Source organism: Myotis daubentonii, chromosome 19 (assembly GCF_963259705.1).
Source record: "Myotis daubentonii chromosome 19, mMyoDau2.1, whole genome shotgun sequence".
Lineage (NCBI taxonomy): Eukaryota > Metazoa > Chordata > Mammalia > Chiroptera > Vespertilionidae > Myotis > Myotis daubentonii.
Window position 1 is genome coordinate 14,608,935 of NC_081858.1, and position 138,534 is coordinate 14,747,468.

The following is a 138,534-nucleotide window of genomic DNA, read 5'->3' on the forward strand; positions in this document are numbered from 1 at the left end:
CCCACCGCTAGTTGGCGTAGCAAACGTCACAGTGATTTGACATACGAGTAATTTGAGTTACGAGCTCCGTCACGGCACGAATTAAACTCGTAAGTCAAGGCCACACTGTATTATCTTTTTAATGCTTGTAGGGTCTGTAACAGCTATAAATATGTTTAAGTACTCAAAGGAAAAAGTGGTCATAATGAATAAACAGAGGGAATTTAAGCAGAGAAATGGAAACTGTAAAAGACAACCAAATGAAAATTCTAGAACCAAAAAATACAACAACTGTAAAGGTAACTGGGTGGACTTTAACTGATCTTAACAGCAAATTGGAGATGGCAGAAGAAAGAGTCTATTAACTCGAAGACACATTTAAAAAGAATTATCCAATCAAAAGAATATGAGAGTAAAGCTACAGGTAACGTGAACCTGAGAAACGATATTAGAAAGTCTAATATAATGGTGCCTGCGAAGAAAAGAGAGAGAATGGGGCAGAATAAAAAATATTTGAATAATGACCTAAAAGTTCTTGAATTTGGGATCAACTTACAGATCCAAGAATCTCAGCAAATCCCAAGCAGTATTAAGCATGAAGAAAACACACCTAGGCAGGTCACAGTCAGACTCTTGAAAACCCAAGATAAAGAGAAAACCTTGAAAGCAGTCAGAGAAATAAGGACACATTGCATATGTCTGACTTCACATTAGAAAAAAAAAAAAATAGATCAGAAGCAATGAAACAAAATTTAGGTGCAGGAAAGAAAAGTGCCTAGCCAGCATTGCTCAGTGGTTGAGCATCAACTATGAGCCAGGAGGTCACAGTGATTCCAGGTCAGGGCACATGCTGGGGTTGCAGGCTCCATCCCCAGTGTGGGGCATCCAATCAATGGTTTCAATCAATGATTCTCTCTCATCATTGATGTTTCTCTCTCTCTCTCTCCCTCTCCTTTCCTCTTTGAAATCAATACAAATTTTTTTAAAAAAGAAAAGCCAACTAAGAAATCTACGTACAGTAAAAATATTTTTAAATGAGGGAGAAATGAAGACATTTTCAGATAAATGACAGCTGTGGTGATTTCTCATCAAAGGACTCTCACTATAAGAACTGCTAGAGGAAGTTCTTCAGGCAGCAGGTCCTCACAGCAGCCCTTGGTGGGTGGGTGGGGGTCAGAGCTTGTCTGAGCTGGCGAAGGCAATGCTCATTCACGCTGTGCCTGGGCCTCCTGGTGCAGCCTCCCGCCTGATGTGCTCAGTGATGGGCAATCCTGACCCTCACCCCAGAGAGGTGCCCCGTGTGCACGAGGGCTCCCACTCAGGCAGCATCATGTCCATCATCACAAAAAGCAACAAGGCCATTTCAGGTTCCTCATTTGCCCCGAGGCAGAGACCGATCCGGCTCAAGGAATCTGGAGTCCTTGCCTAGAAGGGCCCGTCCTGCTGCCCTGGCAGCCGTGTTAGCTGACCTCTGCCTACCAGGGAGCTGACGGGTAACACGCCTTTTGAGAGATGTAAGGTGCTGGATGGGACTCTGACTTGCAAGGAGTGGGCTGATGTGCACCACATACTCCATTCAGACACCTTCTCCCAAAGACTTTGAAAATCAAACAGTCCCACAGCCATGGAAACCCAACCTCTGCTCATTGTTAGGACTTTATTATTATAATCACCCGCCCAATTCCAGCCACCGTGGGCTGAACAAGGAGTCACTAAAGCCCTTTGGAGGTCTTGTCTCCCATCACCCTCTCCCACAGGCAGAGGCCAGGCACTGAGGCCTTGATGGGCAAGGAGGCGGCGTGGCTGCACACTGTGCCCCACGGGGACTTCTGGGGAGTCTGGGCATCGGTTTCTCACTCAAGTGGGAGTTCCCCCCCCCCAAAAAAAAACCCAAAACAAAACAAACACACACACCACATTCATATGTTGCTTTGATCTCACATTCTGTCTCCTATCTCGACCCTGGTAGTTCAGGAGCTAATTGCATCTGCTCTGGGGAAATTGTGGGTATGAAAATTCTTCAAAGATGCTTAAGACCACTAGGTGCCATTAACTGTTCTCACATAACATGCCTGCGTGTCTCTCTAATGGGACTATAAAAAGGGAGCCTGTGAGTGCCCCATGCTGGCGTGTTCACGTACATGTGCCTTGTGCCCAGTCCCCTGGGAGCCTTGGCTGGGTCAGTGGTCAGTGGTCAGAGCAGGGAGCTGGGCCCAGCTGGCTCCTGACCCCCAGCTGGTACGTAACAAGGTCACATGGTCTCTTGGTTATGGTTCCACTTTATTCCCAAGCATTGGGTGTTATTTGATCATCGGTTATAAGCCAAAAAGATCCCAGTTTTATTAGGGGAAAAAAACTTAATTTCATGGCCAGATAGATCACTGTCCCATGAAACCCTAGAGGCCAGGACCTCGCAGGCTTGAGGTGGGCCTGCCTTGCCCGTCATTTCTGCTGTCGCCACTGGCCTTGAATTTCCTGCCTGGACCAGCTGGGAGCCGAGGGCTCAGCTGTTTCCTGAGCTCACCGGGGCTCATCAGGTTGGATCTCTACCCTGTGGGTGCCCAACTCCCTGTCCTGTCCTGGTGGGGGTCAGCTCTAAACAGAACAGGCACATGGGAAGGGGTCTTCTTGCTGCCCACTCAGACGGCCCTGGGAAGGCTGCAGGCCCTGGTTTGGGTTTCGGGATTAGGGAAACCCGAGCACCATAGCATGTTGGGGCTGGGATTAGGTGAGCTCAGCTCTAAGATGCTTTGCTGGGCCCCATGGGGCCCACTCAGTGGCCTCTTTGCTGGCCTTGCAGGCACAGGTGCTTGGCCAAGGACCAGCATGTGCAGGGCTCCTGGGGTCCACAGTGGCAGTACAAGAAATCCAAGAGACTACTGGAAGCTGGGGTGGCAGATGGGGGAGGAGTGGGCACAGGGCAGAGCAGGCAGCAGGTCAGGCCTACTCAGAGCAGCTCTGCTGGGAAGTGCCCTGGACTGTCCTCCCACAGACGTTACTTCCAGGTCTGAAGGTTGGGCCCTGGCCATCCCGTGATCAACTGCATGTGGAACAGGAAGCAGCATCTGTAAGATAGGCCCTAACCCTCGTCCACCCTGTCCCTTCCCTGGGACATCACTCCTAAAGTCACTCAGCCCTGCCTGCCTAGTGGGGACCCCTGGGATGGGAATGGAGGGGAAGTGGCTCCCAGTCGGTTGTGAACAACTCGGGGAGGCAGGAGTGGCTCCTGGTGGCCACCCGAGTGCCCTGGCCTGGACCCTGATGTACTTTAAGAGGCAGACGCCAATGTGTGCACGTCCAGTGAGTGATGTGAGTACAGGGCACTGAGGCCATGCAAGGCGCCCCCTCAGCAGGGTGGCCCGAGCATCTGGAGCCTGAACAGAGTCCAGGGGGCTCAGTGATGTGGCCTGGAAGCCATGGGTCTCTCAAGATGGCACAGACCCTGTCTGACCGACTCAGGGTCAGCCTCTTGCAGGGTCCTGGGTCACTCTCACTGCAGCAGCTCTGCACCCAGTGGAGAGTGGTAGGTGAGGGGCTCAGGCCTGCGTCAGGCTGTGGAGGAGGCTGGGGCTCCAAGCTGCTGCCTGGGCTAGGTGATGTGAGGTGTGTAGCTGAGACGCTATGGGACAGGCCACCCCAGGGTCCTTGCGGGCTAGCTCGAACCTGAAGCTGCAGGCACAGACATCCTGAACCACAGGCACCGCCTGATGCGGACCTGTTTCTCATGGGGCAACTCTGCCTGCAAGGGCCCTTGGCTCAGCAAGGTGGGCACACCCTCAGCCAGGCCTCCCCACCCCCCCACCTCCCCGCCATGTTAAAGCATGGCTGAAGCACGCATGGGGGCGGGTGTTCCCCGCTACTGCCGAGAAAAGCTGGGGGTCTTGGCCGGGCTGTGAGATGCTGGGAAGACACCAGCAGCCTGTGGTTTGGAGGGGACCGCAGCCAAGCATCATGGCCACCTCCCCTGAGCTGATGTCCCCTTCTGCACCCCTGCAGTCAGCGCCCTCCTCCGGCAAGGCCCACCCCTCCCTTGCCTTGCCTATTTCAGTTTCCATCCAGCCCTCAAAAACTGCTGGTCACCCTCTTCTGTATACCTGCCTCCCGAGGGGCCATAGGAGTAGAGGACAGCACCTCAGGGCCGCTGGAGGTGCCTTACCCAGCTTCCGAGCTAAGGGTGAGGTCGGGAGGGGGTGGCTTGGCCCCTGAGCGCAGCCCCTCTCCCTCCCGTGTGGTTGTGCAATCTGAGCCATAAGCAGAAGTGTGCAGGAATCACCCAGGGTAATTGTAGGTTACACCAAACAATCTGAGGAATTAAAATCATATTTTCATTGCACCATAAAAACATGCAAAGGCGGCGGGAAGGCGGCCCTCAGGCCAGGTGGAGAGCACCTGGCCTGTGGCGCTCTGGCCCCTCCCTCATCCCTAGGAGGAGGGGACAGGGTAGGGGTAGGCCTAGAGAGGGGCCTCAGGCCATGATGTGAGCCTGGAGCCAAGCGGCATGCAAGACAGATGACACTGCTCAGTGCTCTTACTGAGACCCACATGCAGTGAGCCCTGGCTCAGGGAAGCAGCTGTCAGAACACCCTGCCCAGCTGGGACCCCAGAATCTGGTCCCCCGGCCCCACAGAGAAGTGTGTACATGTGGGAGTCCAGGTTCCTGGGCACCATGGCAGCAACTGCACACTGACACAGCACGTGGCTCAAAGGTGGCTCCGGCGATGGCCGAGGCCAGGCCCTTTGTGGCAGGCTTTCAGCTGGGCCAGGCCTCTGCCCACCATTTACCAGAAAGACGTGACCCCCATGCAGGGGAGCCAGCGGGCCTACAGTGCTTCAGGGCCATACAGGCAGCACCCCCATGAGCTGTTCCGAGCCCCACAGGACTGGACAGTGAGGCTGGTGGTACCCAGCACCATGGGTGCATTGCTCAATCCTAGGTCCGTGGTCGGCAAACTGCAGCTCGCGAGCCACATGCGGCTCTTTGGCCCCTTGAGTATGGCTCTTCCTAAGCCTTAGGAGTACCCTAATTAAGTTAATAACAATGTACCTACCTATATAGTTTAAAAAATTTGGCCCTCAAAATTAATTTCAATCGTTGTACTGTTGATATTTGGCTGTTGACTGATGAGTTTGCCGACCACTCTAGGTGATGGCACAGGCCAGACACAGCACGGAGTGGGCATTACAGACACGGCAGGTGCACCGGAGCAAGGTTGGTACTGCAGAAAGGGGTGTGTAGAGAAAACACCAGGGGCTGGGCATGTGGGAGCACCCTGGCAGCCAGTGATGGGCAATCCTGGCCCTCACCCCAGAGAGGTGCCCCGTGTGCACCAGAGCTCCCACTCAGGCAGCATCATGTCCATCATCACAAAAAGCAACAAGGCCATTTCAGGTCCCTCATTTCCCCGAGGCAGAGACCGATCCGGCTCAAGGAATCTGAGGCCCCTGCCTACAAGGGCCCCTCCTGCTGCCCTGGCAGCCGGGTTAGCTGACCTCTGCAGACCTCGCCTTTGCCTCCACGACAGGGGCACACCTCCTCCCCGTGGAGAGGCGGCCCTCGCAGGATCCAGCACGGGGCGCGCCGCCAGCCGTGCGTTAAATGGGACACGGCTGATCTCGCGCTGCACTTGTCGGGAGGGCCCGGCCCAGCCCAGCACTTGGCATCTTAATTGGGCGTCTGAGAGCTCCTGCACACGCTGCACACAGAGCCGAGGCTCCCGTAGGCCCATTAGGTGCAAAGACATTCCTTTGTTTGCTGACAAGCAGGGTCCCATCCAAGGCTCCCGGGCCGGCAGACTAAGTGATGTTTTCTTAAGAAAGACATGAGATTAACCGCCACTAAAGCCCCAGCACAATGCCAGGCCCTGCCCGGCGCTGTCGGCCTATCTCTCTGCGGTGACTGACAGGCACCATCAAGCCTCAATGTGCAGGATTAGCCGGAGCACAGCGCACAAGCTGACTTGGAGGCCACCATGAAAACGAATGAGGTGCCTGACATTCAGGGGACAGAAAGCCTCCAACCCCTGCCCACACCTGTCGCTGGGTCACACTGCTGGCAGGATGCTCACCTACCGGGAGCTCAGAGTACCTGTGAGCACAGAGGGTCCCGGGAGGGGTTCCCCTAGATCTATGCTGGGAGGAAGGGTCGGGATCATCCGAGGCACTGATGCTGGGAATGCAGGGATGCTACCCAGCTCCTGTCGCAGAACCATCTGGAAGCAGTTCCCAAATGATGAAGGGAGGTGATGGGGGGGGGGGGGTGACAGGCTGGTGGGGGCACATCGGGGGCACCACAGGCAGGGCACACTTCAGGAAAACACCCTCTTTATTTGCACTCCAGAAATACCAGGGGGGCTCAGACGTGGGCAGCCCACGGGGTGGGTTTCTGCGCAGGTCGTCATCATCTGGCATCGGGGGCCTGGCAGGGCCGGCCTGAGCAGGAGGGGCAACAGGGCAGGTGTGGGGGCTGACGTCCCACGGGAGCCATCCCTGCAGGGCACACGGGCAGTCCATCCAGACACGCCGCCCACGCCAGACACCTCCAGGGCTCTCCAGGCAGGGCGGAGGGTCGCCTGGGCTGGGCCTTCAGTGTCCTGCCAAAGATGGGGGTCAGCATGAGATGGCCACACCATCCCCGCATACCCGTGGCCACCACTCTCGTGCCCACATGCAGGGACCCTCTCAGGGCACATCTACCCTGGGATGAGTCACAGGGAGCTCTGTTCTGTGAAAAATACTCTGCGATGATAAAATTTTTATCATCTTTCAGGTGTGACACTCAGGTAAGAGTTTCCTCAGGTTCCCTGTGTTTGTATCGAAGGCAGCCCTGACTGGGGCACCCTGGTGGAGCAGGTGCCCCTGGAGAGGCCCTGAGCCACTGCCCATGGGACCCTCGGCCACTGCACGGCCCCTCAGGCTGAGGCTGGAGGATGTTGGGACTGAGAGATGAAAGGCTCTGACCACAGGCAGCCCTTAGGCAGGGGTCAGGGAGGGTCTCGCTAATGTCTTCCTCCTCAGAAGAGGGTTGGAGGCAGCAACGGCAGCCAGAGGCTTCCGGCCGCTGCCGGCCCCGCCTGGCTTTGCGAAGCTCTAGCAGAAGCAGCTGTGTGGCAGCAGCTGTGCGCAAGGCAGCATCTCCACCTTCTGGGCGAGAGAGAAACGAGCGGGTGCTGCTCTGCACGGAGCAGGACCGGAGAGAAAGTCCCGCTCCTCCTAGCCAGCAGCCCACTGAGCTCAGCCTGGGGGCACTTTCCACACCCAGTGTCCCACCTGGCACCGGCCACCTGAGATGGCTGCAAGCCCAGCCTCAGGGCACTTCCTGCCTGAGGGAGCAGCAGCAGCCAGGCCAGGGTCTGGGGCACCCTGGGGAGGTGGGGCCCTCAGTGGCCTCCTTTCCCATCCTTGTTTCTTTGGCTACTATGGCCTGTGAGGTGACCCAGCAGGTACAGCCTGCCACGCACCCTTCCCCCTTCCGTCACGGCTCTACCCTTACTTGGAGCCCGCCCCACACGTACCTGGATCCAAAGCCACGAAGGGCCTGGCTGTGGGGCAGCAGGGGTGCCGTGTGCCCTGGGCTTGGCAGGGATGGCGGCTTAACCTCAGCAGCCAGTCACGGTGGGGTCCAAGCCTGAGCGCTTGGAGATCCGCAGTTTGGTCACCTCCTCGGCACAGGTAGGGTGGATGCCCACGGTCCGCATCACCTGCGCGTAGGAGGCCCCACATCTACACGCGGGGGAGGGGCAGTGAGGCCGGGCAGGGAGACGTGCTCATGTTACCCTGTCCCCGGGAAGGCGGCACACAGGAGGGCACCTCAGAAGTCTTGGTCTTCTCACCCCCTCCCAACCCTGGCCCCCACCCTCTCTCCTCCAGCCAGCGGCCAGAAACACCTGCCAACACCTGTTGGACCCAGCCCATCTCCCTCCAAGAAAATGCCTGCAGTGGCCAAGCGGGTCCGCCTCAAGCCCGCCTCCCACCTGAGCCTCCCTCACTTGCTCCGGCCTGGCCCCCTGCCGCTCCCAGCCCACCAGACACAGCTCTACTTGGGCTGTGGCTCCGGCCAGTCCTGCTGTGGGCCCACTTCCTCAGTCTGCCTGAGCCCACTTTTTACTACCGCAGCCTGGACCTGCCCAGCCCCCCTCCCAGCCCGCTCTTCCGCTCGGCACCCGGCACTTAACACGCAAGTGCCGCCTGCATGCTCCCCACGCACTGTGCACTCTTTGGCACGTTGTGTGTGGGCACCCCACAGGGCACGCCCATCGCACAGCTCTTCTTATGTCTGTGCACACGCGTGCTGGAATGGCTAGCCGGTGGGAAGAGTCCCGCCACGAATGACTAGTGTGTTCATTTCACATGTGGACAGAGGGCCTTCCTCCCGACTGACGGAAACGTCACTCCGTCGCTCCACTGACCTGCTCAAAGCTTCAGCGTCTCCGCTGTGCGGACGCTGGGAAAGGACCTGGGGTTTCTTGGTATTTCAATTACATTTTAAAATCCTGATCGAGACACATCAGCTCTCCACTTATTTTTATGTTCTTTTCCTCTGAACTGCCTATTCATGTTCTCTGTCTGTCTATTGGATTCGTCCTGTAATCACTACTGTTGATTTCTAAGAGTTCTTTGCATAGGAAAGAAATCAGCCCTTTGCAGCTGCAGCATTATTGAAAAGGCTGCCGCATTTTAAAGAGTCTCCAGAAATTGTTCCAGCCGAGTGAGTCCTGGCAAAAGCATCCACAAGCCGGAGCATGGAGACGGCTCCATGGGAGAGCCATGGCTCTCTGTGTTCCAGCGGCCAGAGAGCTGGGCTGGAGCTGTGGAAGCCGGCCTGCCAGCACTCACACAGGTCAGTGGGCTGGCTTCCAGGGGGCACCCTCAGCTGTTCTCCTTGTACCCAGGGTGGACTGCCCTCCCCACAATGGGCTCTGGCAAGGCTCAGTAGAGCCTTGTACCAGGCAGATGGGCCTCCTTCCAAAGGTCATCTATGTAAGATGAATCCCGTGATTAAGGACCACAGACACATGTTCCAAGGATGTTACTCCAGTCCTGGACCCAGCCCTGCCCACCCTCCTCTCCTCCAAGGCCCAGCTCCCCTTCCCCTCCAGGGAGAACCTGACGCCACAACCCAGTGATCACCTGGACATGTGTGGGAAGGGCTAGGAGGGCAATGGTGGGCCTGAGGCTCGCTGCCCTATGACGGGTGCCCCACCTGAGGGCCCATGCTGCCCATGGGGAGGCTGAGGTGTCCCTGGGATGTCTGGACTAGACCCTCGCCTTTGCAGCCCTCCATCATCAGGTTTTCTGGGCATCGACCCTGCTCCTGGAACCTCCACACACCCCAAGCATCCGTGGGGATCCGGAAGCACATGTCTTCCTTTATGAGTCCAGCCCCTCCCCCCGCCCCCCGGCCTCTAGCAGGCCCACACCCAGCTGCCCAACCTCCTCACTGCCCTAGACAACCCCCTCATACCCAGAACCTCTGTCAGCAAAGGCTCCAGGCAGGGGCCCCACAGTGCACAGCCTGTGCCCAAGATCCAGATAATGGCTGGGGCTCCAGCAGATGAGTGCTTGCCCAGGGGGGCTGGTGCCCACAGGACACCTGAGGCTGAGACCTTGCTCATGACCACCTGGGTGCATTCTGAGTTAGACCCAAAGGGTGACCTCCCCCACCCAGGGCCAGCCAAGGACAGGATGCTCTCCTCTTGCTCCCCACACTGGCCATACACACTCAGTGTGGCCGGCTTCACAGGGTTTGGCTGGAGAAGAAAGCTGCCTCTTGTCTGGCTGAACCTGCCCCATCTGAGCAGACGTTCTGCTGAAAACACAGACAACACTACATAAAAGCAACGTCAACGCAGCGGACGTTCACTGTAGTGCTGCCAACAGTCGGAGGGACACCCGTCTGAGCATCGAGTAACAGCCGCATTCTTCCGGACTTACTTGATCCCCAGAGCAAATCCTTGAGTAACTTCACCTGCGTTGGGGCCCAGGAAGTGCAGGCCCAGCACCGGCTTTGGGGGCTTCTGCAGGCACACCATCTGAAAGCCACATTGCCAGCTGCCATCTGCTGGAGGTGGGACCTGGGCTGCATGTGGACCACCCCCCAGTGTATGTGTGGCCATGGGGGGCTCCCCCACCCCCGGGGCCCACTCTTTCCCTCTCTCTCACCCCCTGGCATGCCCCGACTGGGCCCTCGAGGACACGCACCTTTATGTAACACTGGGACGCGTCCCGTTCAGCCACTGTGAACTCGAGCGGCTTATAGTAGGCGTGATAAACCTGGCGACAAGATACCGATTCCTGGAGTCAGTGGCTGCAGCCAACCAAGCCCCCTGGACATTTGCCAGCTCTGACAGGCTGTGTGAACACAGCAGGGACTTGGGATCGCCCACTTGGTTGTGGTCTGGGGCCAGGACATGGCTGGCTGGCCTTGAAGAGCACCCCTCTCGCCCACGCACAGGCAGTCAATGACCAGAGCCACCCTGCAGGGCAGACCTCGCCCATTCAGGCCGAGATCCCCATGAACCACAGCAGCAGAGCAGGCGCCAGGTTAGCGCCACCCGCTGTGACTGGTCACTGAGCCCAAAGCTCAGCACAGGGCATGGGAACTGCCCAGGAGTGCAGTCTGAGCGGACGCTGCGGAGTGACCGGGTGACAGGCAGTGGGAGACAGGAGCCGGTTAGCGGGTGGCCATCTGGCCTCCCTCAGGCACCCTGGGGCTTGGTGGGCCCTCACTGAGCAGGGAGGAGGGGGCAGGCGCAGAGGGCCCCCAGCCCACACCGGAGCTGTCGGACAAAGGCTTTCAGCACCCGAGAAGGGACCGACAGCGCATTCAGGGCTGCGGCCGAGTAAAAAATGAGCAGGGCCCTCACATGTGTTGCACAGCCATTATTAATTAATGGAGCTTCAGAGAATATTGTTCTAACTAAGACAGAATTGTAAAAAAAACAAACAAAGGGTATTTGGCCATTCAACATTGTGAAACATAAAACAACATTATAAAATGCCATGAACATATGTCCCAGTGTACTTGCGATGAATCAAACAAAAATAGCAAATAAAGTGCTGAGGGGAAGGCCGGCCTGTCAAGCCTGGCCTGTTGATGGAGGGGACTGGGGCACTGGGGCAAGGGGCAGGCCCTGGAGTCCAGTGACTTATTCCCAGAGGGCACCAAGCCCTGCTGTGGTGACCACATGGGGTCTGGTTTCTAATCGGTCCGCCTGCAGGCTGCTACAGCAAGAGGAAGCCACACTGAAGGCTTCCAGCATCCAAAGTCTCTCCACATCCTGCCAGGCTGCCTGGGCACGCGCTGTGCACCCCCCAGGCACAGCTGGCCGGTCGGAGCAGACCCCAGAAGCAGCCTTGTCTGCTGAAAGCCCTGCCTCTGGGCTGAAAGGCCGAGTCTGGGCTGTCAGGGGCCTGCGGGAACTAGGAGGGTCTTGGAAGAGGAGCAGAGGCAGAAGCTGGCATGGGGCTGGGTGGGGTGAGGGGTCACAGACTGCAGGAACCACAGGGGAGTTGGGGAGTCACAGAAAGTTGAGGTACCTGGGGGCAGGCCAGGCTGGGACAGGAGAATAGGGGACGAGGGTTAGAGGTCAGAGTGCAGGAGAAGACTTTCCAGGTCTAGGGAGACATGTGCCCCTGTAAGGTGGCCATACCCAAAGCTCCCAAGGCCACCCTCTAACACTCCCATTCACATGTCCCTTCCAGCCACCTCACAGCCTCACAGCCATGGCTCTGGGCCCCACCTGCTCCTGCCCTGCAAAGATGCAGTCCTGGGATGCAGGAAAGCCAGCACTCCTGCTCACCAGCTGGGCCTCTCGGGGAGGTGGTGTCAGAGGGCACGGGTGTCACACAGGTGTCACGTTGTGGCAGCCCCTTCTGCTTGGGGCCCTGACTTACCTCCACATGCTCCTTTCCGTGGCGTGCCACAGCCGCCTCCTCGGACAGCCCCACACAGCCATATTCCAGCGGGGTGAACACTGTGGTGGGGACCTGGAAAGACACACCCTTAGGGACCCAAGATTGAAGATTCTCACCGGGCCAAGTCATCAGACATGCTGGCCGGACGGCCACAAGCAGTGGGAAGACTCACTCACTTATTCCTGGGCCTTACCCACAGAGCTAAACTTCACACATATATGCACGCACACACACACACACACACGTGCGCGCGCACACTAACATACACCCACCCATTGATGTACACACACACACACACACACAGACATGCACCCACCCATTGATGTACACACACACGCGCGCGCATGCAGTTGTGTACATATACACCCATATGCATGCACATATGCACAGACATGCACAAAATGCAGACATATATACACATAGACATGTATGTACTCACACCACACACCCACATGCACATACACAGACGTGCACATACATGCACCCCACATATAGACATGCACACATACCCTCACACTCCAGGCTGAAGTTAGCCTGTGAAGAGCAGTGAGCACTCACATTGTCATAGTCCATCAGGTCTGAGGACTGGCCGCACAGCCTCTGGGCCAGGAGCCTCCCTGCCAGGATAGCTGTGGGTGTCAGCTCGGGCCGCCCCTGACGAGGAAGGAGAGGTGTGCAGTGAGTTCGGCATGTCTTGTCAGGGAGTCTGTGCGTCGCCCTCCACCTTCCTAGTGAGGTGTCTCCCTTTCAGAAACTCCCGAACGCTGTTTGCTGCAGGCCCTCCGCAGGTCTGTGGTTCTCTCTTCACTCCCTCTGTGCTGCTCTGGGTGGTCACACCTTCCCCGGCAGAGCGGTGAGCTGCCAATGAGCCTGCCAGGCTCCCTTGCGGCTTCTACCTGCACCCCTTCTTCATGTCAGTGACCTTGCAGAGCTGAGCCCACAACAAAGCTCAAAAGGGATCCTGCTGCCACTCATTCAGAGAGCTGGGATTCTGGCTAAACGGGCCTGGAAGCATTCTGTGTGCCCCTGACAGCTCATCACAGCCCATTACAAACCCAAAATGAAAACACGGCTCTGCTGGGGACCCCTCTGTCCTAGTGTGTGTCCTGCGGGGGGTGGGGGGTGGGGGGACACAGCCCCCAGCGTTCCTGCACGGGTAGGCCTGGGACAGGCTGCCAATCACCTCTGCAGCAGCAGGAAATGCAGATGTTGTTTGACATTCCAGAAATGAATGGAGATCCACAGAGATAACTCGGGAGAGCGGGCTGTGCATTCCACCGAGCCTGGCTAGTTGCGGAAACCTCCAGGCGCACGCTCACAATATCGCACTAAACAATGGCTCCCCCCCAACCCGGACCATTGCGGTGTTAACCCTTGTGCCTGCTCAGAATGACCTTTCCAAGTAAGCGAATTTAATATCTGAATAAACAATGCCTTGTGTGTGCCGCATGTTCCTGGCCACATGGTCTGAAACAGCGGTCGCTAATCGGTGGTCTGCGGACCACTGGTGGTCCGTGAGGTCCAAAAGGTTGGCGACCGCTGGTCTAAAATATTACAGTTTCTGCTGTGTTAGCACAAGCCCTGCAGCGGATGGAACGCCAACTCACTCAGCTCCCGGGTGCGTAGAGAGCGCGTCCTATTCGAACTGGGCTCTCTCCCAAGACCATGATGCTATCTCAGGGCACAGCTCACAGGGTGGACACCAGCAGCGAATGCCACTTCCAGGCCTCAGAGATCACACTGAGCAATGGCTGCTGGCTATGCCGGCTGGGTCCACGGGACACTTGAGTACACGTACAGCCACTCACTTCCGTTCACACAACAGGACGATTAGGTGGTCAAAGGTGACCCGGAGGGGAACTGACCAGAGCTCTGGCCACACACCCCCGCTGAGCTGTCCCCCAAGACCCATGCCAGAAGGGAAAACTGGCCCTTCAGGAACCACGGGAAGGCCGGGCCTTGCATGTACCTGCCCTGGCCTGTCTCCATGTGCCCAAGCTCTCCCGAAGGCCCCCAAATATCATGACCACAGCAGAGGCTGGCAGGTGAGGCTGAGGGAAGGATGGTCCCACAGCATCAGTGACAACTGCCACCTGTGTCCTCTCAGCTCCAGTATGCCCCACCTAGCAATCCACTCACCTTAGATACTGGCTCCCCTACCCCTAGGCATTTCCCAAAGTGGGTTCCCTGGTGTACCTGGGCACAAGCATCTTCATTCAGCTTCCTTGTGCCTTTTCTAGCTCTTCTCCAGCCCAGGGTTCCCTCACCACCCCCCACTTAGGTCTCTCCTGACCCAGTAACTAAGCATCTTCATTTATTTGTCACCTGTGACCACTACCAAAATGTTGCCTCTTTGAGGCCTGGGATTTTATCTGTTCCTGCAGTGGCCCCAGAACCCAGAAAAGTGCTTGGTACCAGAACAATGGGCACTCAGTCAGTACATGAGGAATGAATGTAAATTAGCATATCATTGTGGGTTTAATAGCCCTCCCCCGCCCCAATTCACCTCGGCTTGGAACCTCAAAATGTGGCCTTATTGGGAAATAAAGGTCTTTGCAGATATGATTAAGGTGAGATGGAGATGAGTTCATACTGGATTAGGGTGGGCCCTAAATCCAATGAGAGGGTCCTGCCAAGAGACGAACAATAGCACAGCCGCCTGGAGGAGACGGTCACGTGAGACAGAGATTGCAGAGCTGCAGCTCCGAGCCTGGGCCGTCGGGGCCATCAGATGCTAGAAAGGTCCTTCCCCCAGAGGCTTCGGAGGTGAGACTTCAGACCTCCAGCCTCCAGCATTAGAGAAAGTCAGCTTCTATCGTTCTAAGCCACCCAGTTTGCGGTGATTTGTGATGGCAGCCCTGGGAAACTGACATACATGTCAATGATGCCAGCAGGTCTCAAGGCCAGGAGGATGCTGGGGTCTGGGTGCCTGGTGCCCCTCTCAGTTCCCTTTGACCAGGAACTCTCCTGAGCCACTTCCTCAGTATGTGCTGCACACGTGTGGGGCAGGCCGACTGCAACTGAGGCTTTTGGGGGAGCAGGGGCCCCACAACTGACCAGCTGTAGGTCTTGCTAGGAGCCTGTGAGGGGAGAGGGCTTCCACCAGGGACTCGAAGGTGGTGTGCACCCTCCTTTCCAGGGGAGGGAACAGGCAGGCCTGAGTGGGGCTGGGTCCACACCCTGTCAGGCTCCAGCGCCCTCAGGCCCTGCCCGTCTACCAGTCCAGGGAGAGTACTGACCTGCCCAGAGATGAGAGCGTAAACTGAGGCAAGGAGGTCAGACCCAGTGCTCTGGGGCCAACATGGCAGCATTTCCAGTGCCTGTACCTCTGCCCACGTGCGGGGAGGTTGAGGCGGCCACTGCAGTGAACAGGTGCCATTGCCTCAGAGCTGACGCAGCAGTTTGCAATAGGAATCTACTAACGGTCCTCCAAGCCGTCCCCACCTGCCCTCCATGGCAAGGAAGAGCATTCGAGAGAGCAGAGGCTGATGCCCAATTCCTCCCAGAACTCAAGTCTAATGGCACCTGGGACTTGGCCCAGAGCCTCTGTCAGCCATGTGTTTCCCCAAGGCCTGGCCAGGGTAGGTGGCCAGGGTGGGCGATCGGGGGCGGGGGGGGGGGTCAGGCATCAGGCACTAGCCATACCTCCGCTGTGTCTCCAATGGCATAGATATGGGGGACGGAGGTGGCTTCCTGGGCATCAACCAGGATCTTCTGACTCTCAGGATTGGTGTTCACTCCAGCCTTCTCCAAATTCAGATTTCTGGTTTCTGGAACTCGCCCTGAAGGAAAGAAAGAGCAGTTTATTTATTGCAGTTTTCTTTAGCAGTTCTGACCAAGATCCCTTGGTTTATTTGAAACACTTTACCTACTTTAGAATTGGTAAAACATCAAACACAAACATTGTCAGGGACTCCTGGCCCCACAGGCCTCAAACACACACACACACACACACACACACACACACACACACACACACACACACCTTCCATTTGCACAAAGAATCAATGGAAGGATGAGGCAGGACCAGCAGAAACAGTGGGCCTCAGAAAGGGAGGAAGCAGGGGGAAGGGACAGAGACAGGAATAGGATTTCTCTAAACACATCCTGTGATACAGTTTTGTTTTCTTAATCGTATATATGATTACATATTTAAAAATAAATTTAAATTTAAAATGGGGAAAAAATCCCTATGACTTATAAATAACCCGAAACCAAGGGGCCTGAGTGTGTATGAAGCTGGTAACAGCAATAGAAAGATGCTTTGTTCAAAAACTGAAGGAACCAACATTTTAACTGAATATCCTCAGAGGGTTATGTCCTAACAATAAGTAAATCTGCAAACAGATCTGGGGTGTTGCAGAGAACAGTTAAAACCTCGTAATGTTAAATTTGAAATTCATTTTTTTTTTAATATAAAGTTCCTGGTTCTCATCACAGAAAGGTCTAGAAGCAGTGAGGACCCAAGGGCACTGTGCATCGAGACTGATCACTAAGCCTCCGCCATGAAGGGGCCGGGATCGGGGCGCAGCCCACTCCAGGCCTGGGTGCCCTGGACATGGCAGAGCAGCCACAGGCACGATGTGACAGGGCCATGCAGCTGGTAAAGACATCACGTCCCCCGGAAAGACACGGACTGTGTACACCCAGGCCCCTCACAGAAGCTGGGGCTCCTGTCCTGCACGTGCATTTTCCACTCAGGTCTCTAAGGAGCCCATGGGCCTCAGGTGAGCTGACGGCCTTAAGTCCCCATATGGCCCTTCCCGGCGTGGACTGACCCCTTTCCACTCTCTGTGACCCCTGGGCCCCCCATGCTCCTCCTGACGGGTCGGACTGGGGCAAGGACAGCACTTCATGGGGATTTTATGCTCCTATCCTGCCATCAGACTGTTTGAGTGGGTAAGCTGTGGCCTTGCGTCCCAGGTGCCACAGGAAGGGGAGCCAGCCCTGAGCAAGCAGCGAGAACGCACAAACCCACACGCTGCTCAGGGTCTCAGGACAGGCCCCACGGCCGCTCTAGGGGGCTAGAAGGCGGTTCTTGCGGCGGCTCCATGCTGCAGACCTCAGCTCCCCCACTTCTGTGTGTCATGACCTGCCCAGCAGACAGCCCCAGCTTTGAGAGAAGACCTGCGCCAAGGGGCAAAGCACACCACACCCACCCCTGGTGCAGTCAGCTTGGTTAATCCTGCTCTTGGGTGCAGAGCCAGGAGGGGCAGGGACAGTGGTCCCGGGGTGCTGGCGCAGCTGCCTCCCTGCCAGGCTCCACAAGCTACAGCCTGGGCGTCATCACGGCGGAGCTGTCAGCCCGGATCCCTTTTTCCCTCATCTAGTCGATGTGGCCTCACTGAGCAGGAAGTGGCAAAGGCAGCTCTTCCTGCCCGACCCTTGGAGGGTAGTGGGCAGCTCATGGCCCCCAGAGGCTCAGGGTGATCCCCTAATGACAAAAATTAATGATTTCTAAGGCATAGTTCCCACAACGTGCAGTGGCTCAGACACACAAGAGGTCGGGTAGCGGGTGGTGCCAATCTGAACATCTGGAGGGCCAAGCCGTGTGAAAGGGAAACCTCATCTCCAGCTGCTCTCTTGAAGCGGGAAGTCAAAACAGAGACTTGGCTAAGCCGCGCTTCTCAAGTTCATGGGGAACCGGCTCCAGCCTCTTCACTCCGCTTGGCCACAGGAATCGGGTGCCAGGCAGGCTGGCACCCATCACCAATCAGGCCAGACATAGGCAACAAGAGGCTCCGAGGTCCCTGCCTTCTGACGGCACCAGAGTGGTATGAATGGAGACCCGTGAGAATGCAGAGCGGGACATGCCACCGCAGCCAGTGTCCTGCCCTGGACAAGATGGCCTGGGGGGGCCAGGCCTGACTCCCAAGTAAGGGAGATTGGTTTTTTGGAACCAGCGGGCACCCAGGAGCCCTCGTGCATTTGGGAAGGGACTGGGACATGCTGTGCCTCAGTGAGGAAGGAGCTGGGCCCCATGGGCAGAACTGGAGGGGGTTGGCTGGGTGGGACAAGGGTCCCTGCAGGCAGAGAGCTCCTAGCTCAGCCCGCTGGTTCTTCCCCAGGCCCCCAGTTCTGCGGAACACAGCATTCAGCAGCTCACCATGCCCACCGCTTCCTGCAGATTACTGGGGGCTGGGGCAAGCCAGTGCCCCAGACCCACTTGCTCTGATGCTGACCACGCTGTACCCGAACTCTCTCCTGCACTGTTGCCTGGCCAGTCACAGGAGACCAAGAGCATTTCCTCACATACCTCGTGGTAACCATGGTAACTACACACCTTGCAGATGCCAGCAAACCACATCTGAGGTCCTGAAGAAAATACAATATCCCCCCATTCACGGACGTGATACATTCCACCACCCCCAGTGGATGCTTAAAACCGTGGATTGTACTGAAACTCATACTTTTTCTTCTTATACATCAGCACTTTTCAACCTTTTTCATCTCATGGCGCACATAAACTAATGACTAAAATTCAGTGGCACATCAAAAAATATCTTTTTTGCCAATCTGACCAAAAAAATAGGTATAATTTTGATTCACTCACACTGGACGGCTATTGTTATATTGACTATTGTCGTTTTTTCGTTTGACAATCTAAGGGAAAACACGTTAGAGCCCCTGGCTAGTCAGGTATTGCATGTTTTAGAAGTTCTTGCGGCACACCGGTTGAAAGTCGCTGTTATACATGCATGCCTTTTCACTTAAAGGAAGCACTTTATGGCTTCTCGTTGGCATATTCTAACCGTCAGTGTTACCACTCTTCTGCTTTGGGCCGTTACTAAGTAAAATAAGGGTTATTTAAACGCAAGCACTGTAATACCTCGGCAACTGATCTGATAACAGAGATGGCTACTAAGTGACTAATGGGGGGAGGCAGATACAGCGTGGGGACCCTGGACAAAGGGATGATTCAGTCCCAGGATGGAGTGGAGTCATGCAAGATTTCATCCCTCTACTCAGAACAGCATGCAATTTAAAACGTATGCACTGTTTATTTCTGGAACCTTCACTTAAATTTTTGGACTTCAGTGGACTGTGGGTAACTGAAATAGCAGAAGGTAAAACCATGCCTAACAGGGGACTACTATATAGATAAGTTTAAAAGTTTAACAAATGCATGAATCAGGTTGCCTCTATAGTCCATTTTGAAGCCAGAATTTTTAGGACCCCCGGAGGCCCAGAGGGGGGAGAATGGGTGCCATGGTGGAACCCAGCGGCTGGCCACACAAGCAGGGTGGCTCCACCACATGGACAATGCCCAGCCTAGGCCCAGGCTGTACATAAATGGCACAAAGCAAGATGCAGGCAAGTCATCTCCTTGACCATTTTCCTTTGATCTTATGCAGAAATAAAGGTACTACTCTGGCCAGTATGGCTATTAATTGGTTGGAGCATCGTCCCGTAAACCAAAAAGTTGCAAGTTTGATCCCTGGTTCGGCTGTGTATGGGAAGGCAATTGATTGATGTTTCTTTCTCACATCAATGTTTCTCTCTCTCCCTTCCCCTCTCTTTAAAATCAATAAGCATGTCCTCTGGTGAAGATTAAAAAAATAAAGATACCACTCCTCAAAGGATTTGGGGGAAGAGGGGAGCCCCCACCATGCCCCAGGCTGCATCACCCTGCATGTCACACACAATACTCCCCCCCCAATACTCCTGCTCCGCCCCATATAGAATCTCTCCCCCTTCAGCCTGGGCTCTTGGCACCAGCTTGGGTCCAAGTATCGCTGAATGGTTCCCTTGGTGGGACTCCTGGAGGCTCCCAAGTCTCTGCTCCCTGGACACCATGGGGCTGGAGATGGCGATCTGTCCACATGTCAGTTTAGATCCTTGGGGCAGGTCCTCAGAAGAGGGCCACGGGCCAGGTGGGGCCCGGCAGACGCCGCACCCCCATGGCTCCTTCTTGGGCTCTGCTCCTTCCCAAAGGGGGGGTTGAGGGCTCAGCGCTCTCAGTGCTGATCTTTACTAGCAAACTTATTTTTTGGCCTCGCATTTACTCTATTTCCTCTTGCGAATTGTCAGTTCCTGCCTTTTCTCATTCACTTACAGACATTTTCATGACTTTCTTGCCTTGTAAGAGCTTCTTAGGGAATACACGTATGATACTCTGCCGTGTTACAGCAAACAATGAGAACATTAAAATTCCAGGTACAAACAGATGTTCTCTCTTCCTCCTCAGAGGCCACAACCATCTGCATAAATATTTGAATGGGCCCCACACCGCTCTGCCCTCACCAGGCCCGGCCTTGCCCATTGGCTGGTCCCTCTGGAGGACCATGTGACCACTGTCTCTGAGGAGAAACAGTCCCTCCTTCCCAGCACCCACCACCCAGGGCCCCAAAGTGGTGGCAGAATCAGCATTCAGCCCAGATGTTCTTGGTACAACCGGACTGGGCCAGCCCTCCTCTGATGCCACAGCTGCTGCTGCTCACTGGCCGCCACACCACGCAGCCGCTGAGAAGCCAAGTCTGAGAACCCCAAGAACCGCTGGTCAATTACTCCTTGCTCTGCCGGGCACTGGGGCGCAGATAACTGGGCACAGGCAGCTTCACGTGCCTCTTCCATCCATTACGGGAAGACGGGCATTCCCTCCGATTTCACGCCTGCCTGGAGCACATGTTCTGACGAGTGAAGGGCAATCCGTGTAACGAGGTAAGATTTAAGTGCCAGCAGGGGTATGACAGGGCGAGTGAGGGCTGTGATCAGAGAGATGCAGCAAGGATTTGCAGGAAGCAGCTGGAGGCTCAGTGCCGGGAGCTCGGGAGTCTAGGCGGCTGGACAGGCAGCGTGGGCGAGGGCCCGGAAGCAGCTTAACACATAGGCTCATTGACGGCCCCCACCAGCGACCCTCCTGAGGTGCACGTGGACCCCCAGAGCTGGCCACTCCCCCCTGGCCAGCCCTGTGCAGCACCTCGAACCAGGCACAAATGGGAACTCACACCTTCGGAATCTCTAGTTGGATTTTCGGAGCCTTAGTTTTCAAAAATGCATTATATATGTTTTGTCCTCCTTCAGACTTGAGGGGAAATGATAAAAACAGCAAAGGGCTTCTTTTATTTTCTCAAATGGCCCCTTCTCAGTGAGTCCCAGGCGCATCCACAGCTGCAAGCCCGCCGGGGACAGAGAGCTGCTATCCTGCTGGCCTCGGCATCCCAGGCAGGGCTCCATGTTTGTTGAATGAATGAGTGAGGTCCTGGACCTCAGTGTGACCTGAGGTGGGCTGCTGGTTGGGACCACCAGCATCCACCAGGGCCTCCTAGGCCATCATGAGGGAGCCTCTTACCTGGAAGGCTCCTTGGACAAGCGGGGCGAGCTTGCCCCTTGGGGCGCACATGTCTGTTGGCCAGAGTCCAACTGGAAGACCATGTGTGGGTCTCTCCTGACTAAGCCTGTATGCCAGCACGGGCATCGCATAAAAAAGCCACGCTGGCCCTGCAGTCAGCCATGGACTCTGCAATCTCCAGCTCAGTCCCAGCTACAGCCGGGTCCAAGGGACCCCCGGAAGGAACGTGCTCCCTGGCAGGCGGCAATTAGAGTTGTAACAGTTAGAGATGTAATTCTCCCGCTGTTGGCTGCTCCGAGTGCCACTTGCAGAGTTGAGACTGTGCACATTAATGTGGTGCCCATTTATCTCTAGAACTTTCACTAAGGTGTTTTTTTTTTTTTCTTTCCTTTTTTCCTAATTGGTTTCTGCTAAGTTCTAACCATAGATCCTGGATTTGACTTGGGTAAGAGACACCATCTGATCCCTGTGAGCACCGCGGCTGGGTGGCTCTGGTGGCTCTGGTGGCTGTGGGGGGCACGGTGACCCTGGACACAAGAAGCTGGCTTGCAGACCTGGCACAGCTCTCCATCCTGGCTGGTGGCTCATCCCAAGCAGAGGGCATGAGGCCAGTCTGGGAGCACAGGGCACTGTTTTCCCGCTGCCCCTCTCCTGGCTTCTGCCCCTGCAAGCCGGGGCGGAGGGAAATGAAGGTCACGGCCGATGGCGCTGCTTCAGGAGCGGTGGTGACTGCCGGCCACACGGTGTGGTAGGGAAGCCCGTGGCCACTCCCCTGGGCCTGTGAAAGTGCCGATAGGCATGCGCTCCATAAATGTCTTCTTTTCCTCCAAAAAGAAAGCACAGACACAGCAGATTTGGGTCTCTCTTGATGTCAGTAATTACAAACTTGACATGTGCACTGACCTAAAAGGCATTAGAATATCAGAAGAAGAGTAGTTCATTCTTTAAGGCCAGCGGCTCCACCTTGAGAGAGGGAGGGGCGGGGGGGCACTGGGTGAATCGAGGTGTCTGTCACAGAGCAGTCTTCTGTGTGTGACCTGTCACAGCCAGGCCACCGCAGAGTCCCCTCTGGGAAGGAGACAGCCACACGCGTGCTTTCCTGTAGCCATAGCAAGATGCGGTCCCAGAGAACAGGCCTGGTGGCCTTGGACCCGAGCCTCTCCAATCCAGGTTGCATCCCTGGTCAGGCCACAAGCTCGTCCCCAACATCTATGACCTTGAGGAGCCGGAGCCCTGGACTGACTTGGAGCACTCCCACCCATGAATCCCCAGCCCTGGGGCTCAGTTCTGTTGTGCATCCTGCCCCCTCTCCTGCTGCCTGGCACCGTGGGGGAAATTCCTCAGGGACTTTGGGAGCCGTGTGTGTGGTGTGGCAGCGCCATCCGATGAGCACAGGTGAGCACGGACAGCTACCATGTGCCCTGGAACACGATCCCGGGGGCAGAGGGAGAAGAGCTCCAGGCCAAAGTCCACCCTGGACAGATGTGCTTCCCTCCCTGGGCGTGGTGGACCCCCATCATGGCTCCCTGGGCACACCTCCTGTGCCCCTGGCCATGGTCCAGTACACAGGCTGTGTGGGTGGGCTATACGCAAGAGCGGCTCGTGGTGGGCGCCTCAATGTGGTGGTTGATGGAAGTGGGAACGCTGGCCCCCAGTGCCTCAGCGCCAGGGCCTGCTGGCTCCTTTTACACCCCCTTAGCGGCTCAGAGTGACCTAACGAGGACAACCACAGCTCTTCTGCTGGTATGAAGCCTGAGAAAAGGAAATGGCTTCAGGGCTGATTCCCCAGGTCCCACCCAGGAGACCCTGGGGGCTCCCGAGGCAGGTCTGGAACAGCCCTCCCAGCACTGTGGGCGCTGAGAACACGGCCATCTGGCTCTTCCAACAGTGAGCAGAATGCCCAGGGCCCGGGATGGATGTGCCAAAGCCTTCATCCTTCCCTCGAGTGAAGGACAGCATCTTCCCAAGAGGCTGGAGATGCTGAGGGGCAGGGGTTTCGGCTTGTGGCTTTCCAGGCTGCGGTCCAAACCCCTTTCGCCCGCACTTTGAAACAAAACCTAAGCTAAACTAAAGCTGACCACCAGCCTAGAAGCACTGACGCTCGAAGTGTCCACTCCTGACAACTCGTCCTGCTCCTGCTCCCCCAGACAGCGGGGATTCAGGCCACAACTGGTTAACTGTGCAGGGCGAATTCGAGCCGGCAGCACAGGCTGACTGTCTTCACTCAGCACTGTAATCGGCACATCTGCAGACAGGAAATCCTCCTCGCTGCGAGTTCCCAGTCTATTATCTGAGACACCTGGTGTGGGTGGGTGATTCAGAGACAAACAATGAGAGGGCCCCCTGCACAGCAATTAACTGCTTTAACTGCTAATGTGTTTAATCCACCACGTGGAGATCAAGGCTACGCGGAGGAAGAGGCTCAGAGTCCTCCTTGGCTTCCAGACTGCAGGGCTGCCTTCGCCATCCCCACATGCACTGTCCTCGCCAGCTGTGGCCCAGGCATCAGGCACATGGGCATCTGGGCTAGGCCGGCACTCAGCCCCACTGGAGCTCCTGGCAGCCCTCTGCGTGTGTCCACGGGGCATGAGGGGCATCCTTCCCTTTTCTGTTTTTAACTGATGTCAAAGCCCAGCTCACTGCTGGGGCGGGATGTCCGGTCCAAGAGCTCTGTTGCACCAGCTGTGTGGCCTCCAGGGCGTTTTATTTTAACCTCCTGGATCGGATCATCCTTTATTGCGAGTAGAAATAGAGCTTTGGTTAAAGGCTTACAGGAGTAAACCGGCAGAAAACATTCCCAGTCGTTCAACTGGGAAGTAGCTCCTGATGTTTACAAAATCTGGCCCAGGAGCGAGCAGCAAAGTCAGCACATGCCCGTGCAGCCCCAGAAGGCGTGCCAGAAACCGCCGCCTCCGCAGCGCCGCCTGGGGAAGCAAGGTCAAAGGCCAAGGGCTGTGAAAAGCTTACACCCCCAGCATCAATCACGCCGGGCAGACTGTCTGGGGATGCTCTTTTTGAAAACACAAAAAATAAAATGAGCTCCTGGTGGGGGAGGGCAGGCATGCATGTGGGGGGGCCTTGCTTGTCATCCACCAGGCCCCGTCTGGGAGCTGGGCGACCCTAAAGCTTTCCGAGGGCACAGACCCTTGCCCTCTGAGCTGCTGCCATCAGCATGGCCTCAGCAGGTAGTGCTGGGTGCAGGCTTGTGCCTCGGTGCAAAGGTGGAGGCCAGGGAGGTGGGGGGCACAGAGACGTCAGAAGACACAGGGCTAGTGCTGGGGTACAAACGGGAGAGAGAAACATGCGCCTCCGAGTTTAGAGCGGAGTTTAAGATATTAAAGGTCAATTTACATTTCTGGGTCTGAACAGTTATACAATCTTTCAGTGTTCATCAGCATAAACCTACTTAAAGTTTACTTTTACAATTGGATCAAGAATATTTCCTTTGGTAATTTACTGAAGTTTGATGAAGAGGCACTAAATTCACTCTGGGGCATTTCCGATCCTTTTCCTTGTTCTTCAGATCTGCTCATGTTGACCACCAAAGTGAGCAGCTCTGACTCCTATGGAGTTCAGCTCCCCTTGTGATTTCCGATCACTCTGAGCAAGTCGGAGAAAAGGCTTTTCAGAAATCCCCTCTGTGATGCAAACCTGCTCCTGCCAGGAGCCCCACCTCAAGGTGCACGGGAACCGAGCCACCAGGTCTTAGCCAGCACCGGCCGGACGCCCTCTGAGCGCTCGGTACCCACACGCTTCATGGGCATGAGCCCGATGACAATCCTGTTAGCCACATGGATTTCCAGCCCACGCTCACCGAAGAGGACAACTGACCAGGCGGAGGAAACCCCTCACACTGAAAACATCAAGGGTGAGCAAGACCCCGATTTAACATGCAAGTTGGCGGGTGATGAGGAAAACAGCTCTAACCCCAGAAGCCACAGCAAGAACGTCCCAGCAGAGACCAGCTCCCGAGGGCATGGTGTCTGGGCCCCTTGTTCTTACCCAGCTCCAGGCCTTTCCTCAAAGCCCATTCCCCTCCTGAATCTAGCCCAGGTCCAGGCCCTGGGCAAGGATCTTCCCCCACCACACCCACACTCTGCATCCTCCTCCTCGGGGGTGGCCTAGGAGTGCAGGGAGGGCCCCACCTGGGAGGGCGTGTGTCTGGCAAGGTGGGCAATGGGCGAGTTCTGAGAGCCACACTTGCCCAGCCTTTGCCCTACCAACAGCTGCTCCGAGGCCTCTCAGAGCACTGGAGGATGAGAACACAGCCCATGCCTGGCCGGAAAAGGCCTCAGGTCTCTGTCCTGTCACTAGATGCTGTCTTTGGAAATCTGCAGTGTGACTTCTGGAAAGGCCAGTATAATGGCCCCCCCGTAGCATGTGATGACCTACAGAGCGCCCAGCAACCCACTGGGAAGTTTATCAGGAGTAATCGCACAAGTCTTTACGACGGCCCAAGAGGTGCACTGTAGCGCCAACCCACCTAAGAGCCAGAGGGTGAGGGAGGCCCTGGAGGCAGTGGGAGGGGGAGGCGGTGCCACGCTCTCCACGTGTGTGCACTCTTGCACGCGCACGCGTGGCTCACACACCTTACCTATGGCCCACAGGACGGTGTTGAAGGTGTCCATGTCCTCCCTGCCAGAGGCGACGTCCTTCCAGGTGACCTGAAGCTGGTTGTCCGGGAGCCTCTTCACTCTCAAGGGGATGCAGCCCTTCAGAAACCTGGTTCCGTGAGAAGCCATGTAGTCCGTGACCAAGGTTGACATTTGCTGCAAAGCCCAGAGGAAAATGCTATGAGGACCAGGTGGGAGTGAAAAATGTCGCTACTGGTGACTAAGCAGGAAGAGAGGACCTAGCTGCCTGCCTCCTTGCAAAGGCCCTGAGGTGGGGGTAAGAGGGGTCTCTTCCAAAGAGAGGGTTCAGGGCCCCCTTCTTCTATGTGGCCCCATGCAGACCACCCCCACCTCCGGGCCCCCTTGTTCCCTGTGGAACTGAAAGAAGAGCCAGGAGACCATCGGGCACCCCCTTCCCCAGCCCCCAGCTCTAAACCAGAGACCCCTGAGCCATTCAGTTAGGATGCACTTGACCTCTGGGCTGTGTAGATGCTAATTAACTGTCTCCACTGAAAGTAATGGCAGAGAAGCACCCCTTTCTCCTGGGGGCTCCACACCCTCACTCATGGAGCAGGGAGCTGGGACAGTAGGTGGGCCCCTCAGTTCCCCAACAAGAAACGCAGGGGTAGTGGGTGTTGCTGGGGGGCGAGTCATCTATAGAGAGGGCTCCTTGCTCCCAGCCTGCGCTCCCAGGCTGCGGACGGGATCCTAGTTCCGGAGCCACCGTGGGGCTTGTCACCAAGGCAGTCAGCCACAGCTTCATTCTTCAGGAGAAAGTAAGTCACTTTAAATGCTCTGCTGCCCGCTCAGATGCACCAGCTCACTTAGGGACGCGGACACCAGGAGAAGCCCTGCCTCTCTGGGATTGTCGCACCCGTCACAGGAGCAGGCAGGGGGGCTGCCTGCCCTTCCTGGAGCCCTCGGGACTCCTGGACGCCTGGACATCCCTGTCGCAGTCTGAGGGGAATTGCTGGCCCCCTTGAGCTAAGTGCAGGTTCACTGTCCCCAGGCCTGCCACTGGGGCTGCATGAAGAGCTCTGATGGACTCTTTTTGCTGAAGCACGGCCTTGGCCGCCTGGCCTTGCCATTGTCCTTCCTCCGGGGCACACCTGGAGCCTGCTCCCTCCCCTCCCGGCCCCCCTGGGTGATCCCATTGCCTCCAAGTGGGACTGTACCCAGGCATCAGACCACCTCCCCTGCTGCGATGCCTCCAGCCCAGCTTCGATCACTCCAGCCCCTCGGGAGGCCTGATCCAGCCTCTTCTCCTTCCCTCCACTGGCCCCTCTCTGGGAACTGCTCCCTTTCCCACTGTCTCCAGCTTCTGCCTCCATTCAGTGCCAAGGCCAGCCCTCCCGCAGCCCTGGTCCCGCAGTCTCCTCTGCCTCTCCTGCCTCATTTCTGCTGCCTCCTCTGTGTGGCCTCCTCGTGGCTCCTGTCTGCTGCCTTGTACATTCTCCCCACAGCCCGGGGCTCAGAGGCCTGTCCCCACAGCAGGCACTCGGGGCCTCTGCGCACATGGAGGGCCCTCCATGGCGGGCACGTCTCTGCACCACCGGGCAGGACAGGCCCAGGAGCGGAGGGTGGACTGAGGGCCAGTGGGACTGTGTGATGATGGGCTGTCTATCTTCTTTGGGGAGGCACGGAGGGTTTGCCATCATAACAACCCCACGCTTGGATTTTAACAGGTGACCTTTCCTTGGAGAGTTTTCAGTTAAAAACATCCAACACGCTGTTCACATGGGTGCATCTGCCATCAGCATGGGTGTCTGCGTCCCAGACCCTCGTGAGGACAACCTGCGCAGGTGAGATGGCCCTCTGGCTCCTGCCACACAGCGGTCAGGAGTGGGCACACAGGTTCACTGTGCATTCAGCTGGCACTGCCCCTGTACAAGGCATGTGAGCGATGAGGCCTCAGAGGCCATGCTGATGCTCCGAGTGCTCAGGGTGGACTGCCCACGGCCAGGGAACCGAGTGCTCGTCAGGGCTCGCGGGTCCCGTCTTTCAGTCTATGGCAGGTGGCCAGGAGCTGCTATCTTCTGAAGTGGACGCCCAGGCCTCGCCAGTCTGCCACCTGCTTCCTTGCCTGATGCTCCCCTTGCTGAGGGGGCACCCCCAATAGACCCCGGCAAGGGGTGGGGCCAGCACCTCTGCTGACATACACCTGCTGATGGAACAGCCGAGGCCTGAGAGGCTGGCCCAGCATGCCCAGAGCTGCCACGCGCTCTACATGACAGCCCTGCTTCCACCCTGGCAGGTGTTTTATGTTTTATGAACAACCTCCTCATTCAACTCAAGGGCCACACACTTGAGAGGCTCCCAGCCCACACCTGCGCCTGCCTGGGCTGGGGCCAGAGGCTGGTGTGAGCAGACCACAGGGTGGGAGCTGGGCCTGGGCTGTACCTGGTCAAAGCCCCGCAGAGGGATGCTGCGCATCATGACGGTGGTGTCCAGTCCCAGGCCGGTGAGGAAGCCGGCGCACTCCAGGGCCACGTCTGCCAGAGACAAGCTAAGGAGTGCTCGCTAGCCCATCATGACATCGGGAGCCACGTGGCGAGATCCCCAGGGCCCGACACCACAGCCCACTTCCCACCAGTCCCCAGCCGGCCCAAAGGAGTCTCCCAACGCCAGCCGCAGAGCACCCCTCCCTCATCTCTCAAATGTGGGGGACAAGGGAGGGGCTCCCTCCAGCACCTACGGGCCGGGTGGCTTCTGCCTCCACGGGGCATCTGTCCAGACTCCCCGGAGTTTCATCTCAGCCTTTAGGATGAGGCCCACTCTGTGGGGTCCACGTGGTGATGGAGAGGAAACGCCCCGTCCATGAAAGACACAAGGCAGCAGCTCCTGGCCTGTGTCCTCGGCTGGCAGTCCCAGCACTTTCATCTCCCGGAATGACCCCCTTCCTGACCCCAGGGCCTCCTGTGGCTCCTCTCCTGACCCCCCTGGTCTGCTGCTCCCTCTAAAGGAACGGACCTGAGCGAGTGGGGCTGCTCTCCAGGGAGGATCACCTGCCTCACGGCTGCGTCCAGCTGGCCCAGCTGCCTCAGCCGCTCAGTGTGTGGCTCAGGAACAGCCTCCGGAAGCCCTAGACTCAAAGGTCAGCCTAAAATTGTCCCCTGAGCACAGGTCATCCACCCTGAGTGGCCCTGTAAGTGCCTGCTTCCAGGCAGCGGAGTGTACTCTCGGGCAGAGGGAGAGCGGTGGGGAGGGCTCTGGGCACAGCTTCCCCCCTCGGGACGCAGGCGCTGCCCTTGGTCCCCTGCACGCCGTCAAAGGATACAGCTGGCTCCAACCACCAACCTGTTAGGAATGAACGCAGAGAAGAAGAGCAGAAGTGAGTGTCACACGTGGCCCACCGTCACACACAGGCAGCTGCTCCACGGGGGGGCTCTGCCATGGGGACAGGGCTCTCCAGCCTCCGTGCAAGGCACTCAGTCAGCTGACGTGTGACTGCGGCGAGTCAGCTGAGACCAAGTGTTCAAACAGCTTGTCCCAAGGTACAAAACCCACTTCCCAGAGGCTGCAGGTGGGAAATACATGACAAACAGTGTCATTGGATCAGAAAATTGCCTGGTGGTGAAGGATGTGAGTGGCCAGTGACAAAACAGCACATGTCCCATGAAAGGCCCTGGAAGTGGGACCCGCATGGACGCAGGGACCTGTTGGGAAAAGCCCAGTTCGAGGAAGCAGAAGGGTTTTCCTTCTTCCTCAGGTAAGCCCTGCCTTGGGGTCTCTCTGGACCTCCTGCAGCCACGGTGGAAACAAGGACACTTTGCAGAATGGGGAGGGCACCACACAGTGGGTGGGGGCTCCTGGAAAGCATCGTCTATGGGCAGAACTCTTGACCAGGGAAGGCCAGGCCGGGAGGCTGACACCTGTCTGTCCAGCCCCAGCACACGCCGGCCCAGGGCCTGGAAAGCCAGCGTCTCTGAGCAAGGAGAAGGGTGCCTGGGAGAAGAGGCAGACACAGGACACAGGGACCCAGCAGACTCGTTTAAAGTACCTGCCACAGTAGTATAAACGCTCTCCCGCAGTTCAGCTCCACGCTTGGCATGCATACACATACACACTTGCACGCATGCTCACACATGCACGCGTGCACGGAACCTAACGCAGAATGAAAACTCCCAGCCTGGGAGGCGATGTGTGGGTGGGCTTGTCAGATCACTGCTTCAGCCTTTGAACAAGAGGAGGTGATGTAAGGATGGCTAAGCCTAATGTCAGCTCTAATCCCGCCAGGTACTAATGATATAATTCCATTTCAAGAAGTGGCGGATCCCGGGGAACACTCCTACAGGTGCCCTGAGAGAAGCAACTGCCACATGGCTTCCTCTCAGGAGCTGGAGAGAGCCACGGAGTCACGCCTGGGAGACTGCAGCGAGCTCAGTGCACGGGGAAGCCGAGGGGACTCCTGCACCCGTGTGGTGTCACCTACACGTCTATGCATAGGCACGTTTTCAAAATTACAAAAGACCTAACTTTTTTTTTTGGACTTGATGTATATGGTGAAAGGTATAAGCTTTTCTGTAAGATATGAAATTACGATACAAACAGATTTTAGCTACCCTGCCTCAAACACAGGAACAAAGCTGAGCCAGAGCATCAATGCTGACCATACAACACAGCGAGTGCACTTTGCCCCCTGCTTCCAGTGGCAGCAGTGGCGTGTGCTGACCGCCAGGGCAACCCCTCTGTCCTCCAAATGGCCTGCCCTGCTCATCTCCGAGCCTTCCTGTCTCTGTAAAAGTGGGCCGTCCTGCGGAGTGGACTGTCCACAGCCCGTGGCCTACAGGACAGCTCCAGGCCCTCATGCCACATTGTATACAACACAGCCACGTGGTCTCCTGATCTGGGCAAACACATTATGTTTCTGCAGCCCCCGCATTCCTCCCTACCCTCCTGCACTAAAGATGGGGGGTTGGATGGAGAGATGGGGCAGGCAGGCGCTGACTCCCAGCTCCTCCCACAGACACCCCTCAGTGCACTGAGCCTCCCACTCCTACCTCAAAGTCACAGTGCCCCCAACCCCAGGGCCACCAGCTCTGAGTCGCCAACAGGGGGCATGTTTGGGAGGAGGCAGGAGCCAGCCAGGCCTTTCCGAAGGGGTTGTCCTTGACCAAATGTGTGCAGCTGAAATCCCACAAACAAAAGCAGGCCTCCCACAGGTGCCAAGGGTGGCTCTGGGCCTCTTCCTGCCTTCACGAGGCAGGATTATCAAACATCTTGGTTCTCACTCCACCCGGCATCCCAATTTATCAAATAATGCTTATTCTTTGAAGAATGAAGGATCCGAGAACTCGGCCAGGGAACCCCTTCGAATGGACTCAAGTAAGAACGAGATGGAGCAAAAGTGGAGCCTCCAGGTCATGAGTGGGGAGAGTGCCAGGAGGCAGGGGGCCATCTCTTTTTTATTGGTAAGTTTGAAACTGCAGACCAGCTTCCACTGGCCACTGAGGACATGCTCGGCCTGGATAGGGGCCTGAGGATGATGGGGCTGAGCCTGGGTGCTACGTCACAGTGACCAACGCTGGCCACGGGAGGACAGCAGTGCCAGCAGCAGAAGTGGGGGGCCAGCTTGTTGCACCTGGGAGAGGGAGGCGTAAGCTTCTGAGGGCTGGAAACTTGCCTATCTCTGCATTAGGAGGCCCAGGTCTGGGCCATCAGCCCACGCCGGAAGTCACCACCGGCCTTTGGAGGCCCCGATTCCATTTCCCTGTGCTCTGAGCAGTCCTACTCTCTGTGCCTTTCGGTGTGCAAACATTTTACACGAAGGTGTAGCTACAGCGGGATTAGCCTAATCACAGGGCAGGCTTTCTTGTTCAAGATCTGAATGGGGGGGAAACAGAAACAAAAGCCTTAATTCAGGCCCGGGAAGCCCTGGCTTAAAGAGCTCTCCACCTGCCTCTCGAGTTTGAAGGCCCCTGCTCTGCTCCCCAAGGGGAATACCCACACAAAGTGAGGGCCTCGCGGCAGGCACCTGGCCCCTTGGCAGTCCTGCCAGCGCAGGAAATGCCAAGCAGGCCCCATGGAGGCAGCACAGGGGATGGGGGACCCAAGGCCTCCTCCCCCGTGTGGGCCAGCCCCCTCCCACCCTCAGGGCCTGTTGCTGGGCCCACTTCCACCAGGCGCAGATCTTTACATTCTGGCCTCATGACGGATGCCACCTCGAGCTCTGGCCTCACAACTACTGCCGCCCTGAGGAGGTGTCTCCCCAGCCCGAGGCCTCCACGACTTAGTCCCAGGGACACGCAGGGAGGTGGTCAGCAGTGCTGTACAGCCAGTAGCCAGGTCCAAGCTGCTGGCTCACCTCCCTTTCTGGACGTGAGGATGTCACGCTAGAGGAATATGAAAGTCGGGCAGAAAATGAAAAATGAAGCTGCAGTGAATTTTCCTAAATTATGGCTGTGGTGCTTCGTAAAATAAAATTTACATTCTTCTCTCCTGCTCTTAGGAAGAGGGAAAAGCGGTTACAGTACCTAATCAGCTTCTGAACTCAACAAGGGTCACACAAAAGCTCCTGCCATGGCCTCCTCTGACTGGCAGCCCAAGTCACAAACTCCCTGCTTCACGCTCGCTGGGGCCCAAGGACAGAGGTCAGGCTGTGGAGCAGCCGCAGGGCCGCGCACATTCCGGCTGGCAAGCGAGCTGGGCCATGCGGGACAGGCCGGCCAGCGCCTCCCTCTGCAGACACTCCAGGAGACCTAGGCGGCCGAGTGGCATTGGGAACACAGGGTCCTGGGTCCCACCTTGACATGGCAATTCTGCTGCCTGGTGGGTCCCACATGGGAGAAGAGCCGTCCCAGGTGGCTCCGGTCTCATTCAAGTCCTCTTGGCCATTAGAGAAAGTTCTGGCACTGACGTCAGCCGAGAGCTCTCGCTCAGAGCCAGGTCTGCAGAGAGCTGACCTCAAGTCCAGAGCGAGCCCCAGGCAGCAGGGCTGAGCAGCTGGGCCAGGAAGCCCAGGGGGTTGAGTACAGTGACCCCGATTGCCTACCCTTAAGGCATGCCAACAGTTGCAACACGTAGGGACCAGATGGTCCTGGGCCTGAGCAGGTTGGTGCTGGGCCCAAGTCCCAACCGGGCTGCCTGGGGCCAAAAGGCCTCTCAGGGGAGAGGGCCCTCGTGTGAACAAGCAAACATCCTGGGGCCGTGGCTCAGGCGGAACCCGGCTGCCTCGGGGGCACTTGGGTCTAGATACCCCAGTACCTGCATCCTTCCAGGAGCTGTGGGGAGTGGGCCCCTTTCTCCCCTTCCATATTCCCTCCACCTGCCGGGGGCTGCCCAGCTGAATGACGGGCCATGCAGGACTTGGGCCTCCCTAGGCAGGGCTGGACACCCCCTCTGTGCCCCTACTTCCTCCACTGGTTAGGGACAGCTCCCCAAAGCGGCCATTATTCCCCTGCCAGCCCAGAGGACACCTTCCTTCCTCCAGAATCACCCACACATCTTCAACCCACCCTGCATTTCCACACAAAAATAAAGAAATAAGGCCCTAACCAGTTTGGTTCAGTGGGTAGAGCATCAGCCTATGGACTGAAGGATCCCAGGTTCCATCCTAGTCAAGGGCACATGCCTGGGTTGTGGGCTTGATCCCCAGTAGGGGGCTTGCAGGAGGCAGCCGATCAATGATTCTCTCTCATCATTGATGTTTCTATCTCTCGCTCTCTCTTCCTTTTTCTCTGAAATCAATACAAATATATTTTTAAAAAAGAGAGAGCGAGAAAGAAACAAGAATAATGGAAAAGGCACATAAGCCGGACACAAAGCTGGCGTTCAGGCGGCAGAGCTGAGGATGCCAACCTGTACAGCCTGCCTCAGGCCCCGCACGTGCTGGCCCAGCCCGCCTGGCCTCCGAAGGTCCTGCCTGTGAACTCGGGAACTCACGCTGCACGTGCTGGAGTCCTCTACACGGGATGTGTCACCTCCAGGAGGTCCAAATCGGGTACCCAGCTGTGTAGTGAGGGTGTTGACTCTGTTTTCTGACTGGGCATGGGCTGGGCCACCCCCTCTGCCATCTATTAGCCCTGGGCTCCTCAGACCTGGACACAAGCAAAGGACGAAAGGGTCTCCTCCCATGCCCACGAGGCTAGGACAGCACTGAGGCTGTGGGGGTCCAAAGAGCAACAAAGGTGGCAGAGCAAACGCGAGAGGCTGAAAGCCACAGGCCCTCCATGGGCTCCACGTGCCAGATCGGAAGCTACTGGTCACCGTGCACCATGGCAGAAGGTCTCTGCTGCCCAGGCCCCATCACAGGAAGAGAAGAGGGGGGGCCTGCATATGCAGCAGAATCCATGAGAAAGCTGGGTCCTGGTGTGCCACCCAAAGCCTCCAACTGGCCTTGGGGAGCTGTTCAGAGGACAGAGTGCCCGCTGCAGAGGGAGGCCAGGCGCATCGGGCACCCTTGGCCACCAGCTTGGCCTCCTTGATGGGGCCGAGTAGAAACGTCCCGCCCGGCGACGGGAGGCACTTGGGGCCAGGGGGCAGCCCTCAGGTCCATATTAATTTCAGCTCCATTTTAAAGGCGAGTTAAAATAAACACGGGGAATATTTATAAGGCAAATAAATCTGGCAGAAACAGCCCCTCCAAGTGTGAGCAGAGGCCTCCCCCTCAGCCCCAGCCCAAGCTGATAAAATACAGAAATGCTACTGTAGACCCTGCGGGCTTATTTTGACTGCGCGGAGGAATGTAACATGTAAACACTGACTCCCATATCACACTGTTACAACTTGCATTAACAGCACCGGACAAAAGCTGCATTTTCACAGAAGCATCGTACAGGGATATATCTCCAGCTTAATTTTTTAAAAAAACCATTTCCTCACATAAATCATGCTCAGAACGAAACGGGTGACTGATACATTGCAAACACTTTTTTTCTTAAACAATAACATACCTAGATTCCTTCTAAACGAAAGAGCTTGTTTAAAAAAAAAATCTTCTAAATTTTTTTTTCTTTTCTGAAGAAAATAAACACTACAGTTTCTTTCCCGACCAAAGTATCTGGGGCCGTGTCTTCCTGGACGAATGGGCCACGGCCCCCAGCACACGGCCACAGAGGAGCAGCGCAAGCCAGGACCACCTCACCGCGTGCCGCCGGTACCCACTGCACCCGGGCCTCCCACCCTACCCCTCTGATGCCAGGCACTCTTGCCAATGCCACAGGAAAAGCGGAGCTGAGAGCCAGGGCAGGGCAGGGACTCAACTCCTGGATGGAGCTTTCAGATTGGCCTGAGGGGCTGAGCGGCCAGCTACGCTGGACTCCAGCAGCCTGGTCACCACCCCACCACACCACAGATGAATTGCAAACACCCCGGACACAAAGGCAAAGCCGAAGGGTGGAAGCCCTAAGGGAAAATACAGAAGCTTTTTTTTTTTTAAGAAAAAAAAAAAGATCTTGGGGGTAGGGAAGGCCTTCCTGAACATGCAATAAATCTAAAAGCCATTAAGTGTAAAAAGAGATCTAAGTTACATTAAAAAAAACATTTGTACATTGCACAAGTTAAAAGACATGACAAGCTGAGAAAGCCTGCAACATAAACGACATGGGATCACAGTCCTAATATGCAAACCAGCTGGAAGATAAGAGATAAGAGAAGAAAAAGAAAACCAGATAGAAAGCAGGCCAAGGACCAAGCTAACAATTCACACACGCGCGCAGGCACACGGACATTCACACACAAACTCACATACAGATGCTCCATTTTAAATGGCCGATACACAAAAAGATTAATAATCATAGCAAATGCAAATAAAACCAGGTCACGTTTAACCTATTGGATAGTCCAAGATAAAAGAACAGAAACCCAGAAATTATGCATAAAGAGAAAAAAGGAATAAATGTGACAACATAAACATTAAAAATTTCTGCATGAAAAACTACCTTTAAGTCAAAAGACAAACCATAGCCCGGGGGTGCCTGTGGAAGGTGATGGACAGAGGGACACAAACCTGCATGAGCCTGAGCGCAGATGCTGGGAGGGACCCAGACGTGCCTCGGGCAGAAGCCCCTGGTGCTCCCCTGATGGGGGCAGGAGAGGCCCCTTTCACTTTTATGCCAATGGAAAAGCTGGTGCCCACACGAGGAGGTAGAACAGGGAGCAGCCCGCCAGGAGGGAGCATGTCAGCAGATGTGTGAAGGTGTGAAGGGCATCTGCCTTGGACCTCAGGTTTCTACTTCTGAGACACCCTCAGGTATGTGTTACACATAAGAAGCACTTATGCCCGGGGCAGTTTGGCTCAGCGGATCGAGTGTCCCAGGTTCAATTCCGGTCAAGGGCACATACCTTGGTTGCAGGGTCAATCCTCAGCCCTGGTTGGGGCGCATGAGGAAGCAACCAATCGATGTGTCTCTCTCTCTGCCTCTCCCCTTCTCTTCCACTCTCTCTAAAAATCAATGGGAAAATATTCTCAGGTGAGGATTAACCAAAAAAAAGAAGAAGTAGTAGTATTTGTGATGGTATATAAGATGCACACAAAGGTTTCCATTGCAACATTTTATAACAATGAAAAACACCAAAGGTCCCATTGCAACATGTTATAACAATGAAAAAGAGAAACTACTGAGATGCTCCAGGACCGTGAAAAGAGAAAATAAATTACAATATATCCATTCAAGAGAATCCAGCCTTTCCCTGAACAAAGATGCTTGGTGAACAGGAAATGATGGTGGTGAGCAGAGCACCATGACATGCACACACTCCCCATGTACACAACACACACACACACACGCCTCACATCTATGCTTGTGCACACATGCCTGTCCACCTCTGGACACATTTTTCCACCCACATTTCCTTGTAGGCAAGTCCCAAGGCAGCCCAGTGCTGCTCACGACCAAGCCTCTGTCGCCCTCTGGTGGCCTTTTTGGTTGTCCTGAGCATGAAGTCCCCTCCATAACCTACAGGCAGGAGCTCTATGGACCTAGAACAGCTCTGAGGAATGCACTAGGAGAGAGGACCACACAGTATCCTACACGGCCCTGATGTTTAAGAAATGAACAAAGGGGCCCCCCACTCAGGCATGTATCAGGTCTTACGTTTTTCCAGGGGATTCCTTCAGCCAGAAGATGTCATCACTTGTAATCCCATGTTCCACGGCACCTTCAATCTATCCAGAAAAAAGGATCAATGTGAGAGGATGTCATCTGACCTGTCCTAGAGACTTCCTCAAAGGGGACACCCGTTTTGTAGACACAACACAACCAGACCCACCCAGCCCACTTGTGGGTGCACTCTCCTGCTCCACAGATTCTTCAGGTTGTGGCCTCTAGGGACAGGTGACCTGTCTGTATCTAACTCGGTGTGCCATCTGCCCAGCATGAATGCACTGCCTCTCCTTGGCTGTGCAAGGTGACCAGAGAGCCAGGGCACGGCCAGCAGCTTTCCTCTCCGCTCTCCAGGACCCCCAATTCTCTCCAGACCCAGAGCTATGGGGAGGGGAGGGGGAAGCTAGGCAGGGGTGCAGGAGCAAGCCATCTCCAAGGGCACCAGGCTGAAGGCTGGACGGGAAGGACCAATGGCCTCTACCCTGGAGGGAAAGCACAGGTGGCCATGCCCAGGAATTATATGGGTCCTCCTGTATCCCAGTGGGGCCTGGTGAGGGGCTCTTGAGCAAATGGAAAGACACCAGGCGAGCCCTAACCGGTTTGGCTCAGTGGATAGAGCGCCGGCCTTCGGACTGAAGGGTCCCAGGTTCAATTCCGGTCAAGGGCATGTACCTGGGTTGCGGGCACATCCCCAGTAGGGGGTGTGCAGGAGGCAGCTGATCGATGTCTCTCATCAATGTTTCTAACTCTCTATCCCTCTCCCTTCCTCTCTGTAAAACATCAATAATATATTTTTTTTAAAGAATACTTAAAAAAAAAAAAAAAAGACACCAGGCGAGCACTCCCTCAGGCCTGTGAGAGTAAGATGTGCTGGTGGAGAGGAAATGGATTTCAAACAGTTTATGATTCCAACTGGCAAAAAAAATAAAGCCAGGGATTTCTTGGGTTTGCTGAAGGGAAACCGAAAGGTCTGAAAATCAAAGGGACTGAAACACAAGCAAGTCTTGGCAGGTACCCAGGGGGGTGGGCGGCAGGGTCACCCCAGGTGAGGTGTCAGAGAACAGGACAGCCAGGACTAGGACCCGCAGCTCCTGCCTCATCTCCCTCTGGGCAAATAGAGACATCGGCAGCTGCCCCGCCGAGGTCCAGCAGAGTGGAGCCAGGCCAGCGCCCTCCACAGGGCACCCTGGTGTGGGGCTGCGTGCAGCTCTGCCCGGGGCCTCAAAGGAGCTGAGACGACTATCCGGCTCCTGGGGCTGTAGGCTGGGCGAGGGGTCACTAACAGCGCCCTGCCAGCCTTCAGAGCCAAGCAGCCTGCCCAGGCCCAGCCCTGAGCACAAGCTTCCCCCCGCCCCAGGCTGCTCCTGCTGGCCCGACAGCTGAAGGGAATGCCCAGTGGTCTCGGAGGACAGAGGTGAGCTTTTTCCTCGGTGCCCCATTTCCAGAAAAAGCACAAAACAGAAGCTGGAGGTTCGGGGTTTAGGTGTCTGCGAGGAAACAGGACCAGTCCTTGTTCTTCTGTCCACGCTCCATCTGGGTCTCAGTAGGAGGCAGGAGTCCTCAGGCTCGTGTGGCCTGTGGGCCTGTGCCCTTTGCTGCGGCCCATGTGGAGGCTCAGGGCTTGCAGCACCCACTTCCCGGGGACCCCGAGAGACCCTTGAGGATGTGGCTCAACCAAACCCCTCTGTCCTCCCTTCCTGCTTCCCCTTCTGCCTCATCCCACCTGGGGCCTCTTCCTCAGCTCACCTTCCTGGTAGCAGGGAGGACAGAGAAGCCCCCCGTAAGACGGGGCCAGGAGGTGACGTCAGCAAACAGGGTGTGGACTGAGGGCCTCCCGAGGTCCACCCCTCCATAAAAACAGCAAAAGAACTGGCAAAAGCGACCAGATTCGACTTTTTCCTAACTCCAGAAGTTAACCGACGGCTTGTGGCAACACAGGGAACATTAAGTCAAGAAAAATGGCCGGAACTTGGTAAGAACGGTAAGTCCTGTGGAGTTTTCACGTACGCTAGTCCCATCCCCCAGCTCAGTGGCAGCCTTGAAAAATGACAGCATGGAGAGAGCAGAACGGAGCAGCCATCGGCAGGCCTTGCCGGGGGCTCCCTGAGAGACCCCACTCCATAGGCTGGTCTTCCTCTGACCTCCCCTGACCTCGCCCAGCGCCGAAAGCCGCTCCCTGGGGAGGATTTGCCCAGTGACTGAACATCACGGCTGCCTCCGGTGATGGATAACAACAGACGCACACAACAGCCGGACCAAAAGCGGAAAAGGAAAAGCTGGGGCCGGAGAGGTCCGTTGGGGCTTTCAAACGCTCCAGCGTACTCCTGGGATCTAGGTGGCCTGGTGTCGGCATTGGGCTGCGCGCATGCCTGGGAAAGGCCTGAAATGGCACTGAGCTCTCAGCCTCTGGCTGACCTTGGGCTCTGCCCCAGCAGGAAGTGAGGGCTAAGGCAGCTCCTTGAGCCTGGCTCAGTGTCGGAGGTATGCCTCAAAATGCCCACGGGGCCCTCGGCAAGGACGGGAGATTTCTTGGTTCCAGGTGTTTAAGGAAATCTCTGTCGTTAGCTGACCACTAAGCTAACTGAGCAGAGAATTCAATGGCCTCACACAACGAAGAATAAAGACTTTACAAAATCAGTTCAGAAAAATCATCCAACAGCAATACACAAAATCCTACAGTGGAGAGAGACTCTGATTCCCAGAGTTAACGTATTATTTAATTTGGAAAAGTTCTGTTATTGCCTGGCTGGTGTGGCTCAGTGGTTGAACATGGATGTATGAACCAGGAGGTCACGGTTTGATTCCCAGTCAGGGCACATGCCCGAGTTGCAGGCTCAATCCCCAGTGTGGGGTGTGCAGGAGGCAGCCAATCAATGATTCTCTCTCATCATTGATGTGTCTATCTCTCCCTCTCCCTTCCTCTCTGAAATTAATAAAAATATATTTAAGAAAGAAAAGTCCCGTTACCAACAAAAAACTATGAGACAAGCAAAGAAGAAAGTATGACCTTCACACACTGCTGGTAGGAATATGAAATGGTGTAGTTGCTTTGGAAAACAGCCTGGCAATTCCTCAGGAGGTTAAACATAGAGTTATTATGACCCAGCAACTCCACTCCAAGGTAGGGAGATATATATATATATTTATATCTCCAAAAGAAGTGAAAACTTAAGTCCACAGAGAAACTCCTACGCAGATGTTCACAGCAGCAGGATTTGTAAAAGCTAAAAGTGGAAACAACCCAGGTGTCCATCGATGGACAAGGGCATAAACCAAACCGGACACACACATACAATGCAATATTATTCGTCATAAAAGGAAATGAAGTTCTGATACAGGCTGCATCATGAACAAACCCTGAAGGTGTTATGCCAAGTGCAGAAGCCAGTCACAAAGGCCACACCGTGCGTGATTCCATTTATGTGACATGTCCATAGAGACAGACAGCAGGCCGGTGGTTGCCAGGGGCTGGGGAAGCAGGGAATGGGGCGTGACTGCTAAGGGGTCTGGGGATTCATTTTTGGGTGATGAAAATGTTCTGGAATTAAGTAGTGGTGATTGATGGTTGCACAACTCTGAAATAGTCATTGAATTGTATCCTTTAAAAGGGTACATTTTATGGTATGTGAATTTTGTCAATTAAAAAAAAAAAAAGATTTGGGTTTGGAGGAGGAAGAACAAGGTCTAAGTCCTGGACGTTCCAATGTTCTGAGGCTGAAGAGAAAAGGAAGAACCAACAAAGGAGACAGAACAAGTGGCGCTGAGATGTTGCTCAGTGATTGAGCATCGACCCAGGAACCAAGAGGGCTCCCAGTTCTATCCCAGATTGCGGGCTGATCCCCAGTAGGGGGCATGCAGGAGGCAGCCAATTGATGTTTCTCTTTCATCAATGTTTCCATCTCTCTATCCCTCTCCCTTCCTCTCTCTCTAAAATCAATAAAAACTATTTTTTTTTTAAGAATGACTTGAGAATGGCTCTTAGGATTCAGCAGTGTGGGGGTCCCGGTGACCTGATTCAGCAGAGTGGATTCAAGGAAGAATTGGAAAATAGAAAGTAACGATAGTGAGCACGCAAAAACCTTTTTTAAAGAAGAGGAAGAGTGGGGGTGCTGCTGGGGCAGGAAGCATGAGCACAGTAAACCGTATATCACATGAGCCCAGAGACCATGATCTTGCCCAGGGCGGCAGGAAGGCTGTGTTCGAGGACACTCACGTGCGTGGGGTACTTCGGTCTCCCTCCAGTAGCGATGACAATGTGCTTAGCCGAAAGCAGAGTCTGAAAAGAAACCAAGCAAGCCAGGGTCAGACAGATACATTGTGGTCACCCACGCCTCTGCCAGCAGGTACCCCAGGGCAGAGACCCACGCTTCTAATGCAACCCCTGCCGGGCACTGCGGACCCTGTGGGCAGCAGCTCAGAGGCCCTGTGGAGCTGGGAGCCTGTTAGGGTCCAGGGACAGGCAGAAGAGGACAGGGAGCTGCTTTTACTCCAAGCACCTCACAGTCTACAAAGCACGCTGTGGGTGTCTCATTTCCTTGAAGCCCCACTAAACCGTGCAAGGGTGTGATCGCCCACTCCGTGGCCTCATCACGCGTCACCCCACGTGGCACCTGAATCGCCCATGATCTGCTTCATCCCTCATAGAGAATGACAAGGAGCCTCGGAGGAATCTGCCTCGTCCGCTCAGCAGCACTGATTACTGAGAACAGCACCTCAGTCCGAGGCACGGTTGGTCGGGACTCACCTCTTTCCCACCTTTTGCGACTCCGCGAACCACGTGCTCATCCACAAAGCTGGCCTTCATATTAAAGTAGCTGACTTTTCTGCAAAATAAATAGAATTTTCAAACATTTCCTATACAAATTCAGCATCACCTGTGCGATGAAATAGGGAGCACTGGGTGGCTAGTAAAATGTGAGCGCGATCCCACAGTGCACATCCTCCACCCACAGTCCAGGTGGGGAAGCGGAGAGACGGTGCCAGGAAGCACGGGGGAGGGGCAGAAGCACGGCCTCCCCTAGGGGTCAGGCACGTTCCACTAGAAAGAGACCCCCAAGTGCACACAGTTACCCCAAAACATCCCAACCACCAATTTCCCGCTGGCAAGGAAGAGTGCCCAGAGGACAGGCAGCACCCCCAACCTTTAGGGATAGTGAGACCAGGAAATGGGTCGAGCACAAGGGTGGTCGGGAGCAGGGTGTACGGAAGCAACCCACCCTCTCTGATCACAAAGGCTACGCTGTGGTGTGGGCTCTAGGTGGCGCTGGGGAGCCTTCTCCACCACCTTGACCTGGCGTTCTCCCCAATGCCAAGCCCTGTGCCTCCACGTCCCACCTGAAGCTCCTACAGAAGTCCTTGCTCACCCATGAAGAGCTGCAGGACACAGACACACGATTCCACACCAGCCTCCTTCTGTGAGCAGCTCCAGAGTCAGCCCACTGCCCGGCCTGTTTGGTGCCAGCCCGGGGTCAGACAGAACAAACGGCAGAGCCTGACGCCTCCAGAAAACTGCACTGGGGAGCAGCGAGCCCCATTCAGAGAAGAAATGATGCGATGTGGCCTAGCTCTCCGAGGGACCGCTGGGGAAGCCGGGGTAGCAGCCTCCTGGCTCAGCTTTCTTGGGTAACGGGGCACAAAACAGCTGCCTGCTGCACGGCCAGGAAGATCCCTTGGGACCAAGCTAAGGGTGCTCAGATGAGGGCCACCAGACCTCTGAGGGAGTGGGTCTCCTCCATGACCCACGTGGCCTAGGGCAGAACGACTGGATAAGGAGCAAAGCTTAGCCTGAGTCAAGTACAGTCTCAGGCGCCTCTCCCTAAGGATGGGAGATGCTTTGGTGGCAGGAAATGTCAGCATCTGGGCTGGGGATCCCAAAGGGCTGATGGGCCCTGCTGGCCTCAGGCTGGAGTGATCAGTCAGGCCTTTGCTCTAGCGCACAGCGCCAGGCCTCGTCACCGTGCCCAGGGAGCCGGAAGCCAGAACAGGGGCCGCCTGCTAAACCTGCTACATCGTGAACCTCACACTTCGCTGCTCTGGGCTCTGCTGGGCCACCCCGCAGGGCAGCCTCCACTCCCAGGGCACTCGCCTGCCAGCTGCTTATCTGCACGCTCCACCTTCTGGGCCGGGACTCTCATCTCATGGCTGCTGAGCCCCCATGAGTAAGGGCTTGTCAAGGTCTGAGATGACCCAGGGAAGGCCAGGGGGCGGCGAGGCTCAGTACCTCTCCTGCAGCTGGACCCGGTGCCCCCAGTTCAGGGACTTCACGTAGTTTTGAACAGCTTCTGCCATTTTCCTCCTGTTATCGTACAAAACAAAATGTTAAAAGCCACCACAGAAGTGGTAGCTGTAGAGTCCCAAACAGACTGTTAGATGCAAATAGTGTGTTAACAGAAACACCAAGAAACGGAGATGTTTCTAAAAATGGTCAAACATGATGTCCGTCCCCATGGCCACCACCGCTGTCCAGGTTTGGGAATGTGGACCTTCGGACTCATGGGAAACAGGGCTTTGGTCCCCAGTGGTCAGGACAGGGCAGCAGCCCTGCGTCTAGGTCACCGGGAACCACGAAGGGGCCTGTGTGTGACTCTCAGTGGACCAGGTGCCATCTGCTAAACCTAAAATAGCTTCCATCCCAAAACACTGGCCTTGGGGTCAGGTCATCCTATTTGGGGGTGTCCTGTGCGCTACAGGACCTGTAGCAGCATCCCAGGGTGCTACCCAGTAGATGTTGCAGCACACCCCTCCCCCACCCCTCTGGTGATAACCAAAAATGTCTCCAGACACTGCCACGTGCTGGGGTCCAAGGTTGCCCCGGGTGAGCAGCCCCATGGGACAGCATGCTCCCCTGCAGGTTAGCAGATGAATAACCCTCCGCCTCCTCCGGGAGGAGCAGAAAAGCCCTGGGAACAGCCGGGCCCCTCACCAGTCATGCGGGACCTGCCGGGGCACCTCCCAGCCGTAGTAGGGGGCGTCTCGGATCATGCCCCCCAGCAGCGCTGCGTGGTGCATCAGCTTCTTGGGGATGCAGCCGACATTCACGCAGGTGCCGCCGAGGCCCCACCGGGTGCCTGGTGTGTTGAGAAGAGCACATTTAGACTTACATGCGGGCGAGGACGTTCCTGTTCTTCTACGGGTTAGAGTCCCCTTAGGTTGTGGTTTGTAACTCATACATGGCCCAGGGGACCCTGCTCTACTGCTTTGCTCTGTATAATTGTGTTCAGAGTCCTTTTTTAGTGTGTTTTGTTGTTAATCCTGACTGGGCCAGGGATGGAACCTGCCACTCAGGTACGTGCCCTAGACCGGAAATCGGGCCTGCAACCCTCAGGTGCATAGGCCGACTCTCTAACCACTGAACGACACCAACCAGAGCCAGAGTCATTTTTAAATAAGAACAAGAAACTTTAAAATAATGGCAGTTTACAGGGAAACAGGGCACTCTCTGGAAACTCTGGAAAGCAGAGTCAGATGGGTAGGCGCTAATACCAGGAACTGCCCTTCCCTAGCCACTTCCCAGGACACGTGGCTCCAGTTGGGGGCTGCCTACCTTGCGGGGACGGTTCCACGTAGTCTACCACGGCCACCTTCTTTCCCAGCTGAGCGGCTGGAATGACAAGAGGAGAGGGCAGGTGGGCACAACTGGGGAGCTGCTTTGGGGCTGGGACTCCAGGAGCCTATGTGACCCAGAAGGGGTGGGAAAGGACGAGGGCCAGTGGCACCACCAGCTCTGCACCTGGGTCTCCCACTGCCTGCTGCCACCCAGCTGTGCTGCCCACAGGCAGAAACCCTCTTCTGGGCCCAGCTCTCCCTCGCCTCCCACCCCGCCTGGTTCCAGGCCCAGACACTCAGCACAAGCCTAGTGCCGTCGATGTGTTGATGTTTCTCTCTCCCTCCCTCTCCGAAATCAATAAAAATATTTTAAAAAACATACATATATCCACACAGAGACACACACACACACACACACACACACACACACGGATGTTCATAGCAGCACTGTTCACAATAGCCCCAAACTAGAAACAAGCCAAATGTCCATTTACAGGTGAATGAACCAACAAAATGTGATATATATATAACAGAATACTAATCAACAAGAAAAAAGAATGGACTGTGGATATATATAGCAACATCGATGAATCTCAAAGTAATCCTGCTACGTGAAAGAAGCCGGAAAAAAATACATATAGCATGATTCCATTTGTACACAATTTTAGAAAATGCAAACTAATGTATAGTGAGAGAACACGGATCACGGCTTGCCGGAGGATACCGCAGGGAGCGGGGAGCAGAAGGACTTCTCAGCGTTTGAGGAAACTTTGAGGGTTGTTATGGGCTGCATTGTGTCCCTCCCAAATTGGGGTGCTAACCCCCAGAATCTCAGGATGTAGCCTTACTTGAAGGCAGGGTCTTCACGGGGGTGAGCTGTTAAAATGAGGTCAGATGGGTAGGTGCTAATACGATCTGACTAGTATCTTTACGTAAAAAGACACCAGCTGCCGAAACCGGTTTGGCTCAGTGGATAGAGCGTCGGCTTGCGGACTGAAAGGTCCCAGGTTTGATTCCGGTCAAGGGCATGTACCTGGGTTGCAGGCACATCCCCAGTAGGAGATGTGCAGGAGGCAGCTGATCGATGTTTCTCTCTTATCGATGTTTCTAACTCTATCTCTCTCCCTTCCTCTCTGTAAAAAATCAATAAAATATATTTTTAAAAAAAGACACCAGCAGAGGGACAACCACGTGAGGACACAATGAGAAGGCGGCCAGGTACAAGCCAGAGAGAGAGATTTCAGAATAAACTGACCCTGCTGTCCCGTGACCTCAGACTTCCGGCCTCCGGAACTATAGGAAAATACATTTCTGCTGTTTAAGCCGCTCGGTCTATGACAGTGATGGCAAACCTTTTGAGCTCGGCGTGTCAGCATTTTGAAAAACCCTAACTTAACTCTGGTGCCGTGTCACATATAGAAATTTTTTGATATTTGCAACCATAGGAAAACAAAGACTTACATTTTTGATATTTATTTTATATGTTTAAATGCCATTTAACAAAGAAAACTCAACCAAAAAAATGAGTTCGCGTGTCACCTCTGACACGCGTGTCATAGGTTCGCCATCATTGGTCTATGACCTTTGTCACGACAGCCCCAGCACACTAATACAGGGGTGATGGATTCATTATCTTGGTTGTGGTACCATTTCACAGGTGTGTATGTATGTCAAACCTTAGCAAGTTGTCCACTTTAAATATATACGATTTGTTAATTATGTCTTAATAAAGTTGTAAAAAATGCCACTGTTACAAAAGCCAAAGACAGACCCGGGAATTGTTTTGGGTTGAGATACGTCTCTAGACAGACGACACTGGAGTGGACACAGGTCCAGGGCTTTCTCCTGCTCTAAGGGACAGACAACTGCCCCTAGAGTGGCTCAGTGGTCCAGTGGAGTGAAGACCTAAAGTCCCTCTGGGAACCCCCAAATCAGCCAGGCGACTTCCCAGGTTCCTGGCCCTCAGAGCAGGCGGGGCCCCTTCCCCACCCCTCAGAGCAAGAGCAGTGGAGAGTGAATTTCCTTTACACCATCTGAGATTCTAAAACCTAGTATCTGCCACGAGGGAGCCATAGATTCATGGCCAGGGTGCCTGCCCAACTCCCTCTTGCTTTCGGCCCTGTTTCTCTCCCGTCCCCTCCCCTTCACTCTCCCACATCTGCCCGCTGTCATTCAGACTGGGGGGCAGGCTGCGGGGCGCTCCTCCAGCAGAGCCCAGGGTCTACAGTGAAACCCTGGCAGCCTGTCCCCACCTGGGGGGTGGCACACTGCACTCTAGAGAGGCGTGATGTCTCCGGGTGCCTCTGGTCCAGGCCATTTACTGCTCACCTTTTCACTAAGTGCCCCGGGTGCCTGGGCCCATCTGGAGAGCAAGACCCAGCCAGCACAACACACCGTGATCTCTGCGGACGGTGCCACGGCTAAGAACAAGGACAGCGGAGCCAGTGATGGGAACTGGACATGCAGGAGGGTACAATTCGCCATCTCAGCAACAAAGACTGGAGGGAGGCGAGTGAGCCCCACAGCTAACTGGGCAGGTGAAGAGCAGGCTACACAGGGCAACCGCCAGGGCACGGCACAAGGCCAGAGGGACCTAAGGAAGCATTTGCAAAACAGCGAAGAGGCAGGGGGCTGAGTGGTGTGAGGGAGGGAGTGGGTGGTGGGAGAGATATCCCAAGGTGGGGAGATCCCGTGAGGCCTGGGGCTGGTGCTGAGGAGGGCAGACTCAGACTTGGGGTTCCAACCTGGCTGCCGTGTGCTGCACAGATAACTGGGATACAATGGGGAGCAGGGCACAGTGATAAGATTGCTGGGGTGATCCTGGCAGAGTGATAGGACCTGGGAGGCCAGCTGTGGAGACAATGAATTCTGCTCATGGCTTCTCAGGGCACATCCCCACCCAGCCCTGGAGAACACCACTGAAAACTTGGTGGCACCATAAGGGCGCAGGACACATACCTTCCTTGGCACAGGCCAGCCCGCCGGATCCCCCACCAATCACCAGGAGATCGTAGTCCGGTAGTCCTGCTGGAATAAGGGGAAAAGGCTAAGAAGGACAGGACAAGCCTGGGGCCCCAATCCCAGAAGGTGACACAGAATATCCAAAGTGCAAGCAGCCCCGTCTGGTTAAAAGTGGCACAGGCCCTTGCCCTAGCTGGCTTGGCTCAGTGGATAGAGTGTCAGCCTGAGGACCAAAGGGTCCCAGGTTCGAGTCCAGTCATGGGCACATACAGGCTCCTCCCTGGCCCTGAGTTCCTCCCTGAAATGCCTTTGGGGCTCACTGTGGTGTCACCTCAGAGGCAGCATGCACCCTCCATTCCCGTGCCCAGCACAGAGGACTGCTCGTCTCTTCTGCAAACTACTGACATAGAAGGCAGTCAAGAGACAGCCAAAAAGACATGGAGAAAGGGAATGGAGTGATAGGTGAGGACAGGTGTGTCCTTAGGGATGGCCAGCCTGTGAGAGCTCTAACCCAGGGCCCAAGTTAGGGATACCCAGCGCAGGCAGGGGATCAAAGACTCTGAAGAGGCCTTAAACTGCTGTCAGTTACTCTGATGGCTTCCATGTGAGCCCAGAGCACCAGGAAGGAAGAAATCATAGGAAATTATCAGTCCGTGGGTCTGCTACCCAAGGCCAGTGAGCCTGAGCCTAGGCCTCTCCGTGAGAAGAGTGTGGCCGTTTTGGCAGCCACCTCAACCTTCCTGGCTGTGGAGACAACACCCAGAGCCCCAGCCCCGCAGGGACCTGAGCTCAGGAGATGCCCCACAGGCCTCAGTCCGGGGCCTGTGCTCCTCAGGAACACAGCAGCTCGAGCCTAGAGGCGGCCCTGGGTTGCAGTTGAGGAAGCCTGGGGAGCAGCCGCCCAGAGCTGTGTCCAGGCACTCGGTCCATGGCCTGCAGGCAGCCTGCCCATGGGGACCCGCAGCTGTGCCCGCCAAGCAGCAGGAGGCATCGGAGGGCACCTGAGATGCATGCACAGGTTCTTAGGGATCGAATGGAGCCACAACTCGGTTCAAGCAGTCAGTCCAAAGTGGACCCAGTTCCAAATGCAACTCAAAGACACTGAAGAGGTCTTCACCTGCTGTCAGTTACTCTGATGGCTTCCATATGAGCCTAGAGAACCCAAAACCAACTGCCGTTGGAGAAGAGCTACCGTCGGATGAGGAGCTCAGGCTAGCTGCCTGTCGGGGTACCAGGGGGAGGCTTTACCCAGTAGAACACCCCTACCTTCCATTGCAGGTGCTCGTCCTTCCTGCCACCACAGCAGGGTCCCCGCTGAGTCTCCCTGCCCCCAAACCCAGCCCGGTGCCCCCCACCCCCTTTATCTGGCCAGCTACCAGGCAGAGGACAGGAAGAGCAACTGGCCATGTGGAATAGGGGCTTATCTTTAGCGGTTTGCTCTCCCCACTCACTGTGCACACCCAGAAGCCCTCTGAGCCTGATAACCACTTGGAAGAGGCCGGCAGTGGAGCCTTCGGTAAGTGAGAGGAATCTGCCTTTGAACTCATGGGAAGGTTCAGATAGCTGCTGGGAGGAGTGACCCTGAAGAACCCCAGAGGGGATGGGGTGGGAGCCACTCTGCAGAGTCATCTAGAGCAGTGGTTGGCAAACTCATTCGTCAACAGAGCCAAATATCAACAGTACAACGATTGAAATTTCTTTTGAGAGCCAAATTTTTTAAACTTAAACTATATAGGTAGGTACATTGTTATTAACTTCATTAGGGGACTCCTAAGCTGGCCTTTGCTAAAAACGTCCTCAATCTGATCGAGGTACGTTCGCTGAGGTCGACCCCTTCCAACTCTCCCATCCACACTCGTCTTGTATACTCGTTTCTCCTTTCCAAAAACCGACTTCTGCGCATGGGCCATGAAGTTTCAATCCCACTGTACGTGCGCGCCCGCACGTGGTATTTTGTGGAAGAGCCACACTCAAGGGGCCAAAGAGCGGCATGTGGCTCGCGAGCCGTGGTTTGCCGAACACTGCATTAGAGGCACCTGTGCACCCCATGCCCTGGGCTGCCTCACAGCCTCGCCCTCCCCACCTCAGCCAGGCCCAGCAGGCAGGGCTGGCCCAGAAAGGTCTGGCCTTGGAGTTCTTAGCCCACTGCCCTTTAATTTTCTGCTCCTCTCTGACCACGGTGCCTGGCACCGGAGCACAGCGCGTGTGGCAAGGCTGAGCGAACAGTGTGCTGCTCTGGGAGGGCAAGTGGCCCCCAGGTGTGCCAGTTCGCTTGGGGCACTACCTTGGGGAGACCCTGGCAGTAAGTGTTAGGGGACAGGGGACACCAGCAGCACTGCCATGCTGGTTCTGTCCAGGGAATGCATCACAGTCTCCCCACAAGCCTGGACGGAGCAGGCATCCTTCTACTCTGAGACGCTGCAAGGCTGACATGGAGGAGAAGGTTTAACATCTGACCGGGTGTCCTTGTTGGGGGTTGGCCCTGTCTGCTCACCACCACAGCTGGGGGAGGAGTGGGAGGGGACAGAATTCTTGGGGCACTGCCTCCTGCCTAACTGGAAACTAAAGACTCCGTCCCCGATCTCACTCATTCGTGGACAATAGAGACCATTATAAACTTTTGAACAATAATAGATACAGAGGCAGAGCTGCCTCAAACAGATTGTCGAGCTGCAGCGGGAAGGCCGGGGAGGGTTGGGGGGCAGGAGGTAGGGGGGTAAGAGATCAACTAAAGGACTTGTATGCATGCATATAAGCATAACCAATGGACATAAGACACTGGGTGATAGGGGAGGCTAGGGGACTGTCTAGGGCGGGGGGATAAAATGGATACATATGTAATACCCTTTGTAATACTTTAAGCAATAAAAAAATAAATAAATAAATAAAGACTCCGTCCCAAGGCCACTGGCATGACACTCAGCTTAAAAAAAAAAAAACCTAACCGTGCCCTAACCGGTTTGGCTCAGTGGATAGAGCTCAGTCAGCCTGGGGACTCAAGGGTCCCGGGTTCGGTTCCGGTCAAGGGCTTGTACCTTGGTTTCGGGCACATCCCCAGGAGGGGGTGTGCAGGAGGCAGCTGATCGATGTTTCTCTCTCATCGATGTTTCTAACTCTATCCCTCTCCCTTCCTCTCTGTAAAAAATCAATAAAATATATTTTAAAAAACAAAAACCTGAACCATAGGGGCAGCTCCTGTTTACAGATCTTTTCCTTGGCTCCCCTGGAATCCCCAAGGCCACAGAGTACACGTTTGCCCAGTTACACCTGCAGTCAGCCCTTGCTCCCCAGCCCACCACCGGCCAAGGGCCACCTCTCGATTCCCGCAGCCCCAGGCCGGGGAAGGAGCCCTCACCGGTCCCTGCTCAGGCCCTTGCACACCCACTACACCCTCCTGAGCAGCCAGCCCCAGCTCGGGACCCTGGGGGCACTTGTGCGCCTGTGATTACGGTCCTGGTTTGGTCAGTGTCCCTCCGTGGCTCCAGGAGGTTGAGCCACAAGCCCTCTCCAGCCCAGGGCACTGCAGAGCGGGGCGGACAGCGGGTGCCCAGCCCGCCGGCTCCCCGGCGCCCCTCCCGGACTCCCGCGTGCGCCTGGACTGGGTGAGCACTTGCGGGGTGGGGCGCTAGGGCCTCGGGGAGAGGGGGCGGCCCCTGGGAACCTCGGGCGCCGAGCCGTCCCCCTCGGGGGATCCAGACTTCATCCTGGGCAGGGGGAGCGGGGCCGAGCGCAGGTGCCTCCCCAGCAGCACCCCCTGCACGGCTCCCAGCGGCTCCTCCCTCCGGACGGGGCCCGAGGGCGCCCGGCAGCGGGAGGACGCCCGTCCCAGCCGCCACCGCGACACCCGGGGCCACCCCCGCGTGGGCACCCCGGCCGGACCCGCCCTACCTGCTGCGCCCTGCGCCGCGCCCCGCACCCCGCCCGCCGAGGCCGAGGTCGAGGCCTGCGTCCGCCACCGGAAGCGCCCGCAGACTCCCCGCAGCGCCGCCCGCACCGCCATAGCCATCGCCGCCGTCGCCGCGGGGCCTCGTGGCCGGGCTGCCCGCCGCGCTGCCTGTGCCGCCCCCGGGTCCGCCAGGGCGAGGTGAGTGCGCGCGGCGGCCGCCGGGCGGAGCCGACCTGCTGCGGGGTCCGACCTGGTCCCGCTGGGCCGGGGATCCGGGCCGGGCGGGGGCACTCCGACCTGGGCGGGGGCGTCTCTGGGCCGGAGTTGGGGATTCGGTTGGAGGGGTGGGGGGTTCGGACCCGGATGAAGGGGTCCGATCTTGGGGGGCGGGGGGCTCTGGGCAGGCGTTGGGGGAGGGGAACCAGACTTCACCGAGGGCGGGGAGCGCTGTGCTGTGTGTGGGGCAAGATCCGACTTGGGGACCGGGGTCCAGAGTGGGGGGGTCCCACTTCCCGTGGGGATCCAGACTCCTGGGGGGATCCAGACTCCTGGGGGGGGGGGGCTGCCGCCTGGGGTGGGGGGCTGCCCTGGTGACTGATTGCAGAGTCAGGTCCTGACTCACCCGGAGAAGGTCACCCTCGGCCTCGGAGGTGGATCGGAACCTCCGGGGCGGGATAATGAGGGCCCAGGCCCAGAGGGGCTCGGGGTATCCCCCACAGGCTCTCTCTCTTGGAGGCCTTGGGGTACCCTAGGGCGATCCCTTCACGGGAACCGGCTGCCCCACCAGGGAGGCCATGACAGTAGCCCAAGACTCACGCCACCCCTTGAGAATGTAGAGAAAAGGGACGTTGCCCCAGGCCTGACCTGCTAACTTTTGGGGGTTTCCAGCCAGGGACGTCTGTGTCCTTTGCTTGGACTGAGCTGTCCTGGGTGCTATGGGGGTGCTCAGAGGAGCAATTCCTGTGAGGGGGGCTGTGTCACAGATGAACACAGCCAGACACTAGCTCAAGCGGTGAGGACGGATTTTATTCAGTAAATGCTGAGAGCAGGCGAAAGCGCTTGATATGCTCAGAGGACCTGGATGTGTGTGTATGTGTGTGTGTGTGTGTGTGTGTGTGTATATTTTAATTGATTTTAGAAAGGAAGGGAAAGGGAGAAAGAGATAGAAACGTCAGTGATGAGAAAGAATCAATGATCAGCTGCCTCCTGCAAGGCCCACACTGGGGATCCAGCCCTCATGTGCCCTGATGGGGAACCCAGCTTCAACCACCTGGTTCCTAAGTCAACACTCAACCACTGAGCCGCACGGGTTGGGCGAAACTGGGTATTTTTAAAAGGGGGAGTAAAATGGGGGGGGCGTCAGGGGGGGGGGCTTGAGAGAGTTGGGAAAGTGAAAATTATGAAAAGCAGAATGGGGGGTTGGTCCACGTGACGCTTACTGGAAAGGGGACCTGGCCCTTGTCCGGTCCACCTCAGGCCAGTCGGTGGGTAGTGTGTGGGTTTTTGACTTTGTGCAGGAAAAATGTTATGAGTCCAGGTGAATTTTAGAGGACGTTGGTTAACGTTGGGGACAGTGAAGCAAGAAAGGGCTGGGGAAGCGAGCCTGGGCTCACCAAGAGGTCAGAGAAAAGGGGGCCTTGGGGTCAGGTTTAGGAGGTTTGCCGGGACGAATTGCCACTGACCGTTGTTGCCCTGGTTGTAAGCCTCGTGGGGTCACTTAGAGTTTAGGAGATGCATCCCTGTGGAGAAGGGAGGGGAAGAAGGGATGAAGGCTTGGGTGTGCCAGCACCCGCTGGGACCTTCCTTCTCAGGGGATTTAGGGGAGATCTTAGGAGAGGGTCCCAATAGAATATTCATCAGCTTTATGCTGATGTACCAAAATGAGATTTATTCTCTTAGCCTAGTGGTTCTCAACCTTCCTAATGCCGCGACCCTTTAATACCGTTCCTCATGTTGTGGTGACCCCCAACCATAAAATTATTTTCGTTGCTACTTCATAACTGTAATTTTGCTACTGTTATGAATCGTCATGTAAATATCTGATCTGCAGGATGTATTTTCATTGTTACAAGTTGAACATCATTAAAGCATAGTGATTAATCACAAAAACAATATGTGATTATATATGTGTTTTCCGATGGTCTTAGGCGACCCCTGTGAAAGGGTCGTTCGACCCCCAAAGGGGTCACGACCCACAGGTTGAGAACCGCTGTCTTAACCTCATCTATCCTTGGGTTTGATTAGCAAATGGCACTAATTGGATTTCTGCTGTCTCCCCAAGTAAGGTATTTAAGCTATTTTCCCTCTGGTTGGGAAGAAGTGCAAACCATTGGCTCCTAAGTGCCCTTGGTTTAGGGGAGATAGGATTTGCTAGGTGTCTAGAAGCTGCTTGGCACCTAGATTTTATAGATGGCTGCAACCGGCAGTTGAACCATCCGTCCCAGTTTCCCTCTGCTGCTTGTCCTGGCTTACTAGCTTGCTAAGTGGCACTTGTGGAAGTTAAGTTCCTCCTCCCCACCTCCACCCCCCCCCCACACACACACACACAGAGGTGGGGAGACAGGTGTGTCCTCGGTTATTGGCTGGAACAGGTAGGCACCTTAAGGGAGGGATGGGGTCATCCTGGGAATGGATGGATGCAGCCTTGAGCTGTTAGAAACTATGTTAGTATTTGTTCAAATCTTCATAGGCCAAGGTCGAGGCCTAGTTGAGACGAAGGCTCAGAGGAGCCAGGTAGGGTTTGGTCAAGGAGAGAGTCCTTATCAAGTCCTGTTCTCGTCGAAGGAAAGAAGAATTAAACAAAGTCCATTGCCTGTTTGGTCATCTTTTGTTCATTAAGGAACAGCCGAACCATCTGTTGGGATTTGGTAATAGAAGATATTTGCTGGATGGTGCAAGCTATGAGGCATGAAAAAAAAAAGTTTTTATTTATTTTAGAGAAAGAGGAAGGGAGAGGGCGAGAAAGGGAGAGAAACATCATGCAAGAAACATGTATCAGCTGCCTCCTGCACACCCCCTCCTGGAGATTGAGCCTACGACCTGGTGGGGAATTGAACTGGCGACCTTCTGGTACATGGGATGATGCTCAACCAACTGAGCCACACCAGGCCAGGGCATGAGGGACATTGTTATGGAAACAGGAAGCAAAGCAGAGGAACTGACTGTAAACCCAGTTTGTGAGTCCTGCGGGCAGACAGTTGAGAAAAGTTTAGATTTGAGCTGTAAGGGTCTGTAGGTGGTGGAGTGAGGATGGCGGTCGCAAACCAATGGATTTCCGGTGTGTAGTTTGAAAGTTTGTGGTGATGGCCTCCTAGACATCAGTGTCACAGGCAAGGTTATGTCCTGGAGCAGAGCCTGGAAGATGCAGGAGTTCCCAGGGACTTTCCGAGTGGCCCATGCAACAGCCACTCCAGTACAGGGGCTGCCCGTACATGATTTGTTGTGGTGATGAGTTCTTTGAAAAAAATTTTTAATGTTTTTTTATTGATTTCAGAGAGAAGAAGGGAGAAAGAGAGAGAGAAACATCAATGATGAGAGCGAACCATTGATCGCCTGCCTCCCGCACGCTTGGGGATTGAGCCCACCACCCGGGTGTGTGTCCTGACCTGGAATCGAATCAGGACCTCCTGGTTCATGAGTCAGCCTTGACCACGGAGCCACACTGGCCTGGCTTTGAAATTTATTTCAAGTTGTGGGGCTCTTTCAGATCCTGAAGGAAAAGGGGCAGCTGCAACACAACCTGAGTCCCAGTAAGGGTCTGGGCAGTCAAGTTTTAGATGCTAAGTCAGGAGGGAGAGTGTAAAATGGAAACATCAGTTTGGAGAATTGGAGCCAGATATTGAAGGAAACGAAAAATGATTTAGTAAGGGCTGACAATATGTGTAAGATGGCAGGATCCCGTCTCCTTCCTCTGGAGATGATAAAATCTCGAAGACAGTGAACAAGACCGGTATCTTCAGGGTGTGTTATTTTTCTCCTTTGAGAAATTTATCTCTACAGTCACTTCTTCCTTTTTGATCAAAGATAACCAGAGTTAAAAAAAAAAAAAAAAAGATAACCAGAGTAATTATTCTTGTTTAAAATAATTCTGGTCTCATTAAATTTGGCCCAATTTATACAAGCAACGTCCAAACCTGCAGAGAATTTTTATGAGTTTATTTGAGCCAAACTGCCAAGTGCCCAGAAGCAACTCTCAACGGCTTGAGAAAATGCTCCCGAGAAGGGCAGTTGGGTAGCTTATTTTAGACATTAAAATAAAAGGAAGAGATGTAAGGAGGGTTACATGAAACTCATTAGTGATAGACTAAGGGGACCAGAGAAAGCAAAACAGGGGTGTGGGAAATCTCTGGGATTAGATATAAAGTAAACCGGAGCCCTGGCCAGTATGACTCAGTTGGTGGGGGGTCGTCCCGTGCACCGGGAGGTTGGATTCCTGGTCAAGGGCACATGCCCAGGTTGCTGGCTCAATCCCTGGTAGGGGACGTGCAGGAGGCAGCCTGTTGATGTTGCACTCTCACATTGATGTTCCTCTCCCTCTCTCTCCTCTCTCTCTCTCTCTCGAAAAATCAATAAACTATTTTTTAAAAAGTGAATCGGAGAGACACATATTTCCTTTACATGAGTGGTGACAGCACAGTTATAATTAACATTTACAGCACATAGCGACGGCGTGTGGGAAACGAGATAACAATGAGGGCTCGCCCGGAGGGGTCTGAAAAAGAAGATTACTCATATTTCAAAGGTATGTTACCTTAAAGGCAAAAAACAAAACCAAAGTAGACAGGCTTGCTCAAGATAAAGACTGACCTTTGTCAAGGAAGCTACGGGCCTTGACTGCCCGCCAGGACTCACGTTTAGTTAGGAATGTTTATATTCAGACCCTCCTGCCTGGTTACTTTTGGTCTCTGAGTCTGCAAGGCCCGCCATACAGGCCCCCCTTGAGCTTGTCAGGTTTAGTACTGGACCACTTTTTCACCCACAAGTGCAGCAATAGGCCTTTGTGGAACGTTTTATGGGCATCTCAGATTAGATTTTTTTTTAAATATATTTTTATCGATTTTTAGAGAGGAAGGGAGAGAGAGAGAGAGATAGAAACATCAACAATGAGAGAGAATCATCGATCGGCTGTCTCCTGCACACCCCCTACTGGGGATTGAGCCCGCAACCTGAGCATGTGCCCTTGACTGGAATCGAACACGGGACCCTCCAGTCCGCAGGGCAACACTCTATCAACTGATCCAAACCAGCTAGGACTCTGATTAGACTTTTAAAAGCCTCTCAAGGCTAGGAAGCCAAGCCAAAAACTTACCAACACACTTCCCCTAGAGATTTGTGTGAATTCTCAAGGTCTCCAAAATACTCTATGGTTCCTGGGCCGGCCAGGAAGTGACCTCCCTTGCTCACCAGAAGACTGGGAACCCTGTTAAGCCAGGTACCAGACTGTTTTCTCAAGAGGGCTTTGTGAGGCACTGGCTCCATAAAGTCGACCATAGTTCCTTAAAACTGTCTGTCTGGTCATATCTGATTCTATACATCCTTTTCAAATGATATTCCTTGGTAATATAACCAATGTTTTTAATTATGTCCTGTCACAAAGAGGACAGATTCTTTTTTAAAAAAAAAAAAAAAAGAATATTTTATTGATTTTTGAAGTGAGGAAGGGAGAGCCCTAGCCGGTTTGGCTCAGTGGATAGAGAGTTGGCCTGCGGACTGAAAGGTCCCAGGTTCGATTCTGGTCAAGGGCATGTACCCTGGTTGCGGGCACATCCCCAGTAGGAGGTGTGCAGGAGGCTGCTGATCGATGTTTCTAACTCTCTATCCCTTTCTCTCTGTAAAAAATCAATAAAATATATTTTTTTAAAAAGAAAGAAAAAGAAAACGCCTGTCAAATAAACCTAATTAATTTAACATCTCTCTTTATAAGGGAAAGAACAAATCCTCTGAGATCTTCCAGGGACCTTCTGTAAAATCCCACAGTCAGTTCGAGATCAAGAAGACTTCACTTAGAATTTGATTTTAGAAAGGGAAAGTTGTCCAAAAATGTCAAAAGGTTTGAACCTTTTTCTAAATAGGATCCCAGGTCAATGTGAAACAATACTTAGTTATCTAGTTAACCGAAGTGACAATAAAAGACTTCAAAAGTAAATATAAGAGCAAACAACTGTAAAATAACCTTGGCTCTTTTTGTAAATAGGATCCCAGGTCATTGTGAAACAATACTTAGTTATCTAGTTAACCAGAGTGACAACAAAAGACTTCAAAAGTAAATATAAGAGCAAACAACTGTGACATAACCTTGGCTCTTTTGACAGTGAGAAGACTGGGCTGTCCTTAGTAATGACAGGGCGTGAAGTGACAACATGAAGCCCAGAGGAGGCAAGGTTTCTGGAGGAAGGGTCAGCATTGGCACAGGAGGAAGGAGGAGCAGAGGTGATGGAAGGAGCGGTCTTACAGGAGCCACTTTGCACAGATCTGCAGTTTCCCAAAGAAGCCATTGAAGTTCCAAATTAGCCTTAGTGAAGTCATGCCAACCAGAAAGGGAGCGGCAGAATTAGCGCCGAGATGGATGTAGTCAGCCAGGGTGCGAGAAGGGGGTACAGTAGCTGAAAAGCACCCATGGAGGGAGCAGGATCAACTAGAGACCAAGAGGCCTTCCCAGGAGCCAGGAGGGATTTCCTCCAGCCCCGAGGAACCTTCCAGAGGAAATCTGGCTTCTCACCAGCTTCGGAGCGTATACCAGAATCAGAACCAAAACGTGTCCTCACCACACACTTCAACATTTGTCGGGAGCACGGGGTCAGGAGTCGAAATCACCACAAGGTGCCAAAATGAATGACAGAGGAGATAAGACATCTCTCTGGGTGCCGGAGGGCGTGAAAGGAGGAGGGCTCACATTCAGTTTCCATAAGGGGACAGGGCTCAACCAGACACCTGCTGGGGTTTTGCTCAGGGTGCCCAAGAGCTGCCAGGAAGCCTGCTCCCAGTCCCCAGCAGAGCAGGCTCTTGGGCTCTGACATACAGGCTGGCCTGCCGGGCGGATGGACAACCACCCCTCCCTGGCAGGCATATCCTGTCCCCACCACAGGATCCTGGCCAGCCCACCCACTTTTGCCCCCAGATTGTCCCTTATATTCTGAGGTCGGACCTTTCTTCTGTCTCCTGCAGCCAAGGGAATAAGTGACATCCTGCCCCTCCCACAGGCGTCCAGAACGAGTGGGAGGCAGAGACTGAGGAGGTGTCGGCAATACGGGATCTTTGCAAAGGGGCTGAAGGCATTTCTATTGATCTTTTACGGGTTTTTTAAATGAGCCTAGGAACCGGGTCATATAGTTAGTTCATCTTTTTTTTTTTATTATTTCAGAGAGGAAGGGAAAGGGAGAGAGAGAGAAACATCGATGATGAGAGAGAATCACTGGTTGGCTGCCTCCTACATGCCCCAAACTGGGGATTGAACCCACAACCTGGCAGATGCCCTAACCAGGAGTTGAACCGTGACCTACTGGTGTGTAGGTCGACGCTCAACCACTGAGCCATGCTGTCTGGGCAGTTCATCCTTTTAAAGAATTTTTAAGAGTCTCAGTAACACCCACTGGTGCTTACGTGCAATATATTTATGGAAAGTGTTTCCATTTCCTTGAAGGAAAGATGAGTGTCATCTAGGATGTGCTAAATGTGAAAATGAATACTGACCAGCTGACAAAGTGATAAACTGTCTGGCTACCAAGCACAAAGTACCCCCAACCCCAGCCTCAGGAGCCCGTCGGCCAAGAGGGGCATGCCTGTAGGGCGAAATGGAGCACCCCACATGCAGATGTTGGGGCGGGGGAGCCTGGACATTGGTGAAGTTTAACTGTGTCAAGCTGGATGTGGCAAAACACTTTTGTCGCAAAGGATTATGGAGTTAAAGGTCCAGGGGTTGATGTCTCTGGTTGTCAGTGACCCATCTGACTGCCCCCTGCCTCTGAGGTGTTGCAGGGAGAATACATAAGAATGGGTTTATATAAGGAAAGTTTATTGGGTGGTGCGTGCTATTGTGGTTTTGGGAAAGGGCCTGGCCTGCCCCTCGCCATGTCTGTGTTGTCTGAGATGTACGCTGGATGCACACACTGGGCACGTTGAAAGGAAGCATGTGGGGCGGGGGGGGGGGGGCGGTGCAGATTCTGCTGGGACCGGAAGACCCCTTCTGCTGCCTCCAAGAGGGGAGAGGAGCGTGCACCCTGGAGGCAGGTGCCCCGCTAGGTGCATGCAGCCTGCGGGAGTCTGGATGGGGGGGGGGGGGGCAGGCAGCGGGAGGCAGAGAGGCATTCCTGAGTGTCTGGGTCCCCCAGGGAGAGGGGGGCTTGGCTGCTCTTCTAGATCCTGCTTCCTAAGGGAATGGCATGTTCCTTCTCTTTTTGGGACAGGGAGTGCCAGAGGCAGGACTGCTTGTGTTACTGGTTTTCCACTGTTTTCTTTTTACTGCAGTAAAATATACGTAACCTAAGACTTACCATTGTAGCATTTCTAAGTGTATAACTCAGTGGCATTGTTGTATAACTATTGCCACTATTTCCAGAACTTTCTCATCATTCCAAAAAAGAAACTCTGGCCCTAGGGGGTTTGCCTCAGTGGATAGAGCGTTGGCCTGTGGACTGAAGGGTCCCAGGTTCGATTCCAGTCAAAGGGCATATCCTTCGGTTGCAGACTCGATCCCCAACCCTGGTTGGGGTTCATGTGGGAGGCAACCAATCAGTGTGTCTCTCTCACATTGATTCTTTCTCTCTCTGAGTTTCTTCCCCTCCCACTCTTTCTAAAAAAAAAATAAAATAAAAAAAAAATAATGGAAAAATATCCTTGGGTGAGGATTAACAACAACAACAAAAAACAAAAAGAAACTCTACCCATTCAGCAGTAATTCCACCTCCCTCCAGCTCCTGGCAACCGCTATTCTACTTTCTGTCTCTATGGATTTGCCTATTCTTTGTCATATAAGTGGAATCATACAATATTTATCCTTTTGTGTCTGGCTTATTTCACTTAGCATAATGCCTTTTTTTTTTTTTTTAATCCTCACCTGAGTTTATGCTGAGAGAAAGGGAGGAGGGGAGAGAGAGAGAGAGAGAGAGAGAGAGAGAGAGAGAGAGAGAGAGAGAAAGATTGGTTCCCTTCTGTATGTGCCCTGACCCAGGACTGAAGCCAAAACCTTTTGTGGTGTACGGGACAACACTCCAACTGTGCCACTCTGGCTGGGCACATAATGTCATCAAGGCTCATCTATGGAATAGCATCTGTCAGTATTTCATTCAATTTAGTAACTAAATAATATTCCATTGTTTGGATAGACCACATTTTATTTTCCATTCACTCATCTATTGACGGACACTTGGGTTGTTTCTGTGCTTTGGCGATTGTGAATAATGCTGAGCTGTCTCCCGGGAACTGACTGCCCTCACCCTCAGCTCTTTCCAAGGGCAGAGCAGCAGGCACTCAGGTCCCAGGACCCAAAACAAGAGGAGCTCCCATGTTTAATTTCCCCACAAAGGACTCACAGGGCAAAATCGCAGGTCAGAACATCTGCAAGCTCTGGATGGCTTCCCCTGTGGTGTCTATGAGATTTTATTTTTAACTAGAGGCCCGAAGCACGAAATTCGTGCAAGAGTAGGCCTCCCTGCCCCCGGCTGCCGGCACCAGCTTCCCTCTGGCACCTGGGACCTCGGCTTCCCTCGAAGTCCAGGCTTCGTCCAGAAAGAAGTCCGGTCTAATTAGCATATTACACTTTTATTATTATAGATGGCATGACTCTGTTTCACACTTCCGCCCTTTTGTTCTGCAAAGCTCGGGTGGGCCTGGACTGTTCTCTCCCAGGGCTGGGTGGGTGTGGCCTCGTCCAGCGCTGCTGGGCAACGCAGAGCAGGAAGGTTTAGAAACAGGGTGGCCCTGCAATCAGGGAAGGCTCCTGGGGTTTAGAAGGGGAGGTGCCCATTGGGAGGCAGTGTGGCCAGTCACCAGTGCTCAGCCGGTGGCCGGGGGCAACGAGTCCCTCTAGGGTTGCTGGAGGACCAGATGAGGTGGGCATGAAGCCCATTCCCCTAGGCGCTGCATGGGGGAGGGGGATAGTACCTCAAGTGTCTCCCTGAGCCCCATGCCCCTGCCCAAGGGGACCCTGGAAGAGCCAGTGGGAGGTGGGCATGACGGGCGATGAGGAAGCATGACAGCCCCTGCACAGCGGGGCCACTTCTGCCCTGTTTAGAGCTGCCCTGCCTGTCGGGCATGCCACCCGCTCCTTACAGGAAAGGGGAGGGGCTACAGGCCACCCCACAGGTGGGGCCCCTCTCTGCACCCTTCTGCGGAGTTATGGACAGACAGACCTGGAGATAGAGACTTAAAAGCCAGATTCTTACACAATTCGAGTATTTAGGGGATTGAAATGTATAGTTTATGATCCCAGAGTTTGCCAAGTGATTCACTATTTAAGCAGAATATTCCTTCTTAATTCACATATTTATTTCTAACATTTCCTAGGTTTTTTTTAAATACAGAGAATAAAACAAAATGGCCCAGTATCTCACCACCCAAACACACTAGTCATAATAGTAACAATAAATAAAGCAGCACAGGTGTGGCTGGGAAATAGCATGCAGACAGGAGCTCGGTGAACAGTCCTGGGCATTCAGGTGGCACAGGCCCCCCGCCATTGTTTCCTGTCCTCTGAGCCCTAGAAGGGAGACACTGTCCTTACCCACCACGCCCTCTCCCTCTGTGATCCCCTCACCTGCGCGGTGTGTCCTGTCCCATGGGGGCCCGGGAACTTCCACAGAAACCAGCCTGATTCAGTCTGTCAGGCTGTGAGGCCCAGGGTCACCCCAATCTGCTGCCAAGACCTGCTCCTGTTTCCCGTGTCCGCTCGGGGCTCCTGGCCTCCTGTGAGCTTCGTATTTGCTGCCTTAACTCATCTTTTTCTCCCTGATTGCTAGGTGCTCTTTGTAACTAGCCCTTGGTCTTATATGTCACTTCTAAATTGAAAATCGCTCTCCTGGGAAATAGGCCTTGAGCAGAGTGGCTCCTTCATTTCTCCTGCTTTTCATAAGGCACGGGTGCACGTGCCCTCATAACCCGGCGGGCCAGCGAGGACCAGAGGGACTGTCCCTTCTCTCCTGGGCTGTCTCTGCCTCTCTGAGGCCTTCCGTGCTCTTTCCCCCGAGGAGGGAAGGTAGAGAGCAAGACTGGCTTCCAGGGTGGGCCCAGATAGCTGGACCCTGGCCATTTTGAAGTTACAGTTTCCATTGGTGATTATCTCAAGGCAGAAGAACTCCCCAGCCCTGGCCGGTTTGGCTCAGTGGATAGAGCGTCAGCCTGCGGACTGAAGGGTCCCGTGTTCGAGTCCAGTCAAGGGCACGTGCCCAGGTTGCGTGTCGATCCCCAGTGGGGTTTGTGCTGGGAAATCTGCCCTGAAGGTCGGGGTGGTGCTGGGAGCAGGGGTGTGGAGCGAGGATTCGGGCCCATTGGTTGCGCAGACTTGGACCTGCTGAGCACGTGTCCGCTCAGCCTTGTGTAAATAGGCCACGTGGCCTGAGAGAACCTAGAGACCTGGTGTCCACGCTGCCCCGGGGGGAGTCTCGGCTGTCACGTTCATTCTCCGCTGTCCCGCAGCCCGCTCTTCCTCATGGTCCAGGGCGTTGGGACTTGGAGCCGTCAGCTGTTCTTGAGGGGGCCTCCCTTCCCAGACCCTCAGCCTGCCTGCTCACCGGGTGCGCCTTTCCAAGTGGGAGCCAGGATTCCAAGGGCCTTTCCTGTGAGTGACCAGCCCCCGGGGGGAAGCTTCCCATAATCCTCTTTCTTTCGTCCTTTAACATGGTGAGGTCTCCAGCCTGAAATCCGAGCACGCACCCTGAACACTTTGAGATCTCGGCGCTAACCCAGCCTTGCCCTGTCTCCAGGGGCCCTGGCCCAGCTCCGTGTGGCTGGCTCCTGAACTACTTGCCTGAGGGGTGGCAAGCCAGGGCAGGCCATCAGGCACTTGTAGCAGCAGATACAGCTGGCACCTCTCGCTTACACTGGGGTGCAGGTGGCAGGGCTGGCCTTCCTTGTCCAGAGATAGCCTCGAGCCCTGGCCTGTGTGGCTCAGTTGGTTGGGCGTCCCATGCACCAAAGGTTTGCCAGTTCGATTCCTGGTCAGGCCACATGCCTGGGCTGCTGGCTCAGTCCCCCGGCAGGAGACATGCAGGAGGCAGCCTATTGATGTTTCGCTCTCACATCAATGTTTCACTCTCTCTCTCTTTCCCTTTCTCTTCATAAAAAAATCTTCAAAAGGAAAAAAAAAAAAAGGAGATAGACTCGCCCCCTGTGCCTGGCCTGAGGACTGCCTATGTCCTTATTTGGAAACTCAAAGAACTACATGAGATCCCAGACTATTCTGAGTGGGCACCCACGTGGGCTGAACATAGAACAGGACTCCCCTGTGCCAGCTGTGCCCCCCTTAGGTCCCAGGCTGTCCTGGGAACGTGCCCAGAGAGGGGGACTATGACGAGTAGGCCCCCAGGCGGGACTGTCAGACACACACCTGGCAGTCTGCCTGAGGATTCGACCTTAGCCGGAAGCTCTTAGCAGGGGGATTGGGCCTATGCTCCCCTGGCACTGGGGCACTTGGTTGACCTCTTGAACCTTGGGCCCCCACCAGCACAAGGGGGACCATGGTAGGGTTGTAGGTGGGCAGTGGGAAGGCAGGAATGGCAGCCGGTGTTAGACTGGTGGGGTCAGACCAAACCTGGGTTCAGCAACCTCAGTACTTGGGTTCTGGCTAGGAAAGAATTCAGAGCAAGACCCCAACTGTAAGAGAACATTTGTTTGGCAAATCACAGGGGTAGAAGTCATTCCTAGAAGAAATGGGCTTGGGAATCGAGTTACGGAGATAAAGGAAGGGCCCTTGTAGCTTAGGAATGAGGAGCTAATGGGAAAGCGCCTGGGGCAGGGATCGGGGGAGGAGGAGGGAACAGGGTTGCTCCTGGGAGGGAGAGCTCACTGTGTCCTCCATCCTAAGGGTTTTAAGGGCTGCAATTTTAGGGGAGATCCCAGGAGAAGATCTTAATACAGTGGTTCTCAACCTTGGCTGGGAATCTTTTTAAAATCCTGATTTCTGGGCCTCATCCCCCGGAAATTCTGTTTCTTTGTTATGGGGTGGGGCCACAACATGAGTAACAAAGAAACAGAATTTCCGGAGGATGAGGCCCAGAAATCAGGATTTTAAAAAGATTCCCAGGTGAGTCTAATGTGCAGCCAAGGTTGAGAACCTCTGTCTTAATAGAGTATTCAGTAGCTTTCTAGGGTGTCCACTCAGTGATCTCCACTGATGGATTGGCCGGCACCAGGGCAGGGGTCATTATTCCCTGCAGCTGGTCCTGAGGTCAGCCATGGCTGGTTCCGTTGCTTCTCTGGGCCTGGAGCGGAAATACAACCGACGCCTAGATGTTAGCTCTAGGGAGGAAAGGTCAGGGGGTCCAAACCTCATGACCAGGGTCTGCTAGGGGAGGAAAGGTCGCCCTGGGGGCGAGGTCCCACCCTACAATTGATTGTCCCTTGCTCTGCTCATGTCTAACCGCCTACAGCAGTAGCACCAACAAAGTGAGGAGAAAGTGGGAGAGCCAGGAGCGCGGGTCTGCACTAACTTGGGGGAACTTGAGCCCCCAGCTGGCTTCAGGACTGCCTGGCCAGCCACAAAGCACTGCAGCCGGCCACCTCCCCTTGACTCCCTCCTCCTCCTTTCTCCTCCTCCCCCGCCCACCCCTGCCCTGTGTCAGATGCTGGAGACTCCACCCCTGCTGTTGGTGGCCTTCTTATTGTGCCTGTCACTGCTGGGGCTGCTGTTCTTCCTGCGACGCAGCGGCTTGCTTCTCATCTGCTGGAACGAGTTCGTCTTGCAGCCCATCTACAGCCTGCTCATGGGTGACAGCAAGGAGCAGCGCATCCTGCGCCACGTGCTGCAGCACGCCGTGGCCGGGGACCCAGAGAGCGTGCTGGAGGCCATCGACACCTACTGCTCACAGAAGGAGTGGGCCATGAACGTGGGCGACAAGAAAGGTGGGTGGCCTGGCCAGCAGGTAGTGAATATAGGAAGGGGGACCCCAGGCCAGGCAGCACAGCCCATACAGGAGGGGCCTACTGTCACCCCATTTCTTGCGTGTTGGGGTGGGTGCTCATCTGGAGCCCTGGGGGCCCGAGCCACCTGTCCAGCCAGGGGTCAAGGCTGTGCAGAGACCCTAACGCCCACATCACTGTCCCCGTGGGGAGGGAGGGACATTTGATAAACCCACTCAGGAGGCCACTGTGTGGGGTCCCCTCCTGGCCACAGACCAACAGCCAGTATTAGAGGGGACAGCAGTGGCTCCATGCAGGCCTTGTTCTCACACGCCATCCCTCAGAGCCCGGCTGGTGCAGGGTGGGCAGTGGGTTCCTGCGTGTCCCTGCCAGGCATGAGGGTGCACAGAGCTCCTTGGACTCTGCCCAGCCCAGGCACTGGCTGCCTCCTGACCTTTGACTCCAGCGTGGGGCACAGGAGTGTGCTGTGTTGCATGCCCTGAAGTCCAGCCCTGAGGACAAACGTGACAGCTACTGTGTGGCTCCGGGGAGCTAGGAAGGCCCTGAGCAAGGCCCCTGGGGGTGGGGTGGGGAGGTTTCCACAGAGGGCAGCTCTGGGTTAAGGCCAGTACAGTCAGCCAGGGAACATGGAAAGAGAAGGGCCAGTGTGTGGAAAGGCAGAGGCCCAAGGTACCATGGGAGCTTGGGGGGTCTGTACAGTGGGATGGGGCCTTGGGGGAGGGCTGGGGCCAGGCATTGGGAGAGGCTGTCACTTAGTCAGAAGGAACCGACCAGGACTGGGAGTGGGTTTCTCCTGCCTGCACTCACCCCTGTCCACCCCTGAAGGCCAGATCGTGGACGCAGTGGTGCGGGAGCAGCGCCCCTCCGTGTTGCTGGAGCTGGGGGCTTACTGCGGCTACTCGGCCGTTCGGATGGGCCGCCTGCTGGCACCCGGCGCCCGCCTGCTCACCATCGAGCTCAATCCTGACTACGCTGCCATCACCCAGCAGATGCTGGACTTCGCCGGCCTGCAGGACCGGGTGCGACACCTCCCCCGGTGACAGATGTGGACACTGACGGGCCAGGTGTGGGTGGATGGGAGGGGGAGGCCTGGGGCCTGCCCGCATGGTTCCAGACCACACTTATCCCGCTGCAGCCAGGCCTCAGGGCCTCCTGGGCCAGGTTTCACGGGCCTCCAGCAGCTCCGTGAGGGCGCCTTACTGCCCATTCCTCAGAGCAGGAAACCTCCGCACAGGGAGGGGCAGAGTGGAGACTGTGTCCCCAGAACCGCAGAGAAACCGTCGGTGGGCTTGCCGGGGCGTCCGGGTGGGGCAGGCTCTTTGACCCCCGTGGGCACAGGCACTGATGGAGCGCTGTTGCAGGTAACCGTGGTCGTGGGGGCATCCCAGGACATCATCCCGCAGCTGAAGAAGAAATATGACGTGGACACGCTGGACATGGTCTTCCTGGACCACTGGAAGGACCGGTACCTGCCGGACACGCTCCTCCTGGAGGTGAGCTGTGCCGCCACCCGGTCGGGATGCGCTGGCTGCTGGCACGGGCTGCCCGGCCGGTGGGCCTCAGCCTCTGAAGAGCCAAGTGCTCCAGCAAAGCCCTGCCAAGGGGGGCCCTGGGGGCCACAGGTGGCTCCTACTGGCCGCCGGGGGTCAGGGAGCTCAGAGGACTGCAGGAGGCCTGGGGCAGGATGGAGACCAGGAAAGAGTTCTGGCAGCCTGTGCCAGGGCAGCAGGTGGGGAGCTCATGGACCAGATGGTCTGATCCAAAGGGCACAGGGCAGAGGAGGCAGGAGGGAAGCAGCCTGGCGGCCGTGTGGCTCTCCCAGCTGGACGGTGCTGGTCAGGGAACTCAGTGTCTCCTGCCTTTCTTCCTGGGGCTCCTTGCTTTGCACCCCCCCCCCCATGCCTCCACCACCAGACTGTCCCAGCCCTCAGTGCCAGCTGCTCAGCCCGCACAAAGTGGTGACCAGTGGTTGCCTTGTCAGGGGGCTGGAGCTTGGGGCCTGTAATGAGTTGACACGTGACACTTAATATCCGTGCCCACTGCGTTGGCCCTCCTGGGCGGTCAAGAGGACTCTTAGAAGCACCTTAGAAGACTCTTAGAAGCACTCTGTCCCACCCCAGCCTCCCTGCCCGAGGGCCAGCCTGACGCTGTCCCATGTTATCTGTCCCGTGCTCACCCACCTCGGCTCCCCCACGGGGTGGACACTCTGCCCAGTGCAGGGGCTGGGAGCACAGGAGCCATGGCTGAAGACTGGGCAGCACCTGGAACCCAGTGGTTCCGGTGGGTGTGAAAGGGCTTTGAGTGTTCCAGGTGTGGGCCGACTCGGGGCAGAGGGCCAGAGCTGTGTGTGGAGGGCCTCACATGCCACATGGGCAGGGGCACAAGAGCTCCTAGCACATGAGGGTGAGGTTAGTGTCCAGGAAAGATCCCTGTTGGGCCTGTAGAGAGTGGGGAGGGGTGGCTGTGAGGAGGGGGTGCAGATGTCCCGAACCTCAGGGAGGCAGGGAGTGCTGGTGGTGGGAAGGGAGGGGACCCTGGACTAGAAGTTAGACGGGTCCTGTGTTGGCTAAGACATGCGGACAATGCGGAGATGACGAGGAGACGCGGGGTGGCGGGGAGGGCAGCGGAGGGGAGCATGCCTGAGCCTGGGGAGGTCCACCAGGCAGAGGGGCGAGAGCCTGGAAATCAGGTATTAAGGGCAGAAACCAGGTGGCCAGCCCAGCGGGGCCTGTGTCACAGGGCAGGGAAGGATTCCAGCAGCCTGGGTGTGGTGATGAATACAGGGGCCTGCATTTACGGAAGAGCAGCAAATACTGCCGTTCAGTAACTAGGAGACTGATAGTTTTCTCAGTGCTCCTTGTTCAAGGCTGGTAATTCTCCCAAAAGCAGTAGCTGTCAACCTTGGCCGCACATTAGAATCACCTGGGAATCTTTTTAAAATCCTGATTTCTGGGCCTCATCCTCCGGAAATTCTGTTTCTTTGTTACTAATGTTGTGGGCCCCACCCCAGAACAAAGAAACAGAATTTCCGGAGGATGAGGCCCAGAAATCAGGATTTTAAAAAGATTCCCAGGTGATTCTAATGTGCGGCCAAGGTTGAGAACCACTGCTCAAAAGAGAAGCCACGAATGGGACCAGCTGTACTTTTCCAGCGTGTCTGCCGCCCCACACCTGTGGCTCTGCAGGCCCCTGGCTGGTGCGGGGCAGGGCCAACTGCCCCTCCCCTCTGCTGGGAATAAGGGGCCGGGGGGGGGGTGTCTGTTCAAAGTTGGAGGCCACTTTGAAGAGGCCTCAGCCACTTGGCACCTGGGTGTCTCCACGGGGCCGCTTGAGGTGTCCTCACAACATGGCAGCTGGCTTCCCCCAAAGCCAGAGGTGAGAGAGCAAGAGACAGACAGACAGACAGAAGGAGGGGCTGGGTGCCGAGTGTGACCTCGTCTGGAAGCCACGTCCTGTGGCTTCTGCCTTCTCTGTGTTAGAAGCCAGTCCCCGAGCCCTGCCCACATCCACCCCTTGAAGGTCTGTGACCTGTGGACACAGTTTCAATCACCTCACACCTGGCACCCTGTGCTCACACCACTTCCTCCCAGGCAGCTGGCACAACCGGCTTTCTCGGCCTCTGAGCTTCTGGCCAGCAGTCTCCAGGGGTCTGTGTCCTGTCGGAGGCTGGCGTCTGGGAAGAGGCAGTGCAGGCACCGTGTCTTCCCCCTCATGGCCAGCTTCCTCGGGGGTGGCTGGGCCCCAGCAACCTCCACAGGTGGCCCAGTTTCCTCCCTTCTGCTCCCTCTCTCCCGGTGAACCGGGTGGTTTTCAGTGCCAGTGGTGCCCTGAGTCCTTCAGCGGGACCCTTCGAGGCTGGAGCCCCTGCTCCCAGCTCACTTTGTGCACTTCCTGCCCCCCCTGAGCTGCCCTCTGGGGCCTGGGCCAGGGGCACCTCCCCGGGGTGCTCTTTTTTCGGTCTTTTTAGGCGATGTTGCTAAAAGTTCTGTTCCTTCTCTTTTTTAAGAGAAAACACTCTATGATTCATAGTGATACATTCTGTTCAAATCCTGTCTCGTGGGTTGCCCCAGCCTCGTGACCTCACACTTGCGTGTTTTCCGGAGCTCTGGCTGGAGGGCCCTCGGCTTCCCCCACAGCCCACAGGCTGGAGGGCGGGGACCCCACCAGGAGGGAGGGGACCCCAGTCAGACTCCGCCCTAGGGCACAGCCCTGGAGGGGTGCAGAGTTAGTCCGATTTTCAGTCGCTTGGAGATGCCCCACGTGTGTGGTCCTGTGGGCAGTTTCAGACACACCTGGGGTCACTTGTTTTCTGTTTGGATTGCCTTTTTTTTTTTTTTTAACTGTTATGATTATGTAAAAAAGTTCTGTGCTTCCAAAGTCAAATCCAGGAGACAAGGCAACCCTTCCCCTAGTCCACCTGTCCCCCAAGGTAAACATTCCCCCTTTAGGCTTCCCATTCTATTGTTCCCTGTGATCGAAGCAGCCCTTCCCTCGGCTGTGAGCGCTGGAGGACCTAGGCTGTGTCCAGCTGCCCCTCCTTCCTTCTGCAGAGCCAGGCCCGGCACACCAGCTGGCTGCCCAGGGCCCGGTGGCTGATGGAATGGGGCATGTCGAATGCTGGGGCTTGGGGATGTCCAAAGCGAATCCCTGAGGGGCAGGCTTGTGGGTGGGGAGATGTGCCTCTCCCCTGCCCCCCCTAGCACTGCAGTCATCCTGGTCAGGCCAGCTTGCACCTCCAGGGACCACCCCAAGAGCCACACACAGGGGCACCAGGCATTTCTCCCACCTGGAGAAGCTGCATTTTCTTGGCACTGGGTGATGAGGGACCCACTGGCTTTAGCACTGTGACCCAAATCCCCGCCCCATCATCACCTCCAGTCATCTTGCTAGCATTTAGTGAGCTCCTGTTGTGTACTGCACACAGTTCTAGGGGCCAAGGATGCAGGCGTGAACGGAGGAAAAGATCCTCAGAGCTGTTGCGCTAGAGGTAGGACCTGCACTCAGCACAGCCCTTTCTTGCAGGGGACATGCTGGGGAGGAGGGCTGCAGAGAGCCTCTTGTGACCCCGGGAGGTGAGGGGGCTCCCCCAGGGGTCAGGCCAGCACATGGAGCCTCCACCCGGTCAGGGGCACCTGTCCTGCTGGTTTGGAGCAAACTTGATGGGAGCCTTTGACCTTCACCCCCTCCAACTGTCTTGCCCCCTGCAGGAGTGCGGCCTGTTACGCAAGGGGACGGTGTTGCTGGCTGACAACGTCATCTGCCCAGGAACGCCGGAGTTTCTGGCGCACGTGCGTGGGAGCAGCCGCTTTGACTGCACACACTTCTCCTCCTTCCTGGAGTACTCCCAGGCCGTGGATGGCCTGGAGAAGGCCGTCTACATGGGCCCGGACAGCCCCGCACGGCCTTGACCGAGGCTGCTCTGGGGCACTCGCCAAGCCTGGTCGGGAAGGTCATGATGGGTATCCTGCCGCCAACCCTGCTTCTGCAGTTCTGGGGTCTGTCCTCAGTGCCACACACTGGAGGCCTGCGAGGCCACGGCCAGCCACACTGGCCCCTCTGCACATGGCTCCAGGCTATCACACACCAACCCACCCCAGAGCAACCCGCTCACCATGCACAATCCCTGCCATCAGTCTGGAAAGTTATCTGTGAATACCAAGTCAGGGTTAGGTGGTGCCCATGGCTCACTCACCCCACCAGCATGCCAGTAGGGTTTCTTACACGGACAGGCCCTGACCCAGCAAAGGGGAAAGTTGGGAACATCTGGAAACTTGGGCTGTGCACTCACAGTCTGTCCTCGAGCTTGGCAGTCACCAGGTGGCAGCAGTGCCTCAGTGCTGGCACTGTGACCAACAACACATTGCACCTCTGATTCCTCATTTTCTCTTCTCCTTTTTAAGAAGGAAATGCAACCTCACTAAAACGGGCCGATTTTTAACAATTTTATATATTGATATCATGACTAAAAGATACTAAAATGGTAATTAAAGATCTAAATATTTCGATATAAGAGGTCAACTTTGTTTTTTTTCAACCACTGCACTGCTCTTTCCTTCCCCTGGCGCCCTCCGCGTTGGCACCAAACACACAGCGCTCCCCTTGACTGGATACCAATGTTGCCCATGTGCCCGGGGGCTCCCAGCACTGCTCCTCCGGCGGCCAGGCCAGGAGCCTGTCACAGCCCCACCTGGACAGCTGCAGGCTGGGCTCAGCCCCCGCTGCAGGCTGTGTCACCTGGGAAACCAGAACAGGGCAGCTGCCACCCTTCATCTCTGGCCAAGCAGGTGTTGGGGAATGGAGGCCTCAGCCTGCAGCAGAGCCAGGCATGGCCTCCAAGCACCTGGTCCCTCGGGGCCCCCCGTGGCACTAAGTGGAGGCACCTCCCCAGGCCCACTCAGCCTTGTGTATGGAAGAGACAACAGGCTCAGACCAGGCTGCACAGCTGGTGAGCAATGAGGTAGAGTTGATCTGTAGCCACTAAACCCACAGCTGCCTCCAGCCCCGGCCCTGTCCCTCCAATCCCAACCCCCAGATGGCTTGGACCTCTGGTCGACTCAGGGGAGCATCCTGTCCTGGATGAGCCCCTCTGCCCAGGACACCACGCTGGGCCTCAGGGCCCAGCCAACCACCAGGAGCAAGCCCACCCCTCTCTGTATTTAACAAGGGGATCGCAGCGAGTCTGGGAGAATGTGTGTGGGAACCACCCAGGGGCCTGAGAGCTGAGATCCCTCTGGACCCCTGGGGCCACCCCTCCCCCCTCAAACTCCCCACCTCGCAAACAGGAGCAATCAGCTTGTGGCGAGAGATCTGAGCCATGAAAGAAGTTCCTTGGTCGCTTTTTTTAATTTTTAAATTTTCTTACAAAAATTTACGTGTTTACCAATACAGTCTTATTTTGGTTTTGTTTTTAATGCTTTTTGTCAGTGTTTTTCTTCTGTTTTGAAGTCACAAACAGCAGGCACTGAACAGCAGTCCCCCACTGCTGCGGAGGGTCAGTCCGGGTGGGGTCAGGCCCCGGGCTCTGGCAGACGGTGCAGAGGCTGCGCCCGGGCCAGTGTACCTAGGGAGGCTCCCACTGCACTGGGGTTCCACGCATCCAAGGGCAGGTGGGGGGTAGAACAGCCTGACCCCCATCTCGCTGTCTCTAATCCTCTCTGTGGGGTCAGCCCCCCTAGAGCAGCCCAGTGGCTGGCCTGTCGGGGGGAGGGCAGGAGTGGAAACCCAGGGGATCCCCTCCACCCTTCAGAGTCAAACTCCTGAGCCCCCCTCCCTGCCCAGCTGCCTCTTCCCAGGGCCAGCTGCCCAGTTCTTCTGGGGCAACTACACTCTCCTCCTATTCTTCCGACCCCAAAGCAAAGCCAGGCCCCCTCTCCTGCTGCCTCCCTGGACCCTGCCCTGCAGCCCCCCTCAGCCTTCTCTCGCACTTGCACACAGCACCATGCACACAGCACCATGTCAGTAAACAGCTAACTCTGCCTAGGGAGTTAGGGAGGGAGCAAGGGGGTGGGAAGGGAGGCGTGTCCAGAAAGTCCAGCCTTGGCTCCCGCGCAGAGGCACTGCCGACCCCGCCGCCAGGGGGCTCCAAGCTCCGAGGCTGGGTGTGTGCAGGCTGGCCCTGGAGTTCCCTTCTTCCCATGATCAGATTCCTAAGAATGAAAAGCTGGGCCCAGGCCCTGAGGAGGGAGAGGGAAAGGCTGAGCAGGGTGGCAGGGTGGCAGGGTGGCAGGGTGGCAGGGGAGGGCTGCCTCCTCAGACTAGGCAGATGGAGGTGTATACAAAGGCAGCTGCTGTGGGACGACCCTGAGGGTCTCACCACCAGGGCCAATCCCAACATGCTGTTCTTCAGAGGCCATGCACTTGGGGTGTTTCAAGGTGTAGGGGGGCCATCCCTGCTCTGGTCCCATCTCCTCAGGGCCCTGACTTGGCTTGTCCTTCCCTAAGACGGGCATTCAGGCGGCTGGGCTCGAGGTGGTGGAGCGAGGAGGGGTCCCACCAGGGAGCGCGCAGGGGGGACAGAGCATGCGGCCAGCAGAGATGCAAAAAGCCCCCGCCCAGCGAAGGGGAAACGGGTGGACAAACAACCAGAGGAGAGAACGTACCAGGCATGCAAGCTAGACCCAGGAGTCAACGGGCTGAGGCTTGGCGTCCCCCACAGCGTCCACCAGCCTGACCGCGGGCCTGCTGGGCCCCGGAGGAGGAGCCTTCCTGCTGGGGTCAGGCTGCAGCAGATGGGCGAGGGCAGGAGGGTGTTAGAGGCAGAACACAGTAGGTTAGTCAGAGCTGACTCTGGGCGCTGGTCTGGTCCGAGGGGCAGGGCCCATGCTGGTGCACAGGGGGGGAGGGCCGAGGGGGCGGGGAGCCAGGCTAATGTGGCTCACACAGGTGCAGAGTGACGAGTGGATGCACGAGGCCTGTGCCCAAAGCCAGGGGATTGGCAAAGAGCAGGGGGCAGGTGCTGCCCTGGAAGTGGGAACACGATGGGCCCTTGCCCACACACATACATGCAGAGTAGGGGGTAGACACACTTGCTCAGACTCCTGGGGTCCTGTGCACTGTGCCAGGCTGTGCCCCCTGTCATGTGCCCCCTCCCTCTCTGAGTGTGAGCTTCGAACCAGCTGCACCCACAGACTGACTCTGATGTGAGGTTCCCAAGGTGGAAGAGCCACTCCCTGAGCCCAATCTCCCAGCCCAGCTGCCCTACAGGTGAGCCCCACCCCAGGTGGATGCCAGGCCCCATCTCGCCTGAGCCCTTCTCCAGGCAACCACTACTCATGTTGCCTCCCTGGGCACCTGCCACAGCCACTCACTTTCAACGGTTCCTTCTCAGAGGTCTCCCCTGCCGGGGCACTGCCTCGAGCCCTCCACTCTCTCTGGTCCATCGTGGAGTACCCATCTGTGGGGGCACACGGGGGATCCTGAGGGGAAGGCCCCACGGAGCAGATCTCCCTCTGGCTGGGACAGGGTGCATCTGGAGAGGGCACCAGCTTCCCTGCCCCAGCACCATCCTGGAGGCCTAGGACAGGTCTTCCCATAGCTCCTCCTCCCGGCTCTCACCATCCCCTGCCTCAACCGCTCAGGCCTTGCAGCGGCTCATTGCTTCCCCCTTGGCAGCTCAGGACCCCCACCCCCACCCCCCGTGCGCATGCACACACACACACACACACACACACAGCATAACCACCTGGCCCACGCCCCCTCCTCCCCACACAGGAAGCACGCAGCACTGCCCCTGCACTCACCTGGGCCAAGGGCCTCCATGGGGATCACATCCCGGCTGCCTGGCTTCTCACCATCTAAAAGGCACAAGCAAGGGGCTGGCTGGCTCCAAGCAGCAGCGCGAGGGGCCACGGCAGATACACCCATGGCTGGGCTGGTCTCAGAGACCCTGGGTACCCTTCATCACTAACATCTTTGCACCCTTTTGCTGGGTCACTGCCCATTGCCAACCTCTTCCCACAACTTGGCACCAGTGTGAGTACCGTGGTGGAGAGGATGTAAAAGGCTGCAAACAGGGAAAGGGGCCACCCTGAGGCCATTTTCCTGTAAGACGGCCCACCTCCCTCCTCCACGCCTCACCAGCCTTGTCACTATCAATGCACCGTGTGGAGAGGCTACCCCACCTCAGGGATGGGTTCCCACACCCCAGCCCGCCCGTCCTCACCCAGGCTCTTGTCCACCAGCGGCAGTGTGCTGTCATCGAACCCTCCGGGACTCAGTGCTCCCTTGGGCCCCTTGGCATTAGCAGCAGCTGACTGGAGGGGAGAGAGCAAAACAGACAGGGGTGAGGGTCAGGGGCACTCCGGCCGGGGACCCAGCCTGGCAATGTGAGAAAGGAAAGGCCGTGCAGGCTGCACCTGGAAGCGTGCCTTGGTCCAGCCATCCCTCTGCAGGGCACCACGCAGCTCCTTGTAGCTCCACACAGTCTGCAGCACGTGGGACGCAGCCTTCGCCTCTCGCACCGATTGGCTGTGGCCGGGCCCAGGACGGGGTCAATGTCCGGTCCCACCCCCGGACCTCCCTCCGCCGTCCCCACCCGCGTACCTGGAGGCGCCAAGGGCCACCAGCGCTGGCACGCCACGGGCCTGCAGCAGCGAGCGTGCATTGTCCAGGCTGTCGGACACGATCTCGTGGATGGTGTTGAGCACGGCCACCACAGTGTCCTCCTCCAAGCGGGCCCCGGGTCGCGCTGGAGCCTGCGCATTGCGCACGTTCCGCACCAGCTCGGCCATGGCGTAGCTCCCTGAGGGGCAGGGTCGGGTGTTAGGACACGCCTCTGCCCACCCGTGGGGAGAAGCGGGGTTCAGGAGAGAGGAGCCCACAGTTCCCAGTGCACAGGGGGCTAGGCTCAGACAGCTTGAAGACTGGCGCTCCAGCGCCTGGGACAGAGTGATGGGGCCCAGGCCAGGCCCCTACATTAGGACCCCGAGGGCCGTCCACCCGGCTCCCATCCAGTGTCCTCACCGATGAGGTCCTTGTTGCGTCGGTCCAGCGAAAGGTTCCGCAAGGCAATGGCGACGGCGCGCACCACCTTGTCGGTCTCGGACTGCAGCAGCTCCACCAGCACGGGCAGACCCCGCTCCTTGCGCACGGTGGCGCGAATGTAGGTGGCCCACTGTGGCAGCAGAGGAGGCGGGGCACGCTCAGCACCCGGAGCAGCACCCCACCCAGGATGGACTCTCCCGCCTGAGCCCTGACCACTCCTTCAGCGGGACTGTGCTCCTGACAAAGCCTTACACCAGCAACTCAATTCTGCCTCCACTAGACGCCTCCACACCCCACCACCCAGGGCACAACTCTCCCTTCACCAGACGCCTTCACACCCCCACCATCCAGGGCACACTGCTTGCAGCCCTAGCGCCCAGAACCCCTGGTCTTGGGGAGGCTCCTCCCCTCCCCCTGCCTGGCCAAAGGCAGTAGGCACCAACAGAGACACGGGGATTCCCTCTGGGCCCCTCCCTGCCAGACATGGCCTCTCACCATCCAGTTGCCAGCACTGAGGTTCTGCAGGGCACCAGCCGCGGCCTCCAGGGTGTTGAAGTTCCGGCTCTCCGTGAGGAGTGAGAGGTAGAGACGCACCACCTCGGGCTGATACAGCAACTCAAAGCCTGGGCACAGAGCACCAGCTGCCTACGGTCGCCCAGACCGCCCACATCACCGCCTCCCTCCTCCTCCTCCCAGGGCAAGGCTGAGCTGGGACCCAGGGATGGGTGTGGTGCAGTCAGGAAGTGTTTAACAATGTTATGGCTACCCCAGAGAAAAAGCAGTCCCACCTCACAGAGGAATCGAGAGGCTCAGGGAGGCCTACCAGTGGAGAGAAGGTGGCAACCAGGGCCTCTCCCCTAGCAACAGGACTCAAACTCCCTAGCAACAAAACCCATCCTCCCAGTAGCTAACAGGGGCTGTGCAACTGGAGGGTGGTGCCTAGCAACAGGGCCCAGCTCCCGTATATAACTGAGGCTGTATTACCAGGGTCATGCCCTTAGCAGCAGGGCCCATCCCTCCAAGAGGTCCAGGCCTGGCAGCAGCGCCCGCCACAGTGTTTCAGATGAGGGGCTGAGCAGTTGCCAAGGCTACTGGACCCACACCGGGGCTTCTGCCTGTTCCTGGACATCACCTCCCTGTCCCCCGTCCTCTCACCCGCCCCCGCCCTCATGTCCTATGCTCCCTCCACCCCGGCCTAGCTGAGCTTCCAATTCCCCAAGCACGTGGCCCCCTGAGGTGTTGGCCCGGGCCGATTCCTCAGCCTGTGGTGTCCCCCCAGATCTCCTGTGGCTGGTCCCTTCCATTCTGCTTGGGAGCATCTGGGCTTGCAGGGTGGGCTGTGTCCATATTGGATCCGCCAGGCCCTTCAGGCCTCCTGAGTGTCACAAAGCTTCACTACTGGACAGTCCCGAGCCTGGACTCCACCTCCACCCACTCACCTTTGGCGGCCTCCGTTCTCTTGGGCAGGTCCAACGTGTCAAAGTTTCGGTCCATGTCACCATCCTTCCTCCCTGGAACAGAAGAACAGGGAGGTGAGGTGGACCCCGTGGGGGGAAGGTGTGTGTCACGAGGGCCGGGCACAGCACTTTTCTGCCTAGAGCCCAGAAAGCGCCCCCATGTCCAGGACGAGGCACCAAGAGGCCAGGGGGGCAGTGTTAGCAGCAGGGCCTAGGGATGTCCCAGCCAGGACTCAGCTCCCACCAGGTGCTGGGAGCGGCACTGCAGACCTGCCCAGTAGCCTCCTTGTGGCTACCAGGTGTGTGCACTGAGGGACTCAGTGGCTGGGTGGTGGGTAGGTGCACACAGGGAAGCCGAGGCCTGGCAGGGACAGGACATGCCTGGCTACACAACAAGGCAGGGCTGGGGCCAGTGAGTCCTACCCAGGGGGAAACTTGCCCGTCTGGGACCTAGACCCGGTCCCAGGCTCTGTTGGCCAGGAAAATCCTGCTCATAGGCCAAGCCCCTGCAGCAGCTCCACCTAACACCTGTCAGCCTCGACCTGTACACCTCTGGGTGCATCGCCACCTGCTGGCCATCATCCCCACCTCAGATGCAGGAGTTTCTCCTTTGGAAAGCAGCAGAGCTGAGTTTAAGCAGTCACCAACCTGTCGGACCTCAGGGACCACCAGTGGTTGGCGACCGCTGGTTTAGATGACCTAGGACCCCCACCATCCCTGGCCTTCTGGGGCCTTTATGTGCTCCCTGTGTGAGCCACACATGCCCCATTCCACTGGAGAGACACCCCCAGGCCTTAAGGACATCAGCTCTGCCCTGCTCCTAGCTCCAGGCCCAGCCCTGCCTGGGGAGCAAAGTCTGAGGTTACAGAGGGACAGCCCCTCAGCCTCCAAATTAGTGCAGAGCTGACATTCCTGCCGTTGTCATGGAGATGGCTGCCCAGAGAAGGGACTGGGGGTGGGGCAGGACCTTGAGGCTGGAAAGCCCTGCAGTTTCCAAGACCACTGCCTGAGCAGTAAGGGGAGGGGCCTATGCCTCCTTGGTGCCCGCTGCACCCGCCAGGCCTGCATGGCAGGACAAACAGGGACTCACCTTGATGGAACCAGTCCTCTGGGCGGCCGGAGGAAGCACAGGAGAAAGGAGATGAGCCTGAGCGGGCAGCACCCCCACCCTGTGCCCTCCCAGGAAGCCTCGAATTCCCACTGCACACCCTGGGTTAAACAGGTGGCATGTGGAATCTCACCCCAATTACTCTTGGGGGTTGAGTGCCCACAAGTAGGACAGCAAAGGGGTCAGCAAAGGCCCACACAGGTGGGACAGGTGAAGGTGATCCACAGATTCCAGCAGCTGCCGGGTGATGGTGGAACCTGCACCCTGAAGGTGGAGCAGGGTGCTGCCCCCGGGATTTCTCAGGGTCTTCAGGTAGGTGCTCTATCAATGCCAGAAGGTGGCATCATCTTCGGCGCTTTCCAAACTTGGGCCCATAGAACCCCCCCTAGAGCTAAGGGACTAGGCCCGCCACATGGGTTCTCTCCTACCCTCCCCTGCGGTCATGGTGCAGAGGGGTGAAGGCTGGGCCTGTTGGATGGGTATCCCAGGGTGGCCCACCCACCTTGGCTCCCTGCTTCCCCACTTGCCATGAATGCCATGGGTATAGAGAGCCTCAGCCTGTGTGTGTGCAAGGGGGGCGGGGCGGAGGGAAGAGGTTCTAAAGTGGTACCCCACCCAGTCCCATCCACACACCTTTGGTCTTCTTGCCACCAAAGCAGCCAGCATCATCCCGCCTCCGGTGCTGGGAGCCCACAGTACTGCCCAGGGGCCCAGGTTCGGCCTCCTGGTACCTGTCAGCCCCGGGCACCTCCTTGTGCACGTGGTACGACAGGTTCCGCATGATGCATACGCAGTTCTCCACTGACTGTGGGAGAAGAGAGCTGATGGGGTACAGCCGGGTGGGTATGGGGGATGCTAAGCCTCTGAGAGGGCTGAGGGTGTAGCCATGGAGGCCTGAGGCAGGGGGCCCACACGGGCAAGAACCCTCAGGCAGGGGGCAAGAGAGGGAAAGGGTGGAGCACCTACTTCCTGTAGGACCTCATCTGGGCTTTGGGGCAGGCCCACTGCACAATATGGTCACTACAGGGTGGCCCGTGCTGCCCCAGACGTGCGGGCCTGTTCCCTCTGTGCCGCCCATATGCTTCAAGCCCCCTGGGCCCTGTTTCTGGTCCATCTCCCTGACCCTTTGTGGGAGGCTGAGTCTGCCCGACTGGGACCTGCTGGGACCACCGTGTCTCACCCCACCCACCTTGTTGTCTGTGTCCTTCCTGCCCACGGCTGACTGAAGGGCATGCAGGAGCGCGTCCACCAGCCCTTCACATTCCCGAAGTCGCCGCCGGGCCTCTGCGCCATCTGAGCTCACGTTCCTGGGTAGCCGAGAGCAAGCTCCGTGACCCCTGGCTCCCACCGGGACTCCCCGGGCCCCCACCTGGCCCTGGGGGCTTGTTTCCATCTACAAAATGGACACTAACACTGCCCTGTTGAGGTGATGGGCAGCTGACACCAGCCTGCAGCAGTAAAGGGGGTGAGGCTGGCCTTCCTTCGGGGGAGGGAGCCCTAACCTGGCGTCTCCATGGCGGGGGTGGGGGAGAAGCTTTCCTGACTGGAAAGGGACAGAGGTGGGTCCAGAAGCCTGAGTCTGTGCACAGACCATTCTGGCTTCCCCCTGCTCCAATGGCAGCTCTACTATTCCTAAGGTCGGGATCCTATAGGATGGGGCCCTATCTTGATAAACAGTCAGGACTGTGGGGACACTGGACTGCCCGTGGGGTCTCTGCAGGCCCTCCTGTTGTGGGGGAGAGGTCATAGGAGGTGGGATGAGGCCGCTGAGGCAGACTGAAGAGGAGGGTCCTGGCTCCCCATTCCCTGGGTGTCATGATGATGGAAGAGTGGGTCGAAGCTGGGCAGGAACAGGGCCATGGGGTACCGCACAACAGGGTGGCAGACTTTGTCCAGAGGCGGCCCTTGGGCGTAAGTATAAGCCCATGAGGCCCCATTCTCGGGACTGGGACAGGAACTGTGACGGGGCTGATCCCTAAGACTCGGGCAGCTAGTTGTCTTCCAGGTTATCTGGGACGGGAGGACATGGCTCTCCCAGGATAGCTGTTTGCATGCAGGTTCTGGTGCCCGGCTCCTGCCTCCTTGACCAGGAACAGCCCAGGGCGGCTGCTCAGGGGGTGCCTGAGCCCGGCCCCACCCCCACCTCAAGCAGCCTGATGTGTTCTTGAAGACAGTCGTCCACTCGGCATCCCGTGGCTTGGAGTCCTCATTGGGCTCTCGCTCCCAGCCCGAATGGGGCACAATGACCTCGTGGGTCAGTGTCTGTAGGCCATGGTCAATGATGACCATCTTCAGGGGCTCGTAGGATGACAGGTTCCAGAGTGTGCCTGTGGGGCACCATTGACCAGCCAGTGCTGACCATGGGCACTGCCTCCCTGCCTCCCCTGTGACTGCTCAGGACCTGCCGCACCGTCCATCATGCCCCAGCTCAGGCCAGAAGGTAGGAAGTGACAAAAGCTGTTACAGGCTCTGGATGCTCCTCCTGGCTGGGGCATATGGCACCTACCACTGGCTCCCACTGAGGAGGGGGTGAGGGCCCAAGGGGCTAGGACAAGAGCAAGGAGCCTGGGGCTGGATACAGCAGGTGCCTTCTCTTCCCCACCCCTTCCCAGCCACACGGGTGGGTAGGCCTACAACTGGGACCACAATGAAAGGTGGTCATGTGACCCTGCCATTGGGAGTAGGACCGGGTGGGGCGGGGCCCAGTGCCAGCCCCACCAGTGGCAGCCAAGTCAGAGGTAAAGATCGGGGACCTTTCATGGCATCTAAGCCTGACACCTGCCCCCAGCAGTTGGGACTCCTGACTAAATGGGGTGCTTTCCCGGACCAAGCCTCACTCTCGTCTCTTCCCAGGGGATGCAGGGCCGGCCAGGTGCCACTCACCTGTGACGAGCTCTCGGACCTCGTTGTCCCGGGCGGCCCGCAGCAGGCGCACCAGGGCGGGCACGCCGCCACAGTCCCGGATAGCGGCCTTGTTGTCAGTGTCTCGGCCGTAGGAGAGGTTGCGCAGTGCCCCACAGGCCCGGCGCCGCACCTCTGCCCTTGGGTGGTCCAGCAGAGCCACGAGCAGGGGCAGCCCCCGCAGCTGCCTCACACGCCGCTTGACACCCTCGTTCTCAAAGCACAGGTGCTGCAGGTAGGCAGCTGCGTTGGCCTTCACGGGGTCCACGGGGTGCCGCAGCATGGCCAGTACCTCGGGCAGCTCAGGGTCCCGCCAGCGTGGCTCTTTACGGGCGCTGTCGACAGAGGGCGAGCGCCGCACCATCCGGTCCAGGCTGCCCAGGCTGCCCCGTTCTGGCTGGGCCAGGGGTGCTGCTGTGGCTGGGAATGGGGGCCTCTCCTCCATCAGCTCACCGCCGTCATCGGCCACGTCCTCATAGGCCCTGTGCAAACGAACAGGGCACGCGAACACGTTGTCAGCGGCTGCCCGCCCTACCCCTGAGCTGCCCTAACAGACCTCGAGGGAAACATGAACGCACTGAGGGTGGGACTGGGCCTGGAGTGTTGGTACTTGGCCCCAAGCACCGCATGGGTGTTGGGAGTCACACCCCAGCCCAGCAAGAACCGACTCAGAACCAACGACAGAATCAACCCCAGCCAATGGTCGTCAGGGCTGCATCCCTCCCAGATAGGGCTCACTCACTCCCATCACCAGGCAGTGTCCCCTGATTCTGAGATAAATGCCTTTCTAGGAAATATCTGCCCATGCCTGGGAAGTCCCACCTTCCCATGAGGCCCGTCTCTGCCTGGTGCCAGGATGTGGGGGGAGGTGATCTTCTTTGTATATGGCCATCCTGGTGGGCCCATCTAAGGGGCATACGGACTACCAGTCCCCCAGGGCACAGATGTCCTTGTGGGTTTTTACCATCAAACCCACTTCTCAGGAGAGGGACTAAGGTTAGGAGGAGCCAGGTGTCTTGCCATCGTCATGCAACATACTCCAGACCCAGGTTGTGGTCATGTTCCCATTCTACAGATAGAGAAGCTGAGGGCAGAGGGACCAGATCCAGAGGTTACGCTGAGAAGGTCTGGGGGGAGGTGGGGCTCTTGGGTTCCAGTTGCATCTGTGCATGAGGCCTGGGGAGAGGCTGAGGCTTCAAGCTTAGAGAAACACCCTGAGCCTCCTGGGTTCCTGTCTTCAGGGTCACCTGCCTAGAGCAGGGGCACTATGACTACCTTCTTTCATGCCCAGACCTGCAGGGAGGGCACCCAGTGCAACTTCCACCATCCCAGAGCCTATCCTTGCTGCTGTCCTTGAGAAGCATGGAGGCCAATTCAAACTGAGGTGTGCGTGACTAACTCATTTAGCCCGGGCAGCTAGACTACCTGTGGGGTACTCTCTGGTGGGCGAGTGGAAGGCAGACTCCCTGTTGGTGGTGACAGGGCACAGGGTGCTCACCTAGTGCGAAGGCCCCGCCCACAATCAGGCCGCCTCCTCGTGGCGGTGCCATAGTCAGCCTCCAGCTCCGGGCCACCCCCGTCATCGGCAGCCAGGCTGCGTGTGTCGTCTTCCAAGCCATATGGCTCTGCCTGGAAGCGCTCGGGCTGGGAGCGACCGGCCGGCGGCACAGGCTCTGGGCCCTCGGTGAAGGCTTCACGGCGGCCAGGCAGCGTGAAGCAGCCATCACCAGGGCCGGGGCCGAGAGGGCCACCACGTGGGGGCCGCACACCCAGCCCCCGGGACAGGCTGCCATAGCTGGGGATGTCCCGGGGCTCGGGGCTGTCAGGAAAGCTACTCCCGCTGCTGAGGTAGGTCCGAGAGAGTGTGGCCGCTGGGCCACCCCCACGCAGCAGGAAGTGCCGGTCCAGGGTGCCATCACCGAAGTGTCCTAGCGGGGGGCCACCATCCAGGAGGGGGAGGCCGTCTGGGCCCATGGGCACCTGGCGCACGGTTCGTGTAGTCACTGTCTTGACCATCTTGGTGACCTGGTGAGTAAGTAGGTAGCCAATGGGCTGGGCAGCCTGCGAGGCCCAGACACTGCCCACAGGGCCAGAGTGGCCTCAGTCTTCCACCCGAACAAGTGGCCTCTAGGAAGCTGGGGCATACGCCCACTCTACACACAGGACAACTGCGGCTCCACAGCCCACTTGCCAAGCACCTGGGCCCAGCCATACCTTGGTCTCCGTGCGCCGCGTAGTGCCATCTTCTGACATGACGATGGACACATGGGAGGTGGGGGTGCCGGGGTCCTCCTCCACCGTCACAGTCTCCTCCAGCACCTCCGGCGCCTCCGGCATTGTGGCCAGTGAGACCTGGCTGCCCGGGCTCTGCTCCTGGGTGAGGGGTGTGGGTGTCGGTGGGAGGACCCAAGGCTCACCCTGCCCTACAGTGCAGGTAGGTGCTGGCCTGGATGCGAGGAATGACTTCATCCCCGCCCTCGGAACCCACTGACTGGAGGGCCTGTTTCAGCCCCAGTGGTGAGAACAGCACGTGCCTGCCTCTGAACGCTGAGGGGCTGACCTTGCCCTGTTGCCCCATCCCAAGGGGGTCCCCCAGAGGCTGGCCCCCATTCCAGGGCCTCCTGGGGCTGAGCTGGCAGAAAAGGTCCCGTGTCTTAGCAGTGAGGCCTAACAGCAGCAGGCTCCTGGGGGCCCAAGGCCAGGCAGGACCCACTGGATGTCCTCCAGGTGTCCTGGGCCACCTCCCTGCCCCCCCTCACAAATGCTGAGTACAGAGGCCTTAAGACGGCAGTTTCAGTAGCGTTCACCAACTTGCTGTGGCCACACCGAGGCTCCCCTGTCCCTAAGGCCAGCCAGACACCCTCGCAGACCAGAAATACCCAGCTCCCAGAATGCCCTGTGCACTCGGAGGACCAAAATATCCTCACACTCCTTCCGGCTCAGACACTCTTAGGGTGTTGAGTGGGCAAGGCCTAGTCCTACCATCACGAAGACCCTGAGAGCCCAGAGACTGGGTTCAGGCCAAGGGGGCCCGGCTTGTCGTTGACAAGAACACCAGTGTCCCCTCCCTGTTCACCACCCCAGGTCTCCCCAACCTTGGCCCTCTGCTCCTGAACACCTGCTCATTCTCATCCTGCTCCCCCTCACCCCCAACCTCTCCCCGCCATCATCCCTGCAGGGGACGACCATGGTGGAATTCCAGGCAAGATGGCTCTGAACAGAGGCTCTTCAAAGGCCCTGTCCCCTCTGGCCAATGGGGAAACTGAGGCTCAAAGAGGACAGGCCAGCCCATAGCAGAACTGGCTAGTCCCCTGCTGTGCTGTGTGGCACAGGGACCGAGATCTACCCCTGGGTCTCTGACCATATGAATTCCACACACAGCACCATCGTCTCAGGATCAGCACCTGGCCAGGGTGGGCAGGGGCTGAAATCCAAGCCACAGGGGGTGGGTAATGGGGAGCACATTCCCGGACAGCCAGGGCCAGCAGAAGCACAGGCTCTGTGCTGCAGCCCAGGCCCCATGCCTTACAGGATGGGTCCCCGGCCTGGGCCCCGGGCCCCTAAGGCCTGCACAGGCATGGAGCTGAGGCCCAGGGAAGACCAGCCGCTCCCATCTGCGTCTGTCTGGCATCAGAGCCCCACTCAGCTCCTGGCCCTGCGTCTTGCTCGGAGTTATGCAGGGAAAGGCAGTCAGGGGTGCCTTCAGGGTGTCACATTTTCCCAGGTCGGGGTCCTGTCCTGAAGGAATGCTTGAGCCCCCCAACTGCTTGTAGCATTGAGGTTCTGGGTCCCTGTAACTTCTTCAGGGGTCCAGGGAAGGGCCTAAACCATCATGATAGGACAGGTGCATCCCTTAGGCTCTGGTGACATAGGAAGGAAGAGGCACAGATGTGTGCACACATCCCAAGCAGGAGAAAACATGTGATTTTATAAAAGGGAAGCTGAGTCCTGACAAAGGGGAAAAGCTCTACCCAGAACTTCACAAACTGCTAATGGGGGGATTCCAGGCATCCTTACAGAAGACAATTTTGCACAGAAGGCAATTTTGCAAAGCCTTTTAGCCACACCTCACCCCTTGTGGGCCACAGCCTTGACTGTCACTTTCTCAGACTTGGGATGCAGGGGGAGTGCCTACTGGAGACCTGGCCAGGAAGGAGGAACACTGTCCCCTGGGAAAGAGAAGTAAACTGAGGCCCAGAGTAGGGACATGCTGATGGGTTGCCAGGCAGGGTGGCCTGAGCGCTTCTTGGAGGGCACTGGGGAACCAGGACAGTTCTGAAACAGGAGAAGGTTTAGGAATGGCCTGTCACTGCTGGGGCTTTGGGTGCCCCATCTGTATTTAGCAAGTACAGGAACAGATGTGTGGCAGGGACTGAATTCTCTCTGCTGGGTTCCGGAGGGCCAGGCACGGAGGGGCCTCGGGTCTGGCTGGCCCTGGTGGTTGCAAGTATCAGGGCGGGGCAAGAAGCAAGACTGACATGAGGGACCAGGACTGTTGCCCAGGACACAACACTGCCAGTGGGATATGGCCCCTCAGTAAATTTGCATACATTTGCATACATTATCACTTTCATAGAAGAGCCTCTACTCCCTGGCTGGGATTGGGAGAAGCACGTTTCAGATCTCAATGCTATTCTGTGGTCTAGCTTATTCTTTTCATTCCGACCTGTAGTGAGGTTCTGACACAGTGAAGTCAGGAGGGTGAGGAGATGGGGTGTCCAGGACAGCCAGGGCCCTCCAACAGCACCTGACAACCCTGCAGCACCACCCATCTACACCCAGTCCAGGCAGCCCTGTACGATCCTGAGGCACCAAGAGCCCCTGCTGGCAAATGACCTCAGGGAGCTAAAAACAGGCGATGACTTCACCCAGGCGGGCAGGCAGGCAGGAGCCTGAGTCAGCCGGAGATCATGAAAAGGCCTGGCCCCCATTACCTATGCCTGGGCACACGCATGCAGACAGGGACCTAGTCACACATGTGCATGTACCTGATCCCTCTGAAAGGGACACACGTGTGCACGAGAACCAGCCTGGCCCATAGGCCTGAGTAAGTCAGTATGTGTGCTCTAACAGCACTCAGTGGGCAGTGCCCACCATATGCAGAGGTGTGCACACATCCCCATCACCTCCTGTCTTCCACCATGGGCCAGACTCCCTCAACCAGCATCCAGGCATCCACTATAGGAGTCTCAGAACTGGAAGCAGATGGGGGAACTGAGGGACAAGGGGGTTACTGGGGCTGCAGGGCCAGGGTTGCTGAGGGTGGGCTGGCCTGGGTAGGTGGACATGGGTGGTACATGGGGCCCTACAGCAGGGCCTCAAGACTAGATAAGGATCCAGGCCCACTGCTCTAGGGCCCCATGTACCACCATGTCCACCTACCCAGGCCAGCCCACCCTCAGCAACCCCTGGCCCTGCAGTCCCAGTTCCCCCCTTACCACGCTATACCCCAGACATGGGCACCTGCATGGACACACCACCCCAGCCCTCCTCCATGTCCCACATCCTGTCAAGTCCTGTCAACTGTGTCTTAGCACTCTTTCTCCAGACCTGGCCTCATCCTTGCAGCTCTCACTGGAACCACTGCCCAGCCTCCCATCACCCACCCCCAGGGCCCAAATCCTCCCTGTGATACACCTATCCATGGTCCACCTGGTCCATGGCCCATGAGCTCTGGCCCAGAGAGGGGCCGTTGCCCAAACCTGGGGTTTCCCATGAGCTCCCTTGAACTTATGGGGAAGGGGTTGGCCCAGGTCTCCAAGTGGGGGCTGGAGTTCCCCAGAAAGGTAATGCTCACAAGGGGATGCCTAGAGGCACAGAGCTGAGCACACCGTGAGGGCCCTGGGCCCGTTCACAGAGAAACAGGAAGGACCCGTGCTGTCAAGGCTGTGTGGGACAGGCGGAGATAGTGTCAGTCCACCTTTGTGGCCAGATGTGGGACAATGCAGAGGGGTCACCACCTGGGCAAAAGTTCACAATAGCTTCTGGGGTGCATTGGGAATGGCTGAGGGAGGGGACAGAGGAAACAAGCCAGGTTGTAATGGGGGGGAGGGGGCAGGCTGGACTGGGGTCCCAGAGGCATGGATCTACCTGCACCACCTGCACTTGTCAGATGAGCACCCGTGGTCTGTTTCATGAATAATGAACCAAGGGGCAGGTGTCCCACTCTGTCCACGGATCCCACACCTGCCTCCCATACCCCCCCAGGGCCAGGCCCCCAGAGGGTGTAAGATGGATGCTGCTGAATGAACAGAGGGGTGGAGGAGTGACAGCCCCCTCCCACCAGCAGGGCCATCCCAGCTGGACTCAACGATAAGCCAGGCTGGCCTCTCTCATCAGGGAGCAAACCCTTAGCCACCAGAGACACTCTCTCCCTTGGTGCCCATGGCCTCTGCCCAGCCCTGGCGGACTGGAGGTCAGTCCTCCACAGCAGCAGTCCTCCTGCCTGGGCACAGCCTCACGCTGACTGGCAGAGAGGCCAAGAGGTAGTGGGTGCCCAGCAGGCTGGGGGAGCAGGATTGTGGGGCACAGAAAGCAGAGCTGCTGGCTGTCACTCATCCCAACTTCCCCAAACCCAGCCCACATCCATTGGCCACGCTGTGGCCCAAATTCCCCAGCTCCTCCCATGACCACCTCATCTCTGGGGTAGTCAGTGGCCAGACCCTGGGGACCACATCAGGGATCCACCGGAGGCCAAGACTGGCTGGCTGTCCCCGGAGGCAGCTGTGTGGGAGACAGCACAAGGGGTCCCTGCGGTTGTCCTCCACCCAGCCTGCTTCTGGGCCTATTACTGGACCCCGCCCACTCTGGGCGAGAGTGCCGGCTGCACACAGGCCTCCCCCAGACCCGGCGCTGGAAGGCAGACAGCCCCGGTTTTCCTCGGAGACCCCACCCGCCTCTGCACGTGGGCAGGGCCGTCCCCACCCCTCCCCTCACGTGCGCTGCCGCCGCAGACAGGGCTTCCCTGAAATCTCCCTCCGGAATCTCCTTCGCAGCTCCCCGGAGCCTGAACCCGCGCTGGGGCGACGGAGGGGAAGGGAGGAGAGGAGCGAACAGGAGGCCTGGCTGGGCTTCCCCCTCCGGACTCGGCATCCCTCTGGCACAGGAGCTGCTCCCGAAGCCTTCGCCCTCCGCCCCTGTCGTCGGCACCTGTCCTGGGCGCTGGCCCGGGGTGCACCCCCCGAGTCCCGGCCCCGCTCCCCGCTCAGGGTCGCACCGCCCGGGCTCCCCCCACCCCGCCCGGCCCCCGGAGACCCCGCGCCAGGCAGAGCCACCGCAGGCGCGCCCACTCCGCCGCCCCGCCCGGGCCAGATGCGCCGGCCCGGAGCACAGACAATAGCCGCCTCCGGCCGCCGGCTTCGAGAGACAAAAGCGGGTCCTCCCGGGAAGGCCGGCGCCCCGCCCTCCGCCGCTGGTCCCGGGACCAAGTTCCCTCCAACCTGTCTGAGTTCGGCCGGCATTGGGCCGGCTCGGGAGGCGCGGGCCGGAGGTGGGGCAGCAGCGGCTGGTCCGGGCTCGGCTCCGAAGCCTCGGTCGCTGGTGCTCGGGCTCCGCGGACTCGCTCCCCGCGGGGGCGGACCTGGCGGCGGTCACGGCGAGCAGCCAATCGGGCGGGGCCGCGCCCAGGCGGGGCGGGGCGGGGACCGGTGGGTGGGGCGGGGCTCTGCAGCCTGGGCGAGGCGAGGGGGGGGAGGGGGAGGGCCGGGGGAGGGGGGCGGGGGGGGGGGCGGCGGTCTCCCCTGCAGCGGGTCTGGGCTCCTCATCCCTCCCCGTACCCCACTTCCCCGCGAAGGTGATCTTTTTCCTGCCCCGAGATGAGCCCAGTCCCTCTTCCCGGGCTTAGGTCTGTCCCCATTAAAAAAGCTCACACGTCCCCCCCTGTAGAGTTGAGGAAACATTCTGGCAGTGCAGGGTCCAGTGGCTATGGACAGAGGGCAAGGCCACTCTCACCTGCAGGACTGCTCATGCTGGCTGCGACTCGGTTTCCCCTTGCTGTGAAATGCGGGCCGATAAGACAGTAGTTCCTAACCTGACAGTGCTGGAGAGGTCTCTCAGACCCCGCTCCAGGCCCACTGCCCATCCCCAAAGGCCTCCTCCCAAGTAAGTGTCCCCACAGAGCTCAACCGTGACCTGGCAAAGGGACCTGCACTGACCCACTTTGTCTTGGGTTTTCTCCCTCAAGGCCCAGGCCCAGGATCTCTCCACCCTCTAAGGAGGGGCAACTGTTGGGTGACCCTGGATGAAAGCTTTTGAGGCTGAGTTGCCTCAGACCCTCTCCCGTCCATGTATTTGATCTACTGGAAGTGGGGGGGGGGGGGGCGTTCAGAGTTGTGAGTTAATCAGGATACACCCCCCCACCCCCCCCCCACCCTCCTCCCAGAAGCCTGGTGAGAAGGTGCAGCCACACCCTGGGGAGTCTGGCTCTGTTGGAAAGAAATGTAGACAAGAGAAGGGCTGGGCTGGGCTGGGCTGGGCCACCTCTTGGGTCCTTTCCCACAAAAACAAGCCAGTGGCTCTTGCATTATAATCAAGGTAACCTAACTAGACTCTGGGAGGCACAGAGCTGGGCCAGCCCAGGGAGAGTCAGTGTGTCAGAAAAGAGAGGAGGCCGGGCCTCCCGTCTCCTACCTGTTTTTCCACAGGCACCACTTAGAGCCACCACAGGGCCTCTTTTCTTCCACAACATGCCATGTGCATAGACCATGCAGCCAGCATGCGCGAGCACTCTGGGTGTCCACTGCCTGTCCCTCTGAGCCGCAGTTTTACCACTGGCACAGGGGTGAGTTGACCTGACCACTGGCCCCTATATCATCAATCCATGGCAGCCCTAGGTGGAGCAGAAGCAAGAGGGCTGGGGCAGAAGCAAGAGGATGGACCACTGCCCTAAGGTCACTTGGCCTGGATGCTTACATTGGGTTCATTTCTCTCTTCTCCCAAATCACACCAGCTGCTAGTGCCCCAGCCTGAAGCTGGGTAGGTCCCGAGTGATGACCGTCCCCCCTCCACCCCCCTACACACACACACACACACACACACACACACACACACACACACACTGGTGAGGGCCAGCCCTGCTCCAGCCAGGTGTCTGGAGGAGGGGACTCTTCCTGCTGGAGGATGAAGGGCAGGCAACCAGGACTGTGACACAGTCTAGGGGTGGGGGTAGCCCCTGGCCTCTCAGCCCCCTGGCCCAGCTACCTGCTCCCAAGGTATGCAGAGCCCAGCTCTGACCCTGAGGACCAGCTCCTGGTAGCTCTGTGGCTCAGCAGGTAGGTCACTAGGCCCCCTCATGCTGAGATGGATCTGGAAAGCAGGTTTGGCATTGAGGTTGCTAGGACTGGACAGCCAGACGTGGTCCCACCTCCCCCAGCAACCCCCTCAGCCCTGCCAGTCTAGCCACCGCCCTGGGAACACACTCTCTCCCATCTCAGCCTGAGAAAACCATATCCTCCCAAGAGAGAAAAAATTGAGGGCAGCCTAGGGAGGGGTGGTGGGCAGAGAGGGATGGTGGCCTGAGGTCTCCCCTGCACCCCCCTCGGGAAGCCAGGGCAGCTCCAGGCCATGGGAACATCTTCCCTCTTCCTTCGGGGGCATCAACCCTTGTCAGTGCCCTCTGGGCTGAAGGCCCGAGCCTTTTCCGGCCTGGGAGGGCTGGATAGAGCTCCTGGCGCCTGAGGAGCAGCCTTGGGGTCATTGGCTGTTGTATCCCCATGTGGCCCAGCTAGGCTATTCTGCCCCTCCTTGAGTTTGGGGGTACAGGCTTCACCTTTGGAGGACTCAGCAGGACCAGATAAGGGAGGCTGTGCATGTGCTTGGGGAAACATCAGGAGGGGCTCCGGCTACCAAGTTTAGGAGAGCAACCCTGCTGTCCTGCCAAGGAAACTGACGAGCCCACGGGGAGGGCCTCCAGGGTCACTGCGAGGAACCCAGGGGAACATTCAGGCCTCTGCCCCCCCGAGGCCACTGAGCCTGGTGGTGAGGAGGGGGCACAGTGGGAGGCCTGCAGGGTGCGATCCCCACACAGGGGCCCTACTCCCAGCTCTCCCTAAGTTCACAGGATATCTCCACCCTGCCTGTCCCCCACCCCATGCCTCAGTTAATAATGGGAACCAAAATAATCTTGCCAAACTCCAGGACTCTCACTTTTCTTTGTCCTGCCCCTACCATCCCGTGAGCAAGGTGCTTTGGTAACTAGTCTGCAGGTTAGGCACTGGGGCACAGTGGGTGGCGGGAGGAGTCCAGGCGGCCTGACTCCTAACCATGAAGCTCTAACGGCAGAGTTATCAGGGTCTGGCCACAAGGCAGACAGGGTTCCACACCTCCTGGGGGCTGATCAGGGGCCAGATACCAGTCTGAGGGTAACGGCCAGTGGAGACACTGAACCCCCAGGTTATCCTCTGGGCGGCAGGCGGAGCCCAAGGCCTTGCTGGAGCCTTCCCCTGGGGCTGACCCACCGATGCATGCTATGAAGAACACCATGGCAGGGAGACTCCAGGGCTGGCAAAACCCTCCGTGTCACCATGCTGACCACTGGGGTGCCCAGAATAGACCCTGTTCAGCTGCCTGGGCTCTGGGGGCTCACTCAAGTGGAGGGTGCTGTTCTGAGGGTCAGGTTGTGTTCTGCCCATTTATCGCATGGTGCCCTGCACACCCACCTGGGAGTTCTAGTCCCTTGGGGATCCCACTTTTCTCCTGTCCCCCAGAGACCCCAAGAGGTCTTGCAATAAGCCAATGCATGCTGGCATGTGGCCCACCAGGGCCCCTTGATTGTTTCCCACTTGACCATTTTACCCTTCCTGAGTCACTGGCTGTTACCTGCAAGACCAGCTGTTGCCAGGCCATCGGCAGGGGTTGCCCACTGCCCACGCCACCACTGCCCACACCAGGCTGCTGGGCACGCTCCAGCTGCAAGGCAACATGGCGCCGTTCCTGCTCTAGTGCCCGTGTCAGCCGCTCAAAGCGAGCCTCCTGCTCCTTCACCGAGGCCAGGATGCTGGCAGCCGAGTGCACGTTGCAGTCCTCCATGATCAGGATGCCTGCTGGCTGCAGGCAAAGCAGAGCAAGGTCAAGGTAGGGCCAAGGCAGAGGGCACCATGGGCCCCCTGCCTGCCCCACTCACAAATCACACAACTCACCCCCACACTGGAGCATCCAGCCCTCAAGAGAGAAGCCACATTGATTAAATTCTAAATTAAAAGCCATGAATCTGAGGCTGGCCGGAAGCAGCCGGCTCCTTCCCTGTGGGGTGTGGGGCTCTGCTCCCCGGCAGGCGCAGCAGAACCATGGACTATGGGGGTCCTAGAGCACACTGGGAAGGAAGGGCCAGAAGAGCTTGGTGTGACCAGCACTCAGACCTCCCAGGCCCTCTGCTGCCCACAGCACATGCCAACTCACCCCATCTTATGGGGCCAGCCTAGGCTCCTCTCACTGAGGTGAATGCTGGGGCCCAGAGAGGTTGGGGGACCTGTCCATAGCCACACAGCTCGTGTGGCAGAGCCAATGGACCAGTGAGCAGGACATCGGGTGTCACTCCCCAGCCACCAGGTGCTCCCGGGACACCTAGGCAGGCACAGGGGTGACACTGGCCTTCAGACCAGCGGTCTGGCCTCCAGTCACAGCTACACTGGATGGAGCAGGGTGATGTCTACCCACCCAGCCGAGTGAAGGCTGAGTACAGACAGTGTGGTTGTGATTCTGTGCCTGAAAGTGGCCCATGAATACTGGATCCAGAGGAGGTTGAGGGTAGGGGGCCCAGGCTACCCAGACCCAGTGTGCCAGGAGAGCCAGGCCTGCCTGGGTCCGGGTCCAGTGCTTCCCCTACAGGTCCCAGGGAATGGGGAGAGAGTGGCAGAGCTTGGCAGCTGCAATCACAAGCCAGCGCTGTTCCTCACCGCTTGCTCCCTGGCTGCTCAGTGTGTTTGCTTTCCATGGGCAAAAAGACGCAAGAGGAGCATTTGGAGTTCACACCCAGCCGCATAGGAGTGCATGGGGTGCAGGCCATGTGGCCACACTGCCAGGCACTTAGCGTGCCCCATGGAGCCAGTGCTGCTCAGGGCATCCTCCTGATCCGACCCGCACAGGCCACTGAGGCTGCCTCCACTCATGTAGGGCCTGAGCTTAGAGACAGCACAGTGGGCAGCACGTGAGAAGGTCCAGCTGCAGGGGCAGAGCCCTGAGAGGAAGGTCAGTGCTAGGCTTGCCCCCCTGATGCTGGCTGGGCCAGGGACACTGTGGGGGTGTGGGTGCACCTCCAGTTTAAAGGACACCGCAGAGTCCAGTCCACTGCGACAACTGAGGAAACTGAGGCCCAGAGAGGAAAAGAGGCCAGCATAGGTCCCAGAAGCTGCTTCTCATTTCCCCAGAACCAGTCACACAAATAAACTGTCAGTGTGACCTGGAGGAGGGGTGATGAGGTCAGCACAGGCGGAAGAATGAACTGAACTCCTGCAGGGAGAGGTCCTGGCACTCACAGGGAGGTGGGGGTACAGTGGGTCAGCAGGGGATAAGGGACAAACAGCCCGGCATGGACACAGCCCCCTGTGCAGGGGTCACAGACACACCTACATACGGTGGCCACCAGGCCCTGTGCACAGATCAACTAAACCTGGCTGCCCAGGTGGGTGTTATGGGTACTTTCTCCCTCGAGGGCAGCACAAGGCAGGATGGAGGTCAAAGTAGGTCAGCCTGCAGCCAGCCTTGATTGTAGCTGGGCGGCCTCAGCTGAGCCTCATGCCCAGGCAGCACAGCTGAGACCAGGGCCACACATAGGAGGGCAAGGTGTGTCTGGGAGGGGATGATCAGGACCTATGGGACGGCCAGGAGGTGGCTTCCCTACCTCCTCGTGCAGAGACATGGGTTCTTGCCTAACCTCAGGCTTCCCCTCCCCCCAGACCCTGGGACAGCAGGCGAGGGGCAGCCTTAGCCTCCAGCTTCCCTGCCCTGAGCCCTCCGGCAGGCCCCAGCTCTGAAGGGGGCCCGCTTGCTCTGGCTGGGAGCTGGCCAGAGGCCCAGAATTCTGAGCCTATAGTGAGAAGGTGGCCAAACCCCACACTGACCTTTCCATTACCCAGTTCTCTCAGTTGGAGCTAAATGGCTGTGCGTCTCCCAGGTGACACTCCCAAATGCCAGCCAGCTTGAGGGTAGAATGCCCCACAGCTGCCTACTGGAGAACAGAGACCCCAGGTCTGGGGCCCATGCCCCCTGCTCCAGTCTGAGGGTACACCCCTCTGTCTGCCTGTGAGAGAGGGCACTGAACCTTGCAGGCTGCAGCCTTGTCACCTTGGTGGCCCCAAGAGCAGCCCTGGCATGTGCAGGAGGCAGACTGCTGGCTGGGGACATCTAGGAAGCGGGGAAGACACAGGCCCACTCTCCTGACATGGTAGCTTCCCTAAGTCCCAGGTGGGCACAGGTGACCCAGGCTAGCACCCCAGGGGTGGCTTTTCTGATGGTAACTCAAAGTGCTATTTTTATATTAAAACAATAAATATGTAATGACATGAAAGGCAAAATGGGCATGAATGTTTAACATCAACCATGAGACTTTCCCAGCTGTTTTCCCAACTGGCCCTAGGTTGGAGCTCCGATCCTCGGTAGTGGTAGTCACTAGACTCACTCCTGCAGGGACCCGGGAGGCTCTGGAGGCAGGCAGGGAGGTGCCACACTGACTGACATCATCACAGCCATTCACCTGGGAAGGGCCCTGCACTACCTGCAGGGCAGACCTATCATGATCCCCACCCTGACCCCAGGCACCACCTTTGCATGTGTCTTTTCACCACACACGCCCGCCTGCCCATGGAGGTGATGTAGCAAGAAGACAGGAACAAACAGGCCGTCCAGAGACAGGCTTGCCTGTCTCAGGGCAGGAGTGGAGGTGCTCGACTGGGGAAAGCCTGTCCAGGCTTGGACACCCAGGAGTGATCCCAGGTGAATGGACTGGTGGGTGGGTGGAGGGATGGAAGTACAGAGGCTGGATGGAAGGGGAAATGAATGAACAAGTAAACGGATGGGTGGATTGCAGAATAAGTAGGTCATTGTATGAGAGGATGGGGGTAGATGAGTGGATGGGTGGGTGGGTGGCTACATGGGCAGTTGGTGAGTGGGTAAAAGGATGGGTGGAGGCTGGCTGGAGGCATGAGTAAATGGACAGTTGGGCAGATGAATGAGTGGGCAGGTGGGCAAGAATGAGGCTCTGAAACACCGCTGGGAGGAGGGGCCTTGTCCCCAAACCTTCTGGGGCGCAACTGTAGACACTGCACTCCATCAGGAAACAGAAGGCACCATCAGAGGAACTGGGGGGAGATGCTGAACCTTCCCCCAAAACCTAAGCCCACATTTTTGTTGTTGTTGTTAATCCTCACCAGAGGACTTTTTTTTCCCATTGCTTTTTTAGAGAAACTGGAAGGGTTAGGGGGAGAGAGGGAGGGGGGAGGGAGGATAGGAAGGAGGAAGAAGGAGGGAGGGAGTGGGAGAGAAAGAGAGACAATGTGGGAGAGACACATCGATTAGTTGCCTCCCAACTGGAGGTTGGGTGCGTGCGAACCACAACCCAGATACGTGACCTTGACCGGGAATTGAACCCCCGACCTTTTGGTGCACAGGCCAACGCTCTAACCACTGAGCACCACCGGTCAGGGCCTAAGCCCACATTTGCCGTCTTCCTGCTGACCCAGACATTCCTGCTCACAGGGAGTACAGCCAAACCCTGCTCCAGAAAATCAAATTATGGGGCCTGAGTCCAATCTGGGTTGAGGAATTAGAGGAATTTCCTAAGGGTCAGGCCAGCAGGGGGAGGCAGGCAGGAGGCTTGGGCTCCGATCCTGACCTCTCACCCGCCATCTGTTGGTCTACCGCCAGCTGTCCCTGTCCCCCGTGAGCGGAGAGAGGGGACTCAACACCGGTTGAACCTCCTTCCCCACCCCACTCCCCACCCATCTGGATGGGGAGGAAGGGTGCTAGCAGGAGCAGAAGAGCAGAACCCAGGTCTGGTGGTGCCGGAGCTCTCTCTGCCAGGGGGCCCCATGTCCCCTCAGCACTGCTAGCAGGGAGATTGCTCCCTACACCTCTGGCCTTGTGGGGGCCCACCTTTACCGTCACCCCCTGCTGTGGTCACAGCCACAGGGATAGCTTCCGATCAGCCCACAGGGACGCACCCTGTGCCAAGGCTGGGGACAAGGTTGGAACAGGAGGCCGGGGCATGGGGTTCGCAAGGGGTGAGTCCTCGTCTGTCCGTCCATCCATCCCAGCCAGGACCACTGGGTCACTCATAGTCAGTGCAGGGCCTGGGCTGCCTGGGCTGGAAGAGGCTGTTCTCAACCTTAAAGAAACTGCCAAGGCAAAGACAAAGCAGCTTAATTTTGGGAGAATGAGACATTTCTGTACATCAAAAATAAAAGCCCTGTATTTTGGTTATAGGTTGTTTTTAAAAGCGACACCATTCACAGTAGCACATGTAGAGAACGTTACAGACGAAAGACAATGACTTTACTTCTAGACGGTGCCTTCACGGTGGGAGCTGGTGAGGGTACGCGGAGATGCGTCACACTAGTCTCTCTACTTCTGTGCATTTGTAATTTTCCACACTGGAAAGTAGGAGAAAAAGACATAAAGATAACCCAAAGCCAATCGACACACTGGGATCAAGTCCTTGTGGTAAAGTATCTCCTTTGTCTATAAATTGCTCTTATAAATCAACAGAAAAACCAAAACCCCAAAGTAGGTAAAGGTCATAAACAAGGGCCGTGGCCTGAGAGAGAAGATGCAATGAGAGCGGAAGCCGCTGTGTGCCTAAGCGCGTCCACAGAAAAAGGACGGGAAGGAATTCGTCTCTGGCCTCAGCAGCTCCAGGCCCCTTGGTCCTGAGCCAATGTTCTAGGAAGGAACACAAGCTTCTGCTACCGTCAGACCCTAAGAAAGAACTGGGAAAAACAGACATCCGCCCCAGCTGGCAGCCAAGTGGGTGAAGAAGCTGGGGACCTGAGCTCCCCAGGGTCCTGGGCAGTGTCTGCCCAAGGGAAGCAGTAGGATTTTCACGGAGCTGGCAGAGCCCATCTGGCATTCATCCCGGAAATTAGATTCCCCAGCAGAGGAGGTGCTCCTACTGAATTGGACCATACACCATGGGGGGTGAGGGTGGAGGGGGTGGTGGCCCTTCGGTGACCTCCTCCTGCCCCAAGACTATCTGTCCACCTGGACCCCCAGCAGTACACCTCCCATGATCACATGGAAGACAACTCCTACATGCGGGGAGACAATCTGGGGGTGTTCTTCCCAAGGGGTTCTTGCCCTGTGCTTATGGGGCGCCCTGGGTCAGGCACTGGTCAGCACCCGGGTAGGGGGGCCGTTTGGCAGGTGATCCAGAAGAACTGGGGCTGTGTGTGTGTGTATGTGTGTGTGTGTTGGGCAGGGGCAGGGCAGGGGTGCATGATGCTGTAAGTTCAGGGTCAGATCCAGGCAGGGACATTCCTGGGGCCCAGGGAACCTGAGATCGGAGGAGCTGAGAGCCTGGGCCAGGGGTGGGGCTGGGGAGTGGCCAGGTGATTGCAGGTCAGACACAGCAATACAGGCAGGGGCAGGTGAGCATCCCAGCTGCTGCCCCCCTACCCCCCCCCCCCTCCAGGAGGGAGGCCTGAGCCACAGGGAGCCACTGCCAGAGCCCCTGAAGGGTCTGGCCTGAGATTCCCACTGGGACCGATCAGATTGTGTTCCCTGTGGCCATTGTGGCACCCCTCACGTCTCCTTGGTTCCCTGGGGCCCGCCTCTCTGTGAGGACTTGTGGTGTGGAAATGTACAGCAGTCCCCCAGGTCCTAGGCTGGGATTCTGGGCAGCCCTCTCACGGCCCCTCCTGCACCTGACCCAGACTACAGCTGCAGCATGTGCCTGAGGGCTAAGCCTTTCAAGTTCCAAGTGCGGGTATGGGCAGTGAGGACCCACCTTCTCTGTGGTCCCTGCAACAGCCAGCCCTAGGGCACCCCAAGGCCCCAGGGTTGGGGAGCCAGGGGCTCCAGGCAGAGAGGGCTGGGGGCTGGCAGTCACAGTCCTCTCTCCACCTGCACCAGCAGCCCACCCGCTCCAGTTCCAGCATGAGAGGGGAATCTGAGGCATAAGGGAGGGGTTGAACCGCAAGGTACCCCACTGTGTGGGATCCAGCTGGCCCTCTGCCACCTTTGCCTCCCCCACCAGGCACCTGTGGGGTGATCACAGGGACTGAGGCTCACAGCCAGGCTGGGACCAACCCCAGACAGACCCCACAGCAACCAGGGCTTGGGAGCCCAGCCTCTACTGAGGGGACAAGGGATCCATGAGATGTTCTGACGGCCCACCTGGCACAGCCGGGCAGCTGTCAGGCCAGGCCGAGGGCTGAAGCCTGGCAGCGCAGCCATCACCCACAGTAGCCACTGGCCTGTGCACACCGGTGCCCTCTGCCTGGAATGCCTCTTTCCCCCCACACAGTGGACCCCCTTCTTCCAGGCCCCCTCTGTCACCATGGCAACACCCAGGCTTCTCCGGGAGGGACAGAGCCTCTTTGTGGTGGTACAAAGCCTCTTTGAGGGGCGGTGGGGTTACAGCCCCTGGGGGATGAGACAGGGTCCCTCAATCCCCTGCCCCCCATTACAGAGCCAAGGAAGCTGGGACAGGAGAGCTTGAGGGTTAGGGGTCCCTGGGATGAGCATCAGGGCACCTGGAAGTGGCTGTCTGCTGGGGGCTGGGGGACTTCCCACTGTCTCCGCCATCCTCTGACAAGCAGCATACTCTGCCTAGATAAATGGAAAACGGCACAGGCAGCAGGGGAGCTCCCACCTCACTGGAAACCAGGCACGGAAGTCCTGGGTGCTGGCTGATAATTGGAGGCCTGGGACCAGGGCTGCTGAAGGGACTGCCCACAGTGTCTGGTCCATCCCAGTTCACTGTCCCTTGGTTCTCTAGCCTGGCTTCCCCCACTGTAGAGGCCCCCATCTCTGCCTGCCCGCCCTGCGAATTCTGCCAGCCAAGCCGTGTGGCCTGGAGCAGACTTCTGAAGCCACAGCCTTGCGACAGGCTTGGACAAGGGAAGCTCACTGTGGCCTGGCTTGCTCCAGGGTTGGGGAGATGGGACTGTGAGGGCAACGTAGGTCCAGGGCACAGTGACAGGGACCAAATGCAGAGTCCCCGCCCCCCCCCCCCCCAGCATGTCTGTCCTGTCTGTGCCCCAGCTCCACAGTCAGGGAGGCTCACCCCAACAGACCCCCCTCCACCCTGGAGGTGGTCCTAGCCATAAAGCCCCTCCCCATCCTAGCCCACGGGGTCCTCCCACCCTGACTGCTGCTGACCAGGCACTTGGCAGTGCCCCTGCACATTGGGCCCCTGTGGGCTGGCCCTCCCCAAGTGGCCTCAGTCTGACCCACTGCAGCTTTGCTAACTAAGCCCCTGGGGTGGGGGGATCACAGGCCCAGGGGCCAGCATGAGGCGGTAATGGCCCCACGACAGATTCTTCCCTTTGTGGGCAGAACCACACAGATGCCAGGGAGGGCGGCCCTGACACATTAGTGCCCCTGCAAGTCAGCAAACGTCCCCTGCACCCCGACGTTGGCCCCTGCTCCACCCACCCGGCCAGCTCTCTCAGCATTCCTGCCAGCTGCTGACACTTCAGGCAGCTGGATGTGCCTGCGGGGACCATCATCAGCAATATACCCAGTCAATCCTCCCCATGGCCCTGGGCGGGAGGGAGGTGGGGAGGGGACCCCAACATAGCCAAGGGGAGATGGGGCCTGGGGCTCAGCTGAATCACCCAGAGTCCCCAGGTACTCTGGGAAGAGTGAGATGTGTGGGAAATTGGCCCTCACTCCCCCATCAGGAAACAGCACTGGGACCCAGGCAGGGGGACTCCACGTGGCTTCACCTGCAGGCACTCACAGCCCAGTGAGAGGGACAGGGCCTACAAGCAGCACCGGTGTCAGAGGGACCCTCCAGCTGCTGTGGCAGAGGCAGAGTGGCCGTGGCCGTGGCTGCCTGATTCTCGATGGATCGGAAGAGGGGAGGGAGGTTCCAGCACTCCCAGCCTTGCTCCTGGCCTGCTGCGTCAGAGGGCCGGGTCCCCTCTGGTCCGCTCTTGCCCACAGTCCCAAGTGGCCTCTGGCCAGCTCTGGCTCCTCGCAGGGGCCCCCAGGGACAGCCCTTCCCTCCCAAAAACCGAGCTGGATGCCAGCATTGCTGCTCCCAACCACTCCCCTCCTCCTGGGAACCAGCTCTGCTGCTCTGAAGCGTTGAGTGCCCATGGCAACAAGTCCAGACACCACCAGCCTCCAGTCAACAGCAAAGTCCTGCTTTTCATATGCAAATAACCCAGTGGGACTGGGCAGGGGGCTCCACCCCACCCCCACCCAGCACAGACTTTAAGATCTGCAGTGTCCCTGTCTGGCTCCCCCCAACCCACACACATATGTAATATACCACAAGAGCCTGCTGGGAACCAGGCTTGTCTGTGGCTGGCCACAAGGAGGAAGAAACACTGCAGAGGCTTGCTGAGTATTCTGGGACTTCCTAAAACTCACCTGCAGCACCTGCGTGCAGCCACCCACACAGTCATGCACACACACGCAGGCATACTATCTGCTCTGCGTGGCTGCTAATGAGCTTGCCATAACTGCCCTTTCGAGCTGCTCCTGCCCCACCAGAAAATGGGTGGTGCCCTGTCCAGTTTGGCTCAGTGGATAGAGTTTTGGCCTGCGGACTGAAAGGTCCCAGGTTCTGTTCCAGTCAAGGGCACATGCCTGGGTTGCGGGCTCGATCCCCAGTGGGGGGGGGGCGTGCAGGAGGCAGCCAATCAATGATTCTCTCTCATCACTGATGTTTCTATCTCTCTCTCCCTCTCCCTTCCTCTCTGAAATCAATAAAAATGTATTTTAAAAAAATGGGTGGTAGGTGCCCTGGCAGTCCTTGTGAGGAGGGGAAGGTAACACTATGGCTCCTTAGCCATCGTGGCTCCTGGTGAGGATCAGCGGTCCTGGGCAGACCCTGTTACTGTCCTGAACACCGGGCAAGGCTGCCCCCGACCAAGAGGCCAGACCTGTTCCTGACAACACAGTCTGCAAGCATCCCCAAGCCTCAGGCCCACACTGAGGTCTGTCTGTGACAGATGGGGGTGGCTGGGCCACGGACCCTGGTCAGAAGCACCCAGCATGCACAGACCTCCTGCAGCACCTCACACCCCGGGCAGACCTTGTGCCCTTAGGAGACCCGAGGGCCTTATGCTGAAATGTGTTTAGTGCATTTATTATTAGCACAGATATTAGGGAATAGCTGGCATGTGTTCTCAAATGGCGAAAGACAGCGTTGAACTGATGCACCGAGAACAGACCATAATGAAAAGGAACAATCATAAATGAGGAGGTTCCTGTAGAGATTTACAGGAAAACATGGCAGAGGCAGCAAACAGCAGGCAGGGCCGAGCAGAAAACCAGGTTACAGTGAGTTAGCAGAAAGCAAACTCGAGGCAGTCCTTCCAAACCAGCAGAAAATGATTAAAGAGTTGATAAAAGAGGGAAGACAGGAGATGTGGAAAACGAATCCTGGGCCAAGTTTTGACATAACGGGGATTCTCTGAGGCAGAAAAAATAGACAAGAGACCCAAAGAAAAGGTCAGAAACTGGCCTCCCGCGGGGCTGTCATTGTCCAGGCCGAAGCTGAGAAAATTGTGGATATGTCTATGCCCTGGGTTTCACGATTCACTCTCATTAGGTTGATATTTCCTCAGACTTCTTAAACGTGTGGTGTCCACTCTGCAGTGTGGGAAGGAGGCCTGCCTAGGCTGGCGTCCCAGGCCACACTGAGGTCTGGGTTCACGTTCTCCACCAGGCTGCCCACAGCCCAGGACATGGTCCGGATATTCATGGATGTCAGCTGCAGCATCCGCTGCCCACTCATCACCTCCCACGTGGCAGACACTTTTTTGGGTAAAAAATAGCTGACAGCCTTATTAAAAACAAACAGGAAACTTCACCTCCTTAAGTCGAGATCTTTAAAAGGGTTAACCTAGCTCTGAGATCACAGGAAGCAGACTTCAGGGTGAAGTCCCTGGATTTCCAAAGTCACGTTGCTGTTCGCATGGTCAATCTTTCCCGGGAGGCAGCAAACCAGGACCCTGGACTATGGCTTTCAGAGCCAAAAGAAGGGCCTGGCTGGGTAGGTAAGTTGGTTAGAGTGTTGTCCGGATATGCCAAGGTTGCGAGTTTGATTCCTGGTCAGAGCACATACAAAAAGCAACCAATAGCCCTCACAGGTTTGGCTCAGTGGATAGAGTGTCAGCCTGCGGACTGAAGGATCCCTGGTTCGATTCTGGTCGAGGGCACATGCCTGGGCTGTGGGCTCCATCCCCAGTGTGGGGCTTGCAGGAGGCAGCCAATCAATGATTCTCTCCCATCATTGATGTTTCTATCTCTCTCTCCCTCTCCCTTCCGCTCTGAAATCAATAAAAAAAAATTTTAAAAGCAACCAATAAATGCCTAAATAAGTGGAACAAATCAATGTTTTTCTCTCTCTCTCCTCTACTAAAAAAAAAAATCAATCAATAAAAAAAAGATTTAAGCATACAGAGCTTACTATTTAGAAACAGTGAAAAAATATATTCACATGTCATACATAAACATGTATGAATGGTAGAATGGTGGCTGCCAGAGGGGAAATGGGGAGATGCTGGTCAAAGTGTACAAACTGTCAGTTATAAGATGACTAAATTCTGAGGACCTAATATACAGCATGATGACTACAGTTAATAACATTGTATTATATACAGCAGGTCTTTAATAACATCATTTTGTTCAACATCATTTCATTATAACATTGATTAAATGCCATAGGAACTTAACTCGTTTATATAAATTAACCTGTGGTAAAATTGGTTTCATGATACGTCATTTTGCCACAGTTCCAAAAACTTAGTAGTAATGTTGTGAGGACTTACTGTACTTAAAAATTGCTATGAGAGAAGAACTTTAATGTTCTCACTGTAACAATAACAGAACAATAATAATAATGTGAGATGAAGGGATGGGTTAATGAATCTTATTGTTGTAAACATTTCAATATATATATATATATATATATATATATATATATATCAAATCGTCACATTATATACCATAAACTTACACAGTATTGTATGTTAATTACATCTCAATAAAGCCGGAAATAAAAATATGGGTTATAGCTAATGCTGTTCTCATAGGTAAATTCATAGCCTTAATTACTTTCTTAATTAAAAAATAATATGGATAAATCTAAAATAAATGAGCACACAGGCATCTAAGTCCCCAAACCAAGATTCTCATAGAAATAACCGATGCATCTCTCACTGACTACCTTTCATATGCCAGAAATGGAAAAAATTCTAATAGAGAAAATTAACCTATGAACCTAGCAGGACTGAAGGAAGAGAAAATTAATCTCTGACCCTAGCTAGGATCACAATGTGAAGTTACTGCGATGCCTCCCTCAGCTCTTAAGCCTCTGTGGACAAGACAGACACAACAAATCTAACCTTTCCCCTGCTGCCTCACATGGAACTGAAGGTGCAGGTGGCCAGGGACAGCCATCACCTCAGCTTCTACTGAATTACAGGCCAGAGCTGAGTGGCAACCAGCACAGCACCTGGCATGCAGCGGTGCTCAATTAATTCCTGCTACATGAAGGAAGAAAGGATGAGCAGCTGGAGTATAGTGCCCAGTGAACAGAGCCCTGTGACTCCCATGCCTGGGCTGCCCTGAAGAGTCAGAGCATGTGCTGTACACAGAGGCCAATTTTTGCAAGAAACTGAGAAATGCCAGGAGATGGACTGCCGTGGGGCTCCTGGGGGCTCAGAAGGGCACCGACTTGAAGCGAGTGCCTGTGTGTCTAGAATGGCACGAGGGGGGAGTGGGCACAGAGACCTCGCCCAGGCAGAGCCTGCTGATGCTGAAGGTGGGTGTGGCAAGGGGTGAGGCTGGTGCTATCGCAGGGACCAGATATGGCTTAGCCTGAAGGTGATGGGGAAGCATCTCATGGGGGGTGTTGGGGCAAGAGAACCAGACCCAGCTCAGGAGCTTCCCCTGTCCTGGCCAAAGCAGCCCGCCACCAGCTTCAGGGGAGGGGATGGCAGACACTCCTCCAGTCCCACCCAGCCCCCTCCCCCTGCCCAAGGCTGCTGTCTTCAGACTCCATGCATCTGGCCTTAGGTTCATCCTCTGGCCCATCAGTTGGTGGGGACAGAGGGAGGAGTCTGAGCTAACAGAGCAGAACAGGTTGGGTCAGGGTAGGGGAGGATAACCAGGAGCAAGAGGACATGTCAGCCTGCATGCTGGGCCCAGGTTTCCTCCAGGGTATGCAGCTACTGCCTTTGTCACAGGTCACAGATGGCCTCCTTCCCCGCACTGCACCCTGGGACATCACACACCTCCACCCCCAGCAACACTAAACCTCTGGAGGTCCTGGTTCTGCAAAGACAAAGTCTGCAAGCATAAAGGCTTAATTAAAAATTAACTAATGCCCCTGTTACAAAGCTTTGGCAAATAAACGTTTGGAATTATTTCTTCAAATTCAAATATTCTAAATTAGTCTCATCACAAACAACAGGTTTCTGCAGAAACAAAGGCCAGAGCACAGTTAGCAAGAAGATGGAAATGGAAGATGTACTTGTCTGGGCAGGCCTGGGAGCCACTCCCCTCCCCCACCACCACTCTGCTTGTTGAGCCTCAGTTTCCCCATCATAATCTCTCACACCCATGCTGGGAGGCCCAAGAGGCAAGGCCCCAGCTGGGCCTGAGGCTGTGGTGGGGAGCGGGCAGGAAATAGCCAGGTGGTCAGAGGAGAGGCGTGGGAGGGCCAGCACAGTGAAGGGCACCCACTCTCTTGTGTTGGCAAAGCATCAACACAGAAGATGCTGGTGAGGGGGAGGGGAGTCCCAAGCCCAGCAGCTTAAACTTGCACATGCAGAAGCCACCTCCCTAAGAGCCTAGGAAGGACCGCCAGGGACAGGATGCAGGGGTGTGACAGCCATTATTTTTTTTCCCTTTTCTGGTTTATTTTCTACATTTTCTATAGAAAAGCACATATTGGTTTATAATTTATTAAAAAGGCTCTGGTGCCACTGTTGTTTAGCATCTGTGGATTGGTCCTGTGGCCTCTCCCTGGCTTTCAGCCCCTCAGGGGAGCCTGGCCCAGGGATTTAGGAGGCACCCCCGTGGCATCACTGAGGCCATGGCCTTGGCCCAGGGCCTGGGGTGACAGGAGGTGATGGGGAGGTAGGGGGGTGTGACAAGAGGTGACAGATGATTTGTGAAGGGTGGGCCTCGCCGGGGCTGAGACCCCTCCACCTCTGCCATCCCAGACTCTTCAGTGGCCCAGACCTGTTTCCCCATCTATACACTTGGTGCCCCCCAACTCCCTATCCCTGATCTGGGGCCCAGATCCCACAGGCCAGGAAAGGCCACAGGGGCACCTTTCCCTCCAGGGCGCAGAGCAAAAGCCTCCCCTACCCCCAGGATGGGTTTGGCAGCATCTCCACAGCCTCATTATCTCACAAAATGCAGAGAGCAGCAAGTACATTCAGACGAATGAATGGCCTAATTAGGTTTTCAGGAGAGTGAAATATTTTGAAAAGAAAAAGTTTAACTAAAGGCATATTCGAAATACCAAACTCATCAACTGCAAACATCAACCTGGCAAGATGCGCCATGGGGGTGGGGTGCCTCTGGCTTCCCCAACCAAGATGCCTTCCCTGTGGGCGAGAGAAACAGAGCTGATGACTCCCGGTGCTCCAGCTGAGAGCCATGCTGGGCAGGGCACCCAGGGCCGGGGGAACGGAGGCCCCTCAGCAGCCTGATGGTCCGGGGGCTTCTCGGGCAGCTCCCCCAAGGGCAGTACAAGAAGGGGGACAAAGCAGAACAAGTCCAGGGAAGAGCCCTAAGCTGACTCTGCACAGAGTGACAGTGAGAGGCCCCCGAAGAGCAGAGGGGCAGGGGATGCTCTGGGAGGAGAGTGATGGGGCTGGGGAGTGAGGTAAACACACCACAACAGCCACTGAGGGCTGGCAGGGACTGCCCGGCCTCACTAAGCTGGCCCCACTGCACCCTCCACGCCACTGGCTGTGACTCACCCGGAGTGAGGGATGGTGCAGCCAGACCTGGCATGGCACTCACATCACGACTGCAGTGGTCGGCACGGAGCCCTTCATGCGGCCTGTGGGGCCAGCAGAGCCAGGGTCTGAACCCAATCCTGCCGCATAAGTTCCTTCCTTCTGCCTCACCTGAGATTGCAGGGGTTCTGGGGGTGGAAAGGGACTTGGGGCTGTGGTGTTAGCTCCTGTTTCTCACACTGAGCCTGTAAGGTCTGATCAAATAATTGAATCGATGCCCCCTCCCCTGGGAAACTGACCTTTAAATAATTTTAGGTCTGACATTCCCTTTCGCTTAGACCACATTCCATTTGCTAAGACCAGTAACTTTCCCCTCCAGACTTGCCCAGGATCTAGACCCACCCAGAGAATTCCCCACTGAAGAAGCCCACCTAGAGCCCTTTAAAATATCTGACTCCCCTTCCCTGGGTGCAGGCACCATTTTGGGGCTCAGCCTATCTGGTCTCGCCAGATGACCTAATAAATTTATAATTCTTTGCCACTTTCGGCCTCACGTGCTCCTCCTTCGGCGACTCTAACAGAGCCCACCTGGGGAATGACCCACGAGTCCAATCACAGAGGCCCCTAGATACCTGGCTTAGGACAGCCCACAGGTGAGAGGGCAGCTGGCCGGCCTGAACCAGGCTTTCCAGCCATGTAGGCAAGATCCTTGCGTGGCAGGAAGATTGGCCACCTACCACACACCTACCAGCCATGAGGCTGAGACACAAACAGGACACATGAGCCCCTGGCCACCCACTGCGGGCATGAGGATGCCAGGCTCAGGACCCTTGAGAAAGAGGCCAGTTCACTCCCCCAGTATGACAAACCTGCCTGGGTAAGAGACACCACATGTGAAAGCCCACAAACTGTCATCAGGAGACCCATGCCCCTCCTTGCAGGTGGTTCTGGGGCTGTCCCATGCCACAGGTAGCACGTAGCATTCAAAGCCTGGATGTCCACAAAGGAACCGGGTCACCTTTGGGGTTTCTGAGGGGGCCCCACCATGGCAGGGACCTGTTCTCAGTAATGCAGGGTGCTCAGAGGGGCTTCGAGCCCAAGATACAGGGAAAACAGAGCAGGCAAGGTGTGTATGGGACAGCACGTGACAAAACCCACAGAGGGAGGGCCAGCGGGCTCCACCAGTGTGAGCCTGTGATTCCAAAGAGGGAGGAGGTCCCAACAGAGTGGACCCAACATGTCCCTAGAGCTAAACATACAGAGGGATGGGCTTCTGAGAACAAGGGCTGATCACGGGAGGCCCTGACCGGATCTTCTTAACAATCCACTGGGCTCTGGCCAAGGGCACCACAAACCCAAGGACACATTATGCGACATTTCCAATTTCTGGTGACAGACAAGACACAGTTGAGCAGCCCTAGCCAGTTTGGCTCAGTGGATAGAGTGTCGGCCTGCGGACCAAAGGGTCCCGGGTTCCGTTTCAGTCAAGGGCATGGAACTTGGTTGCAGGCTCCTCTCCGGCCTAGGCTCTGGTCGGTCGGGGCTGCAGGAGGCAACCAGTTGATATGTTTCTCTCACACCGATATTTCTCTCTATCTTTCTCTCTCTCTTCAACTCTCCCTAAAAATCAGTGGAAAAACTATCCTCGGGTGAGGATTAACAACAACAACAAAAACATACAATTCAGCACACTCCCCCTCCCCGGAGCATGCCTGCACCTTCCCCTTCTCCTTCTCCTTCCCCCAAATTCGTGCATTTCCTAAATGCTAAGGGATCCCACAAGACGTGCAACCAGGGGAGCAATGGGCAGCAGCAGCTCATCCCAGGCGAGCCCCCCGAACCTGTCCCCAAGGCCCCCTTTTCTCTGGCACTCCAGCCAGCTGACAGCAGCCCCGCCTTGGCTCACTTCTTCCCCATAATGTTTCCTGAGAGCTATGGCCGCCCTACTGCTCTTTCTTGTTGCTTCTTCTACCCTAAGCCCTTCCTTGTTTTGCTGTCCCCAGCTTTAATAAACATACTCTCAAAATAAATAAAAAAGAAACAGCTCAGATACAACTGTATAAAAAAAGTTAAATCCTCTCCTCACATTTATGTCCAAGTAAATTCTAATCTAGATGAATGAAATCTTGAGTGTAAACACTAAACTAGAAAGACCCACAGGAAAAGACTGATGTGAATTTATCTGGCTACATGCTAGGGAGGACAATGCATAGAACAATGAAACAAGTAAAAAAGAAAAAAAACTCAGTAGGTTTCACCACAAAATATGAAAAATGTCTGAATATGTAAACCATCACAAACTAAAATTAAAAGGCTGAAAAAAACTTGCAGCAGGCAGGCAGACAAGGGAAGAATTCATTCTTTAATGCGTCAAGACTCATACCGATGGTTAAAAAACACATCAAAACCTCAAGAAACCCTGGCTAGGGGCCAGAAGTGCAGCCTTACTCAACCACAAAAGCTGAGCTGAGCCCAGCCAGTTTGTTCAGTGGTTAGAGCATCAGCTTGAGGACTGAAGGGTCCCAGGTTCGATTCTGGCCAAGGGCACATTCCTGGGTTTTGGGCTCAATCCCCAGTGGGGGGTGTGCAGGAGGCAGCTAGCTGATCGAAGTTTCTCTCTCATTGATGTTTCTAACTCTCTATCCCTCTCCCCCTTCCTTTCTGCAAAAAAATCAATAAAATTAATTTTTTAAAATGGTGAGAGAAAATCATTGATCAGCCGCCTCCTACACGCCCCCTACTGGGGATCGAGCCTGCAACCCGGGCATGTGCCCTGAATGGGAATCGAACCCTAACCTCCTGGTTCATAGGTCGATGCTCAACTGTTGAGCCATGCCAGCTCGGCAGCCTGAGCTTCTTTAACCCAATTCAGAGCCCCTGCAAGGCCTACCAGTCCGGCCACCAAGGTGCTTGGCTGGACCTTTGTCCTCCAACGCAGCCAAGTGGCAGCGGATCCCCAGCTCCCACCAGCCCAGCTGTGAGCCTCCAACAGCTGAGGTCCTGGGGAGGAGACCAGAAAAGAGGGGGGTTCCTTGCACCTCTCCTCTGTCGCACAGCCCTTAGCACAGGACACGCAGGCATCTGGAGATCCAAGGGCTCTCACCACCCCCTGAGCACGGACTGGGCCAGGCCCTCCACACTGGGCACTCAGTGAGGATCCTGAGCTGGTCGGCTGAGCCTCCTACAGAGACGGCACCCAGTGGGTCGGGAGTGGATCACTGGGCTGGGGACTGGGAGCCTGTACTGGACGGAGAAGAGTGACTGGGCGCATTCTTACAAGCCATCACCACTCTATGAAAGCCACCACCACAGTAAACTCTGGCAGACTGAGGTGTCAGCAGGGCACACCTTGCACCATTCAGAGGGTCCTTGGGGAGACAGGGGCCACTCAGCCTCCTGCTACACTTCCTGGCATCATGCCCATCACACTGGGGCTGTGATTAACAGAGAAACCCACAAAACAGATACCACCCAAGGCCTTGGGCCAGCACATGTCAGGCTATTCAGGGCACTGTCATCCGTGGCAGCTTTTGCTCTACAACACAGACCAGTGTGGCTGTGAGTGGCAGACCTATGGCCGGCAGAATTGAAACATTTCCTCTCTGGGCCCGACAAAACCTGCTGCTTGGCCTTGGTGCCCTCCTCCTGGCACTCTGGCGTGTGGGCCCACTGCCTGTCCATAGCCGGTGGCTTTAGTCTCCCCTGGCAGCAGGGACCACCCTGAGCTAAGAGCAGAGCTGGGTAAGCTGTGCCAATATCAGACACTGCCATGGCAGACGCCCATGAGAAGGTGGTGCAGAACAGCCCAGCTGACATCCTGGTCAGTTGGCCCGAATGCAGGCTCATCCCTTAAGCCAGGTGTCAAATGGTGGCTGCTGTCCACACTCACGCCATCAGTGAATCCAGGCAGGGGTGGCAGGAGGTCCCAGGTCCCGTCCAGGGTGCTATGCCCACCCAGCGAGACCCTGACTGGAAGCACACACCACTGAGAGCCACGGTCCATCCCTGTTGACCCCACTGGCCCAGCCCACCAAGACACTCTGCTGTCCTGTGTGAGGAGATGTCCCCAGGCCAAGCCCGGGTCACCTACCTGTCTCAAGGGGAGATCAGCATGTCCCAACACCCATCCTGCCGACTCCAGCTCCTGCAGGGAAACCGAAGGCACCTCGTGAGGCCCACCTGCCAGGCTAAGTCTCTTCCGGATGTGGCCAGACTCCTGGCTGGGCACCGTCATCCCTGATCCCGAGGTCACCGGTGGTGCTTCTGACATGCACAGTTGTGAGCACTCTTGTCCCGACTCGACTGGGACCATCACATCTGCAGTGTGCACTGGAACACCATGGTCCCTGTGTTTCCAACGTGTGATGAGTCTTCAGAAGTGTGATTGTTGAGTTGTGAACTGATGATAGCATCTGTCCCCCTTCTAGAAGGCGGGGTGTGCTTTGTTGTGTTAAAGGCCCAGAAAGGAGAACTCCCACACCAGCATCCAGCCCATGCAGGGTGTCACGACCCACTGCCTAGGGCTCTGTCCCCACCCCCTGCTGGGCCCTGCTTCTCCTACCTGACCTGCAGGACAGGCCACCTGCCTTTCCTGAGGCTCTCTCAGGCCAACCCAGCTCCCTGGTCTCTGGGCGCCAGGGACTGAAGCTACGGCCAAGTGCCCTTCACATGCCTGCAGAAGTGGGGACGGAGGACCCACGTGGCCTTCTGTCTTGACCAACAACCTGGGAATACATCCCCCTTCCTATCAAGCCTGGAGATGTTGCCAGTGTCTGTGTCATGAAAAAGAAAGCCAGGGTGGCAGAGATGGGCAGGGAGGGTCTGGACCCCAGATGGGAGGCGATCTCCTGGGAGGTGTGATTGATATCAGGAGCTCTCGCCCTCAGCTCCACGGTATCTTCCAGATGGTTCCACCTAGGTCCAATCTTCCTTTGTGGACGTGGCCCCTTCGGGGCCTGGAGGGTGGGCCTGCCTCCTCACTCAGCCCCTTCATCAAGAGTAGGGGCTTCAGGTCAGGGAGGATCACAGGGTGGGAGGCAGGACACTGGGGCCTGAGGCAGGGAAGCACGGCAGCTAAGCTGGGCGTGCACATGCATGTGAAGACATGAGCTTGTGCGCCGAGGCAGGGAGGCGTGGTCAGGAGTCCACCTGCCCACGGACGCCCTCCTGCTCACGGCCCAGGTCCTGCTGCTCCTGTGCCTAGGTCTGAGGCCCAAGGATCAGCTTTTGCTCCGAATGTGACATTTCTGGGACACCTCAGTTTTCGGCTTAAATGTTCATATAGAGCTTGTCCCAGAGAACTGCATGCCTTTTTTATTTATTTATTCAGGCCTGAAAACCACCAGCCTCGCCCTAGCCGGTTTGGCTCAGTGGATAGAGCGTCAGCCCTCGGACTGAAGGGTCCTGGGTTGGATTCTGGTCAAGGGCACATACCTCGGTTGCAGCCTCAATCCCTGGCTCTGGCCCAGGCGTGTGCAGAAGGCAACCAATGTGATGTCTCTCTCTCTCTCCCCCTCCCACTCTCTCTAAAAATCCTTGGAAAAATATCCTTAGGTGAGGATTAACAAACAAACAAAAAAACCCACTAGCCTCTCTCCAAGCACTGGCCTCATGAGAACCCCCCTTTTTTAAATGGTGGAGGTTTTATTATTTTATTCACATATTTTTTATTGATTTCAGAGAGGAAGGGAGACGGGGAGAGAGATAGAAACATCAATGATGAGAATCATTGACTGGCTGCCTCTTGCACGCCCCCTACCGGGGATCGAGGCCACAACCTGGGCATGTACCCTTGACCAGACTCAAACCCAGGACCCTTCAGTCTGCAGGCCAACGCTCTATTCATTGATGAGAAGCCTCTTGAAGTAACTGGCTGTGCACTAACATCACATAGACTCTCACTCGACACCTTGGGCCGGCCCAATACCCCATGTTACAGATGGGGAAACTGGGTCCAGGCAAGGTAGCACTGGGCCAGCACTTGAACTCAGGAGGTTTTCCTGCCCCCCCCCAGGGCTCCCACAACTCACCCACTGAGCTGGGAATGTGCGGTCACAAGAAGAATGTGCTCCTTTTCGTGGGGCTCCTGCCAGGCCAAGAACTCCACAAACACAGAGGAGACCAAGTAGTAAACACTAGTGTGGGGGTGGGAACGTCTGCAGGGCTCCGCCGGGGAGGGAGTCCAAGGAAGAGTTTCCCACAGTGGAGGGTGGAAGCAGAGGGAGCAGGAGGGCATGGGGAGGCATGGGTCTCCACTCCCAGGGCATCCTTGTCACGGCAGTGCTGTATCGGTCGGGGCGGGGCAGAGCCTAACAGGAGTCCCGGGGCAGTGGGCAGATGGATAAACCGATGAACAGACTTGAGATATGAAGGTAGAACCAGTGGTGGGATTTGTGATGTGAGGACAGGGGGTACCTGTCATGGGGAGCCCTTCTCATCACCCCCTCAGAATTGGTCTGCAGGTTCTGGGGTCACCTGCCAGGCCAAGAACCCTCTTCCAAGAACCTCAAGGTCAAGGGAGTCACCGCACCCCTTAATCAGACCCACCCCAGCCTCGGAAAGGCCTGTTGTGTCTCCAACTGAGGCAGAAGCCCAGCCCAGCCTTCAAGGGCCAGCCACCAGGCCAGAACAGCAAGCTATGGACCCGCAGACATCTGACAATGAGACAGCTCCCATGGGCACCAATGGAGTCCAGAGGAGGGCTAGGGCTAGGGCTGGGCTGGTGGCCTGGGGCCACAGTGGGTAGTGAGGAGCTCAGGTAAGGGTCTCCAGCAGGCCTGTCAGAGAGCCCGCTTTGCACCAGAGCCTCGGGCTGCACCACGGCAAATCCTGATGAGCTCTCCCTGTCACTCTGGTAACTCGGTGCATCGTGAAAAGGCACCCACTTTGGCTGCACCCTTTCGGTTATAGATGAGGGCACTGAGGCAGAGAGGCACAGCCCTGCCCTGAGTGGCTGGTTTGGAGTCTTTGCCTGGATGGTCGTGATGGCGGGGCTGTCCTATGGAAGCAGGGCGGTGCCTGGGGTATGCAACGGAAGGAGTCCCCACTCTCAGTGCTGTGCTGCGGCAGGGCCCGTCCCTTACTGCCCTCGCCCAACACGGTGCTCAACCACCCTGCCATCCAGACTTAGGGTGTCCTCTGCCTGCACCAACGGTGATGAGGGGCTCTGAGGGGTAGCAAGGGGCTTGTTCCAGGGGTCCTGGCTCCTCTCCAGCCGCGCACCCAGAACAGGCAACCTAGAGAAAGCAGAGCCCTGGTCTCCCTACAGGGTGCCTCGGGGAAGGGTCCTGGGTGGAGCCAGTCTTGCCCGGCATAGTGGTCCCTGGTGCCCTCTGGTGGCCGCACTTAGCTTGCTGCTGCTTTCCTCTAGACCAGGGGTGGGGAATGTCTAGCCCTGGGCAGTACAGGCCTGAGAAATCATTTAGCCTGGCCCTCCCAAGGCATTAGGGGTGAGTTCATTAAATGTTTGACCAAATATAGCAGGCAAATTTTTAAGCTGGTAATTTTGTATGGCCCTTGATTGATGTTATAAATATTCAAATGGCCGTTGGCAGAAAAAAGGTTCCCCACCCCTGCTCTAGGGGCTGCTGGCCCTTCTGGGTCCACTGGGGCAGGGGGAACGCCTATGACTAACCCAGGGTGGGGGGAGGGGAAAGGGGGAGCCATGTAGGTGAGGCTGTTGTCCACCAGCACTGGGCTCCTCTTCTGACCTGTGAAGTAGGTCACCATGTGCTGCCCTTCCGGTTGGGAAGGCCCATGAAAGGGTTCCTGACCCCATGTCCCCCCTCTGGTTACTCCAATTCAGGGGCTCCCGCAGGGTGGCCCTAGACCTCATCCTCATCTTGATGGAAGCTGCAGCAAAAGAACACGTCTTCCCCCCATTTGAGCCATGACTGGGGAATTTCCCAGAACCCCTTGTACCCTCCCCTCTGTATCCCACAGTGCTTGTCCCCAAGGCCCTCATTTTCCTTCCCTGGTCCTCCACTCCAGCTCTGTCCCCTCCCTCTCTCTGCCCCCTCCCTCTCTCTGCTGAAGCTGGGTCACAGGGCAGATGCTAGGGGCTGGCTGAGGTTCTGCATGCCTGGTGTCCTTGGCACCCCCCCACCTCAGTTGTGCTTCAGTTTCTGGTTGCTCTTGGAGGCAAAGGATCCCGCTGCTCATGTCCCCCAAGCCTGTCTCTTGCGGTGAAGGGGGCACAGTAAACCCACCCTGAATCCTTGTGCAACACAAACAGGAAAGGAGGTGCAAAGGAACCCCCAAATTAGGAAGAGACCTGAAGGGCTACCTCTGGAGGGGGCACTACAGTCCAGATGTGACAGGGGAATGGGGGCAGCTCTGACTTAGTAGGACGGAAGGCTGAGGGCTTCAGCCAGTTCATCCAGGAGGGACTTGTTCATCAGATACCAGGGTCTTGCAGAAAAGGGAGTGAGGAAGAGCAGGGTGGGGCTGGCCTCGCTGTACTCACATGACCCTCCTCCCCAGGCCAGATCAGAGTCCCCAGCAAGAAGCACGCTATGTGCCCAGCTCTGTGCTGGATGCTGGCAGACCACAGACTTGCAGGGGCAACAGGGGATAGACATGGTACAGTAGATGGAACAGAGCAGGGCTGGGAGAAAGCATACCTTCAGATTCATGGCCACCCATGCTGCGGCCAAACTCAAGGCCCGGACCACCTGCTCGGGAATTGAATGGCCACGGGCTTTGACTGTCCCCTGTGTCCAGCCCCGTCCCAGAGATACACTGAGCACAGGTCAGGCAGGCAGACCTCTGGTGGCAGCCTGGATCTGGGAGTGGAGGCAGGCAGAGTAGGGGGCTCACAACGTGCCCCTGGTGCTGTCCTTATGGGGCAGGTTGCCCCCATCGGCACTAAGCTGCTCATCCCCTGAGCACCTGAATGTGTAAGTCCTGACCTGGTGTGTGCCCTGCACAGTAACATGCGTGACAAGGGGAAGGGGCATGAGCAAGAGGTGACCGCCCGAGGTTACATTAAGAGTCTATCCTAAAAGATCAAACCCCATCGAGCAGGTTCTTCTCTTTCCTTTGTTTCTAAACATGTTTGGATCTAAAGTGCATCGGAACCAGAGCAATACACTCTGCATAGGTTACGAACGGTGACTTGTTGTAAGTCCCCAATATTTAATTATTTAAAGATTAAAATGGAAGGCTGGGAATGCCCGGCTGCCTGCCCAAGGCGACACCTCATCGAACCCGGGCTGGGTAGCATTCTGAGTGGATAGGACGCGGTTCTGCTAGGGCCCCGGTGTCTCACCGAGGTGGCCCAGGGGGATGAAGGTGGGAGACAGAGTGGGCGGGGCACCGCTCATGGACCCAGGACAGCGTCCTTCCCACCCACCCCGCCCCCCTTGTCCTCTAGGCGGTGGAAGCAAAGGGATGCGGAGACATCCCCTCGGCCCCCGATGAGCCCCAGCGCTTCCCAGCGGCGCCCCGCCCCCAGGAAACTTCCCTGTCCCCGTAGCCCCTCCGGCGGTTGTAAAGTTTCCGTGGATGCACAGCCCTGCTGGCTACAGGGCGCCCGGCGTCGCGCAGTGCAGGGGCCCAGGTCAGTCGGGCAGGGCCCGGAGGCCACGCACAAAGGGACCTGTCCCCGCCAGTCGAGGGTCTCGCGCACCGCGGCGCAGAAGATGTGCGGGTGGGGCGGAGCTGGGTTCCGATCCCCAGCCCGACCCGGTCCAGACTTGGACTCCCAGCCAAAGACCCCGCCCCGACCCAGCCCCTGCCAGGCCCTCACCGACAGCTCCAACCTCTGGCTCCCTGCGGACCCCGCCCTCCGGCCCAGCCTACCTGGAGCTCGGCGTGGGCGGCTCCGCAGCGCGGCCCCCGCCCCCAGAAGGGTGTCCCCAGGTCCCTGAGCGTGCGGGACGCGGCGTCCCCAGGGCGCACTGCAAGGGGCCGGTCGCAGGGCCTAGAGTTGGAGCCGTGCGGGGGCTGACCCTCTCGGCCCGGCGATCAGCCCCCGGGACAGCCCGCGCGCCCCTCGCGTGGCCCGTGCGCAAAGCGGCCCCAGCCAGCTACTCGGCTCTCCACCCCGCCCCATCCGCCCGCAAATTTTCCCATTGGTCCGGAGGCCCGGCGCGGCCCAGCAACCGGCGCCGATTGGCCAGGCACGGGGAGACGCCAGCTTCCCATTGGGCCATCTTATTGTCCGTCCCGACCGATACCGGTCCCCTTGTAGAGCCGCGAAGGCCCGGCACCTGCCGGGACCGCTGCTGCGGTGGCGGTCGGGGCCGCGAGGCCGTTCCCTCCTTTCCTCCCTCCCTCCTTCGAGGACGTCCCCGGACCGTCGGGCCCCGAGCAGGAGCTGGAAGGACTAACGCCCCCTCCCCGGATTCCGGCCGCGTTGTCCCCATCACCACCCCCACTTGGTAGCTATTCTTCGCTAGCACCTGCTGTTTGCCAAGCGCTTCTCCTGTCCACACCGAATTGTGTTCCTCACACAGCCCGCGGGGGAGAGTTCTGCTGCCACCACCCGCCCCGTTTGCAGGTGGGGAAACAGACTCAGAGAGGTTCCCACTTGCTAGAGGCCACGGGGGCCCATCTGATACCTGGGCCCGGGGGCTCCCCCGCCTTCATCTCCCCAGGGTTCCCACAGCAAAGGCAGGGAGCAGGCTTAGAGAGGCCGTCCTGGGGGATGTCCTGCAGGGTTTCTAGGGCAGGAAGGGACCCCCTCGCGGAACAAGGGGTTTTCCTCTACTTAACAGTGGTTCTCAACCTTCTGGCCCTTTAAATACAGTTCCTCATGTTGTGACCCAACCATAAAATTATTTTCGTTGCTACTTCATCACTGTCATGTTGCTACTGTGATGAATCGTCATGTAAGTATCTGATATGCAGGATGGTCTTAGGCGACCCCTGTGAAAGGGTCGTTCGATCGCCAAAGGGGTCGCGACCCACAGGTTGAGAACCGCTGCTCTACTATCAGGCCTGAATCTTCAGACACACTGGGCTCAGCCCACCTTATGGGGCTCCTCAGGACTATCTTCCACCCCATCCCTCATCCCACTGCCACAGAGGAATCTGTGCCTTTATTACTCCCCTTCCCTGGTGTCCCATTTCCTCCACCCTTCCCTGGGTTCGCAGAGGAACACTATGGGGTTCTGCCACCTGGGTTGAGGTTAGCAAAGGTTGTATTTCCCTGCCGGGTGGAGAGCAGCCACCTGGTCCCTACAGTGACACAGGGCGCACATGTGACCATGAATGGGACTATCGCCCTAGGCCAACCCCCCTTAACTCTGTGGTGTGGGAGGCACCAGTGGGGATGCTGCCCATTGGGGATTGTTTCAGAGGCCTCGTTCTTGGTTCTAGGCCTTTCCTGTCCTGGTTGCACCTGGAGAGGATGAGCAGATAGACCCTCAGCTCACCATATTCCCCATGGCCACCCAGGGAGCTACGCTGCCCACAACACTGCTAATAGAGGGACCAGACATTCGTGTCTTATCCACCTGTGTCAGAAGCCAGAGTGTTCGCCCAAATAGTTTCTTAGTCAGAACAAAGAAAGGGAAATGACTTGAGGTTAGAACTCACCACTGGTACCACCGTGGGGTCCCCATGTGCCTTGGCATACAAGGCAAATTGATCCCAGCAGCCTTTCAGAGCCAGGCAGCCACCACCAATCAACTGGAGTTGGCACTTAAGGGTGACATGTGGGGTTCAGGGTGCAGATTCTTCTCCCGTGGGTCCCGGCCCTACGAAGTTTGAAGAATAAACCTGTGGACAAAACGGCTTCTTTAATAAAAAATATAGAAGTTTATTGGAAGTATATACAAACTCCATCTGGGCAGGAGTGTCCCCAAAGGGGTCCCCCTGGGGAGGGGCCCCCAAATGGGAAAAGCCTGCTCTCTCTCTCTCTCTCTCTAATGGGAAAAATATAAATCCAAACATCTAGAATCTGTATCTACTGAGTCTCTTTGTCTCCGGGTTTATAAAGGCTGTAGTTGTCTGAACCTGACCCTATCTAATTGGACCTTTCGAACCCCATACTTTCCTCATTGGTCATTCTGCTATATAGCATTAGTTTCAAAGTTCAAAGCCTATGTGGTGCCCTTCACATATTCATCTTATCTGTTCAGGTTGGAGTTGCTTTTAATCTACCTTATGGCTCTTTTCATTGCTCAGGCCAGAAGTGCCTGCACCCTCCCTGGACAGCCCCCCTTCCTGTCTGCCTAATTAAGCTAGCTAGCTAACCCTTATCAAGGGGACAGCCATTTGGCATCCTGGCACAAGGATGTTGCTCAAAGCTCTGGGCAGGCAGAATGAAGTGTCCCTCTCTGGAACACAAAGGCCTTGTTTAGCAAGATAGCTCTTTTCCCATGGAGCCACATAATCGGTGACATTCTGGCCTAGTTGCCACATGGGCTGGGGCATTTAGGAGTGGATTTAATTAGTCCAACATTCACTATAGATCTCACCAAGGGCCTTGGGCCCTGGTCCTTCCCCTCTTTTTACAGTGACCTTGTGGTCCAGCATCACCTCTTACCTATATACTTGCTCATGGTGACAAAAGAGGCTGGACAGACTTCTGCTGAGATTATTCACCTAAATCAGCCCAAGCAGTCACCTCTGTCCCCTTTAATTCTTGACAGGGTTGCAAAGACCCATCTGCTCCTGAACTAGATCACCAGCACATACAGAGGATCAGGGTGGGCAACCACAGTTCCAAGAGGACTTGGCCACTATCCAGTAGTGGGCCCACCATGACCCAAGCTGCAGGTGGGGGTCAGAAAGTCAGAGAGCAGGAGAGATGGACTCCACCACTCATTCACTGAGTACCAAGTCTCCTCTCTATCTCCCACTCTCGCTTCTCAGCCAATGGCCATCTCTGAATGACATCCCTGGGGCACGTGAGGAAAACTACAGGGAGGAAGAGGTTTAGATAGATGTCAGGAAGAGCTTTCCAGCAGTTGCAGATGTTCAGACACCAAAAGCATGGCCACATCAGGTAGTGAGCTCCCTGTCTCGGGATGTGTGTAATTACAAGTGGGATGGTAGTGAGCCCCTTTGCAGCCCTGAGACTTCAGGGCTCAGATGTCCACCGTGACCCATCTCATTGGTCTTGCCTGCTCCCTAACACCCCATGTCATCCAGACTGGAGTCAGTGGTGACAGAACAGGAAGGAAGACTATGTCCGTGGGCACCTGAAGTCCCCAGTTCCCATGTCTGCAAAGGGCTTTTGCAGGGTTCCAGGAGGAACATAGATGAGATGGCAAAAGAGTGGGGTGCAATGGATCTTAGGGGATGCCATGCAGGTTTGGGTTTGTCTCTTGCCTTTGCTGATTACCAGCCAGACCCTTGCCCTTTCTGAGCTCCAGTTTCCCACAGGGCATCAGTGCTCTGAGTCAGGATCAAGGCACCTAGGTCTTCAATGCGGGGCTGTGGAGCTGATCTAGCCACTGCCACTTACCACCGTTTTTAAACTTCAAGGAAGTGACTTAACTGCTCTGAGTCCTGGTGTCTGCATCTGTAAAAGGGGATGAATGAGAGCTGTGTACTGAAACACTAGGTTTAGAGTGTTTAGCACATTGTTATTATCTATAATAATAAAAGGGTAATATGCTAATTAGACTGGACGTCATTCTGGATGTCCTTCCTGATGAAGCCAGAGCCAGAGGGAAGCCAGCCCAGGTCCCTGGTGCCTGCGGGCAGCCAGAGGGAAGCCCGGGACCTGGGTGCCAGAGGGAAGCTGGTGCTGGCAACCGGGGGAAGGAAGGCTTACTCTTGCATGAATTTCGTGCATCAGGCCTCTAGTCCTTAATATAAGTGTCATTCTTTTTTTAAAAAATATATTTAATGATTTTTTACAGAGAGGAAGGGAGAGAGATAGAGAGCTAGATACATCGATGAGAGAGAAACATCGATCAGCTGCCTCCTGCACACCTCCCACTGGGGATGTGCCCGCAACCCAGGCACATGCCCCCGACCGGAATCGAACCCGGGACCCTTCAGTCCACAGGCCAACGCTCTATCCACCGAGCCAAACCGGTTTCGGCATAAGTGTTATTCTTGTCATAGTTTGCTGAGTGCCCACTTTGGAGCAAGCTGTCCTAGGCCTCTGATTCTCCACTTTCCTTACACTCGAGTGCCCCAGGCAGTGGGGCTAGGGAGCCCAGTGACTGCTTTTGTCCAGTTGGGAAGGCCCCATTCAGTGCCCTTTCCCGGCCTCTTGCTCACTGGCTCACCTAGTACAGATCAGGCTAGCCCTTCATCTTTGGGGCCTGGACCTGCAGAACAGCTTCCAGGGCGGGCTCATAGGCTATGGTGGCCGGATTGGCCTGGGATGCCTAGTCGAAGGTCTGTCCTGAACATGGCAGGGATGTCAAGGCATCAGGATTACAGTGGAGAGGATGGCCAGGTCCAGAGGCCCATAATGGATGGACCTGGGGGTGGGGGTGGGGAAGAGGGCGACAAGTAACCAGCCTGAGGGGCGGGTCCGGAAGTGAGCATCCCCGTAGTTACTGCCTCCAGCGAGCCTTCGGGTGGATAGGTGGCCCATAAGCTTCTGGAGCTCAGGCCGCGGCTCCACGAATCCTCGCGGGCATGAGCTCAGGGGCGGCTGCAAGCAGCTGCGAACTCCCGCGGGCGTCTCCAGGGCCGGGATGCGTAGAAGGCTGGGCGGCCGTGGGGATCACAAGTCCCCAGACAAGGCGCAGACCTGAGTCTTGGCGCAGCTCTGGGGGCGGGGCGCCGGGAGGCTGCAGTCCCCGAGCGACAGCGCAGGTAGCCAACCGTACCCCAGGGTGTAGCGCACTGCCCCGCCCCTCGCCAGGCAACCCAATGGTGAGCGCGCGAATGGTGTCAGAGGCGGGACCTGGGCGGTGGCGGCGGCGCGCGGACGGGGCACCCGGAAGTCGGCAGCGGCGGAGGCGGTGAGTGCGCGGCTGGCTGCCTGGGCTGGCGGACTCAGCTCCCTGCGGGGCGGGCCTGGGCTCGGGGCGCTGGGCTCTGGAGGCGCGGGTGCGGAGGGGCGGGGTGGTACCTCCCTGCCCTGCTTGAGTTTCCCCTTCCTGAGGCGTGGAGTAGAAATCGAGCGGCCAGATCCGGGGAGACCAAACCAACCCCGGCTGACGAACGGCCCCGCGCCGTTACTGAAAGGCGTTTCTAGGGATCCCCGCCAGGATGGGATGCGGGGGCTACTGGCAGGCAGGGCTGGTCTCGCTGCAGGGAAGCAGAGACTGTCGGTGCTGGGAGTTGCGTGGTCCCGGTGTCGGTCAGCTACGGAGCCCTGAGTCACGCTGCTGCCTCCTTGCGTCCTGCCGCGGGGCCAGCGGGGTGACAGCTGATGCATGTCTGAGTAGGCAGCAAATGCTGGGTTATCCTTTCGCCTGGACAAGGCCTTCCTGGGGTGGCTCTGGGGCGTCAGACCCTCCCCCCAGGTCATCAGGGGTGGGGGCGCGGGTCTCTGAGCCTCAGGCCCTCATCCTCCAGCGGGTATATCACATGCTGGGTTACAGGCCTGGCTTGTCCTGCTCCAGACCTGCTGACCGCTGTTTTGCTGCTGCTGTTTGGGCTCAGCACCCTCTTCTGTGAGGCAGATGTGAAGTGGTGGCAGCTGTCAGAGGTGTCTCCAGCTGGCAGTGCTTTGGAAGAGCTTTCTCACACTTGTTTGAGGGTCCTCTGGGCAACCTTTTGGGGCAAGTGTTCATTGACCAAACACTGTTCACAATGAAGAAAACTCAGGCTGAGAGGCAAATGGTGTTCCCAAGGTCACATAGAGTCGGGGCTGGCTCCTGGTGCCGCTGCTCCTTCTGGGTCTCTCTCCCAGGAGCCTTCCTGCATCACGTGACCTGTCAGGTGGCAACTGGAGAGGATGGCTGTGTTGTGTAGGCAGGTGGACACAGCAGAGCCTCTGTCCGCCTCCAACCCTCTTCTCCAGGGTCCCAGCGTTCCCGTGGGACAGGGTGGTTGGCTCTGGGGCTTCTACCCTCAGGCCCCTGACTATTTAATACCCCAGTCCTGCAGCTTCGTGTTCTGATGTGTCCACAGACTGGCAGGATCTTCAGACCAGGCCGCTGCCTGCTCCAACGTGTGGTGATGATAGTCCTTCCCTGAACGCAGGCAACAGGCCAGCCCCTCTGTTCGGCGGCCCAGCCCCTGAGCTGCTATTTCTGCCCCATGCTTCCTTCGTGTTTTCATTTGATGACTCTCATTTTGGCTGTTTCCCCATGGGTGCAACCGTGTGCTGTGTTCTCGGACCACAGGCCTCCGTAAGAAAGGGCAGGCTCTCTGAGGAGATGAGGGGACCCCAGAGCCTGTCTGGAGAGAAACAGGCCCCGGGGCAGGGAAACTGGGAGGCTTCTAGAAGCGGGGCTATGTTGACACTGATGCTCCAGTTCAAGAACAGAGTCCATCCTTCGCTAACATTTCCGTCGGCACGTGAGGACAGCACTGCAGAGCCTGGCATCCGTTGGTCTGGACAGTGCGGTTCGATGATGGGTCTATGAAAATAGGCCACCCCAGAACTACTGAGCTGCCCTTTCATATTATCAATGCAGCTTTTTCCTTTCTCTGTCAACTTTCTATTTATTTATTTACTTAAATATATTTTTATTGGTTTCAGAGAGGAAGGGAGAGGGAGAGATAGAAACATCAATGATGAGAGAGAATCATTGATCAGCTGCCTCCTGCATGCCCCATACTGGGGATCGAGCCCCCAACCCCGGGCATGTGCCCTGACCAGGAATCAAACCGTAACCTCCTGGTTCGTAGGTTGATACTCAGCCATTGAGCCTGGCTCAGCTTTCTTTCTTTCTTTTTCTTTTTTTTTTTTATATATATTTTATTGATTTTTTTACAGAGTGGAAGGGAGAGAGATAGAAAGCTAGAAACATCGATGAGAGAGAAACATCGATCAGCCGCCTCCTGCACATCTCCCACTGGGAATGTGCCCGCAACCAAGGTACATGCCCTTGACCGGAATCGAACCTGGGACCTTTCAGTCTGCAGGCCGACGCTCTATCCACTGAGCCAAACCGGTTTCGGCGCAGCTTTCTTTTTAGATTGCAAAATATATGCGCACTTAAAAGTAAAAAACCGACCCCCATCTCCTGGTGGCTGCTTCTCCTTGGGTTCATCTATTGAGGTCTTCAGGACCATGCCAACTTTAGCGCTTGCTTTCATCCTCTTTTGAAGGGTTGGGGGGAAGGTGGCCCCTTTCTCCTGTGTTAACCATGTGGGCCACAGGGGCCACTGTGAGGCCTGGCTGGCTTGCGGGGAAGCGAGGGTTCCTGCAGGAGAGGCCGAGGTGCAGGGGCCACCTCATGACTGGAGCATTCCTCAGTGCTCACCTTTGTCCCTCCTTTGTGCTGCTCCTTTGAACTGTGAAGGGACAATGACACATGGTGTGAGGCTGAATCATTGCTCCCAAAACATCTCAAAGATCTTAGGAGAGCATATCACTGTAGAACATTTGTCAATGGTGAAATGCCACTGAACAGTCAAAACGACAAAGTGTAGATCGAGGAGTCCTCAGTCCCCGAGTGGTGAGGAGGGTGGAGCACTGCAGCAGGCCGGCTGCTTAGAATATTTACAGACGTCAGGGCTTTCTCGGCCAAGGCCTGGGAACAGCGACACTGTGTACCCATGTGTGTTTACCTCTTCTGCTGGCAACCGCTAGGCGGACTTCAGGCGGCAAGTGAAAAGAGCAGCGAGCCTATGCTTCCCAGCTCTGCCCCTGGGAACCGTTACAGGGTGGGGAGGTGGTGCCTGGCCCTGCAGCCATCATGTGTGAAGCCTGAGCCATCCCATCCTCTGCGCGGCTCCTCAAGACTAGATAGACAGGCTGGCTAGACTTAAAAGTGTATTCCCAAATGTGTAACGTGCTCGGCGTAATGAAATTGGACCTGACTCTAGGGACCAGTTAACCTCTGTCCAGAGCCTTAGCATGTGCAGCTGGATAGGACACTGTTTTTTTTAAAAAATATATATATTTTTATTGACTTCAGAGAGGAAGGGAGAGGGAAAGAGAGATAGAAACATCAATGATGAGAGAGAATCACCGATGGACTGCCCCCTGCACGCCCCACACTGGGGACGGAGCCCACAACCTGGGCATGTGCCCTGGATTGGAATCAAACCCGGGACCCTTCAGTCCACAGGCCAATGCTCTGTCCACTGAGCCAAACTGGCTAGGGCCTGATTTTTTTTTTTTTTATGCTTATTGGATGTGAACCGGGAGATTCACTTTCCTGAGTGTCTTGCCCCATTGGCTCTGTGTTATGGCAAAAATACCTCGTCATTCACTGGCGTGCGTCTCTGCCATGCATTGCTACATTCTGACCTAGTATCTCCCCACCGACCAGATGCCCTGCTTGCCTTTTTAGTTGGTAAAGGGAAGTGATCCCAATCAGGGAGCAGGTCCCCTTCACCCCTCTGTCCCCCCACCCCCCGTCCACACCTGGTGTGACTTTGGTGTCAGCTTGTTATTGTGCAGAAGTCGCAGCAGCCCAGCAGTGCTTGGTCCCTATTTTGAGGCATTTTGAGCCAGGGCTGGGTCTGTTCTTGTCCATTTTCCTGCATAGCCAGTCATGGGGAAGGAAGATGGGCAATGACATTCCACCTGTCAGATAGCCCTGTGCCTCATACTTTGCTGAGAAAGATGTGAAAGCACACAGCTGACTGGAGATGGGGCTTTTGCTCGCTGTGCAGAGTTGGGAAATTTTCCACACGAGAGTGTGTTTCTGAGCGACCCGGGAGTGGGAACCACAACCACAGACCCCGCTGGCCCCCAGGAGCTGCTGGTTGTGCCAGCAGGAGGTGTGGAGCCTTGGGCTTGGGTACAGAGAGGCTGGGCCAATGAGCCTGCCTCGGGTGTGAGAGGACAGGTGTGCTGGGAGGAAGGGAAAGGGAGACGCCCTTGGTGCAAACGCTGCAGGAGGTGGTGCTGGTGGGCACTGGGTGGGTGGCAGCAGTCAGTGCATTATGCTGTGAGGCGGGCAGCCAGGTAGGGACTGGACCACCCCCAGCAGTGCTGAGGCCTGCCGGTCCCCCTGCTGTGTCCTTTTCCATCCGGGCTGGCAGTGACAATGAGGCCTTCTCGGTGGCCCTCCAGCCCCTCTGGCCTCCTCTCCCAGTGGCCTCCATGAGGTCAATGGCTCACCTTGCCTTTCACCCACCTGTCTGTGCTGGGGCGGGGGGCCGGGGGGAGAGTACGGGGGGAGCAGGGAAGCAGATCCTCACTGTTGGTCAGCAGGCTGTGGACCAGTCCATCACGGTGCCTGGTTATGTTCCCCGTGGCCCTTGCCTGAGCCACTGCAGTCATCGCTGCATCTCTTGGCATATTACTCTGACCTGATTTGGCCAGGCCTGCCTGCCTGTCATTTTCTCATTGTGCTCTTGTGAGATGCCACACGGAGTCAGGCTTGAAGCTTGACTCGCTGAAGAGCCTGAGCCTTCTGACAGAGGCAGTTTACCTGGCTCCACTTGGCTGTTGGAAACAGCCCTGTTGTTCCTCCTTGAGGCAGGAGAGGAGGAAGGAGGCGCCAGCTGGAGCGGGTGATTCAGAGGCAGGGAGTGAGCAGCAGGACGAAGCTGGCCAGGAGAACTCTCAAAAGCGCTGTCAGCAGATGGGCTGTGAGTGCCTAGAAAGCTTCTGTGCTCCGTAGCCAGCACCCGCGCCAAATCCGAGACCCACTCTTCCTGTGCTTCAGAATCACCAGGTGGTGAGACCGGGGCAAAGCCAGATTCGCCGCGCTGTGAGCTGGGAAGACTTCCACTGGCTTTCTTAGATAGGATGGGAAGCTCTTGGCTTCGGTTTGAAGAGGGCGTTTTCCTTTCGCTTCACACTTCAAGGTGTCCGCAGGGACTTCCGGTGCATGTGGGAAGTGCTAGCCCTGCTCTACACATGTGGATCCCCGCCAGCTGCAGGTGGGCAGTGAAGCAAAGAAGGGGAGGGGCCTGTGGGCAGCGGGCCTGGCTGAGTGGGGGGGTGAGGGATTGGAGAGAAAGGCAGTTCCTGATGGTCCCCTCCCCAGGGGCTGGCTTTCCTCTGGTCCTTCCCTCCCAATGACTGCGTTTTCGTCGAGGCTGCAGCCCTGGGCTCTCTGTGCCCACACCTCTGGCACAAGGCTGCCTGGAGACCCATTGGCGGCCTTTCCTTAGACCACAGAACCCTCCCTGCTACACCTGGAGGCTGATCTGTCACTCCCTTGAACCAGCTAGGACAGCGGGGTCCTGCAGCCGAGTCTCTATATGGCCTGTGAGCATCAGTGGCCAGACCTGCCCTTTGCCAGTGGCCTCACCTAGTGGCCAGGCACGCAGCTCAGGGAGGGACACAGTAGGTCCAGGGAGACATGATGGCCTCCTCCTCTGACAGTCCGGAGTGGCACATCCTTAGTGGAACAGCCTTCAGAATAGCCCTTCGTCCCGGTGGGGCTCTGGACCAGTGGGATTCCGGCAGGGATGGACTGGCAGGGCTCGTACCACACTGACCGAGGCAGCCTGGGCGCCACAGACACCGCCAGCCGGCCTTGCTTGGAGCATGCTTATGCCTGAGAGAGACCAGCTCCTCTGGGGTGAGGAGACTTGTGTCTTCTGTGTCGGACTAGGATCAGGTGGCAATGCTGGGGACCCTGTCAGCTGTGCCTGGTGGGTGGGGCACCTGGGGTCCTGGGAGGCCCAGCATGCTTCCTATCTCTGCACCATATCCTGGATGATTCTGCTGACTCATCATAAGCTGTGTCTAACCTGCAGTTAAATCCACTGCTGAGTTGTAGTTCGTGGTTATCTATGCCTCCCACTTGGGAAAGTTCTTTCTGGTGCTTCGTGAACCCCTTTTTCTCTGTGGATATTCCCAAGCTCCCTGTTTTCTGTGATCAGAGTGTGGTGAGTTTACGAGACGTGCGGGGATCTCTTTCTGCTGGTTCTTGTGCTTGGTGCTCTGCTCTGTTAGGCGGTTCTTTCTGACTGTGCACTGCTTTGTCCTAGAAATTATTTGTGAGACTTCTTGGAGGTCTGGGGTGAAGATGAGAATTTTGGTTTGCTAGGTGCCCGGGGGCACTGCCAGTGTGGGACTCCTCAAACCACGTCTTGGCGTGAGGGTTCCTGGACGCCTGGTGTGGCCCTGGCTCCACTGTCGGAGCTCCCCAAGGACTCCCTCCCTTGTAGGCTGTCCCTGCCGCCCCTGGTGGCTGTGGCTATAGCCCACCCTCGCCCTCTGAATGTTGCTCCTCGGGGTTCCGGCTTCCCTTGGAGGGTTTCCTACGAGGTCCCGTCTTGAGGCAGTCCTGGGTTTTGTCTTCTGTCCCTCACTCCCAGGGTCACCAGAGCCAGGTTTGCCCAGATGAGCCAGTGCCCCAGGGCAGGAATGCTCCCATCTCTGAATTCCTACATTCTCCAAGATGTTGGCTAAAGTCTACATGACCAGTTAGCTCTTGGCTGCTTTTAAGATGTTTTCACATTCTCTCAAGCATTTTGAGTTTTTACCAAGAATGTTGGTTCCATCAGGCTGCCCACAAATATTGGGATGTTCAGGGTGCCCGCGGATGGGAACCCAGCCCGCTCCTGTCAGCTCGGGCTGGTGGCCAGCAGCCCATCGCCTATGGCTGTACACCCCTTAGCACCTTGCACTTCTGCTAGTCACCATGGCGACACCTCACATAGCTACAGGCTTTACTGAGGGCAAAGGTAGCTCCCCTGTGGCCCTTACCTTTGCCCATACCTGAAGGGGCCAGGGGGGCCAAGTCCTGGGGGTCCCTCCAGGGCTTGTGGGAACCAGTGGAGATAGTGATGGAGTCAGTCCTTCCCCCCACCTCTCACCCCAGCCAGAGCAGTGAGCAGAAGGGAGTGGAGTGATGGAAACACCCTGGCATTATCCACAAGAAGGCCCCAGGAGCTAGGCAGCCTCAGAGTGGCTCTCAGCTGAGGTTGTGTTCGTGCTGACAGCCTTGGGCCTTCGCCCCTCCATGGCTGTTTTATACTCTGTGGCTGTAGCCCCTGCTGCCCGCCCACCTGCCCGTGGGGTGCTGGCAGGGAGACGGCTGTGCAGTGCTGGTGAGTGTCATGCCATTGGGCACATGACTCTGGCATGTCTAGGGAAGGCCAGGGGCATTACAGAGCTGGTTCTGTTCAAAGAACATTGCAGGTTTGGGACGGTGGATCTGTTGTCTGCTGGTTACTCAAATCATTTTCTTTTTTCCTTTTCCCACAGACTGTGTAACCCTGTGTGAGCAAAGCCACCCTCAGGGACCGATGTGCATCATCTTCTTTAAGTTCGATCCTCGCCCTGTTTCCAAAAATGCGTACAGGTAACCCCTCACTCCGAGTCTGCCGCCATCTGCTCAGCCTCGGGTGCCCCACAGGCCACAGTAGCCATGTAGGTGGCCCAGGCAGGAAAGGCATGCCGCTGCTGCCCAGGCGGGGGGAGGGCGGCCCTGGGACGAGCTGCTCAGGCCTGGCAGTGCCTCTCGGACCGTGGTCACTCAGCGTGGGCGCTGGAGGGAATGCCCCTCGGCGGTAAAGACCCTGAGCCGATGTACAGATTGTACACATACGCTAAGACTCAGCCTCTAAAGATGCCTGCGTGGGCGGGACGGAGGAGTGAAGTGGGTCCCGGCAGCGGCACATCCCTGTGGTCTGACAGAGGACCAGGGGGCAGCGGAATTGGGGTGCGGGAGCCCCACTTGCACTGGCTGGTCTGTGTTGCCAGGAGAGGTCTGGGTAATGCGGTCAGGGTGCGGGTTCCTGTTGTCTTTGGGACTTGCCCACGTTGTTACTGAGGCCAGTTTTCCTTGTTAACTAGAGAGAGAAGACCGTGGCTTCTCTGTTTTGACCTGAGAGTCTCAGTCGTGCTTTCTTCTTCAGGCTCATCCTGGCATCCAACAGGGATGAATTCTACCACAGGCCATCCAAGGTGGCAGAATTCTGGGGCAACAACAACGAGATCCTCAGTGGTGAGTCTTTCCTCGTGGTGGGTGGCCACAGCGTGGCAGGAAGCGCCGGCCCCAGACGGCCCTAGCAGTTACGGTGCTGCTTCCCCGTGTGCGTTCGGAATGAATAAGTGGACACTGATGGGTCTACTGGGGTCGGCTCCAAAGTCTCGGTCCCGGGACAGTGTTGGGCTGGCCAGCCCCAGAATTGTCCACCCAGCACTGTCCCCGTGGCTTCATGTGTCGTGGGTCCCCACAAGAGGTAGCTGGAAGGATCTGTTGGTTTTATTTGGATCCACATGTTCCCTGTGGACCTGCAGTTGTATTGGTGTGAGGGTGCAAGTCCACCCTCTATCGCTTTGTGCAGCATCATTGTTTTGTGTGTGTGTGTGTGTGTGTGTGTGTGCGCACATATGTATGCACACACATGTGCTTATCTCTGCACACGTTTCTGTTTACATATAAGCACCCTTGGTCCAGTGAGAGCTGGTCTGAATTTGGGGAGCAGAGGTTTGGTTGGGGCACCTTTGGGTGGGAGCCTCACGAGGGGTTCCTGTGGAGGAGAAGTGAAGGTGACAGCCAGGTCCCCTGCCCACCCAGCCCACAGCCTCCCTGAGCCACTTGGACAGGGAGAAGTTCCTGCTCATGGGGTGGGCAGGGGTTGACTTGGAGGGCATGCAGACAGGTGTTGGCTAGGCCAGGAGTCCCTTTGCCTGGAAGCCAGGTGCCAGGCAAGCACAAGGGAGCCTGGCAGAGTTGACAGGGTGCCCAGTGTGCTGGGCAGGGTGCCCTCGCGGGCCCAGGGAGGCAGCGTGTGCTCTGCTCCGGCTGCAGTGTCTAAAGGCTCAGCTATGGAGCTTCCTGTGTAGACGATGGTTGGGCAGTGGTGCGAGGGAAGCACTGCTAGACCATCCTGGTGCTGGGTGACAGGAGGACAGGAGTGGGGGGACCAGGGCAGGGCGCTGTCCTGGGCAGGAGGTCTCAGAGGTGGTGGGGAAAGCTGCCAAGAGGCTGGGAGTGGGGACTCAAGATGACTGAGTGCAAGAGGGAGGAGAGGCTGGGTCCCAGCCCTCTTGGGCTAGGATAGAACAGAAGGGGGATAGGGCAGGCTGCATGTGTCGCTGATGCACACAAGGAGGCTGAAGTGTGTGTGTGTGTGTGTGTGTGTGTGTGTGTGTGTGTGTGTGTGTTGAGGGGGGCTTTTCGGGATGAGAGGGGTGAGGGGCTGTTGCCTTGGGGTAGCGGGGCAGGAGGCACCTCTCCAGGATTCCTGTAGATGAGGATTGGATGAAAGGTTAGACTACCTGGGCCATCCTGACCACCTGGGCTCCACCCTACCCTGGCACCTGGGCCAGCACCCTGCCCCTGAGTCAGTGCCAGTCCTGGCTGGGAAGCTCCAGCCACTCTGAATTGTTCATCCTTTGTAGTGATTTGGAGGAGGCCCCTGGCATGCTGAGAAGGAGCACCTGCCTGGTGGAAGGGAGGCCTAGCTGCAGCACAGGCTGGGTGAGCCCAGTGGCTGCTGCACGCAGCTTAGGGGCAAACACACCAAAGTCAATGGAACAGGCAGTGGGTGGGTGCGCTGCAGGCCTGGATGTGCACCGGGCTCCCAATGAAGCTCTCGCTGTGAGGGTCCTGTGCTTTCTGCCGGAGGAGGACAGCCAGCCACCCTCGCACCCGATGCAGGATGAGGTTCCCGCGATGGAGCTGGTGCTCTGCTCCCGGCCCAGTGCCAACCCAAGCTCCAGGATGCTGTTGGCATCGGTTGGCCTGAGGGGTGGAGCATGGGGAGGGCATCTTTCCAGTGTCTTGCTGCCCCGCCCTGTGGAGTCAGATCCCCTGTCCCACAGCCAGGGCTGTGGGACTGAGGTTCGACTGCCCAGGACACAGGGAGAGGGTGGGTACTGCTGGTGGTGATGCTGGCGTCTGTCCAGGGCTCGACATGGAGGAGGGCAAGGAAGGAGGCACATGGCTGGGCATCAGCACTCGGGGGAAGCTGGCAGCGCTCACCAACTACCTGCAGCCGCGGCAGGACCCAGATGCGAGGGGCCGAGGTACCATGGGGCGGGGGCGGGGTGCTGGGGGCTAGCTTAGAGGAGTGGGGGCTGGCCTCGGGGGTGGGCCTGGGGTGGGGGCTTCCTTGGGCATGTGCAGAGGCAGGAGGAGGAGCTGGAATGGGGGAGAGGGCGTGTTTCCTGGGTCCTGTAATCCACTGGCTGCCAGTCACTGTGGGCACCACCCTTGGTCTGGCCCACGTGACACTGACCTTTCACGCCTCTCAGGGAATGTGTTTCAGACTTGTCCCCAGGCAATGTGTCACTCTGGCTGTGTGTCATTGTCCCCCCTGTTCAATGTTTGCAGAGCAGATGCCCGTGGGAGGATAGTTCCTGGGACACACGTTGTCCCTACTAAAGACGTTCCCCCTCATGCTGGACTTCCATATGGGGGCATAATGGAGGAAAACTTTTTTTTTTTTTTAAATATATTTTATTGATTTTTTTACAGAGAGGAAGGAGAGGGATAGAGAGTTAGAAACATCGATGAGAGAGAAACATCAATCAGCTGCCTCCTGCACCCCCCCCCACTGGGGATGTGCCTGCCATCAAGGTACATGCCCTTGACCAGAATCGAACCTGGGACCCTTCAATCCGCAGGCTGACGCTCTAGCCACTGAGCCAAACCGGTTAGGGCAGGAGAACTTTTTTTTAACCAATAAAAGCAGAGTCCTCTATGCCGACCTCCTTGGCTGTGGGGTCAGTGAGGTGTAGCCAGCCCCCGCGGGGCCATCCTTCTCCCCAGGGAGGGAGCTAAGCCTGCTGCCTCTGCCATGTCTGTTCCCTGCTCACAGGTGAACTGGTGGCCCACTTTCTGACCGCAGACATGGACAGCTTTTCCTACTTGAAGAAGGTCTCCACAGAGGGTCACCTGTACAACGGCTTCAACCTCTTAGCAGCCGACCTGAGGTGAGTCTGCTGGGGGAGGGGGGGTGGCAGCCCACTGAGTGCCCCCACAGGACTGGGACTGGACTCAGCCTGCCCCTGCTCAGCTTGGGTGCCGTGGCATCTGGGGCAGCCTCTCTTAGCCGGCTTGGTGAGCGCCCTGAGGGCTGAGCCCCTCCCAGACCCACTGCCGTGGGGACCTGGGAAGCAGAGCTTTGCAGTGGGGCTCCCTGTGATGGTGTGGGGGCTGTTGGCTCCTGCCATCGGGGAACTGGAGCATGATTGCAGAGCGCTCTCCTAGTATAGGGCATGCCCCCTGCCAACACCCGCCCTTCGGACCCAGGTCCTCTCCTGTGCCTATGGCTGAGGAGCCCTCTGCTTTGGGACCATGCCTCACTTGCACTGCTCGCTGGGAGGCAGAGGTGCCCCAGGCTGGAGAAGGAAGGTGCAAGCACAATTGGCAGTGGCCCTGGAGCGCTCTGGGACCCCATGGGGATAGGGCTGTGGCGATTGCCAGGCAGCGAGGGGTCTGCACGATCCGGGGCCCCTGTATGACCCTCTCTGCCCTCCTGTTCACAGCACAGAGAAGGGAGATGTCTTCTGCTACTATGGAAACCAGGGGGAGCCCGAACCCATTGTCCTGGCGCCAGGTGAGCCTGCTCTGGTGGGTGGTGACAGGGTGGGGGCTGCTCCTATGGGGACACCGCTGTATTTTTCAGAGACTAGGGCCCGCTCATATTTCTCTCCTGAGACTGCTTTTTGGCTGTTTGTGTACCTTATGGCCTACATGACAGACTGCCCTCAGCTGAGGCCGCCTCCCCCCAGCGCTGAGCCTGGGACCGCCCTGAGAAAACGGGGAAACTAAAAGGCACAAAAGGACAGAGAGTGCCACCCCCTCCCGCCCCCAAATTCTATGCATCGGCCCCGAGGCCTTTGTGGAAGCATCTGGAATCGGTCTCCGTGATGCCCTCAGTTCTCAGTGCTAGGGACTCTGTGACTAGAGATGCTTGATTTTTGCTAGATTATTGCTTGGAAGAAATTCTTTTCACCTACATCCTATTGTTTCATCCCTGAGCCTGCCCTCGCCTGGTCCATGTCACTGTCTTTTTAATAACAGTTTTATTGAGATACTAGTAGGCCTGTACATGAATCTGTGGGCCAGTAGGTTGCTGCCACCCTCCTGTAGCTCTCCATCGCCCTCCTGTAGCTCCCTCCGGGGGGCCCCCCCCCCTCCCGCCCTTAGCTTGTTGCCCTGCCCTTTCCTGTAGCTCTCCTGCCTCCCGCTTGCTTGCTGCCCTGCTCCGTCCTGTAGCTCTCTGTGGCCTTTGTAGCCAGTAGGTCGTTGCCACCCTCCTGTAGTTCCCCACCCCCAGCTCCTCTCCCCCCTTACCCTCCTAATGGCTTGCTGCCCTGCCCCCTCCTGTAGCTCTCCACAGCCCACTTGTACCTCCTGGCCCACCTGCTGATTCGTGATCTGGTCCTGATGCGCTTGGTCGTTGCACCTCAGGGCGTAATGGCTAATTAGCATATATAACTCACATGTCATAGTTCCCCCATTTAAGTGTACCATTTAGTGGATTTTCATATATTCACACAGTTGTGCAGTTGTCAGCATCACTGCTATTTAACGTTTTCATCACCTCAAAAAGAAACCATAACCTTTCCTCCTCTTCCCCAGCCCCTGGCAACCACCAATCTACTTTCTGTCTCCGTGGCTTTTCCTATTCTCCCTTAGCATGTTTTCAAGGTTGATCCATGTTGTAGCATGAATTAGGTTTAATTCCTTTTTATGGCTGAATTATATTCTGTTGCATGTATATCCTACATTTTGTTTCTCTGTTCATCCCTTGATGGACATTTGGGTTTTCTTTTCTACCCTTTGGCTATTGCGGATAATGCAGCTATGAACATTTCTTACAAATTTTTGTGTGGACACGTGTTTCCATTTCTCTTGGGTATATACTTAGGAGTGGAATTGTTGGATCATAAAGTAACTGTTTAATCTTTTGAGAAACTGCCAACTGTTTCCCAAAGCAGCTGCACCATTTTACATTCCCACCAGTATAGGAAGTTCCAGGTTCTTCACATCCTCGCCAAAAGTTGTCATTGTCTATTTGTGTGTGTGTGTGTGTGTGTGTGTGTGTGTGTTCTATTACAGCCATCCTAGTGGGTATGAAGTGGTATCTCATTGTGGTTTTGATTTGCATGTTCCAGGTGGCTAATGATATTGAGCAGCTTTTCGTGTACTTAATAGTCATTTTTGTATCTTCCTTGAGGAAATGTCTATTCAGATCTTGAATTGGATTGTTTGTATTTTTATTTTTATGTTGAAGTTCATCATATATTCTCGCGTCTAGTCCCTTATCAGATATATAATTTACAAAAATTGTCTACCCTTCTTTGAGTTGTCTTTTTACTTTCTTGTTGATCGAGAAAGTTTTGAAGTGCATCATTGTAAATTGATGATGTCCATTTTATATTTTTTCTTTTGTTTTTTTGTGTGCTTTTGGTATCATAGCTAAGAAATCATTGACTAATCTAAGGTTGTGTAGCTTTTCCCCTATACTTTCTTCTAAGAGTTTTATAGTTTTAGCTTTTACATTTAGGTCTTTGGGACATTTTGAATTGATTTTTGTATATGGTGTGAGGTAGGGGTTCCACTCCATTCTCTGCATGTGGCGGCCCAGATGCCCAGCACTACTGATGAGTGGCCTTTCCCATCACTCCTGATAGATAAAGCTCAGTGATACTCTGGGCTGGTGGCGTGGCTATGGGGGCCTGGCAGAGCCAGAGCTGTCTTCCTTGGAAGTTGCTGAAGTCATGCCATACTTAGTCAAGTTCTTGCCTGGAAAGTCTGGTAGCTGGAGTGGGTGGTGACTCCCTGTCCTCAGTGTATCTTTCAGGACGTATGACTCTGAGCTCCCCTACCCCTGCTACCTGCTGTAACCTCTCCACCTCAAGGCCATGACTCACTCTCTCTCTCTCTCTCTCTCTCTCTCTCTCTCTCTCTCTCTCTCTTTCTCTTGACATGAGAACCACCCCACCCCTTTTTTTGTGATGCCTTCTATTAACCACCGAGAACTTGTTCTGAGAACCTTGTGTCAAGACCTTAAGGCTCCCCCAGCCAGGGTCCCTGCCAGCATGTAGAGGAGGCCCTGCCCATGCCCACTAGGTGGGGCTATCGTGATGTGGTGGGTTCTCTACCTGCTGATGTGAGCCAGGATCCATTTGGGGCAGTCACCCTCCTGGCCTCTGGTTGTGATTTTCCCACCCTTGACCTGCTCGGGTGGACCCACACATTGAAGCCTTTTCCTAGCTTAGGGAGGGATGAGAGTGAGATGGGGAGGTGGTTCCCCCTTTCCTTTGCCCAGTTGGATTTCAGGTTGTGTATTCCTTATTGTCAAGGCCATTTGGCCTCTGTACCTTGCAGTCTCCTATTGGTGCCCTACCATGTTGAGTTTTCCACCTCTGGCCATGCCGATGGTTGGGAGTACCCATAGAGAAGATGCTGGAGTGTGGGGCAGCCTGGCCTCCGTGACCCCAGCTGTATCCTGGCACCTTGCTTGGTGCTGGGTGGGTGGGCGGGAGCTTACCCTAAATTCAGGCAGTGGGGCCTTTGCACTGGTGGACGGACCCCTCTCTGCAGGGACCTATGGGCTGAGCAATGCGCTGCTGGACACGCCTTGGAGGAAGCTGTGCTTTGGGAAGCGGCTCTTCCTGGAGGCTGTGGAGCGGAGCCAGGCCCTCCCTAAGGAAGTCCTCGTGGCCCAGCTTCTGGACGTGCTCAACAACGAGGAGGCGTGAGTGGGTGGGTCCTGCTGGGGTGAGCAGAGTGTCTCCCCATCACTCTGGCCCTGGGGCAGAGAGGCAGGCAGTCTCTGCTGCCCTGTGAGGCCCGTGGAGGTGACGGGGGCCAGCTCCTCAGCTGAAGGAGAACCTGACGGATATGCTGACACGCTGTCCCCTGCCCCCTCCCACCTGTCCCTGTGGACAGGTAAGGTTTCCGATGGGGGCCTTTGAGGATGGGAGATGGGGCAGTCGTGGGCCAGTAGTGTGCTGGGAAGCTCTGTGCTTTCAGAGCTTGATGTGGGCTTGGGTGGTGCTCACAGGAGCTGGAGGCTCCCCTCTGTTTGCACACAGGAGCTGTGGCATAGAGGCCCACCCAGATATTACCTGGGAAAAGCTGTCTCCGGCCCATCTTCCCTGAGGCACTTCAGAGGTCTCTGCATGGAATGGCATATTTCAGTCATCCCAGTGGGGGTAGGGGTGTGTGTCAAGGTGCTGGCCAAGCTACCTTCCTCCCACGCAGCAACACGGCCCACACATCCCTCCTCTGCCCAACTCAGGCCAGGCCAGTGTCCTGCCCAGATGCCCATGGCCTCTGAGAAGAGCCGCCCACAGCCTGCCCCTTGCTCCTCTCCCCTACAGCCCCTTTCTGCCCTGGCTCACCCTCCCTCTCCTCTTTGAACCATGAACCAGGGCACCGCCTCAGCACAGCTGACCCCTCAGGGAAGCCCTGCCTGGGCCGGCCTGGTCACTGTCCGTCATCCCTGCTGGCCCATGACAGGCCCTGGCTGCTTTTATTGACAGCTGTGGTGGCCAGCAAGCTGCAGGGCTTGAGTGGGCTCCTGTCACGTGGAGAGATGCCCATAGGGCACCTCTTGGCATAAGCAGGAGCATATGTGGCCAGGTGACTGCATCTCTCAGCCTGGCCCCTGCCCGCAGCGCCCCCCACGGATGCAGGCCCCACTGAGAGGAGGAGGCAAGCTTGCTCCCGGGGTGGCTTCTGTCCCCCTGCAGAGGACGCTGCACAGCTCTGACCAAACAGATGCCAGGCATTTTCAGGTCCAGCAGAGCCTTCCTAGCACTGAGCTCATAGGTGCTCATGTCCTCGGAGTCTTGAGTTCTGGGTCCTGGGTCCTGGGAAAGCTCCTGGTGGCCCTGGCAGGGGGTGCTGTCCCAGTAACCGCTGTCTGGTCGCCTAGGCCCAGCCACGGAGTCCTAAGTGAAAGTCTTGACCAAGATTTGAGCCTTTGAGCAGAAAAGTGCAAAATAGACCTTCCAAGGCTGCGGGCGGGCAGCAGGTGTGGGGGTGGGGTGGTGACCCCTCCTTTGTCCTTCCAGGCAGTTGCCAGACCCGGCCATTGAGGACCAAGGCAGGGAGTATGTGCAGCCCATTCTGAGCAAGTATGCGGCTGTGTGCGTGCGCTGCCCAGGCTACGGCACCAGGTACGGCGGGCTGCTGGGTGCATCTGGTCCTGTCTCACCAGGAACCTGGCCTTACCCGAGCTCTGCGGATCCCAGAGCCTCTGCCTTATCTAGAAGTGGATGCCGTTTCAGCTCAGGGGGCTGTGGGGGGAGCAGATGCCAGCTCCAGGGGTGCTGCAGACCAGGCACAAGGCCCCTGAGGCTTCCATTGCTTCCCAAGAGGGGGTCCTCGGCTGCCCCCTACCCTCTTACACAGCCACAAGGGGGCCAAGATGGCATTGGGCAAATCCCTGTCAGCCTGGAGGCCCCAGTGTCTGGCTCCTCCCTTCACTTGCCTGTGTCCCTGGGCCTGTCACGCTCTTTGCGTGACCAAGGTCAGGATTAGGTCACCTCAGCCGGGGATGTTGCCGTATCCCAGGAAAGGCGAAAATGTCTCAGCCGCGAGATGATAATGTCCAGGAGGGAGAAGCTGTCCTGGCAAATTCCTTTCCTGTCTTCCTCCCTCCTGGGTGTGCGGCTGGGCGTCCTGGCCTGCCCACGTGGCTCCATCAGAGGGCAGCCCACATGCTGTACTTAGAGGTGGCTGGGAGGCACAGAGGAGGGTAGGTTGGGGTCCAGCCAGATGCGTTAGGAGTGCTGCTGCCGCGTGCCTGGCCTACCTGGCCTGGAGGTGGAGCACAGCCTCGTGTGCAAGCCACATCTGCCTAGGCTCAGCTTGCACCCGGCCCCAGGGGCACCAGCCTTGTGTCAGGCTGGGGACCTGCAGTGACTGTGGTGGATGGGCCGTGCCCTTGGGGGCCCATGGCTACCAGGGACTCGGAAGAGGTGTTCAGGCCGTGACCAGTACTGACTAATGTCAGGGTGATGTCACACATTTACCTGGTTTTTGGATTCAGGTCGTTTGAGATTGAGTGAGCCAAGCCCCTCCTTTCCCCGCAGGTGGGAGAGGTTGGGTTATTGCTGCCTTAGGTGGTTCTCCCAGGAGGATGTGTGCCAACCTTTCTACGGTGACATGGCTGAGGCTCTGCTGATGCTGAGGGCATCAGGCAGGGGGATGGGCATGTGAAGTCCTGGTGACCAGCAGGCCCCTCTGAGCCTTCTACCCTTCAGGAACTGACCGTTTCAAGCCCTCTGGCTGGGGGAACGGATGGTGTGAATGCCGGCACTGATGCTCCCAGG

General features: G+C 56.7%; 4 protein-coding genes across 16 annotated transcripts in view; 2 read left to right on the forward strand and 2 right to left on the reverse strand.

Moving 5' to 3' along the window:
• Positions 1 to 6,283: 6,283 nt before the first annotated feature.
• TXNRD2 (thioredoxin reductase 2) lies at positions 6,284 to 51,363 on the reverse strand. Of its 2 annotated transcripts, none has more exons than XM_059676228.1 (18): positions 51,234 to 51,363; positions 47,343 to 47,411; positions 44,383 to 44,439; positions 43,762 to 43,906; positions 43,060 to 43,134; positions 41,584 to 41,662; positions 41,053 to 41,115; positions 36,831 to 36,901; positions 29,075 to 29,094; positions 28,198 to 28,289; positions 25,779 to 25,953; positions 15,538 to 15,674; positions 12,451 to 12,546; positions 11,872 to 11,964; positions 10,177 to 10,248; positions 9,910 to 10,007; positions 7,491 to 7,698; positions 6,284 to 6,569 (listed from the first exon to the last, which is right to left on the reverse strand). In XM_059676228.1, the coding sequence occupies exons 1-17, from the start codon at positions 51,349 to 51,351 to the stop codon at positions 7,575 to 7,577; spliced, it is 1,584 nt and encodes a 527-aa protein (XP_059532211.1). In that variant the 5' UTR covers positions 51,352 to 51,363; the 3' UTR covers positions 6,284 to 6,569; positions 7,491 to 7,574. The 2 variants fall into 2 exon arrangements, with proteins under 2 accessions (XP_059532211.1, XP_059532212.1); XM_059676229.1 differs by having other exon boundaries at positions 47,343 to 47,408; positions 51,234 to 51,360.
• COMT (catechol-O-methyltransferase) lies at positions 51,294 to 71,311 on the forward strand. Of its 3 annotated transcripts, XR_009450077.1 has the most exons (6): positions 62,923 to 63,001; positions 65,004 to 65,283; positions 66,127 to 66,320; positions 66,663 to 66,794; positions 70,509 to 70,824; positions 70,856 to 71,311. XR_009450077.1 is itself a non-coding variant. In XM_059676231.1 (5 exons), exons 2-5 carry the CDS (start codon positions 65,004 to 65,006, stop codon positions 70,707 to 70,709), a joined length of 807 nt encoding a protein of 268 aa, XP_059532214.1. In that variant the 5' UTR covers positions 51,294 to 51,429; the 3' UTR covers positions 70,710 to 71,311. The 3 variants fall into 3 exon arrangements, 2 of the variants coding, with proteins under 2 accessions (XP_059532214.1, XP_059532213.1); XM_059676231.1 differs by lacking the exon at positions 62,923 to 63,001 and adding an exon at positions 51,294 to 51,429 and having other exon boundaries at positions 70,509 to 71,311; XM_059676230.1 differs by having other exon boundaries at positions 70,509 to 71,311.
• A 1,413-nt stretch (positions 71,312 to 72,724) lies between these two features.
• ARVCF (ARVCF delta catenin family member) lies at positions 72,725 to 116,359 on the reverse strand. 8 transcript variants are annotated; one of them, XM_059676219.1, is made up of 20 exons: positions 116,136 to 116,359; positions 110,425 to 110,478; positions 92,065 to 92,292; positions 83,464 to 83,622; positions 82,748 to 83,274; positions 81,232 to 81,731; positions 80,492 to 80,675; positions 79,538 to 79,655; positions 78,982 to 79,153; positions 78,331 to 78,348; positions 77,223 to 77,294; positions 76,279 to 76,406; positions 75,763 to 75,913; positions 75,343 to 75,541; positions 75,156 to 75,267; positions 74,963 to 75,053; positions 74,541 to 74,594; positions 74,109 to 74,194; positions 73,401 to 73,520; positions 72,725 to 72,974 (listed from the first exon to the last, which is right to left on the reverse strand). In XM_059676219.1, the coding sequence occupies exons 3-19, from the start codon at positions 92,272 to 92,274 to the stop codon at positions 73,413 to 73,415; spliced, it is 2,889 nt and encodes a 962-aa protein (XP_059532202.1). In that variant the 5' UTR covers positions 92,275 to 92,292; positions 110,425 to 110,478; positions 116,136 to 116,359; the 3' UTR covers positions 72,725 to 72,974; positions 73,401 to 73,412. The 8 variants fall into 8 exon arrangements, with proteins under 8 accessions (XP_059532202.1, XP_059532206.1, XP_059532203.1 ...); XM_059676223.1 differs by lacking the exon at positions 92,065 to 92,292 and having other exon boundaries at positions 80,492 to 80,723; XM_059676220.1 differs by lacking the exon at positions 78,331 to 78,348 and having other exon boundaries at positions 116,136 to 116,358.
• A 4,744-nt stretch (positions 116,360 to 121,103) lies between these two features.
• TANGO2 (transport and golgi organization 2 homolog) overlaps positions 121,104 to 138,534 on the forward strand; it is a 19,236-nt gene continuing 1,805 nt past the window's right edge. The window contains exons 1-8 of one of the 3 annotated variants that reach the window (XM_059677018.1): positions 121,104 to 121,213; positions 128,491 to 128,587; positions 129,144 to 129,232; positions 131,143 to 131,262; positions 132,057 to 132,171; positions 132,727 to 132,797; positions 135,794 to 135,947; positions 137,272 to 137,376. In XM_059677018.1, the coding sequence (XP_059533001.1) occupies positions 128,532 to 128,587; positions 129,144 to 129,232; positions 131,143 to 131,262; positions 132,057 to 132,171; positions 132,727 to 132,797; positions 135,794 to 135,947; positions 137,272 to 137,376 (710 nt within the window). In that variant the 5' untranslated portion in view covers positions 121,104 to 121,213; positions 128,491 to 128,531. Of the gene's footprint in view, positions 121,214 to 121,266; positions 121,302 to 128,490; positions 128,588 to 129,143; positions 129,233 to 131,142; positions 131,284 to 132,056; positions 132,172 to 132,726; positions 132,798 to 135,793; positions 135,948 to 137,271; positions 137,377 to 138,534 lie in introns of those variants that run through there. The other 2 variants (XM_059677019.1, XM_059677020.1) reach the window with 2 other exon arrangements.

Bases quoted from the DNA above. Each gene is read 5' to 3' on its own strand.
- TXNRD2 (XM_059676228.1), bottom strand. From the start codon at position 51,351: ATGGCTATGGCGGTGCGGGCGGCGCTGCGGGGAGTCTGCGGGCGCTTC. The intron at 29,095-36,830 runs GTAAGACCTGAT...CATTCCTAACAG, and splicing joins AAGGAATCCCCTGGAAAAAC to GTTGGTGGTTGGAGCCAGCT. The intron at 10,008-10,176 runs GTGCGTGTCCTC...TGTGGCTTTCAG, and splicing joins CGTCCCAGTGTTACATAAAG to ATGGTGTGCCTGCAGAAGCC.
- COMT (XM_059676231.1), top strand. From the start codon at position 65,004: ATGCTGGAGACTCCACCCCTGCTGTTGGTGGCCTTCTTATTGTGCCTG. The intron at 65,284-66,126 runs GTGGGTGGCCTG...CCACCCCTGAAG, and splicing joins GAACGTGGGCGACAAGAAAG to GCCAGATCGTGGACGCAGTG. The intron at 66,795-70,508 runs GTGAGCTGTGCC...TGCCCCCTGCAG, and splicing joins CGGACACGCTCCTCCTGGAG to GAGTGCGGCCTGTTACGCAA.
- ARVCF (XM_059676219.1), bottom strand. From the start codon at position 92,274: ATGGAGGACTGCAACGTGCACTCGGCTGCCAGCATCCTGGCCTCGGTG. The intron at 83,623-92,064 runs GTAACAGCCAGT...CCCCTCACCCAG, and splicing joins GGCAACAGCTGGTCTTGCAG to GAGCAGAGCCCGGGCAGCCA. The intron at 74,195-74,540 runs GTGAGTGCAGGG...GTGCCCCCACAG, and splicing joins CATGGAGGCCCTTGGCCCAG to ATGGGTACTCCACGATGGAC.